Source organism: Manacus vitellinus, unplaced genomic scaffold (genome assembly GCF_001715985.3).
Source record: "Manacus vitellinus isolate BGI_N305 unplaced genomic scaffold, ASM171598v3 scaffold_9_pilon, whole genome shotgun sequence".
Taxonomy (NCBI): domain Eukaryota; kingdom Metazoa; phylum Chordata; class Aves; order Passeriformes; family Pipridae; genus Manacus; species Manacus vitellinus.
In genome coordinates this window covers 14,220,958-14,365,136 of record NW_021940917.1, presented here as the reverse complement: position 1 = coordinate 14,365,136, position 144,179 = coordinate 14,220,958, and the positions used below count along the sequence as shown (strand labels likewise).

Sequence of the window (144,179 nt, the reverse complement as noted above, 5' to 3'; positions counted from 1 at the left end):
AGTCATAGAACCATAGAATGGCATGGGTTGGAAGGGGCCTTAAAGATCATGGAGTTCCAGCCCCATCCATCAAGGGTAACAATGGCACCCACTAGACCAGGTTGCTCAGAGCCCCATTTAACCTGGCCTTGAATACTTCCAGGGATGGCTTGTACAACTTTTCTGGACAACCTGTGCCAGTACCACACTACCCTCTGAATAAAGAATTTCTTCCTGACATCTAATCTGTATCTCCCCCCCCCTTTTTTTTTTTAAGTTTAAAACCGTACCCCCTTGTCCTATCACTATCTACTGTCACACTATATAAATGTAAATTGTCATTAGAGGTGTGGCCTGACCACCACTGACCTTTCCTTTGGCCCTGTACAGAAGTCCATTGCAGCACTGTCTGTCATCATGGGATTGCAGATGAGGTTTTTTCCTCATAGACCATTTACCTTCTCTACCTTATATGATGGACCTGCTCGTGGTGTGAATAATAGTTTCCCCATCCCCCTGCCCTTTTTAAAAAAAAGCTTATGACAGCATGTTTATCACTTTTTATCACTGTTACGCTAAACCTCAGTTCTCTTGTTAAAAATATGAGCTACACAATGCAAACAATTTACATTTTCTAAATCAGCAGAGATACTTCTACAGTTTCAATGAACAGAGAATATCTTTGAGGCAAAGAAACAGTGACCTTCTTATGTAGCTGCTCAGCTGGCTCTGGAAACTGTGCAAAACATTCTACATTCCCTCTCCATCACCTACACGATCCTTACTAAGGATCAGTGCTGATTATATTGGTACAATTTCTCTTGGCACTAGGTATATCCCTTTCCCTGTTTCTTTCTGTTTCCAGCTTCTGATGTTTTTAAAATATCTGGTGGTGATTACAGAACAACATTGTGTGGGCCTCCCCTTCCTCTCAACATACAAAAAATCTCTTGTGTGTGCCTTTGGTGGATGGACTCCCTTACATGGGAGTCCAGAATTCAGTTAATTAAATGGTACTAAATGGGAGACTGAATCAGAAATATTATTGAGCATGAACACACCTATATATAGGAGTATGTAAAACCATTATATACTTTCCTACACCGTGGTCAGACTTTACCTAAACCCCTTAACCTTTTAGGGCTACATTTTCTTCATCAATAGAGTAGAAAAGCCTTAGACTGTGGATTGTTCCTTACAGGAGGCTTTTGAAGCCACACTGTTATTTCTCTGTGTGCTGTAGTAATAGAAATTAAGATACTCAGTGCGTGGCAGTTCACAACCCCTTGTGGTTTATGATAAATGTGACCAATCAGCAAATCAAAGGCTGGAATAAACCACAAACTTTTCTGCAAGCTGTGCTTGGTAAGCTGAATGTTTGCCTCAAGCAACAAACAGTTGTGAATTGCAGTGTCAGACAAGAGATCGGTTCACAGAAGATGTGTTGCCAAAACTGGTCTGTGTGTTGGGTGTAGTACCACAGAGTGCAACAGTAAGTGGCAAAGAGAGGAGAGGAGCCTACTGGTTGGAGCAGTATTTTACCTGAGCCTAACATTGACTACAAGATAGCTTCTTCACTTCATTAGTGGTTACATTTGTTCTTCTAACAGAATTCAGGAAGAAAAAGGGTTATTCGGCTCAGATTTTTAAAAAGTTTATTAATTTCAGTAGTATATTAAAGTACTTCACTGTCAATATCTTTATGGCAGTATATTCACAGAAATGTCTCAGCATAAGCAAACGGCTGAGGCACTTTTGTATATTGTTTGTATATTATTTGTGTATCATTTTGTATATATTTCTAATGCACAAATTAGACTGCAACAACAGTCTAGATCATTTAAAGTGCAGGTCCAGCACAGTGTGATTCTCTGCATTCTGAGATTCTTGATGCAAAAGAAATGAAAACCACTAGCAATTGATATGAACTAATTGCCATTGTTCTTGTATTCCCACTGCCATTACCCTGTTTGTAACACTAGATGTGCTCACAGCAGTCAGCCAGACATGGCTGAAGGTCTGGTCCCTATTTAAAATTGTAAAAATTCTACAGTATCCACGCTGACATTATGGACCTGGGTAAGCCATCTCCCAGCTGTACTAACTTGGAAATTAGCAGTTTTAACTCCCATGGCTGGTGTTTTCTTTGAGAGAATGATGGTTTGATGTCTTTTGCTACCAAATTAGGGGCTGAGCACTTCGATAGAGCACATTTCTGTCTTGCTGTACAGAAGAGGAGATGCAAAGCACCTTCTTCTGACAGCAATTGCTTGGGTCCCCATGAATGGGAGGCAATTAAGGCACGAAACCATGAGTTTAAAACCAGGCATATACCCAACTTGCATCACAAACACATCTGGGCAGACACAATGTCCCAGGCAGGACTGGTATCTGCTCACCACGCTGGAGAAGATGCTGTCACACACAGGGAGTGGAGACTTTGTGACTGCAAGAAATCTTGCAGATTGCCCTAGACACTGGATTGATAACTGCCTTTGCATGGTGCAGAGGTTTCCAGCTTCTGTATCAGTTCTTGGACCCCACGGGATCTGAATGTCCTGTTTCTCAAAGATGGAGAGGACCTGCTTTTTCTTCATCAGGCCCTGGAATTTCAGCACTTCATAGAATGCTTTGGGTGGGAAAGGACATTAAAGATTGCCTAGTTCCAAACCCTTGGCATGGACAGAGACATCTCCCACTAGACCAATTTGTTCAAAGCCCTGTCCAGCCTCACCTTGAACACTTCCAGGAATGAGCAACCTGTTCCAGTGCCTCACCATCCTCATGGTAAATAATTTCTTCCTAGTTTTCTGATTTAACCCTGCCTTCTGTCAGTTTAAGGCCATTCCCCCTTGTCCTGTCACTACATGCTCTTGTAAAAAGTTCCTCTCCAGATTTCTTACAGGCCTCTTATAGGTACTGGAAGGTTCTCCAGGGTCTTCCCAGAGACTCTTCTTCTCTAGGCCTAACAAACCCAACTCTCTCAGCCTGTCTTCACAGAGGAGATGTCCCAGCACTCTGGTCATTTTTGTGGCCTCCTCTGGACTTGTTCCAACAGGTCCAGTTCTTTCTTGTGTTGTGGGCCCCAGAGCTGGATGCAGTACTCCAGGTAGGATCTCACGAGAGCAGAGTAGAGGGGCAGAATCACCTCTCCCAACTTGCTGGCCACACTGCTTTTGATGCAGCTCAGGATACAATTGGCTTTCTGGGCTGCAAGTGCACATTGCCAGGTCATGTCCAGCCTCTCACCCACCAGCACCCCCCAGTCCCTCTCCTTAGAGCTGTGATCAATCTGTTCTCCTTCCAACTTGGTTTTTTTGCTTGGGATTGCCCCAACCCAGGTGCAGGACCTCGCACTTGGTCTTGTTGAACTTCGTGACGTTTGCACAGGCCCACCTCTTCAGCCTGTCAAGGTCCCTCTGGGTGGGTGGCATCCATTCCCTCCAGCACATCAACTGCACCACACAACTTGGTGTCGTCAGTGAACTTCCTGAGAGTGCCCTCAATCCCACTGTCCATGTCGCTGACAGAGGTGTTGAACAGCACTGGTCCCAACACTGACCCCTGAGGGACACCACTTGTCACTGGTCTCCACTTGGACATTGAGCCATTGACCACAACTCTGAGTATGATCATCCAGCCAGTTTCTTATCTGCCAAGTGGTCCACCCATCAAATGCGTGTCTCTCCAGTTTAGAGACAAGGATGTCATGTGGGACAGTGTCAAATGCTTTACACGAGTCTGGGTCCCATGAAGAGAATTTTGCCCCATGATGACAATTTTGATATCTGTAATCAGCAGTGCTTTCCCTAAGACCTTGCAGAAATGGAGTCCTTTCCTGTACACCAACTACATTATGGGCTGGTGCAACACACAGTATGGGATCTTGATTAAGCCATTGCTTTCCTTAGAAAGCATTCATGTGCTGTGGTTGTTCCACAAAGAAAATTACCTCTCCTGGGTGTTCTGGCTCCAGCATAAGATAGAAAATGTCTGCCAATATTTTGCTTTACAGGCCACTTTACACTTCAAAGTGGAAATGCTCAGACCTGCACGATGTGGCCAGGATATGCCATCAGCTTTGTCCATGAACTCTCATATTGCTGTATTTTCCCTTGGCTATTAAACTTTACGAGGTTATGCACAGAAGCCAGCATGTGACTGAGGTGTCATATCTGTGAGCAGACACACCTGCACCTGCTGAGCTTGTTTTGCAGTGTTGAGGGGTTATCTGTTGATCACAGCAGTCAAGACTACTTCCATTAGTAATATCCATGTCTGTTGTTACTTGAAAAGTCTACACAAAGGACTCTCTGTGTTCAGACAGCACCTCTAGGACAGACCTACTCCTCTGAAGGGTTCCCTCTACGAGGTAAGATTGCTTTCTTCTTTGTGTCTGAGGTTTATCCTCCTGGGTTTGATACACAATTTGATAATTGCACATTTTGACTGTGCAGGCATTTTTGACAATAGTTCATTTTGCATAAAACTCATAAACTTCAAGTGGGCTCCTTACAACAGAAACATCCCTCAGGAAATCAAGCTGTGTTCTGCTGGCTCTTCTTTTTGTTCGGTGGGGTTGGGTTGTCCCTTGTAAGTTTTTCATTGCTGTTCCAAATGCTACTGCTGTTCCTGAGGGGCGTGTCAAGTTCAGCTTTACCACTGACGGTCTCCTGCTGTGACTGCAATTAATCCACTTTGGCCCACCACCTATACAGAACAGTCCTACAGGAGGAATAGCCTGTCGTGTACTATGCGTAAACTTTCATTGATGAAGAGGGGGGGTTCTTTATGGTGGGAAGGGAAAGAGAGTGGGTCGCTCAGTTAATCTGCAAGAAAACAGTGTTCAGTGTTGCTGGCTTTAGAAAGGCACTGGTGAAATGGGACACAGCCACTCTCAAAGACACCTAAAATGGAGATGGGGCAAAGGACATGGTTATATCCCAAAACCTCTTCTCTGTGACTTGGCCTTATTTTCCTCCTATCCACATGGCCCACGAACTTCAATAAAATAACCTCATGCAAGTACTTCACTAGAGGTCTGTGAACATGGCAAAGCTACTGCAGTATATCTAGAAATGTGACATAGCAATAATTCAGAAATTCAAGATGGTGCTTCCTACATACCTTTGGAAGGATACAGACCATCTGGACTCAAAACATGCTATAAGAAGAAACTAGAAGACCAACAGTTGTGAGCACACCAAATATTAAAATCTGGCATTGCAAAACTCCTTTGGACACATTTGTCATCAGAGAAAGATTTTCAAAATAACTTTTTTACTGAAAAATTAATAGAGAAGAGTCTAATGGTTGTCTGGAAGTTTGCTGCTAGCTAGACTGACCTATGTTCTTCTTCCCAATAGCTCAGAATCATGAATTTGAATCCACAGTCAGATTTTGCAAGAAGTCAGCTGGGAAACAGCTCTAGGGGATATCTTCCTGTCAAGGATTCATGATTCACTCCATCTTCTCTCTCCAGACCACATCACTGAGAGAGCTATTCTTTCAGCAAGAAAAGTTAAGGAGATCAGATATATTTTAGACTTTGGAAATAACAAGCCATTAGAGAACACACAGTTTCAGACCCAGGTTTACTTGTTAGGAAACTGAATTGTTTGCAAGTGTTTTCACCCATTAGTGATGTAAAACCTGAGCTTTCTAGTAGAGAAGAGACGCTACTCTGCAAGTAAAAGCTTGTCTTTCAGTGGAAGAAAATCTAAAAAAAAAAAAAAGAGATAATCTTGTTAGGACTGTAGTGCTGATTTAAACTTTTTCTTGTGCATTATTGTTTTTGGAATAGTATGGTTTAGATGTTCAAGAGATGGGACATGTTGGACTGAGTTTTAAGACAAATGGAGAATCTTAGAGGTTGGCATTCTTGTGGGGGCTTTTGGCGTGCAGGAGCAGGCTGTCTTCAGATGATCAAGAGTCATCTTGGTATTTGTTTTTTAATTTTGTCTTCCCTGGGTTATTGTACACCACTATCTGAATTTTTATCAACAAGATAGAGTCCTTTTTTATAGATGATTCAGGCTAGTGTCACTCGAGGATATGTCTTTTTAAAAGAAAATAAAAGGGAAATGGTATATACTAAATGGGAAATTAGAAAGACAGACAGAAAGCACTCACTACTGCAAAGGAATTCAGAGGTATTTGTAATCCAGTTCCAAACTATTAAAAATATGTGCTAATTTTTTGTTAATGACGTATCCATATGTAAACTAACTTGGCTTTTTTTTTTTTTTGTGCTAAGATATAGTGGGATGTTTTTTCTGTTGAAATGTTTCATAGGCTTTTAAAAACTGATAAAAACACTTTGAGAATTTTGATCATTTATTCTGGCTTCCTATACAGCCCAGGGCATGGGCAAAGGAACCTGTTCTGTCCTCCTGCTTAAGTGACATTCTTTAACTTCGTTACATGTGGTTGCATTGGTCCCCGTTCTACACAAGCGGTTTCTCACTAAAATCCTGCCAAAATTTCTGCTTTTCTGAATGTGAACTTACCAGACAGAGAGATGGTAAGATTGCTCACAGGAAAAAAGCCGTACATTTCATTTACCTGAGGCTTCATTCTGCCACTTCTCATAACAAACTGGATATAACTCTAGTGTCACTAGAACTATTTGAAGTTACTAATTGATAAGCTTATCCCAATAACCAAAGCCAACCACTCTTTAAAAAGTAGTCTATGTCTCTTTATTGCTATGAGGATCTACTACTTGATATTTCAAGGTGAAAATCTTGCATGAAACCTGTTATTCAGCAATGGATATATAGCATCAACTAGTCAGCTGCAGACTATTCATTGTTGCTCACTGTCACCCCAGTCAGAGATTTTGACAAGCTGACCTCTTTCTAGGTACTTAACTGCAAGAAGTTATGGATTAACTATATTAGCAGTTCAGCTTGCAGTCTAAATGGACAGCCAGCCCATACCTAAATGAAGTGGTTGAGTATGGATTGTCTCAACCTGGAAGGCTGTTGAGACAAAGAGAGGCAATAACTCTATAGATAGAATGGACATCTATAATTTTAGGCTGAGCTTTGTACTCCTCTGTATTGCTTGGAACTCTTTGCAGGGAGGGGTATGGGAAGCTCATGAGATTCAACCAAGCCAAATGCAAGGTCCTGCACCTGGGGTGGGGCAACTCATACAGGCTGGAGGATGCAAGGATTGAGAACAGCCCTGCTGAGAAGGACTTGGATGTGCTGATGAATAAAAAGCTGCACATAAGCCAGCAAGCCCCAAAAGCCAACCATATCCTGGGCTGCACAAAAAAAACATGGCTAGCAGGCTGGGAGAGGAGATTCTGTTCCTGTATTCCATGCTGGTGAGATACCACCTGGAATGCTGCATTCAGCTCTGGAATCTTCAGTACAAGAAACAGGTCCAGAGGAGAGCCACAGAAATGACCAGAGGGCTTGAGAACCAGAGGGCTTGAGCTCATGAAGACATGCTAAGAGTGTGGTAGTTGTTCAGACTGGAGAAGAGAAGGTTGATTGAAAAGAGACCTTATTGCAGTCTTTCAACTCTTTAAGTAGGGAGGCTTATAAGAAAGGAGGGGACAGACTTTTTGATTGAGTCTGTAGTGATAGGACAATGGGTAGTAGTTTTAAACTAAAAGAGGGTAAATTTAGACTAGATAAAAGGAAGAATTTTTTTGTGATGAGGGTGGTGAAACACTGGCACAGGTTGCCTAGAGATGTGGTCTATGCCCCACACCTGGAAACATTCAAGGCTGGGTTGGATGGGGCTCTGAACAACCTGATATAGTTGAAATGTCCTCAGTCCTGCAGGAAGTTGGACTAGATGACCTTTAAAGGTCTCTTCCAACACAAACCATTTTAGGTTTCTGTGATTCAGTGATGAAGTTCTATTATCCTTAGTTTTTCTTCCAGCATAACAGGAATGGATCAGTAACTTGCTGCCTGGACAATGCTTTTCAAATCACAACAGGCGATACCTTTTTTTCATCACTAAGTCTTGTTGAAAAAGTTGAGTTAAAACTGCATTTCAACTGGGGCATCATTTCAGTATGCCAACTAAAAAAACTGATGTAACATTTTCATCTTGTTGTGTCACTCTGTTTTCCTCTACAGACAGTTTTTACACCTGAGCTTTTTCTCCTTGAGTACAAGTCACACAGAGACCCTCCTGCCATACCGCAATAGAAGAAACTGGAATGTGTAGTGAAACATATAGTACAAATAAGAAGCTTTACCTTTTGAGGCTTCAAGAAGCTCATGTACTAGGTCTGTGATTCCAAGGAGCAACACAGAGATGTTGCCCAAAATTCAGACGTTGGCCAAAACAGCTCCTTCTGATTTTTGTATGAATTGACATGATTATCTAATTGCAGCAAAACACAGCACTGTTAGTTAACTTGCCTACATGGTGAGTTGGTGTGTTCCCTTGCTCTGAATAAATCTGATTGGTCTGCTCACCACTTGCAGAGGAAGTGGCTCTGTAGCCTGAGTGAGCACCATCAGTACCTTTGTCCAAAATACAAAAGGAGAAGAAGGTAACCCAGCAGTTATTCATGAATCTTGTTTTGTGAGTTACACTTGCAGGGAAATGAGTGTAGTATTACAGACTCTAAATTACAGGTAGCAAACTAGACTGAATAAGACTGATTAGAAACATCTGTTTGCATAGAGATACCACCTTCTGGCAATGAATGACAGAAGAAGTAAGAATTTGAGTGGGGTTTGGTAGCTGTTTGCCTGCTTGTGGTACTGGATCTCCTTTAGTGCTCAGATGGCTTGCGTGCCCACTTTGAATCAAAGTTTAGATTCTCTCTCTTGTTGTAAGAAGAAAAGCTGGATAGAAAATGGCACAATATCCATGATTTTTAATATTCATACTTAGGACAGACCTGCAAGCTGTACAATCGTTTACAGAAAACAGGAAATAGTATGAGTCAGTGAGGAATGAGAGATACACGTTGCTTAAACCACCCATACTCCAACACAAAACGTGCAGTGCTGTTCATATTTTAATGTGAATACCATTGAAAAGGATAAGACAAGTCAGTTTTGCAATATTGCTCTGTTTTGATACGACCGTGCAAAGTGTAAAACAACACTCTGGGTCACACAACTGTACTCCAGCTTTCCTCAAATGATTGTCACTTTAACACATCCCTTCTAGAAAAACAGAAGATTCTCTTAAGAGTATTAAGTCTTTGTTTCTCCTTCTAGAGCACTGACTATTAAAAGCTATGTACATTCCAGCTGATTTTTTTCCCCACTATCTTTAACAACAATATATTTTTTCTATTACTTTTACAAAAGCTTTTTGTCGCAGTCAACATGATCAGTCAAATACTGCTGCTGTAGACAACTTGAAGCAGTAAGAAGTCAGAACTTTTGTATTTCATCTTCTGAATGAAAATACCACTGCTTTTAGTATCAAAACCCTCACTCTCACACACAGACAGTCCTCAATAAGGTAATGTGCTGGTCTCAGATGATGCTATTGAGTGGTAGAAGCTTCCTATTTCAATTTTTTGCCTAGAAAATTAAAATTGGCACTTCAATTTATTAATTTTTTTAGTACAGTCGTTCTATCTTGAAATATTCAAACAGTACAGTCAATTCTACAATTGCAATTGGATATTTCTATGTGGAGTAAGAGTTCCTGTTCTTGTATGTGAAGAGTGGGATTGCTTATGCAACCTGATCTCTAGTCAGGAGGGTATTTACCAGTTAATGCCACGGGAGCCAGCATAGATCTGCAAGGACCACTTAAGGATTATGGCTGTTATTTGATTTTGAAAATGATTTAATTTTTTTTTTTTTTTAGTCATTCCATGTGGTGGGAGAAACTGTGACTCCTTAAGGGCTGCCCAAAAATTAAAGTGGAAAAAATGTGAGAGATTCTTCTGTGTCAGCCCTTGCTCTGCACATTCTAGTTGCATTACTCTTGCTTGGAGTGGAAGTGTCTGGTAATTGTCACTTTGATTTGTCAGACTGGAGATTTTGCTCCTAGGTGTGAGATTAATTTTGAACCTTCTTGAATAAAAATCTACCTTCATCTGCTCTGCTAGCCTGACTGCATGAAGTTCATGCAAACCCTTTCAGGAGCACGAGGAAGGAGATTTCCAGTGTGAGTTTCCTCAGCCAGTGAGTTTCTTATTATGCATTGCAGGTCTGTTAGGAAAAGCAAGTTAAGGAGAGTTGGCTTGTAAGTAGAAAATTAACATTTCCCCTTCTGTCTTTTGGGATCATGAGATAACTGATTACTCAGCCAGGGTTGGCAGAAAAAGCACAATTCCTGAGGAAGTGAAAGTGTTGAGGCCACAAGCAGTCAGACTGAGGGAAAGAAACTTCGGGCTTCTCCAAGCATTTGTAAACCACTGTTTCTCCAAGACCTTCAGCTAGTGTGGATGACACAGCCTGGGGACCCAGGATCTTGTGCCTCCCTGATGCTAAGCACAGTTCCTGGATGGGGCCATCTGCTACGGGTACTATAAGGACACTGTCTTCACTGTCTTCCTCTCAGACTCATATTGCCATCACATCCCTTCCTGCAGTCCTCAGGCATTACCTGTGAGAAAATGTTTTTAAAGGCAAAGATTCTGTGGAAAGCTCTCTTTCAGGGCATGATGAGAAACATGCACCACGAAAGGGAGCGTGGTACGAGCTACACCTTGTGGTGCTCACATTACTGCAGAGAAGAGAGGTAGACTTCTGCTACACACACATTGGCATCATTTGTTTTTTTAATACTGAGTCGTGCTGTACTCACCTGGCATAACAAACACTGCTCTATTCATAATGCTGAAGAAATATAGGTCTTTTAACCAAGGGGCTGATGTGGGAGCTACTTTAGCTACTCTGACCGAAGATTTGTGAAAGAACAGTGACGACACCAGGATAAGCATGTCTCTGTGATGGAAAATATATTCACTGCTTGACATCTAGTGATGTCAGCTCCCATCATTGCCTCACGGCTGATCACAGGCTCTGGGCAGTAAAAGAGGTCAGAGGTCTGCATTTCAGGCTGCTATCAATAATATGACCTAGGACAAACTGCGTGTGAAAATCTCTTCTATTTATCATTTCCAGTTAATAACTCATGGAAAATAAACATATCATTTCACGTGTTCAAATTATAACAAGTAAGTTGTGTTTCACCTCCACTGTGAGTAATGTATTCTGAATATAGGAGTTACTGTGTATTGGAGTGCCAAGCAAATGTTTTTGGGTCAAGAGATGCCTTTGCTGATAAACTTTGAGGTAAAGAATCCATACTGGCAGTGGTTCCTGGCTTAGGAGGCCTCATTCCTTCTGCTTCAGGCACCTCATCAAACAGCCCTCTGAAAAATTCAGCTATGCTTCTCTCTAAAGCCAGACTGGCAGCCTATGAAACCTGTAGGCGGGCACTGCTAGAACCTCCCTGCTCCAGTGGTTAGGAATCTTCCTTAATTTCTACCCTAAACTTACCGATACCCAGTCTGTACTCCTTTGTTCCTATGCCAACATTGTGTTTTAGCTCAAAGAGTTGCTCACCCAACACAGCACTTTGTAATCTGATGTTTTTACAGGAAGTAATTAAATGACTTCAAGCCTTCTCTTAACTGAGTGAAACAACCAGGCTCTTTTTGTCTTCTTTCAGAAGAACTGTGATTCTGTCCAGAACCCTGAGTGTAGCACTGGGTAATACAGGATGTATTAGGAATTGCCCAAGACCAGGTTTGTTTCAACCATGTGTGAGTTGAGATTTCTGACCCTCATGTTGTGTCTTTGAATATTCTAACTGCTTTTTTCCTTCACTGAGTTTTTCTGTCTAATTTCATATTTTAGCATCCATGAAACTCCGGGGGTCTATGAGTGGCATGAAGAAACAGCTAAGTCTCCATTTTGAATTTATAAATTGATTTCTTTGAGTGATGTCACCAGTTAGTGATTTAGGTCATTTAAAGAATCACATCAAAGATTTCAGCAAAAGCACATTCAACATAAATTTGTGAAAGCACAACTCAACAAAGTTTGGCAGCAAGGTTTTCTCTTACTACACAGATGAAGCATACACAGGGCAACTGTATTATGAAGCATACTTGGGACAATCAGATTAGAAGGAGGTTAGAATGATTTACACAGAGACCAAGGATGCAAAAAGGTAAGGATGCAAAATGGTAAGGGAGACCTTCATGTTGAGTCCAGACATTCAAGGAGGACCCTCTTGCTTTCTAAACTCCAGATGGAGCCTAGGTGAAGTTGAACACAATCTTAGTCCCAGACTGGCTCAGTGGTTTATGTCTAAAGGATTTGGTAGCACTTGATCATTGATGAATTTAGAAAGAGATGCAATTGGATTTACTACAATTACAACAGTAACTTAATAATAGATGGCAACATCCATACTACACTTGATGAAGGGTATTTGAATTAATTCACACACACACACATACAGAGACACAGAGATGTAAATATGCATATATATGTACAAAAGTACCTTTTAAAATTCACACCTAATGCCTTTGCATCTCTCAACAGGCAAAGGGTTGAGCCTCAAGGAGTGGGAGGTACTGAAGCCCAGGGGAGCTCAAGGGGCCTCACTTGGAACTTCTGTTCATAATTTATCCCTGTAGCACAAATTCCTTGGTATTACAGGTCTTCCATTCCTCACCCGTTGTGGAAAACAGTATCTTCTCTCTTACTTAATCAATTGCAATAAAAATGAAATCATAACCCACACATACACTGATATCCAGATTTTAAAAATCCTGGCTGTTACCATATCCCATTTTTTTCTCCTGAGAACTGGGGAGGAAGGAGCGGTCTCCATCATTTTAAGTAGGAGGTGCTAGGTTGGGAGTTAAACACTGCAGTTTGAGTTGAGTTCTGTAAAAACTGAGAACTCTCATTTGTTAGTGGGAATGCCCGGGACCTGATTTCCTGGCTCTGCAAATACACTCCCTGAATTGCCCCAAAGCTTTTGTGATCCATGAGAGTTTGTAGCGCATATTTCTGCTGGAAAGTTTGCTCTCTCGGTTGGTTACTCAGACTGCTATAACAAAGGGTTCAAGGGGCAACAAGAAAATTTCGCCACAGACAAGGTGTACCAGGCAGGAAAGCTGCTCCTTTGGTACCACCCTAGACTGGAGTTTCGCTTGTACTTTTCTGTAACACAGTTATTCCGACTGCCTCATCTGAAGTCAGATTCATGCCTGTGGTAAAGGCAGAGATCGATGGGCAGCACCACCACCTCTACAAGCAGTACCTCGAGCTGTCCAGTTGGCTCTCATGCTTCTCCATGGCACAAAGACAGTAAATGGCTCACACAACTGTTGACTGACTCAACTGTTTGTGTGAAGGTCGTGCCAGGTTTTTTGCTTTCCAAGGAAAGTTGGAGCATTAAATACCATGAAATGAATGGAAACTTGAGAATAGGAATGCAAGAGTTGAACTAAGAATTTTCACATGTTTTTGTTGCCAGGGAAACTCACTCTCTTTGAACTTGTTTCCTGGGTTTTTTTGTATTATTTCAGGAAGAACAACAGTTACTTGGGCTTTGTCAGATATTCACAAGGTTTTTTTGCTATACTAACTTTCACCTTCTATATTTTCTTGTTCCATAGATAGGTTTTCCACTATATTATTCAGTCCTATTATATTATATCAGTAAGGCAAGAATTATTTTTTTTTTACTTTGAGAAAGCACAACAACCTTCTGGAGTCTGACCAGGCATCCAAGAAACAAGTGATAACAGCAGGTAAAAATTTAGATTAAAAACTGAAGTGGTAAATGTCAAGGATCTCTAATTCATTATGTTCACATTCCTGATTCTGTTTTACAGTCCTGTTCTAGAGCTGTGTGTCTAGGTACATTCCAGGCATAATCAGGAATATGGAATGGACCACTGTAGTGACCCTCAGCAGAAGATTGTTGTTCAGAGCTAATGATCCACAAATGATCTACTCAGCTTTCCTGAGTAGATCTTGGACAGTGCTATGCTTCGCTACGCAGATTGTATGTCTTTGCCTTCAGTCCTGAAGCCATTTGACTTTTGCAGGTTGACTTTTTCTGCCCAGAACTCTTAATCTTCACTCATTATGGCAGACTGTAGCGAAGATACAGCCCAAGTCACAGAATTCTCATGCTAAGTTGGATAAAAAAATCATCCCCACCTGAACATTGCCATGTGTTTGTCACTGCAAACTGACTCTCCCCTTTGTCCTTTTCTTCCCCAGAATGATGAAAGACAGAGTTCATGGCCAGGTCTACAGTGCTAATGTCTGAGTGCTCAAGTGATTTTTGAAAAAACTTTTAGTTAGGAATGTGAGACATACGCTGAGGTCTATTGAAAGCATAATTCTAATCATAAGCAATAATTACTCTTAGAACATGGTTATGTGAGATGGTTAGTTAGTAGAAAATCCAGTTTTCACCACTTTTGCTTTTCCTCCTGAAGCTGTCCTGGTTCCATGCTGGCCATGACACTTCTTGGCTGGCTCAGAGTTTTGAACATAGAAGACAGTAAAGCTTCTTGTGTTCACAATGTTTAAATCGTCTTAAGTCAAGAAAAGGCCTGAAATAAAAAACATGTCATTTTTAAGTGGATGTGCAAAACAAGTTATACAAGTGGAAATTAACCTGAGAGCACAAATCCATCCCTGGGGATTCCAGCTGATAAAATATCCCTCACTGGGCTCTTGATGTCATTAATGTCTTTGTTCCAATTGAATATAAATTATTCTGATTTTCAAGTAACTTAGTAATTATCTCTTTCTATTGGTCGCATGACCTAGGAGATAACTTTCAGCTTAGTGACTGCATAGTAATTAACAATAAAATAATTTGCAAATTATTTGCTCTCAAGACCAAGTAGCCTCCAACATGCAGCATGCCCTGTAGCCATGGTCTGTTGCAGGCAATATCCCTTCTTGGTCTTTCAAGCAATTACAGGTTTTTCTTGCAAGGAGCAGCTCAAGTCAAAACAGTAACAAACTTAACTTGAAATCTTCCTTCTGCACCATTAAACACAGGAGATGCAATTGCTAGTACCAAATGGGGGGAGCTGACTGCACTGAGCTGGCTGAATTTATCCTGCAGCCAAGGGATCTCCGTAGGGATCCGTAGGGCCATGCACGTACGGGGTAACTGCACTGTGAATCACCAGCTCCTGGACGTGTGTGATGGTCTTCCCGTCGGGATCAATACATTCTGTTCCTCAAAAGGGCCACATCATTGGCTTTGGTGACAACTAGAGGGGAAACATCACTTAGAAAATTTGCTTGGGTTAACATTTAGCACAGCTGCCCAGTTTGGGTAATAGGAAGTTCTAAGCAACAGCCATTTAGGAGCTCCTTGGCTCAGGAGCTATGGAAAGGCTGTTGGAGTCAAGCAGTAGCCATACATTTTCTTTGATTTTTCTGTTGAGCAGTGAAGAGGAGATTTGGGTACTAATCCTACACACACTTTACTGCAAGGCAAAGGCCTTATTTTGCAGAAATAGGTTCTTTTCAGAGATCGTGGAGCAAACGTGCTGACTTTGTTATTTCGCCTGTGGGGCATGTTTCTCTGTCCTTGTTGGATTTAAAAAACCAAAACCAAACCAAACCAAACCAAAAAACAAAAACAAAACAAAAAACCAAAACCAAAACAAACAAACAAACGAAACAAAAACCAAAACAAAACAAAAAACCAAAAGAGCGACCAGATAAATATATGGTGCAAAATTTCTTTGAGAGTCACTAGTTACTTACATACAACTTCTGCTATTCAAAATCCCTGAACCGCTGGAAACTGGAAAGATGGAGCAAGATCGATACTGCTGCAGATCTCTTCCTACAGAAAACTCATTTTTCTGTTTGTTTCTGGACACTGTCAGCACCGTATTGGATGGACCTCGGTCTTAGCTAGGTCAGCATTTCTCTCCATCGTGTCTGAGGCTTTAATTGAGCAGGACTTTGAGCAATCAACTCTTAAAAAATACACAAAGTACTGTCATGCTTCCAGGGTTGCAGACACATATTCTTTTATTGGGAAGGGAGAAGAAAACAATCAAATACCTCCTTGATTTTTAGATGAGCTCCATAACAATTGAAATTCAGTTATTTCCAAACCTACAAATATTCTGGTTAATAGAATAGGTGTGATAAATTCTCCAGTCCTTATCTGTGAATGGGCACTGCATGCAGCTTCTCTGATTGCAACATGCAGTCGCTCAAAAAAGTTATCATAAATAAGTAATTATACAAAGGTTAAGAAGCCTGGAGATATTTGCAGCTAGGAAAAAAGCTTCTTGCGCTTGGATGAGAGTGAATGGATTTTTATTATCATGGAAAAAACATTATTTCTGATCTAATAAATCACATAATAGAGTAGATACATAACCTGTTTGTTTTGTTCATCAGGAAACGAAGTGGTTTGGGAATAAAAGTCTTCAGATTGCTAGAACAGTGTGTGTCCCTTTCTCTAGAGAGCAAGACAGCATGCTAGGAATTTATCTGCTACACAGGCTGAAAGGGACCTCATTTGACATTCAGAGTTCTCTGGACAATTTTGATTATTTGAAATATTATTGCATATTCTAGAGATAAATGATGTTAAACCAATAGTGACTGAATGGATGTTTTTATATGCATTTTTACAGATTACTAGTACTCCTTGTTATGTTCCTGGATTATTTGCTGGGGTTTTTTTCCCCAGATAATCTTATTTCCTGTTTTTTTTTTCCCTGAATATTTCCAAAAGTTAGAGTTTACACTGGATTTTTTTAATTAATTCCAGAGGCATGAATATGCCTATAATTCATCTAAGCCCACTTAGAATATTTCAGAATATTCCGAATGCTCTGTTTCATTTTGCCTTGTATCTCTGTTACAATCAAAGGAACTCGTGCTCTGAGTTCATTTTCTGCAAGCTTCTGGCTCTGTCTGTGTACAGTACATCCACTGATGGACCAATACCACGTCTGCAGCATGCACTTGAACTTCCTGTGATGAGATAATTTCAGTTAGCCAAGTGTAACATGTGTAAACCAGGTGTGGTGGTTTAACCCACCAACTTAGCTGCTCGCTCACACCCCTGCCCCTGGTGGGATGGGAAGAAGAATTGGAAGAAAAAGGTACAACCTGTGGATTGACACAAGAACAGTTTCATAATTGAAACAAAGTAACGTGTAACAGTACTAATACTAATGTAGTAATAACAATAATAACAACAACAACAATAACAACAGCAATGAAAAGGAGAGAGGAAAACAAATAAAACTGAAGTGATGCACAATACAATTGCTCACCATTTTTATCTGGGTAACAGGAAAATACAGCATGAGCAATTGTGTGGAATTTCTCAATGATTTTTCAAAAATAACACAAAAAAGAAGTCAGTCAAATAACTTACTCTTCTTCAGATCTCATCTTCATGTCTCATTCCAAAAAATGTATAATTATTGTTCAAATCCAACCCACACGCTAAGACTCAGATTTAATCTGTGTGAAAGCCACGCTGGGAAAAAAAAAGATCAAAAAGCTGTGCTGAAGCTGTTCTGAAGAGAAGCAGGTGCTGAGTCAGTGGTGGTGATTCTGTTTTCATTCTTTGTTCCTACCACTTCTTACTTTCCTAACCATGCTGCACGCGGTTCATAGCCTGTGAGGTTCAAAGGATATCTCTTTCTGAAAGCACTCTGTGACCAAGACATTCAGATGCTATTGCTAGAGGACATGTGAAAATGCTATTCGTGCAAATAATTAGCCTCGTGCTCCCTGAAGCCTTCTCTCATAGCCGACCTCTGGCAGAGCAGAGGGGTACGTAAATGAAATAGTTGGTGGAACTATTGAGTCAACTAAAATAACATGACTAATTTTACCTGGAAGGTAATTTCTTTCCCAGCTTTCATGCATTTCATAGAACACTACCTTTTGGCCTCCAATGGTTTTGGGAATATTTTATTCTCAATTACCCCATATTATTCTGAATCTCATCCAGAAGAAGAAATATCTTTTCTTTCCTTAGTAAAGACACAGAGACATGCATTTGCACCTATACTGCTTGTTTTACAGCCATTTAGACTGAATGCGTAATATGACATAGGAAAAATAATTAAGATGAGATAAACTAAATAAGATAACTTATGCTGCAATCCAGCATCAACATGGCTTACTTTTCATCAGACAGACATTGCAAACTAGTCTCAGCTATTGTCCAGAAATGAAGAAGTGCCTGTTAGCTTTCCCTGGCCTGTCTAAGGTGGTGTTGTACTGCATTTTACGTCACCGAAACAAAAACAATAATGCATGTCTCTCAGTCCCTTGTTAATGCAGGTTGAAATGACTGCTGTAGGCCTCATTCCCTGTTGTAAAACCATGGATGACTCACTGAAAAAATTTTCCAACAATAGCACTGAACTGGGAGAAAGAATGTGGTAAATTGCAGACCGGAGACTCTGGGTTATGGCTGAACACAATCATGGATGTAGCAAATACTTAGATCTGTTCACTATCATCCAGCCAGATAATTTTTTAAGTTTTCCCAAGGTGCTATATTTCTAATTGCAGGGTGTCTGAATGCTGTACAAGGGTAACCAATTTTATCATTCTTCGCAGCGCTCTAGGGGTAGCAATTTTTTATTACTTTTTAGAGTAGTTGCCTGAAGATTCATTGCTTCTGATGATACATCATTCCTCATTGTTTGCTCTTCCTGAGTTAAAAACACCAAAAAGACACAGATGTTTCCCTCTTTGTATTCATTAAAAGTTCCATGATCCTTTTTTGACCCACTCTTACTGAGAATGTGATCTCAGTGGAAATGTTGGTGAACCCAGACTGATGACTAATGAGCTGCTGCTGACCTCTGCACTTCATGGAGATGAATTTTATCTTGCATTTATTCAATTATGACCCAGATCCTTGGGGAAAAAAACCCAAACACCACCAGTATCTCTGGTACACAGATAAGTGAAGGCAATAAAACTTTTAAAACATATTTCAAAAGTCTTCAGATGGAGTTTTTATTTTATGCCCCTTGCAACTGGATTCTCATTGAAATCTGAAACTCAAGCAATAGAAATACAAGGTCAGTATTCCAATAATGAATAAAGGAGAAAATTTGTACGTGCAATTGAAGGAAAAGAATCTTGGATGGGTGAAGGTGATATCTGGCCTTATAACAGATCCAGTTGTCACTGCTTACCTAGACCTGCCAGTGTAATCTGAAACACACTTGTGAGATCATCAAATGATAGATTTATAGCTAATTGGGATTTGCTTAATCTGACTGAAGAAAACCAAGGTTTATGAGAACTTCTGTAGGGGATCTGGTTCCTACTGATATTAGTGTTGTGGTTTATGTGTGATCGAGGCAGCCCTAATCACACATCATACTGGTTAGGGAGCTGTCAACCGCCACCAGCCCCACCACCATATTCCCTGGGAAGCTTACATGGGTCATGCTGCTCTAGCTCAGTCCAGGAGATGGTATCTGTCCTGAACAGCTTCGACAAAAATCCACTTAGCAAAAATCGCTTAGCAAACAGGCAAGAAGCCCACATGGCAAGAACTTGGCATGGAAATACACCACCAGAAAGGCAGACACAGTACTGTGCTATGAGGAGAGATGCAGTTTACAAAGGCTGCCCTCTCTTGATGGCAGCATGAATGCATTTTCCTGTCAGCGGTGGGGTTTAATACAACATGATAAAAAATAGGAGTGGCGTTCCCTGCACTGCACTGAGAGTGTGATTCCCTTCTGGAAGGGATAATTATGTATGGGCTGTTTAATCCTGCCACTTGCAGAAAAGCCTAGATGAAGTGGATTTGCTCTGCCAAAGCAATGCACAGTAATTAGGCAGGCTCACATATCCCTTCTCCCTCTCAACAGGGCCTGAAAGGACTAAATGTCTTCTTCAGCTGATCTCTCTTCAGCTGCCTGTGCAGTTTTAGCGGTGCAATAGGGTTTGATGAAATTACACTGATGTAAATTTGACAAGGGGTTTCCATGTCAGTTGGGATGCAGATAATTTTATAAGTTTTCCAGACTGGCAAGGCGTTACACTGGGTGGGTATAGCTCCCAGGAGAGGGCATTTTTAGTTCAGCAGAATGATGCAATACCTCCACTTGTCTAATTTACACCACACTGAGGCTATCTGAACTGTCATGCTTTTTTCTTGCATTACTGTTAACTGCATGACAAATCACACTGCGTTTGTCCAAAGTATAGCAGCACATACACACCACCCTGGCATCCTTCTCTGGCTTATTATTTTACATCTGTTGGTTCTCATTCAAAGCTCTTTCACACTTAAAGGCATGTACTCACCAGGAGCTAGTCACCAAAAGTTGCCCCGAGTGCCATTCTAAAGATGGAAATGATTGGATGGGATACCCTTCCAAGCAGAGGAAGGCCACACTGCCACAAGGAAAATTTCACAAGAAAAAACTCTCCTTTGACTGTGCTCCATGACTTTCCCTTTAACATAATTTTTGAAGGTAATTTTCAAACTTTTTTGCACCTTTCCTGTAAGATCCCACCTTTGACATTTTCCTCCAAGCACTACATCCTTTGGAAGCTCTCACAACACCTGAACCTCTATCTTGCATCACTGCAGTACCCACTTTAAAGAAACTATTCTTAATTAAATTCTGCTTTTTCACATCTTTCATATTTACAACTTTAACTTGTAACAATCCTTCCTTAAGCCATTCCTCCTACTTAGCACTTTCAGATCTGTATTTTTTATTCAGACCACCTTCCCAATTATAAAAACTCACGATCAGAGTTTTTAATGACTGATTCATCTCTTTTGAGAGAAAATCTTAAGCTCAGCACTTTCCTATGAACTGCAAATAATATTTTCACTGATCTTTTCCCTATGATGATTAAAATACTTCAAACTCAAATAAATATGCTGGTTGAAAATGAACAGCAAGGAACAGATCTTTCATGAAAGAGAAAAGGATCTATTGCTTCATAGAAGTTTACTTTTGAAAACAGAACATAAAAATGAAGACATTTCATCGTCTGAGTTAAATCAGAGTCTTCAGTTTGGAATATATTCTTCATTCTATGTTTTTTAAATCAATTCAAAGCATCATAAAACTTCCCTAATGTCATGACATCTCCTCCAACATTTTCCTCAGTCAGATGACCAAATTCCATTTAAATTAATAGCAGCTCAAAGCCAATCAAATACAGGAGATCGCTCTCAGGAGATCTCTGACTGCAAGAAAATATAAAATTTTCAAAGAACTTTCCAACTTTAGGTACTGTTTGCACTTGAAACACCTGTTCTAAATATTTCTGCTATGCTTGATATTACTGAGAATGCTACTGTGGAGTCTTTAAAAGATTTTCAGTCTAAAATTGACTCATTTTATATAATAATAAAAATCTAATTGCAACCACAACACTGTGGCCTGTTCTAATTCTGCTGAAGATCCTTAAAAGGACCTGTCCCCATTGCATTTGGTAGCACCGGGGGACACGCACCACAGGGTGAGATGCCCAACACATTTCTCAGGACTGGGAAATGTTTCTTCCTAGGCAGGAAATGCTGTCACTGTTTCCTTCTCAACAGAATTGGAGCTGTGAGGTGGGAGGTGGAGTCAGCAGGAGTCAGCAGATTCCTGTTGGGATGCAAACCCAGGGTTGGATTCCATGTAAATCGCAGCTTTGGAAGGCCTGTAGTATCCCAAAGCACTTGGGCAGTGGCCCAGGTCAAGGAGGGCTGCCAGACCTGTTGGGCTGTCAGTGTGCTCCTATGGTAGTGCTGCCTTCACAGGCCTGGTGGCAAAGCCCTGGAAGGAGAATGGGGAGTGGAGACAGCGGCCTGTAGAGACAGGGCTTAGACCCCAGCTTCAGGGCATGGTCTGCCTGAGAGCCCTGACCTGTGCCCGAGCTTTCCTCAGAGGAAGCCGAAGGCTGCGGAGTTTTCTCTGGCAGCTGCAGATTGCCTGAGTGGAAACTTCTTCACTTCATCAAAGAAGAGATGCCAGGAGCTGACTCAGGCAGGTAATCCAGCCCATGGCAGGCTCACAAACAGCTGCTGGCTGTAACTCAGCAAAGGGCAACAGAGCCTGGGGAGAGAAAAGCTGCCACTCTCCTCTGTAACCTGGCAGCTGCTCCAAGGGACAGCTCTGCTGAAAGCCTGGCCAACTGTACACTGTGTTTCCTTGGAGCAGGAACAAGACCTGTTCAGGAATAGGAACAAGTAACACAGTTCTCACCTCTACAGTTGCTGGCAGCCATGAGGGAAATATCTGGGACTGACCTATTTCTGGACAGAGAGCCAGATCCTATCCCTCCTGCAGTCTCTGAGTCTTTCAAAAAATGGCCCAGGGTTAGAAGGTTCTGGGGCAAGCACACCCCTGATGAAAGCAACTCTAGACCTGATAGGAAGCAGAACAAATGTCACCTTTAGGGCTGTGACAGGCAGGTCCCAGTGAGTTGCTGCCCTGCATGGGCTTGGGGAGGAAAACACAGCGGAGAGTGCTTTGCCAATTGTTAGCTTCTGTGGGGCCAAGGAAGGAGGTTCCAACACCTCCCCTGCTTTGGCAAAAGGGAAAGGTTTGGGTGAGGGTCAGCCTGGAGTGGTAGAGGTCAGGGCTTTCCCGTAACACCGCAAGGGTAGGGAGGAGGGAGAAAGATTCTGACTGCAGCTGGGAGACACCGTACTCACAAACTAGCATGGTGAACTCTTTTGGGTCTGGACAGGGTGGAGTTAACTTTCCCCGTAGCACCCATGATAGAGCTGTGCTTTGTATTTGTAGCTAGAATGGTGTTGATAGCATACCAGTGTTTTGATTATTGCTGAACAGGCCTCACACAGCATCAAGGCTATTTATTCAAATTCAGTCCAAAGGCCAGTAGGCTGGAGATGGGCAAGAGTTTGGGAGGGAATATAGTCAGGGCAGCTGACCCAGACTAGCCAAAGGGGATATTCCATACCATATTGATGTTGTACTTAGCAATAAAATAAAAGTTAAGGATTGTGAGAGGGATTTGTTACCAAGGTGCTTGTCTTACAAAACAATCACTGTATGTAGTAAGGCCCAAATTCACAGGAAGTGGCTAGACACGACGTGATGATGAGAAAGAGAGAATAAATCTTTTTGCTTTGCTTCTATGCATGGCCTTTGGCTTTATTCATTGAGCTGCTTTTATCTTGACCTACAAACCATTTCATCTTATTTCCTCCACTGTGCTGTTGAGTGATAAAGCTGCTTGGTGGCCACCTGGCATCCAGTCAAGCTCAACCCACCACAGTCCTTTATGGCACCCAGCATGTGTATTGAGACAACATGAGTTTTGAATTGAGCACGCTATAGCTGTAGCAGTTATAAACTGGCAGGCTTCTCTGTCTTTGAAGTTGGCTTGCTGCACTGAATACCCCTTTGTGTTGTTGAACTTTGGAACATGTTAATACAAACATTAGCCATATCCTTGGCCCTGGCACTGATGCACTTAACTGTGCTGGGAAAGTTATCTTGTAGAGAGGATGAGAGAATATACCTCCCACTTCTCATCTGAGATTGATGTTGGTGGTTTCATTGCACAGACTCTCAAGGTTCTTGTTCACCCTTTGTGAGTGGTTACACCAGCAGCCATACTGCAGTAACAGATACTCTGGCTCTTGTCCATGAGCTGATTCACCCAGTGCAGAGCCGAAGAGTGGTGAGCATCTTTTAAATGTCCTCCTATACAGCCAGTGCCGAAGTCTGATGGAAGGTGAAAGTCAACAGGGACTATTGTACCCTGAATGAAGTCACTGCTGCTGAGTGCTGCTCTAGTTGATCTGCTAGAGCTCCTCTATCAACTGGAGTCAAGGACAGAGAAGTGGTATGCTACAACATATATTGCCAATGTCTTTTTCTCAATTCCTCTGGCAGCAGAGTGCAACAGTTTGCTTTCATGTGAAGGGATGTCAATACACCTGCAATCGACTGCCCCAAGGTGGGAACACAGTCCCCCCATCTGTCATGGGCTAATCTGAGCTGCACCGTAGCAGGGCAATCCCACTGGACATCTACCATACATGGACAACTTCATCATGTGGGGTAACAATGCAGTGCTAGGTGGGCAGCAGGGTTTATAGAGCTGGGAGTCTGCGATGTGATTTTTAAGAAGTTAAGTCTCTAGAGTCTGGTGAAGAAGCCAGGCCTGGATTGGGACTAACAATTAGAGCAGAGCAGGGCTAGTGAGCAGCAGGACATCTGGGCTTCCTGGAAAACCACAGGATCCAGTGCTTCTCTCCCCAGCCTCGCCTTTTACAAGATGGGCATCTTCTTCCAGTTGTACCTGTGCTGAGGGTTGAGGGTTATATCTGCTTCCTTGGTGTTGCAGATAGTTTTGCTCATTACTGAGCTGAACCTGGAGCCTCAAACGGCCCTGCTGAAGTCTGCCTCATGAGGGAGCTGTGTTCCCAGAAAAAAAGAGAGTGTGAGGTGATTCCCTCCCACTATATTAGCCCGAGACCTAGAATAGGGCTGGGGGAAAAGATCTCTCTTTCCTCTCCCTGCATGCCTTACCGAAGGGGTGCCTCTATACAGCCCCCAGTTATGCCCCATAGAGACACAGGGACAGGGAAGATGAGGATTTAGAGCTGTGGGGGACAGGTCAGGGGGACATCAGCCTAGGGAAAGAAGGATCATTGCCTGCCTGTGGGAGGGTCTCCACTTTTGGAGGAATTTCCTCATGCTCTGTCTCTATATCGAACAAGGCCCCACCTTTGGGCAAGCTGGGGGGCATTCAGTCCTCACAAGGCCGGGAAAGGCTGGGTTCTCTCCAGCCCCTTCCCCTGCAGCCCAACAATGTCCTGGCCCACAGAGGACCCAAGACAGCAGTTCTGGGCAGAGAGAGGACACAGCCATAGCTGCTTCAGCCCCTTCAGAATCCTGGGGACTGCACTGTCTGACTGCCTGCATCAGGACCACACATGCTGGGATTGGCCACAACAGCCAAACAATATTTTCATCTTGCATCAAAATATTATTATTTTTTTTTAATTTTCCAAAACGGAAACCAAAATATTTGACAGTTAGATTTCAGCTTTTCAAGTTGGTGGGTAAAAGGAAGAGGAATGGGAAATTAAGATGAAGGAAGAGGAATGGGTAATTAAGATGAAGGAAGGAAAGAAGAAATGCAGCTGGGGAAACAAATGTAAAAACTGAAATGAGCACAAACAGGCCAAACACATCTTCCATTTTTCTTTTTGCTGTTGTTGCAATAACCAAAGTGCTAGGATTCAGTAACAAGAAAATTCAATATGAAGAAAAATCACAATATGATGAACACTAAGTTAACATTTAGCTTAAATGAAACTAACCTAAAAAATTGCCATAACCCCCACTATTATTGCCTTGGGCTTGGTTAATGGGTCATATCTTTAAAAGCAGAAAAATTTTGTTTTGCACATGAATGAGCCTCCTTCTTCAGCCACGGGGTGGCTACAGCTGTAAATGGAAGACACAAAAACTGAAAGAATGCAGGTGTGTAAAAAACACAGCAGTTCAGCAGCTTTGGTGATCCCAGAATAACATCGTAAGGTGTGTTTTCAGGAAGGTTTTGGGTTTTGCAGAATGTTGAGAAAATGAAAGTAACTAGAACTGGGTCTAAGAACTCTATGAAGCAGTTTGCAGCACGTCTGATGCTGTGAGGAAAGGCTCTGTCCTGCAGCCAAGATTGTGATTGATGTTCATTGTTCTGTGTTCATTGTTCTGTGCTTTCCAGCTCTCTAATAACACCTTCAGTACTACATATTCTGGACACAACACCAATCAATCAATCGATCAAACAAACAAAAACAAACTCAGAAGAAACAAGGCAAAAAGCAGCTGTCCCTAATTTGCATTATTTCAGTTCAGTCTCACATTTTTAAAATAACCACAGGTATGATTCCACTTATTTGCACAGAGTTAAATCAGAAGAAATCGAAGCTGATGCAATGAAACGCAGAAAGACAATCACAATTCAACAGGAACTCAACAGACACAAAAGGAGCTAAAGTTTCAAGATGAATAATTTTGTGTTGAGCCTCCCATCTGCTGAATGCTGTCTTCTGCATTTGAAATTTGATCTGAAACAACCTCCACATACAGACAGACACTGATACAATATAGTTAGCCATTTGATATAGTTGCACAGGGAAGCTTTAAATAAACAAGCAAACTAAAAAAACCTAACCAACTAACCAAAATAACTTTCATCATTGTAATCCTTTGCTGCCTTTGCAGAAGATGAAGTGTGCCATTTCAGCCTATCCCGAGAACCACAGAAGGCAGGAGATAAAACAGCTGTGCTTATTGCCACCCAGAAAAAAAAAAAAGCTCAGCTGTTGCTGTTCAGGACAAAGTGTTTCCACCTGCCCTGAGAGTAGCCATACAGGTGGGTGTTTGGCTCTCAGTTTCAGACAAGTGAGAGTCCGTTTTTTGGTACTCAGACCTAAGGTTCTTCTGCCTCTAGAGCTGTAATTTCATTTATGGGAATGGGGCTGCTACCACCTGATGAGGCCTTTGGAAGAGGCCTTAGGATTCTGCTTGTCATAAGGTGTCTGACCTAAGATAGTTCTTACTCCTGAAAACTTCCAGACTGCCATAATCTGCAGCAGAAGGCAGTTATGGGGAATGCTGATAGAAGCTCTGTGGCAGTACAATGCACTGTCAATCTCAGGAAGAGAGGAGGAGTTCCATCAGTTCCACTTCAAGTGGCGGTTTGGCTCCCTACTATGTCCCCTTGGCTCATGGGGCTCTCTCACTGCTGATCTCTGGAGCTGCAGCTCTCTATTGTGGGAGCACAGTGTTCCCACCCAGACACCTCCTAAGCAGCTAGATCCCAATCACAAAGGCCAAGTTTCTGACTCTCCCTCTTTGGGGCTCACAGAACATTCCATCCATGCTTCACTAAGTCCTATGAGGATGCTAATGGCCTTTTGGAAAGAAGATACTTTGTTCTTTTTCAGAATTCACCACTGCAGTTCAAAAGATTTTTTTCTTTTCTTTTCCTTTTTTTATTTTTACAGTGAATTTTTTCCCAAAATACTCAGCTTTGCCTTTTCCAGCTATAAGGTAGTTTTTGTTTTCCTATCAAAAACACTGCTTGGTGGAAGAGTTTTGATGCCCTTTTGTCCTTCCTCATGTCCCCTTCTCATGCATCTCTGGAAAATTCCCATGTATTCAAACAGCAGTGTTGCTTCAGCAACCCCTGCTCTAGACTATTTATAACCTCTGTGCTCCAAGGGGATGGGCCCCAAAAAGGCTTTGTGTCCCACAATGGTCTCCTGGAGCTTAGCAAGGCAAAGACACAGCTCCATACTTCAACATTTCTCTTCCTTAAGAGCTGGCAAAATGCAAGTCTCTCACCTAGAGCATGGAGACAACACTGGCCTGAAAGATTGTTCCAGAGCTGTGAATTTATGCTTCCAGAAAGGTGTGTGCATGGATACACCCATCTCATAGGGTGTCACAGCTCAGTTTTTTACAGCTTTTCTTTCACTGCTATAGTTTGAGGTCTTTGAGCTCACACTCTTCCCACATAGGTGGTAGAAGGAGTGTCCAAGATGTGGAAATCTAATTATCTCTAGCAAAGAAGGCCCATGCAAATCAGGGAACCCCAGAACACAGGTAAAAATTATCCAAATCATCTGCCCTGCTCAGGCAGAACTAGAGCCTCTGCCTGGGACAGGAGATAAAAACCACTCAAATCCAGATGTTAGTGCTCTTCTTTCGCATTGTCACCTCTCTCCAGGAGAACAGGAGAGGCAGGCACTTTCAGCAGGCACTTCTTAGCTATGCAGCTCTTTCTGAGAATGCCTGAGCATCAGATCTCAAAGCCCTTTAATGCAGACAGCTGACAGTCTGCATTAGGACTGACAGAGTCTGCAAATGGGCTCTGCCTTTCTTCTGTGGAAGTGGTTCCCCTGTGCATGGGCACGTCACTCTTCCAGCAGGACGCAGAGCAGGACTAGTTCTGTCCACTGCTCCTTGATCTGGTGGAATCAAGAAGACAGCACTGCTGGGATGGGGCCTAGCTCTTGTTCTTATAATTTCCCTGTCTTGACTGTACCCAGAGGCAGCTGATAGTTCTTTACCTCATCCATGACTTCTCAGGGAATATTTTTTGTCTGCTCAAAATGTAGCATTGAGCACACTAGTGGGCAATAGCAACACGCTTTACAAGGCAGCCGTAAGTGAAGGTCACCATGCCCAGTCTGGTGAACATGCTCAGGGACACCCTTTATGTAACACATGGAAGATAACCAGAGTGGTGGTGAGCAGCAGCACCTGGGAAAAAGTAGCTCTGCTATTCTCTCCCAGGGCATGAGAATAACCAGTAAAACTTGGGTGTCTCCCAAGGAAGGACATCCTTGTTGTCAAGTTCCAACCCCATCATTTTCTCATGACCTCTACAGAAAGACAGCATATAGCTGAAACGGTATGCAGGGTAGAGGGTTTTTTTTGTTGTTTTGGTTTGGGGGTTTTTTTGTTTGTTTGGGTTTTTTTTGGTTGGTCAGTGGTGGGGGTTTTGTTTTTGTTTTGTTGGTTTTTTTGTTTTGTTTTGTTTGTTTGTTCTAGGCATTATTCTGAGTCAGCAAGTCACCCTCAGTCTTGTGGTAAAACAGCAGGTGCATAATGACATGACAGGCCTGAAGTTAAGCCTGGAAACCAAACCAACAGGCCAGGATTAGGGTCAGAATCAAGGAGGTACAGGGTAACGAGGTACACAGGTAGTGGCTACAAAGCTGTGATATGTAGCACAGGTAGAGGCCAGCAGTAAATTCTCAGCTTAAAAGCAGCTTTCCAAGTGGAAGAGGGACATGCTCTCATTTTCAGCTTTCTTCACCACAGCTCCTCTTAGTGACAGAGCAGACCCTGGACTCTGCAACTCAAACTCTTTAATTCAGCTTATACTCAGCACCATGACATCAGAATAATTCAGGCAGTCACACAGTGACAGCAGAAAAGACAAGTAAGGGAAGGGACGGCTCAATTTGTTTAACAGAGGTGAAGAACAGCCTTAATAACAGCAAAACTGGTGCAACTAATGGCTAGAGGATGGCTGGACCATAGTAATCATGAAATGACAGAGTTTTTGAGTCTCAGAGAAATAAGGATGTGGTTAGTAGAACCGCTACCTTGGACTTCTGAAGGGCAGATTTTGGCCTGGCTGACAGAGCCCCTGGGGAGGCACTTCAAGGAAAGACATTGAGGTACTGGAGCGAGTCCAGAGAAGGGCAATGCAGCTGGTGAAGGGCCTAAAAGGCAAGTTCTATTAGGAGCAGCTCAGGGAGCTGGGGTTGTTTAGCCTGGAGAGGAGAGTTGGGGTGACCTTACCTGAAAGGAGGTTGTAGGGAGCTGGGGGTCAGCCTCTGCCCAGGCAACCAGTGACAGGATGAGAGGAGATAGCCTCAAGCTGTAGTAGGGGAGATTTGGGTTGGACATCAGGAGGAATTTGTTCATGGAAAGGGTTGTTAAACATCTGAATGGACTGCCCAGGGAGGTGATGGAGTCACCGTCCCTAGAGGTGTTCAAGAAATGACTGACACAGCACTTAGTGTCATGGTCTAGCTGACAAGGTTGTGATCAGTCAAAGGTTGGACTCAGTGATCTCAGAGGTCTTTTCCAACCTAAATGATTTTGTGATTCTATGCTGTCTTAAAGGGCAAAGGAATCTAGGCAGGCTGGAGATCTTCCAACAACAAAATCTTAAAGGTGTGGGAGCACTGTCCCTGTGTGAGAAAAGAAAAGTTGCAGGGTAGGGGGAAGAAAACCAGTCTGAACAGAGAGTTTTGACTGTAACTCAGGAAAAAAAAAGTTTATGACCTTTGAAAGATGTGGCAGTCCACTCAGGAAGACTACAATGATGTCGTGAGTTTATATGGAGAGAAAATTAAAAGGGCCAAAGCCCAGTTAGAACTTAATTTGGCAACTGCAGTAAAAACCAAAATGTTTCTATAAATACATCTGTTGAGCTGGAAGACATAGATGGGGAAGAGAATGATGCCCTCATAATCCAACTGGAAAGAGTTAGAAACCTGCACGCCACTTAGACACACAAAAGTCTATGGGGTCAAATGGGATCCATTCAAGGATACTGAGGGAGGAGGTGGAAGGGCTCACTGAGGCATTTTCAGTCATTTACCATCAGCCCTGGCTACTCAGGGAAGTCCCACTTGACTAAAAGTTAGCTAATGTGATGCCCATCTACAAGGGCTGGAGGGGGCACTAAAGGCGTGTCTGCCTGGGAAGGTCATGGAGCAGATCAGCTTGAGTGATCTTTGTACACAGCATGTACAAAACAACCAGGGGATTAGGCTCAGCCAGCGTGGCTGGGTGCTACTTGACTAACCTGATCTGCTTCTGTGACAGGGTGACCTACTTAGTGAATAAGGATAAGGCTATGAATGTTGTCTGCCTTGACTTTAGTAAAGCCTTTGACACCTTTTCCCACAGCATTCTCCTGGAGAGACTGGCTGTTCATGGCTTGGATGGGTGCACTGTTTGCTGGGTAATAAACTGCCTGGATGGCTGGGCCTGGAGAGTGGTGGTGAATGGAGTTACATCCGGGTGGCAGTCGGCCGCAAGCGCTTTTCCCCAGGGCTCAGTTTTGGTGCCAGTTCTATTTCAACAGCCTAACTGATGATCTGGACGAGTGGATCAAGTTCACCTTCAGTCAGCTTGCAAACAACACCAAGTTTGGAGGGAGTGTCCATCAGCTGGAGGGCAGAAAGACTAGCCAAGGCCAGTGGTATGAGGTTCAACAAGGCCAAGTGCCAGATCTTGCACTTGGGTCACAACAACCCCATGCAGTGCCACAGGCTGGGGGCTGAGTGGCTGGAGAGCTCCCTGGCAGTAAAGCATGTGGGTGCTGATTTAACAGCCAGCTGAACATGAGCCAGCAGTGTGCCCACGTGCCCAAGAATGCCAGTGGCATCCTGGCCTGTATCAGCAATAGTCTGGCCAGCAGGACCAGGGCAGGGATTGCGCCTCTGTGCTCGGCACTAGTCGTGTCATACCTTGAGTTCTCTGTCCAGTTCTGGGCCCCTCATTACAAGAAAGACATTGAGGTGCTGGAGCAAGTCCAGAGAAGCACAACAAAGCCAGTGAAGAGTCTGGAGCACAAGTCTGATTAGGAGTGGCTGAGAGAGCTGAGGTTGTTTAGCCTGGAGACAAGGAGGGTCAGGGGCAAACTTTCCCTCTCTGCAACTACCTGAAAGGAGGTTGTAGTGAGGGGGATGTCAGCCTCTACTCCTAAGTAACAAATAAGAGTATGAGAGGAAACAAGCTCAAGTTGCACAAGGAGTGGTTTAGATTGTATATTAGGAAAAAATTCTTTACTGAAAGTGTTGTCAATTATAGACCAGGCTGTTCAGGGAAGTGATTCAGTCACTGTCAATGGAGATATTTAAAAGATGAGGCACTTAAGAACATGGTTTAACGGTGGATTTGACAGTGTTAGGTTAAATGGTTGGACTCAATGACCTTAAGGGTCATTTCCAACCTAAATGATTCTATGGTTATATGGAATTTAGAACATTCTCTAGGTATGAACATAACAGACAGATGACAAAATCTTACAGGCCAGCATCTCAATTAATGAAACTAATTAGTGGAGGTAATTAATAAGATGATGTCAGAGAAAATCTACCATGTTTGTGCAGAATGGAGGTTATGAACAACAAAAACCAAAGACATTTTTTATGTGGCCCTTACTTTCACAGAGCTGATAATACTCAGGTTGAAAACACAGTCCATCCTGGCCATATGAAGTTACTAACCAGAATCCTTTCATTCTGATTTAATACAATTATATCACATAACTTTGCATTTGAAAATAATTAATAAGGAACAGGGAGCGCAGGGCTGGTTTTTGCAGTTGAAGAGCAAATTGGAAGTGTAGAGTCTAAATGGAGTCAGATCCAAAACCACTCTACACGTGGATATGTGTGATGTCAACAACGAGTAACATGACCTTCCAGTTCCACAGGGCAGTCCAGGGGAGAAGTTGGTTTGGTCTGTGTAGTGGTGCCTGACATAACTTCCTTGTCCTGTGTGGGAGACCACATGATGGTCTGTGAGAGAAGTCAGGAGGGTCAGTGTAGCAGTTCCAGCCCTACTGTGTGTTGTCTGTAAGGATGCAGGGTTCCCCTCTGTTTCTCCCAAGGCACTCCTGTAACCTCTCTTTTTACTCTCCAGGGCTTTGCTTGAGGCCTCTTCTGAGTTTTTTGCATTCTCCTCAAGTTTCTCTGGTCTCTTCTCATAATCTCTTCCTCTAGGCTATCTCTTATAAGTCTCTTCTGTGTCTCTTGAGAGACCCTATGCAATATGAGTTAGAGACTGGTAGAGAATGCCTGATTCCTGATAGACTTATCCAAATTCTCATGGTGTCTCAGACTTGGGTCTTGCCTAACTGGCACTGACAGTCTGCCCCTTCTGAAAGTATCTCCAGATTTTCCCCATGACACTTTTGCAACTTTCATAGCAGTTAACAAGTCGTTTACTCTTAAATGGTTCCCTTATTCTTCTCTATTCTTTCATAGCCAAATTTCAGCAAGGCCCAGCCCGCCTGACATACAATCTAGCCCTTATTCTATAAACAATCCTGGAACTCTTCCTATAGACTAATTCCATGTACTTATCATGTTTCAGTCATCCCCATGACTTTTGCAACTGAGTAAGTTTCCAACCATCCTGTTGATATTTCTACCATGGCTAGAACCATTGCTTCTTGGAGGCAGACTTGGGGAGCAGGCTATTATGGTCAACTTGCCAACAAGCTTCCTCAGGCTTGTGTCTTGGAACTGTCAGCAGCAATAAATGCAATCCAGGGAGCCTGAAAACACAGGCACTGTTTGGACTAATCTTGTGACTGAACTAAATACAAGGTACAGAGCACTGAAGTCACCACAGCAACTCTGAATTGTACATACACAGTTCTCAATGTAAGGTCAAGCCCTGAGACAGGAAATCCATGCTGCAGAAAAAGGGATTTTGTATACGGTCATCCCTTGCAACATATGAACATCCTTTTACAGTAGGACTTCTATTTGCTTTATTTCAGATCAACACCTTTGTTCAGCTGCTGTGCACACCAGCAATAAGTAAGAGAAGGAAGCAATCTGCAGTGTTTTATGTGGGATCACTGCAGATCATTACGAAAGAAAGAATGTATGAAAAACAGTTGATCCCCAACGTTTAACTTCTTTCACCTCTTGCTCAGACCAGGCGTGCAGAGAGGTCTGTTTCATCTCTGTTTGGTTTTCTCTCCTCTGCAGGGAGATAGTGCAGCAGTGTGTTAGGTGAGGGTTTTTTGATTTATTTATTTAAACAAGTGTTAAGACCTCACTTGTTCTGCTCAGGCACTACTTTAAGTACAACCTGAGGACAGCATGAATAACTCAGAGCAGCAGAGGACTGAGTACACCAGAGTATAGCAGAGTCAAAATGGAATCAGAGCCTGGACAAAAGATGGTACCAGCAGACTCCACCAACAATCCCACACAGTGTTTGTGTTGCCACCTTGAGCCATGACACCACAATGAAGTGCAAAGCATGACCCTCTCTGGAATGCTGAGAAGCAGCACACAAGTGTTCATTCTTCAAGTTTTCCTCAGAACACAGGTTAAGGCCATGTTCTTTGAGAAGCTGAAAATGTGTGGTTTGTACCTTTGCACATAAGACAGCCCTGCACTTTGCATCCTGTCTCTAGAGACTTAATTTCAGAGTAAGAGAATAATATGTTATCAAATACAGAAACCATGGTGATGACTGTACTTCCACAAACCTGAATGGTTCTTCCAATTATGGAAGGACCTGTGAAATGTAATCTTGGCCACTAGAGCTCTCCTACCCGCCATACAGATGTTCACAGCTTTCATCAAGCTGTGAAATACTCATCAAAATAGAAGCCTAATTAACACCTCTGCAAAAAGTCTGCAAAAAGTGACTCACCAGTGTTATGCTGTGAGCAGCAATAAATGGATTCCTTGGACACCACCAGCAATGTCATTCACACATGCACCCGTGTCAGCCCTTGTAAAGGTGCACATTATCAAAAGAATTAGTCAGGGCAGAACTGAGACATATGATTTTCCAGACTCCAAAGCAGATTATAACCTAATGATTACTTTCACAACACAGTTAAGACACACAAACACAAGTTGTTCTGAAAGGCCGCTTCAGTTATTAGCTGTTCATGGCAATCTGAGTACACAATGACAATCAGAGGAAGAAAAGAGAGAGGTTTATATTTTTTTTTAAAATAAACTTTTAATGTGCTATATAGGCATCATTGCTACAAAATCTTCCACCTAAATGCAATACTACACACTGTTACCACACTGCATTTTCACTGTACATTAAAAAATCTGGGAAGAATATTCCTTCACTGGAAAAATATCATACAATCACTTAAATAAACAAAGACAACATTACAGTGCAAACAAAATCCTGGTTTTATTTATTCTGCAATTACTCAGTACTTTCTAGAAGTCTTTTAGAAAAATAATAAAAAACCTTCCCATGGACAACCAATACTTTTGAGATGATTTCTTCTTGCTGAACCAAGAACCTTGATCTGATCCTTGAAGCTGTAATAAGCTGTATACACAGTTGTATGAAGCAATGGATCCCAACCCAAAATTTGCAGACAGCAATAAAATGGCACCTGCTGGCTTCATTTGACATTTGATCAGACCCCTGACAAGACAGGTCTGATACAATAGTTATCCCCATGAATTAAAGACAAAGTGCTTAAGGAAGCCAGGCAAGGCCTTGGATAATGATGCTGTTGGTTTCTACTTGTAATTGCTGTTAGACAGAGTAGGGGCATACTCTTTTTCCTTTAAAGAAGAAGAAAAGCAGACCATGGAACAGAAACAATGTCAGATTCAACATGCAAAAGAAGAAAGATGACATATTTCTGTGCCAAAGGGCATGATAGTGTTGCTAGAGCCCACAAGGACTGAGAGCAGATGACAACTGATTCCTAATCTGTGTGAGCTCTGCCACCTTCATAAACTCCTACTCTGCTGAGAGAATATGCTAACTTAAAAGTGCCTGTACGCTCTTGTCAATTGGGTGATGTTAAGACAATAAAGAGTTCTGCAAAGACTTTAGGGAAATAAAAAATGCATGTAAGTGAGTACATGAAAAAGTTTCACTTGGAGAAGATTGTTGTCTCTTTGTTCTCCATTGGGTCACCCTTCTCTCAGAAAACCAGAGAACCTATTCCAATGCAGCTTCAGATTCTGGGTGAGGCAGGGACAGTCTGACCCACTACCGTTGCTGCACAGAATGACACTATTCACATATGTGTGATCCACTCCTGTTCAATCTGCATTGGATGTCACATAAAGAATAAGGCAGGCTTAAAAGGAAACAGAACATTTAGCACCGGTGATATTACATGGGTCATCCTTGAGATTCTTATCAGATTAGACAATACAATGAAGCACTACTTTTACAGGCAGTAAGTGGTTATTCCATTACAATTTTCAGATTTGCACTTCTTTCTAAGCATACATAAAAAATAGTAGTAGCTAAGAAAGCTGAATTAAATAGCACACAATTTCACAGTCCTATTGCAGTCTGTAAAATACATAACCTGCATATAACCAGTTTGCTACTATAACAGCTGATGGGTTAATGCATGACATTCTAGACATATGTGGGAGATGGTTCAACACGAGGACTATAAGGCTATTGATTCCCCAGTTCCAACTTGTGCACAACTATAATTTTTCACTTATCTCATTCAATGAGCACACAGAACATGTAGAAAATATGTCTCAAGTGGAAAGGCAATGAGCTGGCAGGACTAAGACACAGAGCAGCTTCTACAGTACTTCTGGCTCACAGTGACTGAAATACAGCAGGAGGCTTCTGCTCATGGTGAAAAAGAACACTGGCCAGAAGGTATGTGTCAAAGGGGCTGTGTTTTAAGAATGGCTTGGTAGACCAGAAAAACAAATTCTGCTCTGCTACATATCACAGTTCTCACAGCTGCAAAAGCCTTCTCGTGGAAAGGCAGTGTGACACACACATGTTAGTCTGCTGTATCAGTAGGACACCCGTTTGATCCAGACGAATGAGCAAGTGAAGATTTTGCCTACTAAAGTTTTATAAAAGCCTTTGGCCACCCTCATGCATAAATAGTAACCCACATATCAAATTGACTTATCCTAACTACTTAAAACATTATGGTGTAACTGCCCCAAATAGAATTAGCTGCCTGTACCTACGAATGAAACTTGCAAATGAAGACAGTAAACATTAAGAGATTATTGTACCAAAAAGGATAAAAATATATAACTACTGTTTAATTACATCCCCTATTCATAAGTAATTGACCATGATTCACTCTCACAAAATTACTTTAAGATTGTGTGTTGTATCAGGGATGGTGATACTTTTGGCCCAGCCACCTGTAAGAGTTTATATCTTCCCTGCCAAGTCCACTGATAAAACGGGAACTTCATCCTTGGAGAGAGAGCTTCTTGTATAAACTGTATTAACTGGTGTTCTGTGATTGGTTCATCGTCTGCCAAGGATATCTGAAGGAGAAACCGAAGAGGAGGGGATGAAGTAACGACTCCTGACTCAATTAGGAAAGACCCCCGAAAGCATAGTGTGCACATGGAAGGGAAATTCCAAAGTTTTCACTCATGTGCTGAAGTGATGCACATAACCAAGGGAGTGGGACTGAGAACCTCTGGCGGGGCAGTGCTAGCCACACCTGCCTAGGTAGATGTAATCAGTTGATTGTATAAAGCAGACAGCTTGTTTTTTGGGTGAGCTTGCTCCACACGAAGGACCAAGCTGTCTTTAGCAGGGACGCCTGCTACGTGTGAGCCTGCTAACCCTCTGAAAAACACAGCTGCTGCAGAGGATTATATGGTATTTGGAGTTGGTAAGATACCCCATGAATGATGCCTGAGTGAGTAGGGTGTCATATTTCCTCATTGGTTTCTCTTTCTCTCAGGTTCCCATTTACTTCGGCCAGTTCTTTGTAATAAATATCAGTTTTGTTGAGCTTTCAATGGTGTTATGGTTTCAGATTTCGGTATGCTCCGAACCCTTTCCTAATATATGTGTCTAATAGAAGTTCAACATTTGACTACCCCAAGAAACTGCACTAAAAAATCCCAAATCCATCAATCTAAGTGACCAGAGCCAGAGACTTGTCTGCTAAGCAGCTCCAGTCCATCAAGAACACAAGGATCCCTCAGAGTACTTTACTCTTTCTCATGGAAAAGTTTCTCAGGGTAGCAAGAGAATAGAAGCTGTTGGTTTTTTACTGCTGAGAAGAACTTGTTGGTTCTTCTCAAAACATGAAGGAGCAACTTTTGTTGGGAAGCACTTTCATTCACAAAGAAGGTCTGGGAAGGTTATCTACTCTCCTTGCACTAAAATAAGTTTTCTTTCTCTTACGTAGCAACACAGTTCTAGAGGCATGCTTCAGCACAAGAGTATCATACACACGGTCCCATATGCAACTCTGCAGAGAGCCCACATTCACAAGACTAAACGCTGCCACTCTCCATCATAGACTCAAACTCTGAATTCTGGCAATGAATTCAGTGCAACCCATCTTACCTCTCACCTCCCATCCACAGGAAGGGGTGAGACTAGGTTATCAGAGTGTCCGCACAGCCACAGGGTAGAGCAGGGACAAGTGTTCTGCTCCTTTGATAGGCAGCTTTTTTGTGGTGTAGTAGTGGATGACTTCAGGAACACTGTCAAAGGGAGGGCTGTTCTGGCCCAGGATGTATTTCTCTTTGGTTTTCATCAATTTCATATGCATAAAACCTTGACTGCTCCTGCAAGAAAAGCAAAGTGTTAGTTTGCTGCAGTTTACAGCTCTTTAAATACAGCTCTTTAGGCATACATATATTACACAGATAGGTCAACTCAAATACACAAACCATAATTCTTACAGCTGATAGGTGGACTTTCTTAGTTCTACTTTCTCACAACATCTCTGCACATCTGTTCTTGTTTTCCTTTAATGTTTATATTTTTCTCAGCCACTCTGTTCAAAATAAGTCCTTGTTCTCATGGGACAGCTTTCTCCTGATGTTTTTCTCTTCTTCTCAGAGTGCATCAACACGTTGTCAGGACCAAGGCCTCCATTCTCAGTCAGCTTTTCGTTCTATATCAGGGGTTTCGGTCCAGCTGAGATTCCTCACAGTAGTTCATGCTTGTGCATAAGGAAGCTGCACCATGACAGGCTCTCCTCATGATGTAGGAGAACAAAGTGCAAGTAGTTGCTGGCTCACAGGCCAAGACAGTGGCCAGACTGACAGAGTGACTGCTAGCTGCAAATCCCCACGGACAGTCCAACACAAAGGCAGGCTAAGGCAGTATTTTGTTCTCAGAGCCTATGCTGCCTGGATCCAAGTGCAAGGCTGTGTCACCCTGGAATTGATCCAGACGTGTGCCAGAAGACAATCCCTTTCCTCACTCATGCCCCACCCCCCTCCCAGCCCCATCAATGTTTTCCTGTGAACTATTTTCACTATAGCTAATCATTACTTTAGGACCCAAACATATCACTGGTGTTGGCCTGTCAGAGGCCTGAGGGTCCCTTCGTAGACACAAGCTGGCCACGAGCCCTGTTCATCTTAGGCAAGACCTGTCCCATTCTATCCTATAGAGGCCTCAGGACAGACCTTACCCATCCCACCCTGGCAGTAAGTGCCCAGAACATGTCTCTGTGCATAATCTGGTGGCTTCAGCTGGGAAAACTTCCCCAGATAAGCATAATGCTGCACTGTTCTGAGCACAGGCTGCTATCCTGCAGTCTTTCTGCAGGCAGAGACCATGGTGCGACTTCCACAGCAGAAGCAATAAATTCCTGGATAACCAGCCTGGCTGCACAGTGCACTGTCATGCTGAGGGAAGGCTCATGATTACACAGGTAAGAGAAGAGAGGCATGGCAACTGCCCTGCCTGCTCCTGCCAAAGCAACCCATCCAACACAACGCCACTCTGACGGGCAGAACCCACCCTGCTGTACAGTATAGTAGGTGGTAAAGCTGACCTAACTCTTCCCAGAAGTGACCCTTCAGTGTCTGCTGTCTTCAGCACGACATATAGGCTATTTTTAGAGTTCAGAGTTTAGCCCCAACAACACAAGAGCAAGGAGCAGCTCCTACACTGCAAGATGTTAGCTGAGGCCTAGAGGGTTTTTACAGCTTGCTTAATGTCCCCCAATCCCTAACTTTCTCACTCCAAGCCATTATCTCTTCCAAGTGTGTCCAGGGGCAAAGGCAATAGTGTTAAAACTGGAGTTGGTCTATGTCAGCAAAACCCCCACAAATTAAGATGACACAGAAAGCCACAGTTGGAAAACAAATCATGCCGTGTTAAAAACAGCTTATCTAAAATATGCCATTTTCTAGTTAGCAGGTGCAGCACTCCCTCTGGAAATACCTGTAGCATAACCAAGCTCGTATCTTTCAGATGTACTCAACAATTCTCTGATGAAGTGAACCTTCCTAGGGGGCAGAAAACACTGCAGGAAATGTAATTATAGCTCTACATGTTTAAAATCTTGCTTTAAATATCAATTTCTTAGTGGAAAAATATATCCCTCAAGTCATAATTGCTCTCCAAATTATTCCCCTTAAATAAGAGTGACATCCTTAAACACTTACTATGAGGACAAAGGTATTGTTTTCTTTCTCCAGTTCCCTATGCATCTGCTTTCTACAGCATGCCTTAAAAGTGTGTAGATAAACTATGGAATTGCAGGTGCATGCTAAGTTTAGAAGTATAGCAAGGATTAGAGAACAGAAGTGCACTTTAGCAACACTTCAGTGCAAAGACACCTTCTGGCCTTTTTAAAAATGGAAGACAACACATCTAATGTAAACAAACTGCTACAAGCCATATATTCATGACAGACATTTATTGCTTCTCTAAGAGTATCCCACAGTCAATGAGCTTACAGTATATGATGTCTGTGACTGCCAAAATTATACAAATGAAAAAAAAAAAAACATCTCTGCTGTATCATGACAGGTCAGCCTTTTGAAAGACCACACTGACTGTGAAGATGAGTAAAAGATAATGTGACATTTGGCTCATTTAGCCATCGAAAACTGACTGCCTAAGACCAACAAAGCTCAAGATTTTATTTGCACACAGCTTTTCCGTTAAAACCAACTGCTAACCAGGATCTCTGTGGAATATCCCAGATGATTCAACTGCCAACTGGTCATGTGCAGATGAAAAACTGTGAGGTTGTCTTCATCCAGTTATTCAGTCATCTTCATTCTCATCTCCTCTGATTATTCAGTGACATCTCTAACAGCTCTCAGTCAAGCACTAGTTCCCATTTTCTTTTCAAGACAGTCTGTTGGTAAACTGTGAGGACATGGACGGCCACCTAACCTAAGATTTTGATTGTTGAAAAGCAGTTATTTCCCACCTGCATACTGTCTCATTTCCTACCCCCTTTGTATCTTCTCCACTTCAGCAAATGTGGTGTTTCATCAGCATTCACAGTTAGAGCAGATTAAAATCTAGTTTCCCTTTTGTAGGTCTTCATAGTATTTTGTGTAAAATATTTTCCTCCTTCACTCCCTTTCTTCCTTCTCTTAGTTTCCAAAAACTACATTGTGAATCTGCTATGTGCCTTCCTTGTTCCAAGTGAACTGATCTGTCTTTAGCTGCAAGTAGAAATATCAAACCAGACAATTCTTGTCTTCTAGAATGAAGAACAAATTAAGTTGGAAGAAAGTCAGCTTAGCACCTTGAAACCATGCCCTTGAATTAAACACTTCCAACTGCATAAGATTTGAAACTGTTCACATCTACAGTAAGGATTCTTCTGTGCTGTTTCTCTTTCTCTATTTGCCCTTGAAGTTTGTCCTTCTGTCACAGACTCCCCTCTTCTAGTATGCCTGGACTCAGAGAATCAGTGCCTTTAGTAACTGGTAAGGGCAGAAAGCACCTACCCTTGATTAACAGTACTACTGCTGCTAGATCAGTGACCAGGATTAAAGGGACACTGTTAGAAAGGAACCTGGAAGTCATACTCCTCCCTCTTCCTGTCCTCCAAATTCTTTTGATTTAAACTCTGATTTTAGTACGCAAAGACATTACTGAAATTTCAGGTAGCAACAGGGAAAAAGCTTCATGGCTGAACTGGTTGTAAATCAGTTTTCTGCTTAGGTCTTGAAGCACTGTTGGAGTCTACCCGAACAAGTGCCTGACAGTGAGAAGACCTGGTTTTGGAATGCTGATTTCTCAGTTCTTTCAACAGCAATACCTATTAGAACCTGCCAGGCCCAAGGTTTTCAAAGAAGAGAACCTAAATGACAATTCCAAATTCACATATGTGAACACTGATGACAGCCAGTATAGTGAAGAGATGAGACATACATGTTTTGCAAGAGAAGATGCTGGAACCTGACCTAAGATGTGATACTGCTACTTTATGAATTCTGAACGTCACTGCAGTTTCTCAAATGTTGCAACTTTTAGTTCAATTGAGGGAAACCACTGACAAAACATTGCTACTGCTCTTCCCTTCTATTTTATTCTCTCCTTTTCCTTTTTGCAACCATTCCCATGAGTTTCAAATACAGAAGGAGAGAATTGCTAGTTGCTAATCCCTGCACCAAATTGCTTTGGAACTCTCAAGCACAGATGTTTACATAGACACAGTACTTGATATATGACTAATAGTCACACCTTGTTTAAAATGTTTGGCAACAGAACCATAAAACCAAGTGACTTTGAATTACAACTTTCCCACACGTTTTCCTTCAGTTTTCAAAATCCATTGAGGATGGGAAAGGAATTGTGCAGACAGCTAAACAGACTTTGGGTTTTTTTGATCTTATGCCTGAAGTGTGATAAAAGAACATTAAATAAATATTAATTAGGTATTAAACCTAGTATTTTTTTTCCAGAAAATGCTAATGGCTTTGAAACATCATTTATGCTCACAATCAAAAAGTTTGGCCAAGCCTTCTGAAAACTGTTTTTGCTGAAGAAAGCGCTGTTTTGTCAGAACAGATTTTCTGCATTAATTTTGACAAAATGTCACTTGAACGAGGAAAAAGAAGCAACAGCTTTGCAGTAACATCACAAAAAAAAAATTCTAGCAATGTAGAAAACACATATTGTGTTGTTTTTCCATTCTGAAATGCTTTTCCAATTCATGATTTTAATTTATGTTACATGCTGTCACTTTGAACAAAACCTATAATGTTTCATGTCAATCTACAGCAACAAAGAAATAAATTAAAACCTCCTCTGAAAAATAAAAACTCACTTTTTTTCCCCCAGATGAAAAAAACTTCCAAAAATCCTTTACTGGAGGCATTCAGAGGATGGCCTGTCTACTGCTTTTTCTGTTTCAGCTCTGCTTTTTCAAGCACAGAATACACAGTGCCATCATTCTACATCTAGCAGACATTGCCTCCATGGTAAAGTAAACAATGTCTCTTCCCCTACAAGCAAGAGCTAGTAGTGTTCATTTGCACCCAAGATGTGAAGATCACCTTATTGAGCCCAGGCTCCATTCTCTATAACCAGCTGCTATCTACTGCTTTGAAGGTAGTGAGGATGTTTAGCTTGTTGGCACTCTGTAGAAGTGACAGAATCCTTGCTGTCTACCTACAGCCTCCTGGCTATTACCTGTCAGTACTACTTAGGCTGACAGCAGACTAGTAATACACTTTTAAATATTTTCATTGAATCGCTGATTTAGAGAGCCATCAAAAAAATCCCACTACCTCTTTACAAATTATATTGACAGGAAGAAACTTGTAGTTTTTACAATATCACAGGAGTTACTTACAAGAACATATTGTATGTTTTAAATCAACTCAAAGGTGCAAGTCTAGCATTCAACCAAAATCCAGAACTACCCAAAGTCTATGTACCCAGCTTTGGAAAACAGGACCGTTTCCTGTAGTAGTTTGGACTTTGTTTTTCCCCAGAGGCTAAGAAAAGTGGTAGACCCCAAGGGGTGGAAACCCCTGGAAGTTTTGAAGTTCTGCCCAATGGGCGCTCCTGCAAAAATGTCAACATCCCACAAGCTCACTGGAAGAGATGAGTTGTAGTTTGTGTTGTTGAGGAGAGGTGGCCATGTTGTAGAGTCATGAGGAAGGGGCTCGGAGCCCCTCAGGGCCTCTGAGGGGGGGACTGCAAAGACTTGGAACAGTGTTAGACTGGGCTAAGTGTTTGTGGTTAAGCTGGGAGATGTTTCTCTCCACCCTGGGCAGCGGAGGCAGAGCAGAAAGCAGAGACGCAGCATCCAGAGACTGGCAGAGAGCCAGGAGAGATAAGACCTGAACCGGAGGAGCAGCAGAAACAACATGCAGCACACAGAGAGAACTCCTGGAAGGAGACAGAGAGCCAAAAGAGAGCCAGCAGCTGAGAGACAGAGTTTGGGGTAAGAACTTATACCAGACTCCCCCAAAAACTCCTTTGAGACCTCCGAGAAAGGAGGAGTAGAGGGACACTTACTTGAAAGAGCTTTGGAGTACAGCAGCACCAGAGAGAGAGAGAGGAGCTGAGAAGCTCAGTCGTTCTGAGAGCTGAGCCAGGACGGTGTGGGAGGTTGACCTTGGAGCCCTCCCTTGCTGCAAGCTAGAAAGAAGCTCGCAGCCTGAGACAGCAGGGCACAGAGGCCCTGCAAGCTCGAATCTCCTGGAGATACCAGACCGTCACGAAGACCCCCTGCATCTTGTGATATGACCGTGGTGAAACGACCTTGTCTGGGGTTACAAAGCCCACAGAAGACCCCTTTGCCTGCATCAAGGGGGCCGAGGGAGCTTGGATACCTCCCTCGTGAGTGCTGGCAGAAATCCAGCTATCAGCTGCTGCATGTGGAGAGGACAGACAGATCGCTGCCTTAGAAGATGCTGCTGCTTAAGGACTGGAAGGGATCTGTCCTTCTTTCCCTCCTGGACTTTCATTTGGAGGGGAGAAGAGATCTGGTCCATTGTAAATACTATATGTCATGGTAGAGATAGTTGTGATTGTGTGTATAATGTGTTGTAGTATTTATTTGTACAGTCATTGTAATATAATCCCTTTCCCCCACTTTGAGTCTGGCGTGTTTTGTCTGGAAAAACCCATCCCACATTAGGTTGAGATGGGGTAGGGGGCTAGGACTAGGGAATTAGGATTTTTGGGGCTATCTCAAACCGTGACACTTCCACAGATCATGTTGACAAAAAAAACTTTGCTTGCTGATCCCTTTACTATTCAGGGAAACCACATGCGTGCTTATGAGTCCACAGGATCGCGATGCCACTGACACCATCCTCTCTGAATTCAGCTCTGTAATTCCAGTGGCTATGATTGTGCAGAAACTATGTGACAGAGCAGAAAGTAATGCCCACTGCTATTTTTACTCACAGTTTGCACTGGTGAGATAATCCTAACCTAAAATTCATGGCTAGGCTTCGCGAACGAAGGGCTCAACCCACATTTGCTACAGGCACACTGGTGGCTAAAGAGGCGAGATAGACAAGATCAGTTGTAAAGGCACAGCAGAAAGACTGTTTCAGTTTAAGAAAATAAACAGTAATGTAGGCATTCTAATAGGTCAATGTCTACTACAACACCTAGTTTTGAAAACTGAAGCCAGCTTGTAAGGTGGAGGCTAAATTTAAAATTTCAACAAAACATTTTAATCTCTTTAGTTACTGACATTGTTCATTACCAAGTAATCTTAGATGAGGTCTGATACACTACTTACTATGTGACTGTTTTAATGTTGATTTGCATTAGTCTCTAGTCGGCCCCGGGCTGTGTGTGCTCGGCTCGGCCCCGGGTGTGGAAAGGAGCGAGAGAGGGGGAGCTTTGCTGGTGCGGACAGTGCCATCGTGGGAGACAAGAGGGGGAGCCCAGAACACACAAAAGAGAAGGACAACTCCAAACCCAGGCAGATGGAGCTCGTTCAGCCCTGTAAGGCCATCCATCTAAGAGAAGGTCACTCTAATCAAACCTACGTCCTGAGGACCTCACTGTCACTGTCCAAGCTCTCTCGGCCCCGGCAGATGAACCTTAGGATTAAAGGGTGGGCTCAGTTCAGCACACACTGTGTCTCACCTAAAAAATCCATTGTGCAGGCTCGAAGGCCTTACCTACATTTGCAAAGCCCTGTATCAACATCTACAAATGCAGTCACACAAAGATCAAAAGACAAAGGCATATACACCTGCCTCCAAAGGTGCAGCCAAATTAACTCTAGCATGTTGGAACATCAGAACCGTGCTCAATTCTGCAGATAGTGGACGTCCTGAGCGCCAGTCTGCCCTGACTGCCCATGAACTGTCACGTCTCAACATCGACATTGCTGCTCTCAGCGAAGTTTGCCTTCACAAACAAGGCAGCCTCAGAGAACATGGTGCCGGTTACACAAAGTTCTCTATCAACCAGCACCTCAGGAAGTCCCCCATCATCCCCATATCATCATTGGCCAATCAGAACTCAAATCAGTCCAGCAGTTTAATTACCTAGGCAGCCTCATCTCCTCGGATGGTAAGATTGACGGGGAGATAGACAACAGGTTAGCAAAGGCATATAGTGCCTTCAGAAAGCTTCATAAAAGAGTTTGGCGAAATAAACACTTGAAGAAAAGTACAAAGATCAGTGTTTACAGAGCCATAGTGCTGTCTACTCTCTTATACAGTTCTGAATCATGGGGCATCTACCGCCACCACCTGCGACTCCTAGAACACTTCCATCAACTCCGTACAATCCTAAACATCCACAGGTCAGATTATGTCACTAATACATCTGTTCTAGAACAAGCAGCAGTCACAAGCATTGAGGTCATGTTGCTGAGAACACAGTTGCACTGGGCAGGGTACGTCTCAAGGATGAAGGACCAACCACTGCCTCCCTAAGATCCTGTTCTATGGATGAACCTCTCCGCATGAGAGGAGCCCCAAAGAGGAGATACAAGGACTCCCTGAAACAACATCTCAGCCTTGGCCATATTGATCAGCATAACTGGTCTACTCTGGCCTCCAACCAGGAGGTCTGGAGACACACCATCTATAACGCTGCTGATGCCTTTGAGAACGCAGCAGGATCACCCTTGGGGAGAAAAGACAAGGCAGAAAGAATTGTGCCTTGCAGAATATACCACCTAAGGAGTCTTTCTGCTGTGCCTTTTGCAGTTGGACGTGTCTATCTCATATTGGCCTTTTTAGCCACCAACGTGCTTGTAACAAATGTGGGTAGAGCCCTTCCCAAATCTTCGTTTGCGAAGCCTAGCCATGATTACGCTGTAAACTATGTAGTCTGTTCTTGAAAGTGAAGTGTCAAAGCAGAACACTGATATTTTCCACACTCATCACACACGACGTTTCCGCATTTCAGCATGCTCCGAGGGACAGCCCTCTCTGCCAATAGCGCCGCCTCAGAGGCACGGGCTGAGCGTTCCCTCCCAGGCAGCTCCGTTTTCCTTCCCATCCTCCGCCCCCGTCCCAGGGCAAGGAGGTTGTGGAGCAAGCGCTGGGCTTGTGCCAGGGCCTGTGCTCGGGCCTCTGCCCGGCAGACACAGCATCGAAAAGACAACGCAGAAAGAATCGTATCCTGCCGATACCATTCAAGGAGCATCACGCTGAAAAAGAGTGTGAATAGGGTTGGTGTGAGAACACAGCCTTGTTTCACACCATTAGTTATTAGAAAAGGCTCAGAAAGTGCGTCACCATATCTGAGTTGGCCACGCTGACCATCATGGAGTGAGATGATCATTTTAAGGAACCTGGGGGGACAACCTAAATGCTCCAAAATCTGCCACAGACCTGGTATTTGTTCTCAGACAACTGCAAGAGAAGTGCAGGGAACAGAACAAAGGTCTCTACGTAACCTTTGTTGATCTTACAAAGGCTTCTGATACTGAAAAGGTCTGTGGCCTTGCAAAGGGGAAATTGTGACTTGAAAGGATTACCTAGTAGAGCCCAGTCAGTGGTTGATCTTCAATGAGCCAGACAAACATAGTAACCCTGTCCTGAGGTCCTGTTCTATTGTTACATTAGATAGGCACCTCTGAGAGCTTGATGTGCAGTGAAGTAATAGCTTAACACCTAAAACACTTAAGAAATAGTTCTCTCTCTTCCCTTTGCACATCTAATTCCAGCTTGATAGTAAAGAACAGGTCTAAGACAAGAAAATCACAACTAGGCGTTTCAGTGGCAGCCAGAAAGCAGGATTCCTGGTCACAACAGAGTTACCAGGAGTAAAGTTCTCCAGTTTTTACCAAGCCTTGTGCAACTAGAACTAGGTGTAATAAAAGAGTGGGTGGGTGTGAATGAGTCAAACATCTACAACCCTGAAGAAATACAGAGAAGAGGAAACACAGGGAACAATGCAGCAATGCAGGGCTGACAGAGGAGGTACAAGAGAATGTACAGCTGCCCCTTGGGCCTTTGGGATCATATTGTTCTGGGAAGGTAGATCATATTCTTTCCCTCTTCTGCTATGGAGAATTTAAACAATACTGACAAGGGGGCTCAGCTCTCTCACAATCCATAGAAGGATGCTTTTAGCTTCAAACACTTGCCATCAACAATAATTATTCCGTGTTTCTGACATGAGCAACGCATGAATGTGTACATCAAAAATACCTTCTCTGATGCCTGCAGAGATAGCCAATCCACGTGCAATTAAATGTCCCTGGGTAAACTACAGTATCTCAAAATGACAGACACTGGCATGAGCAACTTAAACTACCTCAGTGGTTGCTTTATGTACAGATGCATTTTAACTTGGTAATGAAGCTGTTTTGATGTTTCATTATATTTGGAATGACAACTTCTGGAATTTGAATCAGACAAATATCTCACACAAATTCCCCATGCAAGTTAAGCCTGTCTGGCCCTCTCCAAGTCCACAGAACACAGAAAGGTTTCCTGCTATAGGAAAAGAAAGTCTACAGAGATGACTCCATTGAGCAACACTCAGTTCTATTAAAAGAAAATGAGCATGTGCTACCATCTTTTAACTTTTCAAATACAGATAATATTTGGGTAGATTCTCATTGCTGTGTTTTGGGAAACATAACCTTTTGCTACTAGAGAAACGAAACCCCAAAAACTAGAGTAAAGTGGTTTGAGTGGCTCTTTAGGTTTTTGTGTGTGTTGGACTTCATTTGTATATTGTTTTTGTTTGTTGTTTTGGTGGGGTTTTGGTGTTTGTTTTTTTTTTTTTTTTAGAAAAAGCTTGCCACATGAAGCTGCAGTACAGACTTTAAATCACTGTTACTTAATCTCAATACAAAATCAGGGTGTCACTCTTCCTTTTCCCCTGAAGCAGATATGTATGATATTTAACTGAAAAAAATGCTGATTCACACATGCTGGTGAAGGTCCCCAAGAAGCACAAACTAAGAGGGAATATTGTAGTCCTGTGCAAAGGGACTACAAAAGGATACTAAGAGCCTGAACCCAGTTGTTCAAAATAGCAAAATATAAATTTAACTGTCACCTTTTCCTCTGGAAGTTGTGCTTCGGTTGAGTAACAAAAATTACTGGGCTGATGCAAGAATTAAGTGAAATACTTTTAAAAAAGTCTATTCCAAGACTTCCATGAATTTAAGGGAAAATTTAAGCCCTACACCCAAAGCACATGCCATTAATGCTTCAATGTTGGAAAATATCTAGAGACCAACTGTGTCAGAGAATAAGCAGATCAAATGATAAAAGAGACAACACGAGCTGAACCGCACTTCTAAAGCAAGTGTATTCCAGTTCAAGGCAAATCTCTGCATTACAGAGAAATCCCAAAAATAACAGCAAAGGAATAACGATTTAGAAAACAGTCCTACAAAATATTTTTTTATTTAAGTCTTAGAAAAGAATCTTAAAACTAGTTTAAAAGATGCACTTCCTCTCAACCCAAAGTGGGGATATAATACCAATTTGAAATGTACTGTTTAGACAATCAGACCAAACCAGGTTAGAGTAGATGTGGGCCTCTGTTTCTAATGAACCTATGAATGTAAAAAAGGATCAGCTTTCGTGCTACTCATAAAACTTTTCTTGCTACCGTCAATATCACCATCATCCCAGCCATAAATTTGTGTCTTCAGGCACATGAAGAAACAGTGTAAAAGGCAAACTGGCAGAAGTAATGCTAGTTAAAAAGGTAAGTAGGCCTGTGTCTCAGACCTACTTGAAAGGGTAGGTTCCATATCAGACCCTATCCTATAAGACAGAAAGAAAGGAAGCAGTTCCCTTTAACCTGTACAGTTTATACAAAGGTCAAGGGGCTTCTTTTTCTTCTGCACAGAAAACCTTGAAAATCTTCCTCAGCTAGAAACTGAAGTGAGTTTAAGACCCTGCCCAGGCCCAAAGAGTTGAACTAAATGGTCTTTGAACATGCCTTCCAACCCAAAGTACATTCTATGACACGTTGAACACAACATCTGTAATGCACCCTGCTCAGCCTAAGGTAGGTGAGGCAAATTCAAAGCACTGCTAAAACTGGAACAATGCTCATTTCCTAATTCTGTAGATCTTTCATCCTTGATCCTGGGCTTTTTACTTTCAATAACTGTAGCAATGCTGTATGTCTCTACTCCAGTAAAGCACAAAAACCCAAAAGGAATAAAATTCCCGAATAATACAGTTCCTTATTCAGCCTAAAGCATAAGCAGCAAGAGTATCTCAAATCAGAGCCAGAAAAAAACTAATCCAAGTTTATTTAGTTAAGTGGGCACCAAACGAAGACCAACATCCCCAGACTGGAAGGTACTAATTCAAGGACTGTGACTGTACATAATGCAGGCTGACAGTCCCAAATTCTGTCCTTTGGAGCTGAACCGGTACAGCAACAAACTGGATAATCTTCTCTTCTTGCACCAGAGAAGTTATGGCTCATAAATTACATTTATTATGTTTTACTAACAAGTACTTACTTCAGTGAAAGAGAATAGTCATGCTTGCTTGTTTGACTGTTTCTTACAAGGTAGCTACACTCTTTACATAAACGTAACAGGTTTTCTGCATCTGTCCGACTGATTGCTCCATGATACCATCTAGAAAAAAGCAAAGATATTAATAACACACACAAACATTCCCACTCACAATGCTTTCAACTACCTAATTTCTTTAGGTATGAATAGTCATTAATATCACATGGATATCTTCATGATCTAACAAATTACGGATAAAGATCATTATCTGAAAGTTAACATTACAACTTGTGGAGGCCTGTAGTTCCTGTCAGCTGAAAGAAAAAAGATCAGGATGCAGCATGCATCAAGACTGGTGTACAGTTTTATGTAAGAGATTCCCATTTAGAGTAACACATTACATAATCTGTCTTGTAAACAGCAGATCCATGATACAAACATGTGCTCTATTTCATCCCAGTGGCAGATCAGTTTTTAAACTAGTATACCAGATAAAAAAAAAGAAAACAAAAGCAAACAAACAGAAAATCACACGTGGAGAATACAAACAGTTAACAGTCGAAAAGATTTTCTAAAATAAATCTTTAAGGAAGGAGAAAACCGATAAAGTGTGAAGATCTATAGCAATGACATGTTCTAAACAGAGCTGTGGCAGCTCAGAGTGCTTTATGCAAATCCCCCGTGGATCTGTGCAGCCAGTACAACCAATTCAGGGAAAAAAGGGAAATCGGCAGAGGAGATGTGTGTCCTTCATTAAACTGACCACTGCAAACAAAGAACCTCCTCAGCACATGCTGCTCTATATCAGCTTTTAAAATGTCACACTCCCCAAGAAATGCTTCAACCCTTCCCTTAAGTTTCCCAAGCAACGTTATGTGTCTGGCTCTGTACTGGGTCAACCGCACCTCTGAGGAAGATCTTTCCCTTCCTGCAATTGCCAGACACACTTTGAAACACGGTGTGACACTACCATGTCTCTCAAGGTATACATCAGAAGTGCTTTCTGTCTGTTCTTACCAGGAACTGTTGCTGGTTTTGTGTAAAAAAATGTCTTCCATTTGTTCTGCTGAATTAACTCTAAGGCAGATGCTCCAGCTACAAGGTAAGTGAATAAAGACCCTTTGACAGAAGTCATGCTCTTAACTACCTTGTGCTGGTGTCAGCTTCATTGTCAAAGCTGATGAATGAGTTAAAAAAAGAGTTTGGGCTCAAATTAAAAATTCATTGTATGCTTGGTTACAACCAAAGTCTGCACCAGAGAGAACTAAAAGGAGGTTATACTATTGTATATTCACAACAAACTATTAAGGGAGGCCCTGAGCGCTTCACCACTTCATAAAAATAGAGACACAGATAGAAATGTTTTCAGGTAATGTTCTCCTTATTTCCCTTCAGATATTTACCGCTGAAAGGTATTTGTCAACAAGCACTTTAAAGACTAGATTGTCTTCTGAGTGCGAGGGAATAATATTAACACAAGTGTGATTCAGAAAGTGGATTTGGGAATATTTAAAAGCTATTCCTATTAGCTAGAAATATATTAGGGCCAAACAGAAATATTTTTTATATTTTTATATTTATATCCCCCTTGCCAAAATCAGGGAGATATCCCAGACTCTGATATTCAGAGGGAAGTATTTCTTATATTCTTCAGATCTGGTGTTCCCCAGCTGTCAGAGAGGTTCATGGAAGAAAAATACAAGGTTGGTTTGAGAAAGAAAAACCTTCTTTTAAGATCTGGAAGTAAAAGAGCAAAAAATGAAGACAACTGTTGATGAGAGAACATTTGACTCATATCTGTTCAGATGGGATGCATGGAAGCTGTTTTGGCTACAGTGAGAGTAAACAGCAGTATCCAGTAATTGCTTGTGAGTCATATACCCATGTAAATGGGACACTCAGATTGCTCCTGTTCCTGCTAGCTAGTGAGATAAGCATAGTGCTGTACTCAGCTTTAAATTCCTGAGTAATTTGCTGTTTCAGTTGTATTGGGTCTGTTTGCCCTGGGTGTGCTTTTTTTTGAATGTCAACATGTAGGTATTTGTGCAGAAAAGGTCTGCATCAAAGGTCAGTGATGTGATCTTAAAAAAGTGAAATGACAGCTTGTGAGAGACATCAATGCAAACACACAGGACAACCTGCATGTCTCCTAAGATAGCCTGAAAAACATAGGCACACAATGCAAATTAAAGCAGAATTCAAAAATAATCACACACTTTGACATTTATTCAAGACCTCCTCCCAAGACTGTAAGTACCCTGATTATGGTTTACATAACATTCTTCCTGATGTCCCTTACTTTGTCAATGATCAAATTTCAGCCACCTAGGGGCCACAGTTCCACTGAAGACAGGACAGTAGCATCAATTAATACAAGTAAGTATAATCAGTTATTACAGTTCATATAATGTACAACGCTACTCTGCTTCTGAGTTGGTCAGAACAAAACAGGAAACCACCAGATCTTGATTATAAGGCTGGGAGGGATTCACTTTCAATAAGACAATGGAAACAGCAGAACACACTTTCTTCTTTGTACTGTTATTGAGGAAATAGAACAAATTAATTTGATTCCCCTGGGTCCATGAACTATGAACTAAGTTCATAGTTTCCAATTCCTTAATCACAAGTAACTAAAAATATTTTCTTGATATCCTAACACACCTTGGTATTTCTGCCTGTTTGGGGAATTTCCTAACCTAGCTATCCATTTACTAACTTTTGTGCTTCCTTTCCTCTAGATTGTGTACTCCTTTCTACAGAAACAAACCCCGTTTTTGTAGAGAAAGATGGAAGGGTTTGGCAAGTGCTGTGGAGATGTCTCACAGCACTAAAACTTGAGCAACTTGAATTATTATGAATAATCTATGGTACAATAAATCTAAATTCTTCCACTTTCTGACACATTATAGTTAACTGTGCATTCATTTCAGGTTTGATCCTGCATTCTGAGGAATCAAAAATAACCTCATGTCACTGACATTTGAATAATTAAAGGAAGAAAAACTAGCTCTGCAGTTTTTCAGTGGTTAATATCAATTGCAGTTACATGTAGCTGCAACTATACTGAAAAAGAAAACTACACAACAATGTATTTATGAGTCAAAAATTAGTTAACAGATACTCAACCTCCTGCAGTATTATAAATGTATTTGGGGGGCGAGTATGGTGAGCTGGAACTACCAGTCAAATTTATAGCCTTTTAATCATTTATTTATCTAACAGTATTTTGCAATAACGGTTGCTACTTCCTCTGTTGGAGATAAGCACACAACCTGTCAATGAGCAGATGGTTCAAAGGCTGAGGTTGATTAGATGGAACATGACACCAGGCAGATGATATTACTCTCTGTTTCAAGCTTAAGCTTCCAAATACTGCCTGTAAAAATAGAATGTCAAAGGAAAAGGAATTCTGGAACTACCTGCTCTCAGACACAATGAGAGGATTCTCTCCTACTGAGGATTTGAAGTGCAAAAGGATCGTTAAACCTCTTAATACCACCAGCATTCAGGAACAAAGTATTCTCACAAAGCACACATTCACATACATGCAAAATTCTGCCCTCCCTCCCCTGTACAGTTAAATTCTGCATCTAAAATAGAATGATAGTTTCTGGAGTGGGCCTGCCTTCAGGGATTCAAGACACAGCTTCCTTCTTTACTTCATGAATCCGCTGGTTTTTTAGTGCCCACAAGTATCAGTCTAACCTGTGTAAATTGCCCCACATGAAGATTTTTCTTTGTGTAACAGGATTTCTGGCCCCTTCTAAGAGGCAGCACCTTTGGTATGACAGAGGATGGGGGATCATTCCATCACACAAGCCACTCTGTCCAAATCATTCAAGGAAGGGTAACAATGAGGCAGCACGAGGGCCACTTTTGTGGATACAGACATTCACTCCACAGAATTCTCTGAGAACCTGATTCTGGAGCTGATAAAACTGCCTCTGAACACTGCTCTCAAGTTTGACACCACCAAAGCAGAAATAAGTCTTTTTTCCAAAAGCTTTTTAAGTGGTCTTATCATTCTCTCCCTGAAAAGAGTATCACAGCCAGATGCAAGGCATGTCTGATACATTAGAAACATGTTACGAAGCCACAAAAATATGAAATTAAGGCAGTTTTAAGGCAGGCTTTGTACTAGGTGATATACAATTTTTTTTCACAAATGCAATATAACCAACATGGTTGAAAGTGAAATACCTGCATATACTTGATAGATAAAATTCACTGTTCCCAACAGGAGTTTCCCATTTAAGATTATTCTGCCCCCCACAAAAGTTACTTACACTCGGCAGGATTAATAAAGAGTAGTTTTTTTGTAAGCACAAGGGATACTGAGGAGGGCAGCTGGACAGCAGCATCTGGGCACTTTCTGCTCCTGTAAGTGGGGAGGCAAAGAGCTAGAGAGCAATTACTGTGCTTACTTACATCTGCTTTTCCAGTTGAATAGCTGGATCTATTCTCTCTCCCAGGATCCCACAAAATTCTGGACTGCCATGTTTGATGGGTTTAAAGCCTCCTCCAGGTGCTCTTAATTGCCTGTGCTGGTCATTTGAGGGAGAAGGAGATGCTTGCCGTTTCCCACTTCCATTAAACTGGGCTGCAAGATACACAATAGTTACCTCTCCAGGTAAGGTTAAGAAGGACCAAAAGAGTTGTAGCACTTAGAGAGGTTTCACACCCCACGGAGAACAAACATACACCCACTAGCATTATGATGTTTTGCTTTATCTACAGAGTTATATGTATCGTGTAAAGGTGTTTCTTACTATGCAAAGTAGTCCTAAAACTCTCTTTCTTTTCCAGTAACAAAAGCCACACTCTTCTAAACCTTGTTATAATAACTAGTACTTATCTTAACATTTGTTACTTTCATCCCCCAGAGATGATGCTCTTAAATAATTAACAGTAACAAGCTTTTAGTCACGTACAAGTGAGAACATCAAGAAATCCTCAGTTTAATGTGGTATCATCCTAACAGTGATCTGGGTGCAAATCCAGGCAGCTAACACCCATCACAAATACTGTCAAGCAGCAAAGAATTAACAGTGGCACTTATACAACACTGGCACAGAGCTTTTGTCTTTAAATACTAGGAAACAAAGAGGTGAAAACAGAAAACAGCATTTGCTAGTTTCTCTCACTAACTATAGTATTTCAAGAAAACCAATGACTTACTTTGCAAAGCTATAATTTATTAGAGCACTGCACCATCCCTAGCAAAGCACATAATGATGTCAGCGTCCTCATTCTACACTTACAGATTGCACGTATCTGTAATTTAAAAATAATTAAAGAAGAGAATGTTGACAGAAAGAGCGAAAGAAGCTACCCACACCATATTCCTGACTCTCACTGCCTTCTGTGGTTTGCTGCTTCATCAAAAATTAACATTCCCACCCTGCAGATGACTTTATTTCAAGGTCATCTACTGGGCACCAGGCAGAAAAGGTTTCACTGTATCAGGAAGTCAACATCACAATGTGCACCAGCACAAACAGCTCAAGCAGCTCCTCTGTGAACTTCAACAGCAGCATGAGAAAAAATGTTGCAAGGTAAACTGAAGGGGCCCCCTACGAAGTTATAGGTATTATGCCTTTAGAACTAAACTTACTATAACACACAGCCAATTAGGCATGTGGCTGGTAGTACTTAGTGTTTTAAAGCAATCTAAACAGCAGGAAGACAGCTATAATGTTAAAGTTCAAAAAAGATAATGCGTAGAGACATGATGGACATGGAAAATGTTTTGGAGCTTTTTCATAATATATATATATATGCTATCTTCATGGGACTTGTGACAATTCCAAATTTCTCCTCTATTCAGACAAAGCAGGCACAAATTTTTGCCAAAACTGGGCAAATGTATTCAATCTCATTCTTAAGTATGCATGGCAGTAATATGCTGGTTCTTTCTTAAAATATAAACTCAGATTTAACCTCATTATTGGGTAATGAAAGCTAATTAGCATAAGAAGAACAAACATTGCATGTGCATACTTGCCCATAACATGTATGAACAGTACCATTATTTCAACTGTAAGAAAAACAGTGTAATCAGGAGATTCTCTGAAAACCAGTGAACTTAATGTCAGCTTCTGACCAAGGAGCATCTTTCAGACACTAAAAAATTCAGTTCACAAAACAAACATGAAACCCAGCTCTGATTGTAAACAGCAATATCTTTACATCACAGAATCATAGAACGGCTTGGACTGGATATGACATCAAAGATTATCTAGTTCCAATCCCAGAATGGAAGGAGGGTGTCACCACAGGCAGTGATTCCACCCACTAGACCGGGTTGCTCAGAACCCCATCCAACCTGGCCTTGAACACTTCTGGGGATGAGGCATCCACAACTTCTCTGGGCAATCTGTTCCAGTGCCTCACCATCCACCTCAGTAAAGAATTTCTTCCTAGCATCTAACCTAAATCTCTCCTCTTCTAGTTTGAAACCATTCCCCCTTGTTCTATATTTATCTGCCTGTCACTAAAAAGTCACTAATATGATGGTTTAAAGGTAGGATCTATTCTCCAAAACCAGCAAAAAGTTAAATTTCAGATGTTTTTTAATATTTTGGAGGTTTTTTTCTGCCTGAAAAGCTCAGACATGTCTCTGGACTCCTGCCTTTTTTTTTTCCTTTTTGGTGTTTTTTTTTTTGTGTTTTTGTTTTTGGGGTTTTTTTGTGTGGTTGTTGTTGTTGTTGTTTGGGGGGTTTTTTTTGGTTGGTTAGTTTGGGTTTTTTTGGGGGGTTTGCTTTTTTGTTTGTTTGTTTTGTTGTTGTGAATTAATTTGTCAGGAAGAAGCAGCCTTGAAGGGATAACCAAGCAGATTAAACCAACAAGTGAGATACAATCTTGTTATCAGGTCTGAGTTTTGGCTGCTATAAATCCCCTCTTAAAACCTACTGTATACACAATGAAGGTTCAGAAGCCTAATTCCATAGAACTGGCAGTGTAGTTCTTTATTGCTACAGTAATTCTGTTTATCACAGCCATTTCAGTTACAGAATACCTGCACACCTGACACTTCCCCATTCTCTGTGTGGCCTCTCTTCCACTGCCCTGTATCTGGTGCCATACCCCAGGGGTGGTGGCATGCCAGAACTCCCCCGTGCTTTAGTAGCCAGCAGAGGAGACCCAAGTCTGGCATCTACAGATTCCCCTTCAAGAAGCAGTCCATGATCAGTGCTGGAAACTACTACCAAATGGCCCTCTTCATAGCATAGGCCCATATATTTTTTAAGGCAGACGGGCTTTACAGACTTCACATGCATTTTGTTTATCCAGAGGTTTGCTATTCCCCTCCCGGCAGTCCAAGAAGTCAGGTTTCTCATAAACTCAAATGGAAGCCAGTGTCAGCCTGATATGCCTGAATGGGCTCTTCAGTGCCCATGTTATCTTCCATCTAGCCATCGGGGTCTCCCTGGTGTTAGTCATCCCCTTTTCTAGCCAGACTTGTGTACCTGAAAGCTACTTTATTCCTGTTACTTTGCCAACCTCAACTCTTCTGGGCAAACCAGTCTGCCCAGCTCAGCAGGAGTTCTATCAAGACCTGCCCTCTTCCCAGAAGAGCCAAACACACATCTAGCTTCAGCTGTACAGCTTCCAGTAAAACAAAATTAAATTTGTTTTTGAAGGAACTCAAGCTGCAGACAGTCAAAATGCCACATTCCAGCTCTGCTACACAGAGATGCATCTTTCAGCACTTCAGAAGTCCCTGGGCTACACATAGCTTGCTTCATCTACAGTGTCAGCATGACATCAGCTCCATGCTTAGGAGTCAGATATACTCTCCTCAAGCTGAGCATATTTCATAGCCTGTGCACACTTACATTCTACTTTTTCAACTACAGGTTGGAGATAAATAGGTTTTAGCTGTACTTCAGCAATAAATCCTGAAATCACGGCAGAGGAACAAATGTTTTCCTTAAAAGACTTGCATGAGTAATTAACTTCATGATAAGTCCAGTGTTGCTTGCCACTTTGGTTTGTTTCTGAGATCACCTAACAAATCAAAAACATGTGCTGCACAAATCTGTCTGCACTTCACATCACAAATATCTGTTGTTCCCTTCAGATGAACTTCTCAAAATAGAAAATTTTTAGCAGAGGGTACCTTCAGGACCTCCACAACTCCAAGTAGTCAGGGGATGGTAGTTGTGAGCCTGTAAAGTGGGACTTGCCCACTATCAGAATTTATAAAACCACTTAGACCAACATTGTGCTTTTCAGAGAAATCCACCTCAGCTAAGAACTAAAAAGAACCCCACCTGGTCTAGGTACATCAGGTAGCTACATTATAGAACCACAGAATAAATCAGAAGAGTACTTCATATATCTCAGCAGTGGGTCAATACTTCTCCATTGCAAACTTTCCACTGTTTCAAGTTGGACCTCCTCTTTCCTTATTTTAGACATCTATAACTCCTAGGACTTAAACGTAGAGACACCAGATGAAACAGCAGCTTGAAACTATGGTTGCAGTCAATCCCTACACACTCCTTTGTAACAAATAACCAGGTACCTAAGATAAACTACGTTATAATGAATGGCAGATGCAATCAAAGAAATCTATTTAATCTCAAAAGTTGTTTACTCTTCTTATTTTAAATAAAAATGCTACATGCTGAACCAATAAGGAATCCAACCATATTTTAGTCTATTACTTTTAGTCTATTACTTTTGTAAAGCAGTGTTTTGTTCTATGTGCTCTCATAAGAGTTAACTACATAATGCTTAGAAGAATATTTACACATAGACTGGTCATAAAATCTCATATTGGACTGACCTTGTTAATTTACAGTTACATGTACACAAACTAAAAAGCAAATATCAAGAAAAGAATTCACAAAATTAAGATTCTTTTTTTCAAAACAACTAAAAAAACCCCTATTTAAGAATTTACCTGTTAAAGACCAAAAAAGTGGGCATGAAGGGGAGTACAGAGCTTAAGTTCTGAATGAACTAAAAATTATCCATTTCATATAATATGAACAACACATGAAAAATAACGTCTAAGATTTACATACACACACAGAAGACTCTTTAAGACAATAATTTTTAAAACTAATAATCCCATTTCTGTGTCTGCTGTATTACTAATTGAAAAATCTGTGAAGCGTGATCTTACTGGAGACAGACATGTACTGGTCCCACAGTTTGTATCTCAGTGTTTTTAAGGTATGAAGTTGCTGGTTTTTGAAAGGAAAATTACTTCTAGGTAGCACACAATCACTGTTCTTGTGTGGGAAGCTCAGAGCCACTCGCTCACCTGTCAGGATACGAGGCTGCATATATGCTCTAGGCAAAGACAGTACTGCTGTCACCACAGGGACACACAAAAAGGCACAGAAATGTCTACTGAATGCCATAGTATGAACCCAAAGCACAGGGCTTCACACACACGACAGACATCTGCAAGACAGCCATTATGGCACTGGAAACCTAGTGATACCCATCTCTGTTGATTAGCCTATCTTGATATACACCAGATATCCCAAATTACAGCCAGGATCTCACAGCCAGGAAGTCTCCCAGCACAAGCCTTGCAAGCGTTTTAATCGGTCCAGCAAATGGGATGAGTCAGCTCAGACAAGCCTAAACCAAAGCCTGTTTCCACCAGCCAGACCTCAGGAGCAGAACTGCAAGCCACATGAGCAGGTTAGACTATTGTGTTGGAGTTCATGCTCTTTAGAGAAAGAGACTTCTTTACCTGTAAAGCATCCAGCAAAATTGGATGCTGCTTTAGATCCAGGTTCAAAAGATCTATTAGCATATGCTTAATGAGAAAGTCACTGAGCCTGTAGCTCCACAAGATTATTATCAGCTCACATGCCAGAGCAGACCATGTTGCTAGGAAGCACAAATCAGTTTTCTTTGACCTCTTCTGTTCCATAGGAGCCCAACAAGAGGAAAGGGGATGTTAAGCAAGAGGTTTCTTTTTAAGTATTTTGTTCAGGTTCATCTGTGTGTCTCTTGTTCCCATGCACATTTCACAGGATGGATAATGCAGACATCAGTTGGCTTGGAAACAAACACAAATCAACCACAATCTAAAAATGTAAGAAGAAATGAGGAAGAGAGGTAGAATCACTCTCACAACAACAGGCCATTGCTCTACCCTGTTGTGTTAGAAGAGAAACATATTTCTGCCAACCATATCCACCTACCTATTAGGGAATCAGGTCAGAAACCTGATAGTACCAAGAAGGGTACTATCACAACAGGCTCTGCTTACAGAACACTAGCCCTGTACAGCTATGAAGGGAAGTCACTTCCCATTTCTGTAACACAGCAACATCTTGACACATAGAATTGCAAAATCACAGATAATTCAGGTGGTAGAGTCTGCTGTGCGATCGGATCAGGTTGTTTATCCAATCACTGTTTCACACAGTACGAAAACATCTGAAGATGGAGATTGCAAGAGCTCCTTGGACAACTGGTTCCAATGCTTAACTGTTCTTGAAGAGAAAATTATTTCCTGTATTGAGTCAGAACCCCTCCTGATTCATCCTATGTCTCATCTTCCCATCACACACCTGTGAAGAAACTGGTTCCATCTTCTTGAGGATCTCCTCCTATGTACTGGAAAGTTCCCATTATGTCTCATCCAAAGTCTTCTCTTCTTCAGGCCAAACAGGCCCAGTTCTCTCAGCATCTCCTCACACATGTTGTCACGTGCTGCAGTTTCCTGTCATTTTGGTTGCTCTCTGCTGACAACATTTATAACATCCTTCTAGTATCAGAATACTGGACACACCATTACACAATGTCCAGGAAGTGTGAATTAAAGAGGAACAGTCACTTTGCTTGATAGACTGGCTTGCTCCTGTTCACACAAGCCAGGATGCTCCCAGCCTTCACCACCAGGTGAAGAGCACTGCTAGCCGTATTTAGCCCACTTTCCCTCAGGACTTCTTAAGCACCTTGTAGCAAAGTTGTATTCCAGCAAATCAGCCAGTTCTAGGTCCTTGTCACTGCAAGGGGTTAGTCTGTTCCAGATGCAAGTCTTTTGGTTTGTTCTGGTTGGAATTTTGTAAGCTTGTTGCCAGCCTATTTCTGCAGCCTGTTCACATCCCTCTGGCAGCTTTGCACACTCACGCCCTCCCCCTCCCTTGGTTACTATCCCAAAGTTCATAAGGGGCATTTCTTCTTTCTGCTCTGGGTTACTGATAAGTGTGCTGAACAGGAAGGGTTCCAGAACATATCCTCTGAGGAATCACACTCGTAACAAGACTCCAGGAAGAGTATGAATCACCAAGCACTACCCTTTGAGGTCAATGACTCTAATCAGTTTTCACAAATCTACTAGTCCTCCCATATAGGCTATAATATTCCAAACACAGTTGATGCCACAGCACACCATGCTGAAAGCTGAAGTCAACCTAGATGACACCTACTGCTCCTTTCCATTAACAGATCTAGTAGTTTTAATACTGAAAGCAAACAGGTTTGTCAAGCAGGATTTACCCAGGGTAAATACACACTGACTACTTAGTAATCATTGCTCTCAGGCTTCTTCCATGCTCCCTCACAGAGCCTGATCTCTTTTCTTCCCTCTTCATCCCCAACACTATCATCACACTGTCCCTTTAAGAATTGCTCCACAATTTCAGGACCTGGTAAGGTAATGTCCTTGTCATAGAGTCAAAAATGGGGGTAGAGACAAGGAGTGAGAGAATCAAAAGTTTTTGTAACATGAACCAAGTGTTAAAGATGATTGAAAACAGGTCAGCTGAAGCACCAAACAAAGTGCAGTGTTCCATACTTCTGCAGCAGGTAAAGATTTGAGACTGCCCACACCTGCTTTTCAGACATTTCTACAGACACACACATGCCAAAAAGAGCTTGCAAAAAGTACTTGATTTCTCCCAAAGGCAAGTGTATATGCTATAAGTGTGAGAGAATTTTGTGGTTGGGATCTAGGAAATCCTACCTGCCAAAGCTGGGATGGTGACTTTGTTCCACTCCCACGGCTGATCATACTCATCTGCAGGCCTGTCGTCATCCTGTGGCAATTTGCTTTCTCGTAAACGGTGACTCACCACACTTTCAGAATCAGATTCCACACCACTGCCTTCTGGTTCATAGGGTGTGTCATAGAGCTGCATGTTTTTCTGATGGGACTTCATGCCTTCCTGCTGTTGAAACTCTGTTGGCAAGAAGGAAAATTGCATCAGAATCACTACTAACCATGTCTTATCATTATAGTCTATAATTTTAGAGCATTCAACTTCCACCCATTTCTTAACAGCCACATAATTATAGAGATGACAAGCTTGTACAAGACTTCTAAATTCTACCTCTACATTGGTAGCTGGCTGGAAGCAAAAGTTTGCTCCAGCTAACAACCACAGCACAGTCTCATGCCTCCAACAACATTTCCCAGCTTGTCCAGAGCTAGACTGCAGGAAGCACACAAACCCTGTTGGCCTGTATAAAGCACACTTGGAAGCAACTGTACGTAAGTCCCCAAGAACACTGAAATTTTTGTAAAGAGATTGTTCTGAAGTACAATTTGAAGCTAAAAAGATCATAAAAAAATAAATCTCACAGTATAATTATACATGCTGATAAAAAAAAAATAATTGCATTTATGCCTACAGAGTATCAGCAAAAAATTAACTAGGACTAGAGTAAGGACACTAAGCAAAAGCATTGGTAACTACTGCTTAGCTCACATTAAGGGGATTTAACAGCAGCTCTCAGTTGCCCGAAAAGCAGTCAGAATCAAACCCTTCTAGGGCAGAGTCAGTAGATACAACAAGGAGAAACAGATATAAAATGTAGCTCAAGAGTTCCAAGCGGTATGTTGCAGGAACCTTCCTCCCCTGGTGTGTAGTGCAGCCCTGGAACAGGTCACCAGGTGGGTCTCGGGAGGGGTCTCCTTTCTTTGGAGTTTGCAGAGCCTGGGCTAGGGAAAGGCAGCCACAGTCACCACATCCCCGATACAAAACTGGGTGGAGTGGGTGATAGGCCAGATGGCTGTGCTACCATTTCAGAGGGACCTGGAAACTCTGGAAAACTGCGGGCTAACAGGCTGGAAAGCCGCTCAGCAGAGAAGAGCACTGGGGTCCTGTATGACAGCAGGTTGAACATGAGCCAGCAACGCACCCTCATGGATAAAGAGGGACAATGCTAACCTGGAATTAGGAATTTTGAAAGCAGATCAAGGGATGTGATTCTTCCCCTCTACTCAGCATTGGTGGGGCCACAACTGGACTGCTGGGTCCGTTTCTCATGTCCCCAGCACAAGAAAGACATAGAAAGACTGCAGCAAATTTCAGCAAAAGGCCATGAAGCTTGATAATGGGACTGGAGCACTTTTCACACAAGGAGAGGATGAGAGACCTGAGACTGGTTAGCCAGCAGAAAATAACTCTTAGTGGGGACATTATCAATGCATATAAATACCTGATGGAAGAGAGGGGAGATAGAAACAGACTTTTACTGGCAGTGCCCAGTGACAGGACCAGATGCTGTAAGCACAAGTCAAAATACATGCAATTCCATCTGAACACAGGAAAACATTTTTTAACTGTAATAACAGTCAAACACTTCATGACATAGGTTGCCTAGAGAAGCTGTGAGATCTCTACTTGTGGAAATAATCAATATATGACTGGACACAGCTGTGGGCAACCTACTCGAGCTGACTCTGCTTGAACAGGGCTTTTTGTTAGATGATATTAAGAGGTCCCTTTCAACCTCAGATGTTCTGTGATTATATTTACCACTGCAAGGACAAAGTAGGAATGTCAATAATTGTAGAAAATTGCAAAGTTACAAAAAAAAAAAAAAGACTCAGTCTGAGAACTTTTTAACCCACAAATGAAGTAAAGATTTAGAGCAGTTCTCTCCGTTAGTGTAACAAAAGTCATTCATCAATTAATCTATCAGCAGAACATTATAACCAAGTCATTTCTCCAAACCACTTCAAAGTACTGTAAAAGTCTGCAAAATGACAGTGCAATTCCTTGGGAAAAAATATTTAGTTTATACATTACAAATACAGTAAATGAGAAGAGATATACACCAAAACTGATGATGCAAATACAAGCAAGATAGGTCCTGCTAATTCCTAGTTATGAACAGCCACATTACCCTCTTTCAATACAAGCAAAACCTACAAAATGCCATCTTTAAAGGGCAGCTTATTTGAAAAAAAGGCTTTAAAGCTTTTAAAAAACCACAGTCCTTGTATTTCAGCTCTTATTTGAAAAGAATTTTGCTCAAGAAAAAATGTTGCTCTGAGAAAAAACTGTATTAGAAAGAATTCACAGCTGATACTCTCTAGAATATTCCTGGACCAGAAAGATAAACATTTTATTTCTTCTAAAGTCAGGAATGTGGCATGTATCTGTTTGTCTTTCAGTACCATGAAGCCAAAAAGAAATGTGCATTTCTGTAGAACAGAAGCCATGATCCTACCAAATCAATTATAGGTGCCAAACACAAACCTGTGTGCCAAACACAATTAGGCTACTGGCTCCTTTTGTGTGAGTACATTTCAGTACAGGATTCCTTGATCAACATTTGTCTTTTACCCAGAGGATCAAAGCATCAGACTGCACAGAAAGTTTACTGGGAAACAGAAGGTGATTCATGTTCAGGGACCACAATTAGAAAAATTACAAATATTTGATCCTAAAGTAGAAATTTTTTTCTAGAAAAAACTAAAACCTACAGAGAGTGAAGTGGAAGAACAATATATACACGTATATACAAAACTATATGTGTTTACACACATACACTTATACACACGTTTATACAGCATCTCTTTTATAAAGCTTCCTATAAATATGTTTGAAAGTTCATCTTGAAGAGTATGTGTAAATAAAAGTAATTTTACTAAAAGTTAAATCAGAAAAAGTTCCTTTCCATAAGTCACAGCACAGCTGAATCTGTACCAGAAGCAGTTTTAGAATTATACACACTGATATGTCAGTGTACACTTGATATTTAAGAATCAGATAGTGGAAGACAACAGAACATTTGTGATGAAGCATTTCTCATGGTTTTCAAACAGTCTGTAATAATGACAGCTCTAAGGGCTACAACAGTCACTGGAATGACTAAAAATCCAAAACTCTGTTAATTTAATTTTTAAAAATATTTTTCACTTTTATCAATTGTATAATTTGAATTCTTACTACTGGTGAAGTATATTTTTATAGAATTATGCGCATTAAGTTCATAGCCATTAGAAGGAGAAACAACCGAAGTTTTGAAAGCACTAATTTTGCTAGCAGGCTGGAAGACTCCCACAAAAAATTCTTATTCTCACAGATTAGAAGTTATGACAGAATTAGGCTCCAGAAGTTTGGGCTCCTGTGTAAAATCAAAAACCTGACCAGTAAGGTACAGGAACTGAGAGAAGATTATGAGATACAAGACTCAACTTGACATTTCTCTTCCCATTCAGTGAACAATTCTGACACTCACATATAGAACAGAGCTCCAATGGATAAGCAAGTAACCTCATGGTAACCTTTCCAGCAGCCACACTAAATGCCTTAATAGCCCTAAATAATATAAGAGCATTAGTCATAGGTGCACCGTATTCCTGATGGGAGTGTGGAGAGAATGAGGGGATCATCAAGAAAATAGAACAACTAGGAAGACAACAAAAGGAAACATTGAACACATTACTACTTGCTTACAAAATCCATTAGGTGAGCTTCTACAGCTTGCTTTCCAAAAGGATTTGACAGACAACAAAACAACCAGATTATTCTGTAATGATACCAATAGATATTTCCTCCATTCATACATGCAGTAACAAGAGGTCAGTGTAGCTGCACTCTTAAAAGGAAGTTCTGATAACATAAAATCCCATTTTCCCAAATCAAGTACATCTGTGTCACCAGGCAGTAGTAAACTCACTGCCATTTTACATCCCCTTTGCAACATTTCTTTTGATGAAACACAAGACAAGCAAAATGCAGGAATCCTCCTGCCACAGTTGTGTAAGGAAATGTCAGACACAGAAAGATTCCCTGAAGTTAAGCACTTGCAAGAGTTTTTGTTTTCCTATCTGGTGAAAAACAATGAGCTAGATTCTGTTGGGTAGGTTGGGAATCAAAGCCAGGTTCCTGCACCACACAGTAGGGGCACACTGTGCTTGCCTACATCCAGTATGCAGAAAGAGTCTTAATCTGCAGGAGACAAAAGCACTAAGCTGTATTAATTCCCTGGGTTTTTTTCAACCTACTCTACTATTCTGTTGGGAAACATAGAATAACTTTTTTCTTTTAAACATTTTGTTTAAAATTTCTTTTAAATATTTTACATGCAACAAATCACAGCATCGGTGGTAACACAGACATAGGTGCTTCTTTATCACTCTGAAAGCAAACAGTACTTTATGGATGCCCCACTGGAAAAAAAGAGAGATCTACAACGTAATTGGGTACAGTCACATTAACTTATAGATTAATCAAGAGCAGCACGATAAAGCTGTTATGACTCACCATTATGTCAGATTTCAAAGTGTACTGACCCACACGTGTCCAGTGAAAATGAGATAAGCCAAACCCATCTCCATCTCAGCTACAGCTTTCAAGACTGGTCCAGGATTTAATATTACAGTCCTACCACCTCCTCAGGTGCTTTATCTTAGCTAACAGCCCTATCCTAGTAAGACAAATCTGATTGTGAAGGTAACATGCTGGAAACAGTACTGTGAACTTTCAGAAATCTAGCACTGAAATTGTGTTCTAAGCAAAGTACAAGGGCTATCCACACCCTCTGTACCTGATAAGTCTAAGAACAGCACTCAGGACAGATAACAGAATCCTACTGATGGGATTTTACAAAGCACACTTAGTTGCACCCATTTCCATTCAATTACACCACCCACTACAGAGTTTAAACTGGCCATAATGCTGAATAAAGCTTCACTCGATTTCCTAAAGCATTGGACAAAATACTCGAAAACATTACTAACCTCAACAAGCGGCTGTTGATAGAAACCCTTTAATGTAAATATAATGATTTTTAAAGGCCACTTTTGCGTGCACTTAAGGTTTTTCAGATATACAGCTATTTGAAGGAAGCCCAGCAGATTTTTCATTCATTCATTTAACACCCATTAGCATGTAAACACTATGCTGGAGTAAGACTGTACAGCGCACAGCTGTCAAGCTGTCAGCTTTAAGAATTTCTGTCCTCCTATCTCTGCATTCAGACCACAGGTCTCCTCCAGATGGTTGCTTCTCTTCTGCTCTCTTCCCCGAAGTCAGCATTTTAAACAGCTTCAATCCTAGTGATCTGGATTTAGTTTCCCACTAACCAAATAAAAAGCACAACCTGCTGTTAACTACACACAAAACTATAACCAACCTACAGCGAATACCACTGTGATACTATTCTCATTGAGTACATTTGCATCACTCAAATCTACCAGGTAATTCCAGTGGCAAGGGTCTTAGCAGTGAAGCAACTTTATCTGGAACTCACACAAGTTTTCAAGGCACACAGACCTAACACATCATCAGAAAGATATGGATATTTAATTAAAGCAAGCAAGCAAACACCAATATCCTGCAAGAGTCCACGTCTTGCATCTTGTTCTCCTGTGTAGACAAAATGCCCCACAGGGAGAGGGAGCCCTTCAGCAGTGAGAGAACAGGCTAACCTATCTTCAACTAGAATAGTCAGAGCAGAACTTTTGGAATGTGGGTTCAAACATTTTATATTCAAAAGCCCCAGAAGGGCAGTCTGCAAAGCGTTTGGAGGACCTGCTATAAGCACACCAGCTTTCTATGGATAAGTCTGGGAAAACAAGAACACCATATTCAAAAGTACCTGAAAACATAACTCAAGAACAAAGCCTGTTCTTGACAACAGCAACTTGTGTTCCTTGTATTCTGATCTGCCATTGAAAACAAGAAATTATAAGTGGTAGCAGAAAGAAACTTGAAAATTATCAGGTTCACACTGAGAGGTACTGATGAATATCTGATGTATCCTTCTCCAACATTATCCTGACAGCCTGGCAATCTCTAGCAGGTGAATGTCACATCTGATCACAGAAAACCAAGTCACATCTGCACGAGTTCTTCCTTTTAAGGAACAGGCTTTTCTGTAGTGGCCCAAGCCTCTACTTTCCATGTGTTCTGCTCTTGAGATTTCCAGTGGAAAACCACTGAACTGGCAAGTAATCACATTAAATGGCAGTGAGTTGTTTGCTCCAGGTGCATGGGTAAGCAGCACATCAACCAATAATTTGCCAGTTTTCCAGAAGCGTAAGACAGATACTAATGCGAATATTACCCTGACACAAGAACATTTGCTTCCATTGAATCCATTTCCACATAAACAGGTCAAAATAATTAGCCAACTGCTTACTTAATCCAAGCCTCACCATTAATGTTTCTTTTCACATCCACTCTGGAAAGATAATCTGGAAATATTTTAGGACTCATTGTATGGAATTCTCACTGTATTACTGCAAAGTCTATTCATAAGAGAAGCTAAGTTTTACCTCTGCTCAAATTTCACCTCAGGCCCCCAGAAATCAAATTGCTTTCTACTCTGCTTCCAGAGCCAGCTGGATGCCTCCAACTGCTGGGACACAAGGGAACACCAATAATGTTGCAATGGCAGGGAGGGCTGTTCTGCTTTGAGACTGCAGCAACTGCTGCCGAACGGTGACGATTCCAGATTTTGCTGCAGGAAAAGCTGGATATGAGAAGACCTTCCCTCATCTTTTCTTCTGAACAGAAGCCAAGTGACTCAGAAGTGAGCCACTTTCCAGGAACAAACAGCTGATATTTGCTCCCCTGCCTCGATGTGAAGGCTTGGCATAACCCCTTGATGTGAAAAGCAATGTCTTCAAATGGCCTGAATCATGCTGGAAGTACTACTGAAGTCCAAGTATGACTCATTACCCCAGGAAGAAGCATTCAAAGCAACTTTACATTCCAACAGCCCTGATAAAGAAAAGTTATTAGGCCAGTCAGAGCAGGGGTAGGCTTATTTGTGATAAGTATCAATAAACCAGAAATAAAAACCATTAATATTTTCCACAGAAGGTACATACTGAATTAAAACAAACAAGCAACCGTACCCTGCCCAAGAAGACAGGAAGCACACATTTGTCTTTATGGGAGGGGAGGGGAAAAGGAGGGGTGGGAGTTGGTGGAGTTGAAGGAGGTTGATTAAGAAAACAAAGCACATGGAAAAAAACCCTAAATCCTGGTGGCCTGGAAGAACAGCAGTACAGCTTCTAAAGGATGTCAAACTTGTCCTTGGAGACATATTTGTCTTATGGCACAGCAAAGAAATAAAAAAAAAAATGTCTTTTCTCTTCTGAAGGTATTCTAAAGTCTTCCCCCTCAACACCTAATTGTCTGTTAAATAAGCAGTGATTAAACACTCTAACTGCCATCTTAAAATTCTAAATTTTTGCAGACTTCGCCTTTTGGAAGTGCTTTGAGGCTGCTTACCTACTTACTCCATACACATTTCTCAGTAAGGCACAAAAGAGAATTAGGGATGCCCTTTTTATTTAAGGCAAGGGGAAAGAGAATTCAAGTAATCTTCACCAGACTGTACATTTATTGCTGCCTGGCCAAGAGCCAACTCCAGATGCTGCTACCAGCCACCTGCATCATAGTGCTGTTGCCAGATCCATGGTTAGCTCACAGGTTTTTCTTGATCTTTCTGATCAGGATCACTGACCTTTGGGGTTCACGGATCATTATTCCATAGGCTAAATGGAGCAATTCAAGTGGCAACAACTCAAAACAGAGACCTTAGCTCAACCAAAATTTGAGATCCTCATTCCACAATATGAAGCTTCTGAGCTGTGTAAAAGAGCTTGTGATAAGAGGGGATGGAAGCCCTCTGGGAAACAGAGGGCAGTGCTGGTATTTTCATGTACACCAGTTAGTACAATGGTTCTCATCAGCCTGTGACACAAACTACAGTGCCCCAAAAGGCTTAAGATTAGCACGAACAGAATCAATTCTCCTTGAAAGTGACTGTAACACCAAAGTCATGCCTATTTTAAAGATGTTAAAACTCTCCAGAGAAGCTTGTAGCAAATATGACTATTTCCTGAAGTTAGATCAGTCTTGTGACTCATGACTGCTACTGATGCTCCCAATGGCCTTGTTAGCTCTCTTCAGGAACACAGTATCTCACCTTCACAGGAATCACCTAGAGAGGGGAAAGGAGTGCAAGAAGAACCCATTCATAGTGTAAATGCCATTCAACACTTACACAGAAGGAAGATATCTTCTTGAATCATGTCTGCCTGTGAAAGTCTCTGCTTGCTGAAAGCTAACTGAAAAGAATCAAATGAGATAAGCACTGATCAAAATGATTCTTTAGTGAGTATAAATATTTATACACATTTACATATTCAGGACAATATTGCAAGGAATAACTAGATGTGAGTAAAAGTGAGTTTACAGGACCAAGACAAAGCATGCAATTATTTCCCAACAGCTGGAGGCTTAAATTCAATGAGAATTATGCAGAGGGGAGTTATCTTTTCTGCATGTAACTAACTTTGAACATGGCATTACTAAGGATGGGGAGAGGGCAGAGAAGAAAGGTAAGTGGATAGAGGCCTCTCTCCAGACTTTCTCCCCACTATGCCCTATGATACATATAGTGGGGAAGAAGTTGCCTACAGGTACAACTTGTATGACAGAGTGAGGCAGCAGACTCATGTAGCCAGAAGAAATGCCATAACTGATTTAACAAAGACAGATTGGATGTGTTCAGCCATATGAGATATGTTCTTATCTTCTTTTAGGCACCTGCATTCCCCACAGAGAGTACAAGGCAGAGAGAAGAACTGCTGCTTAAAAACTCCTGTAGTAGATTTATTCCATAGACATGGTGGCTATATGGTTAAAAGGAACACAGAAATGTAAACTGTATATTGTTTTTAATGAAACATCCAGCCTCTGAATTATTGTGTCACTATGATTTAAAAAACCAAAACCAACCAGCCAATAAAAAACAAACCCAAAAAACCCCCAACTGCCAGCTCTAAACAGCCTGAAATTTCCCTAATTACTAATGCCCATTATTTAATCTTTGTTAGTAATTTTTTTTTTTAAGAAAAATGCTAAGAAAACAAAGAGAAGTCAAACCTTTGGAAGTGGTATCTGATGAATTTACAAGAGATCTTTCCCTGACCAGGATTCCAGAAAGAGCAGGCACTATCAGCACTGTTTGCTCCTTTGGTGGGACTTAAAAGCCACACAGCATGTGGTTTTTTTACTGTTCTTTACAAGGAACAGCCACAGTGATTATTTGCCACAGCGATCATTTGCAATTTTGCCTACTTTTACATGCTTTCCCTGAGGGAAGTGTTGTCCTAGTTGCAATCTTTCTGTTCTGTCACTCAAGATGAGTTACCTGCACCATCTAGGAACTCTGATCGGCATCTAAATACCTAATGAAGACTAATCACCACCTCTTGGATGTAAAAGCTTTCAGATATAACTCCAAATACTAAACTCCAATGTAAACTCTAAGTCCAGCACAGTCCTGCACATGCATACAGCGAGGATCATGAATGTAGGGCACAAAAGATGATCTACAACCTTCACATGATTAGACCAATATAGCTGCTCAGTTGTCATTACACACAGCCATAGATTTTACTCATCACATTACAAGGCTTTGCATGCAGTAAAAGACAGCTGACAGCACAGAAAAAGTGACAGGGATATAAACATTGAAATTATTGGGAAAATATTTCAACTTATCCCCTTTGGCCTATGATCTCTTTACTCATTGAGTCAGCTAGGTCAGCAAGAGATTGATGGGAGGAGAAGCTTGTGTATAGAATTTTTAGGATTTCAAATACTACACGCTGAGCTGTGCGGCTGCTAATAATCAGTACCTTGCATCTGTTTGCAGCTTTGTCTGTAGTTATTATACTGCTCAGACAAACCCTGAATAGATGCCAACTCTTAGCTGAAAGCCCACTTGCAGAGTAGTAAGTTAGTTACACGGTGTTGGTTTTTCCCCTCGGACACATCATCACTCAAGAGCATTTGTACTTTAACAGATACGTAACAACAGCAAATAAATCTGGTTAGCATTCAGCACAGGATCATTAAAAACCGACCCTTTAAGACAGCAAATGACAGTCATGCAGAAACACCATAAATCAGTACTTTTTCACTTCTTGCAAAAGAAGTATCACTAATTCTGGAGAGTAATATTTGACATTTTCCACTTGGATCAAGTCAGAAAATGTCATGCTATAAAAATCCATTACAGACATGATCCTGATGCATATAACTGAGTCAATACTTTCTGGTAATTTTTCCAGTTACACTCTCATTTCCAATATGCATCTCTAAACCACTAAGCAGTGGGCATACAAATATTTTCAATGTGCAAAACCACACCCAAGGAGACAACTGTGGAAAGCTGTGTTTTTTGCTGGGTATTTTATTTGCTTTTAAAGAAGGATAAAAAAAGAGCCTCTAAAATATGGTTAAGAGAGACTTTGTTGACATGCTACCATGATCCCAAGTTTTCTCAGTGGCAGCAGAACTCACAGCCAAAGTCAAGGGCAATAGTAAGTGCTTTATGTACAAAATCAAGGGTATATCTGAAAGACATCACCTTTTTTTAAAACTGTCTCCCTCTTCCCTTTCTATTTTATTTGAGGCAGCAGCACAGACAGCTTCTAGACAATTTCAAGCTGCATTACTTGCTTAGGAAAAGCTCACAAGGGCTCAAGCTGTGTCATCACATTTTTCTGCCTTGCAGCCCATCCCAGGCAAGCAGGACTGTTTGACAGACCATACAAGAGACATGAGCTAGAACCACACAAGAGCCACAAAATCCACTGCGTCATCATGCAGATTTTCAAATTACCCACTCCACAGAAAATGAATTCAAAACTGAGAGCATGCCCAGAGTTCCTTCAGGCAAGCCTCATTTCCCTAGGTTTACCTGGGTTGTTCTTAATTGCTAGTCTGACCTGCAACAGGATCAGTTTTGCATGCCTTCATCCTGCTTCATAAAACCAAAATATACGTGAACTCTCCCACTCCAAGCCATCAACATATGGAACTGAACAAGGCAGAACCAGGAACAAACTCCGATGAAGGCTGAATATTTCCATCTCCTTTCTGCACATGTTGTTATTATTCAAGGAATTCGGTCACAGTAGCACAGTACAGTCCACCAGAAAGCAGAAACACAATGCAGGCTTCCTAGGTCTTTACTTGAGTAGGAATAACAGAAATAAATGCACATATCAGCACACCAACACACGCCAAAACCAGACAAGGCTTACCTGATCCCAGCCAGAAAGAGCAGGCTGCTCCCACAGACAATAGCCTCTAACAATTTTAGCAGCTGGAATGGTAATCAACAGCTGAGTTTGCACAGATGTTTGAGCTCCTCCAAAAGAGCACTGTCAAGCAGAGTTCTTCATAGCCAGAAACCAGAGAAGGAGAGAAGCTGTATGTTGTTGCCAGCCTACATAAAATGCACAGAGCACAAAAGTTGTGTTTCTCACCACTTCCCACCGAAGTTTAAAGTTCATTTTATGACACTGCTGTGAAGCCAGTGTTGTAATGTTGGTAAACTGATGTGGCGAGATGTTCAGTCTCCGTGGCAAAAGCAGACACAGAACTAGCTGAATCTTCAACTCTCATTTACTTTTAGGGACAAGCAAACACCTGGTTTGGATTACAAAACTGAAAAAGGCACAGGAGAAGTTTTAGCTACTACATTACAGCTGATATCAGAAACAGACTCTGTTTACTGAAGTTTTCACTCATATTTTGCCACCAGGGACTTCTGGAGTTTGGATGCAAAACCAGGAGGCAAAAATTTTATTCATTTACCAGCAAGTTAAGCACAAAAAAGATGACGAAACAGCACAGCTGAAGGGGTACCTTGTTCACTCCAAGAACTACTCTGTTTACTTTACCACATGCTTAACTAACACTTCCTGTACCAGCTTGTTTGAGCTTACTTAACTCTTCTCTACAGTGCAGATAAAAAATCAAAAGTGATTGGAGTAAAAGAGAATATAATATGAAAGAATGATTGAGAAAGTACTTCTGAGAAAAAAATCCTCACCAGTTTAGGGGGAAAAAAAGGAGCCTTGCAGGACCTTTGACAAACACAGATAATTGGGGAAAGGGTAGAAATTCCTTCTAACTTCACAGCACATGTCATGTCCACTAGCTGTCTTAAAAAAAAATAAATCCAGGTTTGGGTAGAAATATCTATTCCCAGCATTGTAATTCTGGCACTGACTTGCATATTAAAATGCTACTCTTAAGCATTTTCACATTTTCTTTGGCCGAGTACCTCTTCGCGAAAAATAAGAGGAAAGAGAAGAGGAAAACAAAGCATAATTTTGAAGATGCATGCAAGTGCAACGAGGGAATTTTATCTCAATTTTTTGTCCCAAGTGCCAGTCTCAATTTTTTCATTTAGTATCACTTTTCCAGCTCCATTTAACAAATCTCTGTAATGCTCATCAGCAACAGTCCACACCTCTCACACTGCTGACTCTTCATGTAACAAATTCTTTCCATTCTCCTCTTGAGCTATGTTGCAGAAGACAATAGAATTGGGACCAGTTTGAGAAGATGGAGGGTTGAACTGACAAGCTGGCAAGATGTACCTCTGATATCTCCCTGCCTAATAAAATGACACTCCTCCCAGTCAGACCGAAAAGTGAGTTTAGAGTGCTTCCTTCCTTTGCCATGGCAGACACAGCGGTATCAGTCATCTACACTTCCATCACACTTCCAGCTGGAAAGCACCCAGAATTCCTGCCAACAGAGTCCAGAAGTGCATATACAGGCCCAGTCTAGTCTACAAGCCCATCTGTTCAGCCTTTGCTCCTTCCTCCCAAGAAGTGATAGTGAGCAGCTGTCAGGAACTGTACTCTCTGTTGCATGCTGCAACAGCATGCTTTCAGCATGCATACTGCCCATCTAGCGTTACCTCCAGAAAACTGGGATATTTATGGATGAGCCCCTGTTCAGATACATTTCAGCAGGCTGTCTCCTTATGCCTCACAGTCACCTGTCTGGTCTTTCTAGTGATAAAGTTTAAAAAGATCAGTACTGGGAGCATACTGTCATGGTGTCAAAGCTGGAAATGGACTGAGACTAAAAAAACATGAATTCCAGCAAGCTAGTCTGGGATATCTGGATTCTCACAGCCATTTCTCACTTTCACAGATTAGCTGTAGGATCATAGGATAAGCCAGGTTAAACAAGATCTCAGGAAGTCATCTTGTTCAAAGCAGGGTTTAGCTATGAGGTCAGACGAGATTACTTAGGTTCTGGTTCCTCAGTCCAGTCTTGAAAGATTCCGAAGATGGAGACTACATAATCTCAGAAGGCAATCTTCTCCACAATTTGACTGTCCTCAGTTATTTTTTTCATTGTATTCAATGAACCTCTTATTTCTGTTTATGTAACCCTTTCCAAGCATGGAAAGACAGATGGAACACTGACCAAATCAGAAGGAATTGCAGTCTGCAGATTTTCAAGGGAAAATGCAAAACAGTTTCATTTTTAATTTACTTCGCCCAGTTAAAGGGTTTGCAAAACTCACACAAATCTTTACAGAACAGGGAGAGGATCCCTTAGCTGCCACATGCCTTCATGCATAGGCATATTCTACCTAAGGGAATCGTTTGCAGTAAAGGAAATTCATCTCTTCTATCCCAGATGACTAGAGCAGTGAGACATCTTCAAATTCAACACACCTGGTACTAGGGGGTAGGGATGGGGAGAAGAGAGCAGAAATGAAATGGGAGAGAGATTAAAAGGACCCTGAACAGAGCAGCAGCAAGTTGCTTAATCCAGCAAGACACGGAATGAGAAAAAAAGGACCTCTTTCACCTCTGTAGCCAAAAGAATACCAACCTTCCACTGAATTCAGACTACTGAATTCTTCTCACTCAAGGGTCACAGTTTTCTTTTTTGTATTTCTCAAGAGACAGCTGCTGGAGTTCTAAAATCACAGATCCTCTTAGACCACATAGACCTCAGTGCTTCTCAAACTGCTGCCAGAAGCACTGCTGTCTTGAAGTGACAGGCAATTCCTGTCCAATATTAAATGGACTACTGGTCTTAAGTAGCCTAAAAACTTGAAACTTATCTGAGGTGGTAGAGGGAAGACCTGTGGTAACTGGCAGGTGAAAACAGACACAGACTCAAAGCAGTATACTAAGAAACTGAAATACAACCCCCTATGGCAAAGGCAATGCTGCATTCAAACGACATGTAGGCACCAAGGAATAAGCACTTTCATACGTTGCAGATGTTGCTCGTACTAGGAAAGCAGATAGGCTTTGTCAAAATAATGCTCTTGATCAAAGTGGCTTGAAACTCCTGCTTCTTTATCAACATGAGTCTTCCAGAATGCAGACAAGGGATTAACAGCATTTTAAGCTCACTGGTTTCTCTTTCCCAACCACCAAAGCATCCATTCCTTCATTTTGCTTTCCGTGGAAGAACATAGGCCAGACTCAGATAGAGAGCAAGTAAATTGCATGAATGAAGTTATATTGCTTCTACATGTACCCTCAGCTAGTCTACTAGGATGCTGACCTGTCTTCTTAAAGTTCTGGACATCTTGTTTCCTTTATTTTGGGCATAAGCTTTGTCTTAGTGAGAAGAAGCAGAAAGAAACAGGGAAGAACTCAATTTATATTCAGGCCTGTGATTCAAGTTTCACATTTAGTCCATTTCCAGACTACATCAAATCATAAAAGCAAGACGAGGGTGCTGACACAGGGGGGGGAAAAAACAACAAACAAAACCAGTATTAAATTAAACATATAATATTAAACATTAGAGAGAATGCCTTAAATCTTTCTAAGAGAGGAGACATATTTAAAGAGAGAAATGCTATTAATTTTACACACTACTGGTTTCCAGCCCAGTTATGCATCTAGTTACAGCAACCACAGCACAGTTTCTCCCAACACAAGAAACCAGGCTCTATACATTCTGGCCTTATCTTCTTGTAACCACTGATGGGATATGAAGTGCTCTATGAAGACAGGAAGAGAAGTACTGATCATCATGGCAACTAGACATGCTTCTAAACTGATCTGGTTTCACAGCACACGTGGGATCTACTGCTTTGCTTACAGAGAAGGTAAGGAAGCAGATCCAGCACTATTTAAAACATGTCTCAGTTCAGGCACATCAGACTTAATGCTAAGGAAGAAGTTCTCTTCTGTAATTTTTCCTAGATGATTTATTTCCTTCAAATCATTGCTGAATGAAATCTCTTGTCCAAATCTCTAATTAAGTAAGAAACAACTTGAAATAGATGCTGAAGCCCAGGAGGTTTCTAACTAACATTACATCTAGCATACTTTAAAGAAGGAGCACAGCTGTTCAGAGCACATGTCCTCATTTCTAATGGGCTGTAGGGAATTCTGCACTACAGGACAGTAGCAGGTGACAGTAACACTAGCACTGTGTTCCAAATGATGGGTATGCTCAGAACACTTCAGACATCCCCATCTTTGTCAGTTCTAGGAAGAGCTCCCCAAGATTTCCAGTGCATCCCTATAGGAAATTCCCAACATATAAATAAAGACATCTTGTTGCTAGTCACAAGCTTACTTCTGTGTGCTATTGAACTTCTTCAGATCTTACCCAGTGGTTCTCCACATTGCAAATGCTGATTTGAGAACACATACACATCAAATTTCAAGAGTGAAGAGTCACCTTGAACTTTCCCTGACTTTTTAAAGGAAAAAATTATCCCCAAACTTGTTCTTCTAAAATGGCCAGCGTGTAGTCATATCCACACCATCTGGCAACAAGACAATAAATGTAATGCTAGTGAGGAGTCCAGAATACCACATGAGGTGGACTGACAGTGGGTCAATTCTCATTTTGGGCTGATTTCTAGTCATGGCTAGCCTAGAGTTAGAGCCTTGAAGAGAATTAGAATTGGAACACACAAATGTAGGAACAAGAAAAGGGGCTTGAAGTTTTTTGAAAATTATGCCAGCTGTTGAGCTTAGTGGTCAAATATACTGCCTTTTCTGTGTTGGCTACATTCAGCTGTTTGCCATGTTCAAATACTAGCGGAGAGCAAATCTTAAGCAGAGCCATCACAGTGCTTAAAGGTTGGCTTGCTAGGCTTAGTGTCTTTCAGCAGGCCAGAAACATTCTTTCTACACTTCCCATGCTGTACGTTGCTAATCAAGGCAACCGAATCAAAGCCTTTATCAAAGTAGTTATCATTGCTCTTTCTATATTATTTGCAGTCGTAAACTCAGTGCCAACAAGCAACATGCCAGAGGCCACCTGGTAAAGAATTTTACAGTATCTGACTCACCACTGATGTGCTGTAGTGACTATTCAGATGAAGTTACAGGTCTGAACAAAAAACCAGCCTTTCTAGTTACAAGGGAAACTGACACCCAAGAGCTTTTGAAGTAGGTGCAGGTTCATGGGAATGCTGTTTTCTCCATACTCCCAGCATTTCTGTGATAGCTTGCATGAAGACTGAGCTACTTCTCCCAGCATGTCCATGGCTCGCTCCCAGTTAAGGCAGGTGCACGGCTTTTTTTAGGCTGCCTGTCATGCACTGGAGATTCCATTGTGATGCAGCCACAGACTCTTTCTTACGTCAGTCCCTAGAAAGAACCAGTGAGTGCAGGAAGGCATTTACTCTTCCAGCACTGTCTGCAAGTAGAGAGGAGTCTCAGCTTTCTGCACCCACAGGGAGGGAGGCAAAGCACAAAATCTCTAAGTGTGATCTATTTAGACTTGCTCACTGCTGTTCTACTGCACAGCCAGCATGATACATACAGAGACAGGATGATAAATACATAGAAAAAGAAAAAAGGAAGAGGATGCTAACGTTGTAAGCCTGTGAAAAAAGCTGTGTTTTTTCTTTTGGAATTTTCTCTAATATCCCCTCGTTTCATTTTAAAAAAGCTCCTTTTGGCAGAATGTTCATATTTATTAAGGTCTCTCCAGATGAAAACTCTGCCCTTTACTCTAAGGCCTCTCCAGATGAAAACTCTGCCCTTTACTCATCAAGCACTTCCCTTACTTTATGCTCACTTTTGCTGATGGGGCAGATGTGTCATCACCTAGGTTGATGAATACACTGAATAACATAGGCAAGACAACAGGTATCTCTGTACCATGATCCAAATGCTCTAGAGCACCCCTAGAAATAATTTCCAGCTCTTCAGGTCCAGTACACAGGTCCTTCACACACACCAGTCGCTCAGCCCTGGAGCATGTATACAAGCTCATCTACTCAGTCTGTGAAACTTGAATTCAGCTATTATGTCCAGAAGCCCTTTTGTGACTTACTGGGATTTTCCAGTCTTCAACAGGTACTGGCAGCAGGCTTCTGAGCTGATTTGGGACTTACCCGAGGCACATTGAGCTTTCCCTGATCTCATGTGTTAGCACAACCCACCTACAAAATCTAACACGTCCAGTTCCCAGGACAACTGTGTGACCAGCCTCCTGTGAGAAATGCATCAATAACAAAACTGATTTCCTTCTTCCTCAAATACCTGCTCTGGCTGCACAAAAGGAGATTTTTTTTTTTAATGTCCTGAGTAGCTTCTAAATTTATCCTGATCAGAAGAGAACCACAATGTATATTTTATTAATAGTGTTGTGACAGCCTTCTGAAGTCTGCTTACAACAGAGCATTTCCTTCATGAGGAATACCACATGGTATGTTACATCTCAGGGAAAGTACCTGTTTTCAGAAGTGCTACCCATTTAGGTCTGCAGAATTCTGAAACACAAGAAGAAGGTTTTCTCCCTGTCTACCATATCTTTGAGGCAGATGCATGATCTAGAAGATGCCAGAACCCCATGAAGGGGATCCCTGGCACAGTCCTAAGTCATACCTACAAAAGCAAAGGAAAAACATGGTGTACATTAGAACTTCCAGAGCACATACCTGAGGCATTTGTAGACCTCTAAGAAATCAAGGCACTGATGTACCACAGGCTTAACTCAAATTCCAAACTGTTGTATTAACCCAAGGGTTTAGCTTGCCCTAACTCCCCATTCATAACCATTCTAGACAACAGAAAACACAGCTCCTGATCTGGAAAAAAACAGAAGTGATTTTGCTAAGAAACATTTCTCAAGGTAGGCATGCCCCTCAGATAATGCTTTTTATTTCTCACCAAACAGCACCTCCCCTCACCCAGCCATTTTTGATAATGTGCTTCCAAATTATTTTGAGACTTGAAGTGACCTATGACCTTAATTTTACTGTTTTTCAGTTAATTTTATTTAATAGCACGTATCATGCTAGGCACCTTGCACACAAGACATTGTGAGTTAGAAGCAAGGGGCTCTCTTCAAATCCAAGCAGCAAGAAGGATAGCAGACAGTTCTTCATGCAACAACTTGGCTGACAGCATATCTCCGTCTGAGTGATGATCCAAAACTGGATCCTCCTCCAAAGGTGAGTTCTTTCATACAGCACATATAAGGCTGTGGTATAGACAGCCTTGACATGGCATTTGATTGCAAATGTCTCATGCAGTCCTCATGCAGAGGACTTCTCTTAATTCCTTCTGCAAGGCAGAGATGCCTGAAAAAGCTGTGTCAACATGTGCAGCTGTCAGGGGAACGTGGAAAGGCATACTCATAAGAGTATGGCTAGAATAGGACCTTATGACTTATAGGGGATTTTACAGGGAAACAAATGCACATTTTCCCCAAGTATAGCCATAGTAACATCCATGAATTAAGTGCACCTTTTCTCCTCTCAGGTTAGGGATTATCACAGAAAACAGACCCCTCTCCGTGATTTGACATCTAGTGCAGACCGATGGAAGTAAATACTCAGGTGGAACTCAATTTCTCTTCCCCCATCCCTGCAAAGAATGGATGACAGAGCAGCACTGCCACTCTGACCTGACAGTATCTCAACCATTCACTTCTGGAATGTTCAAATGCAGCATCTCCAGCCACAGCTTCTCTGGAGAACTCTTTCTCAAGCACGAACTAGCTTCTACACCTGATCGAAGCAATGATGCTTGGTTACAGGCTAGGTAAGGTAGCACAGGCTTGTTTCTGTGGCAGGACACACATCATTGCAGCAGCTACAGACTGATACATACTATGGGGAAAGTAAGGTCCATCTAATTCTCGGGATCCATAGAAATCATCATCTTAGCTACGTCTGTTGCTCTCATGCATGCACGAATCTCACTCCACGTGTAGTCCATGACACAGTTTGTCAGATATTAACATCACAGAGAACTTCCTTCATACATATGTAGTTACACTGAGACATCGAATCTCCAAACAGGTTCTGGATAAGGCAAAGATACAACGCTGTTCCCATGGCTTTAGGTGCACACACAGCCAACCAGAGACTCACACCACACAGCACATCAGGAACTGGATTCCCAGGGGTTTTCTCTGAACCTCTGGCACAGACTTCCTGAAGATAGGACACTTATGAATATCACTACTAGCCAGCAGATGTGCTTGGCTGACAGGAGATGACAGCTTCTTATAAACATGCATTCGTTATCAGCACACTTTTCCTTAGCCTCAGGTCAAGCCTTCCTTCAAAAAGTCTTTCCAAAACTTGGCATAAAGGTTGCTTTCTTTCAGTCCTCACAACCACAAATCTGGCAAGACAGTGTCTTTGGAGGACACTATCAGCAGAAGAAACTTCAAGCCTGATTGAACCCAATTCTAACCACAGACAGCATAGAAACAGATAGACCATTAAATAATTAATTGAAATAATTAACTTTAAGGATTGCATTTTTTTTTTCAAATTAAATATCAGCTCAGAACAAATTACATGACACCTGTGAGCCCACAGAGCTCTCAGGGAGAAAGGAGAAGTACTGAATGAAAATACTAGTTATTTCAGACATCATACATTTCTATTCAGGTGAAGTTTACTTTCTCATATTGAAATCATAGGGTCTTATTTCATATGGACACCTGCTTTTGCCTAATCCTCTCCTAACTCAAGGAGCAGGTAACATGCACAAAAATTTTAGGCTCATGTTTCAACTAGCCTTACACCTGTTTTCCAGAATGCAAAAGTTTGGGTACACCAGTAACATGTTTTTTGTCTCTCCTACATTTCCTGCGTTCTGCTGGGGTATGCAAATTACTTCTCTCTGGGATTAACCCATTTTAAATACAGTCCGAAGGATTTAATCAGATTAGTCAAGCTACACAGATAGCCATCTCATGTTCTTCTATTCATCAGACAACAAAACCAACAAATAAACATAACAAACAAAGCAGTAAAGATTTTGAGGCCAATCAAACTGCAGTCAAAAGGTCTTCTTTAGAAGGTGCATATACATAATAGAACTCACCTGGTAAATAAAACCTGAACCTTTAAAAACTCTCCAACAGGATGCCTTTGGATTTTCATTTGTCAAGTAAAGGGCAAAGGCAATACCTGAGCAATAAAAAACCCCAAACACAAAACCACATGCTTGAATATAGCCAACACAACCTGACCTCATGGAGGTTTGCAGGAAGACCTTCTCTATTTCTATCTGCATTAGGACAAGACAGCCGGATCTCAAAACACTAAACATCATCATGGGTATATCAATCATCTTCTGCTGGCTCAATCAAACACATTTTCAGAACACTTGCTCTATCATTATAATCAATTAAACCTCGTTTTCAAAAGGGCATCTTTGAGAGCTCCTCAGGTTTCCTTTATAATAACATACGGAGCAGATATAACAGCTTATCAGTTGCGCCAAATACGAATTTGGCAAAAGGGTGTCTTGTAAGTGCAAGGGTTCGCAAACCCACTGTTCCTTACTTTAGGTGAGTCATCCAGTATTGTCCACTAAATCATCTCATTCGTTATGGCTAATCTGGAAAAGGAGACAGAATAAACTCCTGTCCTGAACACAGGGAGAAAACAGTCAACGCACTGTAAACTTCATAGTTAAAATCACAAATGCTCATCACAAAACACCTGTGCATTTTGCTCAACACAGAGCAAGAAATTATTTGGACTAATTTGTTTTTCTGAAAAATTACTCAACTTAGAATGGATTCACACTAATGAGAAATAAAAGCTCCCAGCCCCTCTATAAGATACCGAGAACTTCCAAACAATAGTTTCCATGTCATTTCCTGTCTCTCTTCAGAAATGCTATTTAAGAAAAGAAAAATAGGAACACTTGCATGAAAAAAGGATCTTTGCATCCAACAGCCTCATCTTCCCCCACTGATTAATCTTTCCTGAGGGCCCAAAACAGGAGCTGCCAATAGAAAAGGAAAGCATACAATCAACTTAACTGGGCACAAGAATGACTTTTACTCCATAACGAGAAAAAGAGGACCTGCTCCACAAATCCAAGAAATGCACAATTGATCTGCACAGAGATGTGTGTTGATTGAGTCAAATCATCATAAATTAAGAACACGTGGTCCCATACCTTGGAGCATTTTACAGAATGCATAGCCAATAAGTAGGAAATTGATGCAGATAAGGAGAATATACGGAAAATACAGTTGCATAACACTAGGACAAGGGGTTCAAACAGTCCAAACTCCTACAACAACACTACCATTAACCACCTCCCTACATGACAAAAAAGGAAAAAACCTATCAAGAATAGCAGTTAAAGGCTTACAGGCATCCTGTAATGTCTCATTCTGACCACTGGTAAAAAACAATCAGAGCAGCAAGGAAGGAAAGATGGAAGTTACATGAAGACGTAGCTTTACAGTCATCCTCCAAGAGAAGGAAGACCAAGAAGTCTGAATCTGACTGAGGAAAAAAGTCCATAAGCAAACTGATCAACTGTTTTTAACTGAAATAACACAATGCCATGCTTTGGCCATCCCTACTACATACACGAATTACAGCCTTGACATTGCCAAGCTGAGCAATACACACTCCAACTCCCACTGCTCATATTTTTTTAATCTTCTCACATGACAGCACAAAACACCTATATTTTAAAGTGAGGTCCAGAGCAGTATTTTTAGATATCAAGGCACATGCAGGCAAATTAAAAGCTTTCATGGCATTTACTGGTGCTTACCTAAGTATCTTCAGAAACATGGGTTTCCATGCCAAAGTTTTCCAAACAATGACGTTTCTGTTTCACAGCAGCTATAATATACATGGAAACTGCCATACAACTGGAGTTCACATGTGCAATTGTCTTTTCTTACCAGCCATTATTCTCTGGGCTTCATATGGTTCCATGTAGCCAGTGTTCTCCCCTTTTCCCATTCTGTTCAACTCACTTTTGGCATCAAACGGATCTGAGTAGTCATCAGCTATCAGTACCTGAAAGACAGGAAAGTGACTGTTACTGAATTCTCCAGTCAGATGTGCAAATCAGAAGGCAGTAACATCCTATCAGCAAAAAAAAAACAACACCCCAGTTCCACAGAGCTGTATCCTATTCCATCTTCAAAGTACAGACTGAGTTCAGAGGAGAAACACACAATTGCCACAGATCAGTTACTAAACGGTAAACTAAACAGAAGTGTGCTCCTGCTCACACCAGAAACCTAACAAAGGCAGACTCCGTGTTGAAAAGATTTCTGACAAGCACAAGCTATAGAATAATTGCAATGGACAAATTAGAATTGTCCACTGAGCCAATCAGTCAGCAAACTCAACCCAGTGCAACTCCTATCAGAGAAGTTTGCTAATATTCAGAAAAAAAAAAAAAAAATCACATTTTCTCTTGCACATACTTCATACCCTCTGCTTTTCAGGTTTATCAGCTACAACTGAAAATATTGCTAGAAATTTTTCAAATAAATAGGCTACTATTTATCATTCAAATAAATAAGGCTACTATTTTCACCGCATTAATAAGAACCTTTGTAATTTTAGTTCTCAGCTGAAAAGAAACAAGACACAAAACAAGCTTCTTGGTTAAATTTAAATCCTTGAACCCATTTGTGTCATTCTTTCTCTCAGAAAAACATTATATTTACTTATATTTTGTGAACTGAGACAAAAGGCAGCAAAAAGAAATTCTATCAGAATACGTTTTCCTCCTCTACTAGAAGACTAAAAAAATCTGAAGGTTTAAAAATCTCACACCTTACATTACTATGCTTTCTGAGCTCTGTAAAAATCACTGAACGTGTAAGTCCCATATATAGTTTTTTTTAATCAGTCAGTTGAAGTCACAGGAACTATTCCTCTCTATAATTGAAGGGGCAGAGCTAATCTTCATTTCTGGAAGGTGACAAGGGGATCAGGGCAAGGGCAAAAATCCTCACATGAGAATTATTGCAGAGCACAGAAATGCAATGTACCACAGACAAGATAATCTCAAGCTAAGCAGAGGCAGATCTCAGCACCAGAATCCCCACAGAATCATAAAATAATTCATGTAGAAAAGAACCCCAGGAGACCACCCTGTCCAACCCATCACTCACAGCAGGGCAAGCCTAAATGGTTTACTCTATTAAAGAGGAATTTTTCAACCCACCAGTTACTTTGCATCTTTAAGACCAGCACCAGTACGACTTAGAACAAACTGCTATTCCAACAGCTTCAATCTTTTCAACAAAGAACCAGAAGTACACTGCTAGCTAAGAGACCAAAGCTGCATCCACTTCGGTCTCCTGCTGCCAACATACCCCACCAGACAGAGAAGAAAAACAGGACACACGAGTATTTACAGATCAAACACCTGCACAAATTCTATGGAGTAAATGAGCACTGCGTAACTCCTTTAAAATTATGGAACAAAACATCTAACGCACTTCAGTGTCATTACTCAGGCCCTGCAACACTGCCATTTTATACTACTTATTTGCTTATTTCACTACTAGGACTGATGTTTTACCTATATTTTTTGTGTGTTTTCCTCCAGTCAGAGTCTAAAGTGACCAGAAGTTTCTTTTTGACCAGAAATCCCCAGACTGGCATGGATCATAGAGGGAGGAAAACATAATCCTTTTTCTCACTTGGTGTCCAAAATTACTCCCTCATTACTGCAAAAAGCACTTAACACAAAGGGGGAAAGTCCCCTCCCCCCTGTCTAGCAACATATGCCCAAGCAGCAAATCAAGTGACAGCAGCTGCACACACTTGAGACAAAGACAACAACGTGTATCACGCAGCAGTAATTTCTCCTAGTCACAAGGACAAGTTTATCTCCAAGTGATGCAGCTGAAATGCCATCCATGTAGCCTTCTGATCAGATCCTGTCAAGAGCTGCTAGATGGTAGCATGGGCTCTGTACTGCTCTCCTATTGCAAACACTGACATGTAGTACTCACCAATCCTTAGCATAACTGTACTGAAATATGAAACAAAGCAGTCTTAACACAGCTATTTTTGCCAAAAATTTACTAGGACGAAAATTATACATAAAAAATGCTGTCCAACAAGACCACCCCCTCAAAAAGCAAAAAGACCCCCACTCAAACAACCCTCTCCCACAACAAACTCCAAATCCATTTTTCAGCACTCAGTCAGGCGGAAAGAGCAGCCTGTTTCACCTTTCCTGGAACTTTGTATCTCCTTAAAGGTGGATTTACAACTCTGAGCTGTCAGAGGGCTTCCCAGCTGACTGTTACTGTTTCCATATATATTAAAATCTAGTAATTCTCAGCCTGGATATAGCAGCTGGCCAGTGTCAGAATTTGATTTCTTCTACACTTGCAAACAGCTATAGATTCTCTACTTCTATAAAGTCTCAAGTTTTTCTACTTCTTTCAAAGGGAAGCCAAAGCCTGAAAACCTCAAATGACTATGCTTGTTGGTTCTATTATAACATACCTACTTTAAATGTCTGAACTCCTTCTCACGATCCCATTTCAGAAGACTGTTTCTCCTATTTTCAGAGATCTCAGCCAGAAAAAGGATTCCTAATCTGCAAGTCCTTGTGCCACCTCCACATAAATTACTTTTACCCAATGAGCTCATTTCCCAAGCCTATATGCAGCAGGACAAAGTACAGACAAAGACTTTTGATGAAATACAAGGTTCTGAGTACATGAATTTCCTAGCTATGGTACACATAATAATCAAAACATTTGCTTCATGATAGGCAATATTAATACACTGTCCTCATACTCCTTAGTGCCATCCTCACAAAGCACATGGTTGCCACTGCTACACACAAGTTCTGTTCACAAAGTATCGCAGGTACATGCCTTGATTCTGCAGACCATCTTTATCACCTGAATGCCATGTAGGGAAGATCCAATGTGAGAACATTACACTGGCACCTCTCCCCCATGGCCACGTGGGAGCAGGTCTTTCTGTGTGTTCATTGAAGTGCCTCCATGTTCACTAGGGCTCATCCATTTTCCAGAAAGGGTTATTTGTTGCGTGTTTTGTTTATTTTTCTCCCAACAACCTTTCAGCCACTGCCCAGCAAACAGGTCTCAGTCAGCCATTTGTTTTCTACAGTTGAGAGGCCAAGGCCAGTACAGATCATCCCAGGTTATGGCCTGTATGTAGTGCCCCTTCCACATCTTTGATTAGGCGCACTTTCAAGGCAAATGACTAAACTTGTTCAGTTGGCCTCCAAGTTGATGTTTGATGTTAGTGACAAACAGTGGACAGGAAAGAGAACGGAACAGATGCCATCCATCATCTACCAATGCATCCCTCCCAAAGGTCTTGAACACTCAGACTATCCAGGATCTAATGCTGTACTTCACACATCTACCCTGGACACAATCAGAGGAATGGCAAAGTGTTGAGGTTTTGTAACTGTGGCTAGAAAGAACATTCATATACAAGTTCTGACCCTTGGAGCAGGACACATTTAATTTGCCTCCCTCTTCTGCTAAATCCAGCCACCTTCCTTAGGGGTCTTATTTATCAAAATGAAAAACAGCTAACAGGAAACCCTAGAAGGACTCAGGTAGTCATTCAGATTCCAAATTAATGTTTAAACTGGCTGCATTTGTCAAGGCTATTTTCAAAGACCTGTGGCTTACCTCTTAACAGAATGCAAGATCACCAGAGTGGACTGTGAGCTCCTACAGCTATTCCTGCTCTATACAAGCCCATTCTATGGCACCCCATGCACATATGATACTATTTTCTATCAGGCACATTTAGTAATAGTAGCTTGAGGCATCAGTACCATCAAGCAAAGAAAATTCCAACCCATCAATAGAAGTGCACTGATCAAAAGAGGTCAACAAAGATTAAGGGAACCCTCACAGGAGTATGTCCCAGTAGGTTGTCTTTAAAACTCTGAAGACAAAGAGTACAGCTCAGTTACCAGACCAAGTTGACAAATTCAAAACCATAGCTCTAGCTAAAAAGTTAGCCAGCAGATACAAGACCAAAAAAACAACCAACCCCCAGAAAATAAAATAGAAGCTGGTTGGTTTATCCCTCTATTATATATTAACTTAGTTGCAACCTTCACTGTTGATGCATAGTCTTTGTTCTTCCACAGTCTTAAAAAAAAAAAAAAAAGTCTGACAAATATTATCATATTAAATACAAGTTTAAGTGGATGTTTGCATATACAAAAGAATGATTTGCATATACTGTCACAGGAAGAAACCAAGGAACACACCTATATGCTTAATTTCACAGGTATCTCTATCTGACTAAAAAACACATTTTAAAGGGAACAAACAAGAAAGAAACAAATGAGAACTTACCACAGTGAAATAATCGGGGTAAACCCTTTTTGAACTGAAACACAGAAGATCTAACTACCTTTAAAACAGCAACTTCAGCACAGAACTGTTTGCTATTTCACTGATTTAGTGACTATGATGATGAAGGACACACTGTTCCAGAAGAATCCAAGAGGAATTACAACATGTAGCAAATAAACCTAAAAGATCTCTCCTGCCCACCAGTCCTTTGGGAGATTTATTATGGGAGATCCAGTTGTGGTGGGGTGGGGGGCTTTGTCTTTTTTGGGGGGAAAGATCTGTTATTAATAAATATTATTATTTTATCAATATATAGAATCATAGAATGGTTTGGGTTGGAAGGGTCCTTAAAGACCATCTAGTTTCAACCCTCCTGCCACAGGCAGGTATACAGTTAAATAAATATATAAAGGCAGATCATATATTGGCCTTTTTGACCTTTGTGATCAACAGTTAAGTCCAGCAGTACCACAGACAAGAATATGGCACTGTCAGCAGAGATACAGAAGACAACGGTACTTAGAAACTGTGAATATGTCTACACCATAGTTAACTGACACAATTTAACACAATGTAATGAAAATTCCTCGTCCTCTTTGAGAATTCTTACTCAGAAAAGTCACTAGCTACAGTACAAGTCACTCTGTACTATCACAGAAACATAGAATGGCCTGGGTTGGAAGGGACCTCAACAATCATCTAGTTCCAACCCCCCTGCCATAAGTAGTGACTCTTTCCACTAGACCAGGTTGTTCAGAGTCCCATCCAACCTTGCCTTGAACACTCTCAGGGATGGGTCAGCCACAGACTTTCTGGGCAATCTGTTCCAGTACTTCACCACTCTCACAGTAACATCTAATATCCCAGAATCTAATCTAAACCTACCTTCTTTCAGTTTGAAGCCATTCCCTCTTGTCCTGTCACTACATGACCTCGTAAAAAAGTCTCTTGTAGGATCCTTTCAGGTACTGGAAGGCTGCAATTAGGTCACCTGGGAACATTCTCTTCTCCAGGCTCAACAAACCCAATTCTCTCAGCCCTTCCTCACAGGAGAGATGCTCCATCCCTCTAATCAACTTGGTGGCCAATACCAACTAACAACATTAGATGTTTTGTTGCTGTTGTTGTTATATTTGATTGTAGTTATGAAATTAAATCTTTGAGAAATACCAAATTTCTTTCCTTGTCCCCAAGCAACCTCCAGGTCTCACATCCCAGACAGGCCCTGGGCAGATGTTTCTTTAAAAATTACACTTTCATTTAATGTTCAGGTAACTACACATCAGAAATACCTCTGATGTTGAAGCCTGGACAAAGCTCAGCCTGCATACAGCAGTACTGTGAAGTTTTGTCTTGATTTGTTTTGCAAATAAATAAAGACTTGCACTTACGTTTTCCTCCATGAAGCACTGAATTCCAGAACCTGTTGGGTTCTCCCTGTAGCCTAAGCACAACCTTTTTTTTCAAAATTAAGTTCACAGCCTTGGAAAACCTGCTGATACAGTGATCTGTACATAGTTGGATTCCCAAAAGTATCAGGAAAAATAAATCAAGGATTTTTAATATCTTGCTAACAAGTTAGAAATTTAGGACACAATTCTGGAGGACTACTCAACAGATAAAATGTGTATAGAGCCTTTCCTTCTACTCCTAAATTTGAGTATTGGAAAGGGCTGCATCAGCTCTGGCCCTGTAAGAAAACACAGGCCTCATTCATAGCAATGATTTCCAGAGTATGATACATTTCTTGTCCAAAAGGTAACTGAAACACAAATGGGGAAATGTCTAACTTTCTGAGACAGTTGTGAACTGGTAGTGAGGTGCTGGGGAAAGCAAAAAATACCTAATTCAGATTTACACACTGATCTTTAAAACTAGATTTGGAACATTTGTGACTTTTCTTGAATTTTTAAAACCATCTCTTGTTCCTTTGGGTTTTCTGTTCTTGTTTTGTTTTAAACCCAGCAAGATTAAAATAGATCTTTAAATATCTCAGAAGAACAGAGATCTGAAATCCAGGAAGGCAGTCTGCTCACAGACAGTCCTCCTGTAGTTCCCTTCAGCAGCCTTTAGTCCACAATCATAAATAAATATATATCATGTTGTAAATTTCAAGTAGCTGAAGTCTCCCCATGGTCACTACTGCTCACACATAAAGCCTGTAAAATGCTTTTAAATCCTCTGGGAATACAGCTACTGATAATCCAATATCTAGTATTTTTGCAAAGACACATGGAGAGAACACAAGAATTCATGCATTACTGTTTAACACTAGTGTATGGAATTTGGGTACAGAAACAAAAGAGATCTGCAGGTTTCTTTTCATCTGGACCAAACAGACTGTAGCTATTTTTTAGAGTCAAATATTAACAATAAATTAACTTAAAAATGGCATTTCATCCCTCCAATGGAAAACATCCCAAGTACTTGCAGCTGTGAATGGTTTTGTTAGTTTTTCAGCTAGAACTGAAAACTGTAGCAAGGAAATCTGACTGACTGCCCCGGTAGATGAGGGGGAAGCAGTGGCTCTTGTCTATCTGGACTTCAGTAAAGGCCTTTGACATTTGTCTCTCATAAAATCCTCATGCACAAGGTGTGGATGTAAAGGCTGGCTGAGCAGTGAGGTGGATTGAATTCTGGCTCAACGATGAGGTACAGAGGGTAGTGACCCATAGCACAAAGTCTAGTGCTATGGGTGCACCAGTGAAGGGGTGTACTCCATGGGTCAATATCGGGTTTAGTCCTGTTTAACATCTTCATTAGTGACACGGGTGATGAAGGAAGAGTGCACCTTCAGCCAGGTTGCAAAGGACACCACACTGCAAGGAATGGCTGAGATACGAGTGACCAGAGGGGCCTCTGCAGCCTGGAGAAACAGACCAACATGAACCTCATGAAGTTCATCAAGAAATGCAGTCATGCACCTGAGGATGAGCAGCCTCATGCAACGGCGCATGCTGAGGGACATCCAGCTGCAAGGCAGCTTGGTGGAAAAGGAAGTTGAACATAAGTCAGCAATGTGCCCTTATTGCACAGAAGGTGAATGGCACCTGGGCTGCATTAGGCAAAGCATTGCCAGCAGGTCAAGGGATAGGATCCCTCTCCTCAGCACTGGTAACGCCACACCTGAAGCGTTGGGTCCAGCTGTGGGATCATCAGTATAAAAGAGACATGGACACACAAAGCCCAGCAAAGGGCCACAGAGATGAAGGGAATGGAGCACCCTGTGTACAAGTAAAGGGTGAGTGAGAGGGGACTGTTCAATCTATACAAGCTCAGGGGGAATCTTATCAATGTGTATAAATATCTGAAGGGAGGGTACAAAGCCAGGCTCTTTTCAGTGGCACACAGTGACATGAAAAGAAGCAATGGGTACAGACTGAAACACAAGAGCTTTCAACTGAACATCAGGAACATCAACTGAACAACTTTTTCCAATGTGAAGGTGACCAAGCACTGGCACAGGAGGCCCAGAAAGGTTGTGGAGTCTCCACCCTCGCAGATATTCAAAAGCTGTCAGGACATGGCCCTCAGCAACTGGATCTATGTGGCCCTGCTTGAGCACAGGACTCTAGACAAGCTAATCTCCAGAGATCTCTTCCACCCTCAACCATTCTGCAGTTCTGTGATTCTGTCCTTGCAGTAAAGGCCCCCATGCCATTTTTAGTCATCACCAAATGTCTTTTGGTAACCATTTCAAAATGTGACTTGGAGTATGTATGGGGAGACAACAGTTAAAGCACAAAGCTCAGACTAACTGCCCTAAAACATATACCAGCCACCTCTCACACCACAGGATGCTTAGAACACAGGTTGAAGAGACAGAAAAACACACATGCTTATTCTTGTTGCCCAGCAATAGGATAGGGTCACAAGATAAGAGACTGAAGTGTCTATAATTACAGATGCAATCAAACAGACTACAGTTGGACAATGTGAAGAAAGACAAACACAGGTACTTTTAACAAGAAAAATTTATCCCGTCTGAGTTTTCTCTAAAACTTTTAAACTCATACCTTGTATCCTTCACCCTTTCAGTCCTAAAGGAATGAGTACTTTGTAACATGCAATGAGCCCAAAAACTTAGCACATGACAGCCCAGATCTGCTGTTTCTAACAGCAATGGGGATCCCTTCAGTTTGGGAAGACAGCCCAGCGCAGAAACATGTTTGTCTTGCATGCTCTCCTGTGAAACAAGTGCGGGAACAGATAAAAGAGTGATGCAGAGATGTTCTTGCTCACTGGGGGCCAAGTGGTCAAAATTCATAGAGATTAGATACACAGGCTGCTTGGAAAGAGGTGGAAACAAGACAAAGGTCCACCACGTTGCCCAGTTCCCTTACAGTCATTTGTACTGCAATATTGGCCTTTTTTAAGAATAAGGCCACATGGAATGTGTTCAGTTACTGTCCCAGTAAACAGTTCAACAAGCACATTTCAGTTCAGAACAGGCAAGTCAGTCTCCTTGTTTGAATCCAGTAGCTAAGGTATGTTTTTTCAATGGGATTGATATGCATACTGCAAAGGTATACACTCTTCCAGAAGGCTACCACTCCCTCCTTAAATCTCCACGTGTCTTCCAACTGCTTCATACTCCTTCCTAGTAGTGTTTCTCTGCTTGGATCTCTGTGTCCAGAAGTCTGATAATATGGATGGCTTCCAAAGCTGAGTGTTCCAAGCTGTGCATACACTGCAGATGCCAGGCATACTTGTAACTGAACAGCCTAACACATCATTTCAAAAAGCCCTAAAGTTCCTGAGCCTGTGGACATTCAGCGAACATATGAATATCTTCCTTTTCAGAAGACTGTAATAGTCCATTAATCATGAGACTGACATGTGAAAAAACGCGTTTCTAGCTGCATTATGACATCATGAGATACATGAAAAAAATAGTTTGTTGCCTTTGTGCATAGCCTTGCTCAAGCTTTCCATGCAACCAGATATCATATGGGCATCTGTGCCCATAACCCTATCTAATGGAGATGAAAGCTTAGAGTAAAAAATTTCTTTAACACCTGTGGAAATGGATCTTGCAACTTGCAGTGTCTTCTGCATTCAATATGCGGAACTGTTGCAAAGTTTGCCTCTACTGTACAGAGAGAGGGCAAAATAATGTTCATTATGAAATAGTTATCCTTTAAAGAACAAGAATACTACAGTCCCATCTTTTAAATCTTAAGAACTTCCTGCAATGAAGTATGGTACAGCTTGTCTTTGAATAGTGTCCCAGGTTCTTCAGCTGCAAAATCAGGCAGAGAACATTTCGGTTCAAATAAGTAACAGGTGAGAACATAAATGAAGTATCCTTTTACACAGGCACTGTCTCCTCAATTATTGCTGCTTTCATGGATCTACACACTCCACCATGCCAGACAGAGGACAGTCACTCAGGAAGATTTCAGCTCATTGTTTTCAATCTCCAGTTCATTAAGTGGTTTGCCTATTGAGCTGATCTTAAACCGAGTCTCTCATTTATTCTTGCACAAATACCGTAGCTCCTAGGTTGCTGCAGAATACAGCCACATATTGTTTCAACTTGCCTACACTCATTTGCTTGCAACAGAGGAATTAAGAAGTTAACATCTCCCAAGCCAGCACTAAAGACGGAAGCCAGTAATTTCTTATCTGCTACACTGGAGGAACCGAGCTGCTTCAGCCATGAATTCTAACACAGCCTGCTCCCCCTTGTCTGAAGGTAAGCATCACCGTTAAAGCCCCTGAACTCAACTGATTGTATTACCTTAATAAAAAAAAAAAAAATCTACCCAACAATTTGGATTCAGAAACATCTGGAAATGACGACTCTCCTCTGGGCATCTGCTGTAGAGGTTAGTCACTTCACTGTTAAAAAGTGCATGGCAATTTGGGTTTGTCTGTTTCAACTTGAGTTTGTATTACTACCTCTACACATCAAAACTTCTTGAACACCAGATAAATTACATCTGTGCCATTACTTTTACAGCCTATGTTGGGAGTCTTGCAGAGTACAATCATGTCTGCCACTGCTTTAAATCTCCTTTATTCCTTGAATCAGCTAGACTATAATTTTTTTTCCCCTGGGAATTTCAACTAACTAAATTGTCACTATTCATACTCTGCCATTTGCCCTTTATAAGTAAACACACCAAACAAGGACCTTCCTGAATCTCCTTCACATTCCAGTAAGTCTTTCAAGACACACAACTCAGTTCTTCAGCCAACTCTTTACTGATGAAATAACAGAAATTATAAAATTGCTTACTGAATTTGTTGAAAACAATACTTCTCACTTCTCCATTAACACATAAAGGAAAACAGCACCCTATCCTTGTAAATGAAAACAGGAAAAAAAACACCCAACAGATGCTGGAATGGAACTCAAGCAGACAGTATTGGATCATTAAACACTAACATACTTCCACAAAGTCAGACCTATATGGCATCTAGATCATTTTTTTCATTCCCAAGTTGTTTAGTCATTTATGCTACAGATTTTTTTTTCCCTTAAATGTTTTTATCATTTCTATGAATTCTTCTGAATATCAGACCTCAATAAACCCCTAGTCTTGGGGGGGTTTATTGCTTCTTTATTGTCCCCTGTACTATATCGTTCTTACACAAGTTTATTTTCACTTGCTTTATTTGCTACCAAACTACAGACACTCCATTAACTAAATTCCTCATATCTCTTCCTCAGTGAATCACAGGTGTAGAAGACAAGCAGTTCTCTGCCTGTCTGCTATGACCCTTGCTTACCAAGTTCACCTGTCAGACTTTACACTTCAGGGCTGTGAAATAATAGAGATTTCACATCCACTGCTGGGAGGAAATAATACAATTAAACAAAAGCATGTGTTGCTTTTCACATCCAAATTCTGTTGTGGGCAGGCACACCTAACTTTTTGAGGCACAAGGACTATTTTATTTCTCAGACATGATAATAATTCTTACTTGTCACATATAGTTCTCTGCCTCAAAAAGAGAAAAAAAAATGTGACTGTGACTGAAGCTTTTTGCGGGCAAACTTTAAAACCTACAAGGGCTTGGGAGCAGCACACAGATTTATGACCACACGAGGTAGCAGGTTACCTAGCAACAAATATATAGTTTCTGCTTTGAAATTTGCTTCAGTAGGTTCTAAAACTGAAAGACGATTAAAAAAAAAAAAACTGAAGTAAAAGGAAGAAATAAACATTTTGCCCCAAGCAGTTGTTTTCGCTGAAAGTGTTTCCCTAAGAGCAGATACCTGGTATCAACCCAGGAAATTTAAAGAAGACTGAATATCATAACATATCATGTAACACAGTGATACGCTAACTTTTAATCAATCATTTCCACAAAAGAAGTTGTTTCCGGTCTGGAACTACACCTAAAAAACACAGTGTAATAAATTCTAGACTTTTAATCTTGTATCATCACTGTCACAAGCTGATTTCTTTGGAATGCCACCTGGACAGATACAAAGTTTATCAAGTTGTCACGAAAGTGTGGCAATGCAATCATGTTACATATTTAAACATGTACACACAGATCAGTCAGACTGATAGCATTCAGCACATACTTGCAATTCTTGTGATGTGACTATTATACTGAAGCTGAAAATGCCAATTAACAAAATTGAGAAATATTTATTTCCCATATAGAAGAAAAACTAAACTATACTCACAACACCAACAGAGGTGGGGGGGATGTGCTGTGCTTACAAAATATTTGATGCTACTTCCCTCTGTAACCTGAGTTCCTGAGTCCAGCACTTTACAATGCTGTGTCTAGAGAATTCGTTAAAATTCGTAGAGAGTGACCACTGAAAAACAAGACATTTGCATCTCAGTAAGTAGCTACAGAGTTTGCTTCAGCTACCTGCCAGTTGGAAAGACAGTTAAGGAAGTTGTGATGCTCTTGTGACACAGGACTTTGAACTGCCTCACCTTTGGTACTGAACTAGGAGGCAAGAAAGTTATTACTAAACAAATTACAAACTGGCTCCTTAAAAACAGACAGCATGACTTGGGATGGCATCAATTACCTTTTTTTTTTTTAATGTATTTTTTATATATGACTGTTCCATATCACAAGCAATGGGCCTGAGGCCACAACTTTGGATCACAAGCACGAGGCTTTTCAAGGGACTCTAGCGCTCCCAAAGCACCTCCCTAAAGATTCACATCCTATTCTGCAGGAGCATACCAACCCAAGAGCCTCGAGGTTGGCAGTGCATTGCGCCGCAGAGCAGGACTAGGCACACCTGTGAACCTGCCCCATAGAAGGGAGGTGAGTTTGAAAGCCAGGAGGACAGGGCACCATCACTTCACGTGCCAGTCTGGCACATGCCCTGCCTGCCCTGAGATACTAAAAAGTGCCAGGCCACCCGGTGAAGGATGATTGAGAACAGCGGCGGCTCCAGATGCAAACAGGAGCTAGTCCCCTCGCCAAAAGTCCTTCCAGGGGCTTACGTAGCCCCAGCCCTACTCCCTAGTCTACAGGGGCGGGAACGGGAGCTCAACACTTACCTTATCTTTCACGGCAGAGGGAGCAGCAGTCGCCGGCTGCTTGGAGCCCTTGTGAAGCTTCTTGCCCGCGCGGTCGCCGCCGCTCTCCACCTTGATGAGCCGGTGCTTGGGGGAGATGTACTTCACGTCGGGCGGTGTCGCCGGGCGGCGCTCGCTGTGGCTGCGGAAGAGATGCGGGGAGCCGGTGATAGGAGGCGTGGCGCAGCACGACGAGGAGGAGGAGGAGGAGGAAGCCTTGAGGGCCGCCTCGCCCAGGTCCTCGGGCGCCGAGTAGTCCGGACGGCACATGGCGCGCAGCTTGCGCAGGGACGAGCCGGGCCCGCTGTAGGGGTCCTCGAAGTCGCGGTCCTTCTGGGCGTGGTAGGCGCGGAGCAGGTCGCTGGTGTCGTCGCGCAGGCGGCGGCGCGAAAAGCCAGGCGAGGTGTGGTGGTGGAGGTGGAGGTGCGGCGGCCCCTCGGGGCGGGGCGCGCCGCCGGCACCGTTGCGCTTCTCCCGGTAGTCGGGCGGAGGGCTTCTTGGTCTTGCTATTGCCCAGGCTGAAGTACTTGTCAGCCATTTGGCCATCGTCCCCCCCGCCGGCGGCCCTCAGCGCCGCTTGCGCGCTGCCCCGGCGCCCCGGCCCCAGCGCGCTGGCCCGCCCGCATGGTAGGAGCGGCGGGGCGGCGGGCGGGCCGGGCGCCCCGCTCCGCGCACGCGGCGCTGCCCGCGCCCGCGACCCGGTTCGAGTGCCCCCGATTCCCGCGACGGGAGGGAGCTCCCCCCCTGACCAGGCGCCGCCGTAGCCCGCGCCCGCGCCCCTGCGGCCTCCGGGTCCGCCGCGACCTCAGCCCCGCTGCCGCGCTGCATCGCAAGCCCAGCCTGCACTCCACCGCACGCGGGGCGATCTGCCAGGACGGGCCCGCACGAGAGCGCCAGGCGGGCCGGGGCGGGCGGCGGCCGGGCCCGGCGGCCGGGCCGGGCAGGGTGTCCGCGGTCCTCGGTGCGCGCTCCCGCGGGTGGGACCCGCCGCGGCCTCCGCTCCGCGCCCGCCAACGCGCGGGGGAGAGGCGCTGCCACCGTGAGGAGGCGGGAGGTGCTGTTCCTTTCCTAGGAGCCTCCGTCCGTCCTCTAGACAATCGCCTGGAGGGGCCGGGATACCTGCACAGTCTGAGCTCTGGCTGCTCTACCACCGCTGCCTCTGTGCCCCACTTCCCCTCCGTGGGGGGTCCAGCTGGTTCCTAAAAGGCCACCGAGCCCTGTTGCTGGCTAGGGCTGATGCTAAGCAAACAGGATATTACATATTTTCTTGGTAGGTACCTTTCCCACGTGCGTTCCTAGGTAGGGCTGCAGTAAACCAAGTGCAGAGGTGATACGTAGGTGAATCATGCTGCTCAGCTTGTGCGTTGCCAGGAGGGTTTGTCATCTGGGCCACCACAGTTGCCACCAGTTAGTATCACACTTTTTTTCTTTCCCATCTGCCCAAAGGTAAACATGCACTATAACAGGTTTCCCCAGGTTCTCTCTGCCCAGCTGTGATAGCCTACCTGTATTTTTAGTTTTCCTCCCAATGCTGATTTGGTCTCTTCTTAGAGAAGGCTGGAGGCATTGCATGGATGTTCAGGTCGAGATAGGAATATCTGCAGACCGATGTCTCCAGACCCATCTATGGCCTCTGCCACAATAGAAAAAGTTAAGCAAACGAACTACTCAGGCGATAGCTTTAACCGTGGTGCTTCAATTGTGCATTCTGATCTGAGACAGAAGATTTTGTTGCGATTTTATTCTGTCCACACTGCACGGTGGAATTCTGCTTCACATAAAGAGTTGGAGAAGGCCCTCATAGTTGCATTTTTGGGAGACTTCCACCAATCATAATTCAGACCCATCAATACAAGCAATAAAGTTGGTTGTTCTTTTCCTTTTGAGATCATCTTTTTCATTCCTTCAATGCAAACCATTCCAACCTGTGGTAGTGTTTTCCAGATCTATACTTTCACACAAAACACCATTTCTCTGTTGCTTTATCAAGCCCATGAATGCAGAGACACGAGTGAGCAGGGGACCTCTTTTCATACAGGTCAAAAGTCTGCACAAGAATATCCCAGTTTCATTGGGAGCCATGGACATGTTTGTAACATGTTGTGCTGGTTTTGACTGGGGTACAGTTAATTTCTTCACAGTAGCTGTTATGGGGCTATGATTTGGATTTATGCTGGAAACAGCACTGTTAATACAGGGATGTTTTCTTTACTGCTGAGCAGTGCTTACACAGAGCCAAGGCCTCATCTTTCTCTCACAGCACCCCATCAGTGAGTAGACTGGGGGTGCACAAGAACTTGGAAAAGGACACGGCCAGGACAGCTGACCCCAACTCACCAAAGAGATGTCCCATACCATATGGTGTCATGCTCAGCACATAAAACCAGGGGAAGAAGAAGGAAGTGGGGCACATTTGGAGGGATGGCATTTGTCTTCTCGAGTCACCATTACTCACAATGGAGCCCTGCTTTCCGGGAGATGGCTGCACACCTGTCTGCCCACGTGAAGTGGTGAATAAATTTCTTGCTTTGCTTTGCCTTGTTTGTGTGCACATCTTTTGCTTTACACATTAACCTGTCTTTATCTCAAACCATGAGTTTTCTCACTTTTACCCTTGCAGTTCTCCCCTCCATATCACTAGGGAGGAGTGAGGAGTGGCTGCCTGGTGCTTAGTTGCCGGCTGGGGTTAAACCACAGTACATAAACAGCAAGAGGTCCTAATATGCTTTTTGCACCAAAGGGTGGCCTGGAACTAGAATTGAGATGTAACCCTTTTTTGAAGATGGGGAAAGCAATGTTATGCAGTGTTTGGAAAGTGGTGTGAAGATGTTGTGTTTTGCACTGTTGCTTTTAATAATCTCTTTTTATCTTTTTATATTCAGAGTAGTAAAGGGGAAAAGTAGAGGAGCCCTTTATCAGCTTATCATTGCAAGTCATCTGTGTGTTGCCTGCTGCATTTTGGCAAATGCCTATGTAGTTCGCTGTTGGCATTGTTGAAGCCCAGTGTGAGAGGCATACCTGTAGTGTATTTTACACACCCACCCCCAGTCATGAACTATGCGGGCAAAATGGAGTCAGTTATCTTCATGAAGTAATTATTTTTATGAAATATAGATTGGATTTTCACATAAAGTTTTTATCTGGTTTTATGGACCCTTTTAACCTTGCTCTTGGCTGCACATTCTCTATAAGAAGCCTCATTCTCTCTTTTGAGTGCAAAGGAATTCCTCGAGCTTGGTCGCCATCATACAGCTTGCTCTAGGTAAGTGTGTCTGTATATTTAAGTGTGTTCCTGAGAACAGACCTCCTCCACTATGAACACATGGTTCAATTGTAATTCCTTCCTGCAGCATTGTCATCAACCTGTGTGGAAAGGAAGATAGCATGCTCTCTTTACTGCCTTGAGCAAGTGGAAACATTTATTTTTTTACGTCCTTAGTGCTGTTCTCCCGTCTCTGCTCAGTATATTCATCCTGTCCAACTTTAGGGTTTATTCAGAGCAACTTCTCAGCCTGAGCCTGAAAAGGGTCCAGTTTCTTGACTGGCTAGTACCAGGGACTCTCAGGGGGCTGCAAGACTCCCAGCAGTTGCTGTTTCAGAAATGGCGTGTTAGAGGCCCTTTGTACAAGAGCGAGCTTTTGCCCTGAAGCAAGATGAATTTATTTAAAACTTGAAGGATCTCATTATCCAGAAGTCTAGCAGCTCCCTAATTCTTGTTCTGCCAGTCTTTCAACCAAGAATTTGACTCCAGCATGGGAGGGGCAGGAAGGTCCCAGAAGAACCCCAAACTCAGCCTAATTCTGTCCCTTGTAGCTTAGTGAAGAATCACGTTTTCTCTGCTGCATTGATAGGTAGTATGGGGTGACAGGTGAGAAAAAGGATGCCAATGCGGGGCAGCTTCTCTAGTATTTCAGAATTTCTCTTAATATACCTACCATCAAATCTCAGCAGTATGGGAGGATAGCAATTATGGGCAAACCTGGGTAATACCTATGAATGAAAACAGAATAATCTGCAAGACAGGCATGGCAGAGAAATAAAATTAATAATTCTATTGTCTGTCTAATCTCAGAGGTTTTTCCAGTCTAAGTGTGCAAGGACCACAACACTTCTGAATGTGCATAGGCTGCTTTCCAACCGCAGTCAGCTCATGCAGGGTGCATCTGCACCTGCAGCACTCCAGAGTGAAAACTCTGAGGCATTTCCACATGGGTTTTTGGAGGAAACAGGCTTCATCTTTTCAGAGCGTTGACTGCATTTATGAGTTCTGGTTGGTTGTTTGGTTTCTGGCATATTTTTTTACTAAACATAAAGATGGAGGGGCAATAGTGAAAGTGAACTTTTTCTGTGAAATAAAAAATCCTAAAATTTTATGATCTGAATAGAATACCTGATTCTGCTTGGCTCTGCCTCTATCAAAGTAGAAATAATTTACAATTTGTTCCAGCATAGGAAATGAGTAATAAAGATACTCTTATCATGCATATTATACATGCATATTATTGCACACAAGTAATTCATTTGTGCTAAGTAAGCACACTCCTAATCATATTAATTTAATTAAGTAATGAAGTTAAGTAGCATCTACTCTGGAATTTATAAGACATTTGTTTCCTCTTATGCTTCTAGTTTCCATGTGTAATAAGTGTTGCAGTACATGCAGTGCATTTCAAATTAAGATAAAGAAGAATAAGTAGCAAGTGACATAGAAAGCAAAGAACCTTCTGCATTAATAAACACTGAAGCAGTGCTGCCATATCTAACTTTACAGTTGTCCTACATGAAAACAAGTCCAAAATTTGGAAAATCACAAACAGCTCCCAGCTTTACTGAAAAGATTGAAAAAAAATTCTCCACTCCTTTTAACCCTTGCTCACATCAGGCTTAGAATACCTAATTACTTTTTCAATTTGGTAATGAAGAAGAAATAGTACTTTACAGGAGTTAACTTGTGCACTCCTCAAGGAAAATACTATCAGAATAATTCATCTTCATAATTTATTAATGATCAATTTTCACTGGTCAGAGATTAGAAATGAGGATTTTTTCAAAATGAGCTTCTTGGCAGAGAATAAGAACAGAAACATAGAATGTTTCGCATGTTAAGAAACAATTAACCTGCCTCGATATATTGCAGGGAATTGAGGAGTAGCTCAAATACAGAGACTCCAGGAAATTAACACATCAACCCATAAGCATTCTTCTGAAAAGCTGAAGCAGACACTGCAGCACAGTGAGTTCAGCCTCAGCAATTGGGCAAGTGATCATATATAAGTACTGTTTAAATACACTAGTAGCAACTACTGAGACATGAGATGTGAGAAATTTCATAATCTTTTCAAATTGGTCTGTAGAGGATGAGGCCTTGCTCCATGCATGAATCCATCCAGCAACCCATCCATCTGGTGCAGTAATTGAACCTGGATTGTATGGAAACATGAAGCCTAATTCTGTAATTAAAAACTGAATTATAAAAACTACAAGTAACCTGTTGAATTAAGTTTCTACATGCAACCTTGACTCTAGCATTTCCAAATCTACATTGCAAACACAGTACTCTATTATGTTGTTGGTTATGTTTTAACATTTCCCTCCTTCGAGTAGAAGAATAAATCAATGACTTTCAGAAGTCATGTTATACCTCATTTTCCTGAGGTTTCAGTTACCACAGAAAGAGGAACGGTTCTCCAGTCTGATTTTTTAGATTGGCCATATGTTTACACTATGGGCCTGTAGATTTTCCTTTTGGTTTCCTGCTCGTTGTGGATCTAAGGAAGAAGAATGTTGTTTCAGATAATCCAGATCAAGTATTGTTTCATGCCTCTAAGAGCCAGCAGCAGTCATTTACAATGTGTTTCTGTCCTAGTGCATTTCTGTGAAGTAAACAGCTCCTACAACCCCTCTCTGTTCACAGGTTCCTTGATTCACAGCTTTCCTGTCACATTCTGAATATGCAGCAGGAACATAAGCCATGTCTGCACCTCCTGATCACATGGTGTTGACAAAAAGAACCTTGCCTCTCAACACCTGCAGTCAAATTTTGTCTGTCATTTTTCTGCTTTAGCTTGTGCAGAAGACGAGAATGGTCAGTAACCAAACAGTACTAAGGTGTTTCACAATAACCAAGTTCCGACAAGAAAAACATACACACAGTTGTTGCTGAGGCCTGAAATTCTGCAGGGCAACCAAGGCAGCTCTGATTCTTTAATAAATTACTCCTATGCCTTGAGTCAGTGTTCTCCTCTCAGGCCTCTCACTCTACTGGACTCAATACTAGGTTAATTGCTCCCATTTATCTGGTGTCTGCTGGTTTATGGGTGTCCAAACGTGGCTATGTTACATAATGAGAGATTTTGCAATTGCCTTGCTGGTAATACCGATGCATTTTAACATACTTGGAAACAATAAAAGGAGCTTTAAACAAAATCAGGTTGTTCAAATGCAGTCAAATGGCAGACTTGTCAGTTAAGATAATGTAACTCACCCAAATAATATATCTCACCCAAACGCCAGGGGTCCTTTCTGCACACAGCTACTATAGCCTTTGCACTTGTATTGGGGTCTGGCTGAGATGGAGTCTATTTTCCCCACAGCAGGCCTCACAGAGCCATGCTCTGCATTCGTAGCTTAAAAGGTGTTGACAACACACCAGTGTTATCAAGTGATAGCAGCTGAACAGCACCAGTGCTATCTCTACAACATTCCACCCGCAAAGGCCAGCAGGCTGGGGGTGGGCAAAATCTTGGGAGGAGACGTGGCTGGGACAGCTGACCCAAACTCAGCAAAGGGTCAGACATTCCATACTATGTGATATCTGTCCAGATACAAAAGCTAAGGGAAAGGAGGAGGAAGGGGAGGCGTTAATTATTTATGGTGTTTGCCTTTTGGAGCATCTGCTGCGTCTACTGAAGCCCAGCTTCCCAGGAAGTGGCTGGGCATCACTTGCTGATGGGAAATAGAGAACAAAACCTTTTGGGTCTTTTCCCCCTTTGTTTGCACGCATGGAACATTCTCTTTTGCTTCATTAAACTGCCTTTATCTCAACCTGTGAGGGTGTGTTTCCCATCTTATTTTCTGCCCCATCCTGATGAGGAGGACAGGGGCACAGAGGCTTGGGGGGCACCTGGCGTCCAAAAAAGATCAGCCCACCATATCACTGTCCCCTTGAAGCTCTCAGAATTCACCAGGTTTTTAAAGAATATTCACAGATTGAGCCCTGAAGAGACTAGTGGCTGCTGATTATCCACTGATGACTTCATAACAGTCTATAGTGTTTACTGCACATGCATCCATCTTTGGCAAAGAAAACCTCTTTTGTTTTGTTTTGGGGGTTTTTTTGGATGGTTGGTTGGTTGGGATGGTTTCTTTTGTTTTTGGAGAAAAAAGTTGGTGATCCCCAGTGTTTCCCTGTAAACTATTCACGGCAAATTCAAATGGAGGATGTCTAGGTGTGTCAGCTGGTGTCTGTGATCACTTTTAATAAGGAATGGTGAAAGGTAGGGACTGTTTGAGGATGCTGTATACTTTTTTCTCTGAATAAATATAAATGATACTTTGAAGGAATTCAGATCAGACTTTCTTCAGAAGAACAACATGAAAGACTGAGTCATTTGAATAGTTTAGGTTGGAAGGGATCTTTAAAGGCCATCTAGTCCAACTCACACCTGCAATGAGCAGGGACATCTTCAACTAGCTCAAATTTCTCAGAGCTCCATCCAACCTGATCACTTCTGAAATGGACCAAAACAAAAAAACAGTATTTGCAAAAATTTTCCTGAGAATTGTGTTTCTTTAAATATCCCGATCCCTTATAAAATATTATGTAGTGAAAAAGCAAGCAATGTGCACATGTCAGCAAACCTGCTCCAGCATGGGTTCCTCTCTCCACAGGTTCACAGAACCTGCCTGGAGCCAGCTTCACTGCAGACTTCCCATGGGGTCACAGCCTCCTTCAGAAATATCCATCTGCTCTGGTGTGGGGTCCTCCACGGGCTGCAGGTAGGGATATCTGCTCCGCCATGGACCTCCACGGGCTGCAGGAGAACAGCCTGTCTCACCGTGGTCTTCACTACAGGCTGCAGGGGAATCTGTGCTCTGCCACCTAGTCCACAAAGGAAGTGAAAGATTTCTTAATCAGTGAAGAAAAGCCTCATCTGAGGCAGGCACCAGGAAGGGAGGATATTTCTTAATTCTTGTCTATTCTAATCTCATCGAGGAGTCAAATGCTGCAGAAATCTCAGAATGCAAGTTGTCTTGGCTGTCATTTTTCATTGCTGGTTGGCAGGATTTGCATTCATGTTAAGCAAGCAAAGTCTCTTCCTTTTCTCTCAGTAACAGATAGTTCCTGAGAAAAGCCTGTGATTCAGGTTTGCTGTTGTGAAGTAGGTAAAGATGTAATGTGAATAGGAACAGAGGATTGTGGTAATTCATGTTATCTGACAGCCTGGCTCTAACTTACACTTTGTCTACCTGGGAAGATCCAATTTCAGGTAGTTTCTAGGCTGATCTTTTGCAGAATACACCTTTACAGAGCCCATCCTACTCGACCAGCAGACTTCAAGAACAGGTATTCAAGTGCACATATTGAAGTGCTTAGTCCAGGGTTTGCCACTTGATACTGTCTCTAAAGAAAACTATAAATATATCCGTAAAGTATCATTCCAAACCCATCAATGAAGCTCAGGTTCCTCCTTTTGCCCTAACCAAAAAGAATGTTCTTGGTTGCGTACCATTCACCCACTCAAACTGGAGCTGATCATTAATCAGAGAAACTGCAGCAGGCCAAGATGTAGCAAGTGAGGGGAAAAAAGAACAAGTGAACAGAGTGGTAGATCTGCTGTACTCTAACACCAGTGTGAAACAGCATGGTTAAAGGGAAGGCATGGTCTGCATTCACACTGCAACTTTCTCCTGGTCAATGGCACTTCTACTCACAGGCCACTGGAAAGCTGAGTGGCTGGGTTTGTGAAGCTGCTTGGTGTCTGCCACAAAGGAGACTTTGAGAGGATTTTAGATAGGGGCTGAATTCTGGAGCAGTGCAGAGGTTCCTGGAATAGACCTCCCTACTGCTGGAAAAAACATCATATGTGTGAGTCTCCAGTGAGTGAATCCAGCTTTGTGGAATAGCTCTTGCCACTAAAATGAACAGGAAAGAATAGATAATTTATCTTTCAAGACTGCAACTTGCAAAACCCTTTAACATATTAACCCATTTGTTTATTACTCCTTCACTGATGAAATTACATTCCCTTATGAACTGACACTTTGTCTTTTACACTGACACAATAAAACATGATTTTTTGGGATACCAGAACTTAACATCCTTTGAGTTCCCGGCCCTGAGTCCAGATGGTTATTATCCAGAAGTTACTCGGGTCTGACCATGAACTTGCTTGACTCAAAGCATGGAATAGCAATTATGTCTTTAATTGACATTCATTTTCCAGTAATTATAATGGAGCCTGAATATTTGTTTCAATTGAATAAAAAACGCAAAGAAAATCCTGTCTCATTGTCATCTGATATATTCATCTGCTGCTTTCCCAAATTGGTATGTGGTGTCATGAAGGGAGGAATGATCCTTACATAGTTACAAAACTGACACAGCATACGTGCTGCTGCAATCAAAATACTCTAACTGCTGCCATTCTAAAAATAGAAGAATGGTGCGGGAAAGAGAATTTTTTTTTTAATAGGAAGCATGAAATGTCCTTCTTGTATTATTGTGAATCATAGTGAAAAGCCAAAACATTCCTTAAATATCAGAGGTAAAAGGTAGATTACTTATTTTGCAGTATAAGGTCCTACACCTGGGTCCCAGCAATCCCAGGCACACCTACAGGGTGGGTGGAGAAGTGACTGAGAGCAGCCCTGTGAGAAGGACTTGGGGGGTGATGGCTGATGAAAAACTCAACACGACCCAGAGATGTGCACTGGCAGCCCAGAAAGTCAGTGGAATCCTGGGCTGCACCAAAAGGAGCGTGGCCAGCAGGTCGAGGGAGAGGATTCTACCCCTCTACTCAGCTCTTGTGAGACTCCACCTGCAGTACTGCAAACAGTTCTGGTGTCTCCAACATAAGCAGGACATAGAATTGTTGGAAGAAGGCAAGAGGAGGGCCACAAAGTTGATATGAGGACTGGAGCACCTCCTCTACAAAGACAGGCTGAGAAAATTGGGGTTGTTCAGCATGGAAAAGAGAAGGCTGCATGGAGACCTCACAGCAACCTTCCAGTATCTGAAGGGGCCTACAGGGAAGCCAGAGAGGGACCCTTTGTCAGGAACTGTAGTGGCAGAACAAGGAGTAATGGGTACAAATTGAAAGAGGGGAAATTTAGGTTACATACTGAGGAAAAATTCTGTGCTGTGAGGGTGGTGAGACACTGGAACAGGTTGCCCAGGGAGGTTGTGGATGCCCCAACCCTGGCAGTGTTCAAGGCCAGGTTGGATAAGGCCTTGAGGAACCTGGTCTAGTGGGAGGTGTCCCTGCCCATAGCTGAGGGATGTTGAGACTAGAGGATCTTTAAGGTCCCTTCCAATACTTAACATTTTATAAATAGTAAATTAAGTAAGTAAATATATTCAATATAAAATTGTTAGTATAAAAAGTATTATTTTCAAAGGGTAATAATATTTATTAATTGAAATAAAAATATAGAGAAAAGAAATAGACTTAACCCATACTTCCCTGCAGAAAATTTTTCTTCATAGAACTGGAAGTGATTGAGTAACATGCTTGCCTTTTTTAGCTGAGAACTTGAGTTTAGAATGAAACATCAGATATTATTATCAAATGCTTTTTAGCACTTAGCCTCTTTCCATTCACAAGGTTTTCCTCTTCTTCTTTTTGGTGAGCTGGAAAAATTTTCCACATTGTTTGGAGTACTTTACTGGAAAGAGACTGTATATACAGACATCTCACATGGCTCTCCAGGGCTGAACTGTGACCTGCTACCTCAGCCCTTGTACCTGTAAACTGCAGCTGCATCTCAGAATTTGTTCTACGGCTTGTGGATTTTTCCTTCAAGGTAAAGTACACAGATTTAAATAATATTATTACTCTGCTGATTAAGACATTATGAATTATGTAATGAATGCCTGTCAAAGCGATCACAAAAGGCAAAACAGCTAGAAAATTATTTTCTTCTTCTCTCTCATATGTTAGTAAGAAATTAAAAAGAGAACAATTAATATCTTCTGCTCAGCTAGGCAAGGAAATGGCTGGCCTTCTGTTAGAAGGTAAACAGAACTTTGGCAGAGTGGTTACAGCATGTAGAACTGACATTTTGGTAATTATTTAATAACAGCACGTCCTTAGGGTTTGTCTTATTTTGTCCCATCTGCTGTTTGTCAGCTGTAATGTCAAACAAAGCCAATTCGAATGTAACATGTCTCTCTGATCTACAGTTCTCGTGCTTGCCGTGTAATATAGGAATGCAAATGCCTTCACTGACCTTCCTTATTCCCTGATTCTGCCGCCTGGTACATTTAAATAGTGCAGTATAGCAGTTCTGCTCCTTGGTGAGTGACGAAAACTCCTCAGGTGTTTTCCTCTGTTCACCACTCTGTTTACAGACCAAAATACTGTTCCTTGCCTCTGGGATCTAATGTACCAAGAAGCTTTAGCTTGTGTATAAATATGAGCTACCCCAGCTCAGCAGTGCACACCACAGTTGGCTAACAATTAGCTTGCTCAGGAAGGACAGATTGTCAAAAAGGCAGACTGATAAATAGCCAATGAAATCATCTCTGTCTTGTATATTGGGCAGGTTTCCAGCTGCTTGGAAAAATGCAGTATGCATGTGGATTTGGCTGATAACTTGAACTGATATAATTAGCTTCTAAAATGAAAACCACGCTGTCGTTTGTATTATTTGAGTGTAAATTCATAGAGGAATTAAAATTGAGTGAAAACATGATCTTGCTATATATATATGTGATATATTTACATTGCAGATTTAAAATTCTGAATATTTTCTTAAGTTTTTATAAAACCCATATTATTTTCATGGAAAAATTCCCCAAAATCATAGAAAGTCATCTTATTCCAAGCCATATTCTGAATGCAAACATGAACTTCTATAATACTTTATCTCTAAGTCAATATGAGAGAAAAATATCAAGTATGTTAAAGTGCATTAAACAAAATCAAACAGTAAATATTATGTAAGACAAGGACTGATCTTGTGATTGCGACAGACATGTTTGACCCCTAACCATACCTTTTTTTAGACTGACTAAGGAGCAACAGGCCTCATGCCTGTGATGAATCTGCATGCTGTTAAGCTCCTGGCTCACATACAAAGGAGTGGGAAGTGCTTCAGAAATATATGTCCAGAAGTGGTCTCAAAACCCAAAAATGCAAGATAATTGAAGTACAGGATAAGGTAGTACAGCTAAAATGAAGACATCTATTTTGTCTACACTACTGAGTAGCAGCCAACTACTTCACTCTATAAATATGACCACCAGGATGGGCTGAATTTGAGCTCTCCCTGGACTGTAGCTGGGCTGCACGCCAGGTGCCTCTCCCCTTCAGCAGGGATGCCTCAAGAGGTTTGAAATTCCCTACCTGAGACTAGAAGATCCTTCCTTACCTAAGGTGGAGAGATCCCTACTTGCGACAGATCCTTGGTAAGTGATTGAAATGGTGCTGATAATGTGTTAATGTTATTATTATAAGAATTTGAAATAATGCTAATAGTAATTAAATATTACTAATCCACAAAACTATTCAATATTATTATAAACATTGTATAGATAATTCCACTGGGCATAAATGACCGGCCAAGTCTAGCATTATGATTGGACCCAGCCATCCCTAGAATCCATAAGGCATTTAGAAAGTAAGGTGGCCCCACTCTGAACCTCGTCACTTACTGAGAGTGTTTCCCTTACTCTCTGGTCTCCATGTGAATCATTCTAACTCAATTTGCTTGTATTTTACTAAAACCTTTTTTTTTTTTTGCTTCCTGATAGATGTTCCACTGTGGTACTGTATGCTTCCTGTTCCTTCAGCTCAACAGAGATAAAAATGCTGGAGGTGACCAGCACCAACAAGCAGCCTGTGCCTTGAACTGCTCAGTAAATAGTGGTATGTGTTCTCACCTCATTTAGGCAATGTGCAGCTCTTACAGTATGCCATGAACCTTCAAAGGAAAAATATTAACACTTGCAAATATAGGTTTTTAAAATTATGTCAAATCTCTAAAATCCTGTCAACATAATAATGACCTGGTTATCACAGATGTTATTCATCTCTCCCACTAAACTCTGAGGAAGCTGTGGGTGCTTCTCCTCAGAAGACCTCTGACAAGCAACTTAGTGTTATCCAAGGTACATCAGCCTTCTAAGATAGCCAGATATCTGCTGAGGTAGCTAATAATAAGATTTGCTACTGAGAAGTGCTTCTCAGTGTGATTCTAGCCTTTCTTGTTTTGTCCTAAATCAGGTTTCAATAAATAATATTTTTTTCTTTTGGACTTATTTTAATATCAGTTATTCATAATGTAGGTAGCTGTCAGAAGGGAAGAACTACAGAGGCAGGGAGAAATACAATAGAAAATATGAGTGAATATTTGCTGCAACTACAGAAGAAACTTAAGTATTCAGTCCATACATCCTCACAGGAAGTAAACTATGAACTAGATAAAAGGCAACTTATTTTACATAGTGTCATGAGATTAAAAGAACATAGAGTGATTCTTCTAATAGTAAGAAATAAATTAGATTTACAAAAATTTTGCGTAACAAGTCACTCAGTGGCTCTCTGGGTAAAGACGTGCTTTTAATTGGAATGATGTTGTGAAGGAAATTAAGAACAAATTCAATTTTGAGGAACACTGTGAGGATACAGTGCAGTATTCTAATTATTGCTGAAAAGTGTTCATCTTCACAGATTTGACTTAGCTTTTTTCTCCATTAGAACTAATTTTTCTGGGAATACATTTTACTTTTTCTGGGGTGAGAAGATGTTTAGACAAACCAACAAGCAAACTAAAAGCACAGAATACTGCAATTATTAATTGCATTATAAATCATTAAACTTTTGTCTTTTGGTATTGGGCTGTGACTGGATGATTAAGGGAAAGAAGATGACGTAAGGTTTGGATATTTATCTAATAAATCCTAACAGTTTAGCCCAATGTCTGTGTTAGTTTGGTCTTTACCTATATAGTATGATATAAGCTGGTGTCCTCCAAATGTGTTGCTATAGGCAATACCATAGTATGTGCAGCCCTCCTTAATTGATACAGAAGGAGATTTAATCTTCTGATAATTGTGTTTGTGTTCTGGCTTTACTTTGGAAAACATATGTAGTTCACAAAACAGCATGTTATCAATAATCACTGTCTCATGCAAGCTTTTTGGTAGCTGAAAAGGTGTATTTCTATTTGTTCCTTTGTTTCTTATATTTATTAAGCAATAGCAATTTAGAGACCACATACTGGGCCAAAGGATTTAATACCAAATGTAGTTCTTACACTACTTAATTCTTATTAATATCAAAGGGAATTTCTTATTGAGAAAACTGTCCTGAAAAGAGTTATTTTTACAAATATTAAAAAGTTCTACAAAATTCAGTGGGTGCTTTATTCTATTATAGGATAACTTCCTCTGTTCCTTGATACAAAATCATCTCAAGAAAAATGCAGCCAAACAACATAAGCAGAACTTATCATCAAATAGAGCCATAATAGGCTGGAGCACTGATTTACAGAAAAACAAACTCACTTTACTCCTGTGACCTTATGAATTTTCACAAGTCACTGGTTAGGAAGATGCAAGCCTCTCCTCATGCATAGCCTTAGAGGTCAGGATAAGGAAAGCTCAAAACTCACAAGTATGGTTACATATTTTTAACTCATTGTTTACCTTGCATACTGTATTTGACGGAAACTGTTCTTCTGGCAGAGGTGCTTGACTAAAGCTGACTCAGATCAGGTACTGATTGACATTTGGTTTTTCTAGACAAAGGTTACCTGTAACCCTCTGGAGAACCACGGATTGTGGCTGCAAACCAATGGGATTGTGTCGAATACTGTCACCAGGAGCCTCAGACAGCTGGAGAAGAATCTCAACAGCCTCAGACTGGCTGCTGAATCAAAGGTGAAAAGAGATTGTATGATGTCTGATCTATATGATCTAAATCACAGACTCACAGAATATGCTGAGCTGGAAGGCACCCACAAGGATAATCAAGTCCAACTCTTCACCCTGCACAGGACCATCCCCAAGAGTCACACCAGGTGCCTGAGAGCATTGTCCAAATGCTTCTTGAACTCTGTCATGTTTGGTGCTGTGACCACTGCCCAGGAGAGCCTGTTTCAGTGCCCAGCCACCATCTGGATGAAGAACCTTTTTCTAACATCCAACCTAAACCTCCCCTGACACAACTTCAGGACATTCCCTCAGGTCCTCTCAATGAGAAAGGATGTAATTAAGTGTTTCTGTTCTCTGCTGGTGGTCATTATTTGGGTATGGTGTTCATTCAGAAAGAAAATCTCAGGGCAAATAGTCAAACCTGGTGCAGCTGGCAAGAGCAAATGTACACATGCAAACTGGAAAGAAACTTGAGAGGTAGTCCCTGGTTCAACACTGGCAAGTATGTTTGGAAAGAGTGCCTGTCACAAAAAAAACCCCAAAGGGCTGTGAACATGTGAAGGTCTTGTCATGATACAAGGCTGTAAATATCGGTCTGGAGATATACTCTGTTTACAGCTTAACAGGAGAAAACTTAGCAGATATTTTTTCCTATTTCCTTCTATTCCACTGTTCGAATTATTTTTGTCTTTTATAGTTTTGGTAACAGAAAAAAAGGAATGTGATATTGCTAGAAGTTTTTGGGTGAAGGCTGAATTGACTCAGAAGGATAAAGGACACAGAAAACAGATTTATAACAGGTGCTTCCATAGAGAAGTTACTTACTACAGAGAAATAGTCCAGTAGAAAACACATGATTATGGGTCAGAGGTTCTTAATTATACTTCTGGCTCTGTCAATTACCTGCTATATGACTTTGAGTTAAATGATTTCTTCATTTTTCTCTATCTAAACACTCCACCTCCTTCTGTTGAGATTTTACACCCAATATTTAAGCTTTCTCTTGAAAGCCTTCTTTGCAATGGTGATCTAAAGTGGACTCTCCTCTCAGTACTAGTCCAAAAAATTCTCTAGAATTAAAAATGTCTGAAACATAGGAGAGGATTGTACTGGTTTTAAGTCTTTTTCCTACATGGCAGATTCTTAATTGATTTTCTCCCCTAGCTGAAAGTACAGTGTGTTTCTTCACCTTGTGACTTTAGAATTTTCAAAACAGTTAAGTTCACTAAATGATGAAGTAAATTCTGTACAATATCACACCCTGTTTTCCCCCACTCCCATGTCCCCCAGATCAGTGAGCAATATGTAAAAGCACAAAAAGACAACAGGCTCATATAAGAATCCATAGCATAGCATTCTAGAGGGCTTTTATTGGTATGTCGCCTTAAAGGCATTTAGCCAACAAAATACCCTATACAAACCATTCAAGTAATTCAGCAGTTACAATGCTTTGACTCCTACTTCTAAGATTGCTAGAAATTAATAAATTGAGTCTTTTGACAGAAAGAAACTAATTTGTTCCTGTGAAAGCACACTCTTATGAAGTATCCAACTGTCTCATACAAGGGAAGGCTAAAACTGTGCAGCTAAGTTTGCAAAGTGTCTAAGGATTTTACAAGGCCTGGATGACCAACTTGAAGCATCCTTTTGCCCAAGTCCTGAACACTACAACCCACTCTAGGGCTTTTGGGAGCTTAGACATGCTGTATCTGATCACACTTTAGCTGGTTTTTACATCATGGTCCATCTTCCATATACATTTTGGCTAAATGCATTACTTCTCTAAGGTCTTGTTTTAGCCACATCCAACACAGAAATAGTGTTCTTCAGATGTCTTGCACGTTCATCTGCTTTTAGCTTACCTATAATTTCCAGCATTGTGTGGAGAGAAGTGAGAATCAGCTACCATTCAGAGGCTGCCTGTGATCACAATCACTCTTCTCCGTTGAAGTGCTCTGCCACCAGAAAGTAAAAGTAGGTAGTTAGAGTAGAAGCTTACAGTTAGTTAGTATAGCCAGTACTCATTTGTATGCCCTGGAGAAAGCAAACTGATAACAAAGTGAGGAGCTGCTCCCTGGCAATACCTGACATCTTGTACTTCCTATAAGGTTCAGGGTCCCCAGAAAGAGAAACACTACTGTATACTACAATATTTTCCTTTATGTTTCATAAGATGAAAATTTTACAACGAATCAAACCTCTTAATAGCCCTAATAGTCCTCTGTGAAAAGACTAGAAAATATATTACTCACTGCCTGTACAATTTGGCCTGTTGGGAGCTGCTCTTTTTGCTTGGCCATTGCTAATTTGGTCTGCCAATTCTGAACAAATACCATTGCCAAATGGTATTCATTCAGCATCATACAGCTTGCTACTGGCAATGGCCAGTCACTGCTGCTAGGTAATATTCATCCATTTTCTGTACTTGCTTTGTTCCAACATTCCACGTTTTCCTCATGTTATGTAATTTTGCAGGAAATAGCTGTAAAGTGATATATTTGAAGATGATGAACTCAGTTTTTAAAAGAAAATACTTTCACAGACAATAGTACACCTGGCTACTCTGAAGTCTTAGAGAGAAGAGATCAAGTCAGAGATTAAATTACAATGATGTAATGAGCTACTGCTCATTATCCAAATAATTGGATTCATGATAAATGATTGCGTGCAGACATATAGTCTGACGAATAAAATTTATTACATGAATCTACTTTGAAGGTACGTTGTTACACTACAGTAACACTTCTGATTGAATTGCTTTGCTACTGGTGTCATTTTCCCATCCACCAGTAAACTAATCAGGAATTTTTACTAAATGTGTAATGGCAGCACTGAAAGTAGAGAACTTGGAATGACAGCTTACCTGAGAACAATATTGGGGTTTATGTAAGGATGAATTTAGGAATTTACAAGCTACTTTCCCTCTGCTGGGAAAAAAACAAACAACAGAAAAACCCAAACCAAAACCAACCAAACAAGACCCCAAACAAAAAACCAACCAAACAAAATCCCCAAACAAACAAAAAACACACACAAAAATCCCAAAAAACAAACAAACAGAAAACCCACCAACAAGACAAAGTTTTATATTGTTCAGTTGCTAGCAGTCAGGACACTTACCTAGGGCTTGGTTACTCAGATTACAGTTCTAACTTTACCTGACCTAGAGGTGACAAATGCTCAGGCCAGCAGAATCACACCATCTGTCTCTCTAGTGACCTTAGCAACTCATCTGTTAGGGGAGAGATTTTGACCTTAAAACCGTATTAGCCATAACATGTACTGTGTATAACACTGTGAGATTAATAACTAGGACACAAAGACCTAAAATCAAGTCTTTGCTATCTTCAAGTTCACACAAACATTTCAGGACTTATAACTGACCTTTACTATATCTCAGTAACATCCTGGCAGGTCAGACGATTGTTTAGATCTAGGATGACCTGCCTTTTCTGTGTATTTTACAGGCACGTGCTAAGCCAGAGAACATGGCTGATGCAAGCTCTAAAATTCTCTGTCTCCAGCCATCCTGCTCTCCAGTTTCTGTCCATAGTGATTGGACAGAAAGAAGAACAGAATAGGCAGCCTAATGTGGACACCACAAGCAATCAGTACTTCTTACTCAGCACAGGCAAGGATTGTCTTCTTCAGGCTGAGTCAAACATCAAATGCATTTTAGATGACTATTATAACTGCCAAGTAATTAATTGGGTCGATCTCCCTCTAAATTCAACTAAGAATTCCATATCTGATGTGAAAAATCTTTGCCAACTAATATTTTATTGGCAACAACATATTTCTGGGGGAAAAATGCAGTTTGGTGAGTAATATTTTTCTGAAACTATATACTTTACTCTAAGAACTCTCAACTGGTTCTAGCAAGTGCCTGAGTTTTCCTCTAAGTTTTTGTTATTTATCACTCTCAGTATTTTCAAACATAAATGTACAAGACATATGTCAGTGCACCTCCAATTTTCTGATAGCTGAAGCCTATACTTGTTCTGTAGCTTAAATACATTATTCATAAGACAAAATATACCAAATAACTGGATCTCAAAAGTAGTTAGGCAAGTAAGAATATTTCAATATTATTAGGCACATAACAGGTTAAGTTTGTTCTGAGAATACTCTATTTCTGGCCTGTGATTCATCAGTTGGCATTTGAAGGGGGGATTTAAAAAAAACCTGAGGTGACATCATCTCATCTTCCTCCTGTAACCACGTGTTTGTTTTTTTTTTAATTTAATTTTTTAATCCAACTTTTTGCTAGTATCTTACCACAAGTAAACGAATAGAAAAGCTCTTTTCCTTAGCTTGGCAACTGTTTTTCCGTAAGATGGTGTTTTCTGGTGCTTGTAGGAACAGCAACTGAAGGAAAATTAAATAAAACGAGGTATATTCAAATCTCAAACAAATACACATTTTTAAAATACATATTAAAACCAACAGACGTTACACATGAAGAGTGTGTATGTAAAACCATCTCATCATGCATAGGGAGTTTAGTCCTTCCTTCTTTCATCTTTCTACTTGATTTCTTTTTCGCTTGGATTTGTAAGAAGAGTTTGTAAGCCTCTTTCAAAGGAGAATCTGGATGTAAGAAAGCTCCTTTGCAGAAGACTGCAACGCCTCCTGAGGAATTTAGCTCCAGGTTTAGGGCAGCTCAGGTGCCACATCAGTGCCATAGAGCTGACTGTCTTGGGGAGGCAGTATGCTCCCGCTGCTTCCCATCCCCAGCCTCGCTTGTTTATGAACAGGTCAGATTTCTCTGCCTGTGGGTGTGTCCAGAAGCCTTGGCCAGAGAAAGAGCCTGCGTGAGGCAGTGCTATTATTGGATACCAGCATCCTTGAGGTACACACACACACACAGAGTTTTAATAAATATGGAAGCAACACCTTGTCTGCTGCCTGTAGAGATGTTTCTTCTTATAGTAGCCTTCTCATATTATGGTGATTGGTTTTGTTTGTTGTTTGTCTTCTCATTTGGCAGTGGTAAAGCATTGTCTGTGCTTGAAACACTGATGTGTATCAGTACTAAGCGATCCGAGGCAGTTGTTGAATGTGCAGTTGACTACCCCTGACATTGTTACGTGGTGATTATATTGCATATTCCTAGTATTACATCCCCTCACAGCACACTGATGTTTTGAAGTGCATGCTCTGCATTCCAGCCAGACGTCTTATCAAGCACCATTCTGTTCCAACACTGTGTGCATCTCATGGTATTCATTAAAGGTTTTGTAAGATTCCCTCCAGACGTGAATAGTACTTTGAAAGTTTCGTTTACAGCATAGTCTTATAAGGCTTTTTATAGCTCTGCACAGTTCTTTTCCTCCAGGACAGTGATGTTTGTCAATGCTCAACCAAGGAAGCATTACTGCTAAAGTTCTCAGAACAGTGAGCACGAACAGGCTGCACACACAACCGAAATCGTGAATTTCTCAGAAACAGGACTGCAAGACTGAAATGTTATTCACAATCATCTACTTTATTTTCAATAGATATGCACTTCCTAAGACTGTTGAAGTAATTATAACATTCCTTGCATCATGCTATCTGGTCAGTATTGTTGCTGATGCGGGGCTGAAGATGACTTGGGGTTAGTGTGAAAAGTTCAAAGTTGTATGCTTCAGGTAAGCTGTTTTTCATATCGCATTCCATGTCCCATTCTTAGGAGTTTGGTCCAAGGTTTCTGAACAATCATTTAAGTTTTCTGCCTAGGTTTTCTGCACTAATGAGGTTAATGAGGTGGGTGGAGAGAGTAGGATAGAAAGAATGGCATTTTGATAGGGACTGATAAGCGCAGACATGCTGAGGGTATTTTGGGAAGCAAGTTAGGATGTTGCAAAAACAGGCGATTGCGTAAGCACACTTGCAGTTAGTTGTTCTGGAGAATTCTTTCTTTCCTTCTTTCTTTCTTTCTTTCTTTCTATCTTTCTTTCTATCTTTCTTTCTTTCTTTCTTTCTTTCTTTCTTTCTTTCTTTCTTTCTTTCTTTTCTTTCTTTCTCTCTTCCTTTCTTCCTTTCTTTTTCTCTTTCTCTCTTTTTTTCTTTCCCTCTTTCCTTCTGTCTTCTCATTCTCTCTTCCTTTCTTTCTTTCTCAAAACTGAATTGCAAATGTACTCTTGCAATGGAGTATCCTAGCTAACCAAATCATGACATTAAAACTACTGTGAAATTCAGAGCTTTGTTTCTCCTCTATATAACTGGCAACTGTCATAGGTGCTGGAGAGAATTTATTGCTCTGTAATTGTAATGATTCTACACTTGGATAAAAATCACCAGTGTGAGAACTGAACTTATTCTAGTGGGCAGGTATTGTGCATCTTTTCTGTGGTTTCTTTTCCAGGGAAGACAGCAATTTTTCATTTTCCCATCCCAGCCTATGGGGAAACTGGTCTTCAGTCTAGAAACTACGGAGTTAAATTCTTAGCTTATAATTCATTGTAAAACTACTGAAGTCCAATAAAGCTATGTCAGTCTGCCTATTCCTGTCAGCAGTGGGGCCCATTAACACTATAGTGTATACAGAGTCTTGGGAATTGGGGACTACTTAAAAAGTTTCAAAAATTGATGTTTTTAAAATATTGCTTAAAGGAATAAAAATACACAGGACTGGTTAACTCTGAGCCCTATGTTATTTGATTCTTATATAAGTTATGCTCTATTTCTTTCTCTTTGAGTCCTGTGACTTTCTTGTTTTCACTCTATGACTCAGTCTTGAAGGAACTACTACAGTGAAAGGTGCCAAGACAATAAAGGGAGCACAAGCCATTTCATAGGAGCATAAGATCTTCATATAAATCCCCTCAGGAAAGCTGAACTACAAAATGACTTGTTTTCTAGTTTAAGGGCTTGTCAATACTTGAAAGCTATTCCAGACAAAATGTCATTATTCAGTACTATGTCTTATGTCCACAAACATTTTTTGTGCATTATTGGTGCTTTAATAGTTGGTAATTATCCCCTGCTGCCTTTGGAGCCAGAGGTGTGTGAATGATGAATTTCTAACCCATACCACATTTTGCTATCTGACAGTGGTACCTGCCTGGTAAACGATGTTGCATTTTAGCTATTTGGATTATCTGTCATTGCACATCTGTATCACCTACTGGTTCAAAGTTAGCCTGACCAAGTGGCAACTCAATTTTAAACCAACGTTTTTGTAAGCCATCTAGAATTACCCTTCCCAACTGCCATCAGCTGCAAAGTTCACATAGATGTGCATGCGATCATGTATCTTAACTATGAATATTCACTGCACTATTTTGTGACTCAGACTGCACTGACTTTCTCAAGAGAAACCTTGTAAATATACTGCTATTCTAACAACAAGGATCACATGAAATCAGTGTTTTTTAATGTGGTTGTGGAACAAATGTATGAACAAAGACATTTCAAAGGACAGTATGCAGACTATAAATTTAATACCAGCAACAATTCTATAACTAGTTTCTCACAGTAGCGCATAACTAGCACCAAGCAGCAGCACACAAGCCTCATTAAGTCCAATCTACTGCTTAGAATGGATAACAGGAATAAAAAGGGGCTAAAAGCATTGAGATTTAAGCATTAGCATTAGTGTTTGTATTTAGCATTAAAGTATTAACATTTAAGCATTATTCCTTAGAACAGTGAATATCAGGAGGATTATATTAATCTCTGAAATTCTTTTCACTTGTTATTTAAAAATACAGTAATTATAGTGTTTGATTAGAAACAATGATACGTCTCTTCAACACAGTGTTATCAGGTTATTTGTCACCTGACTTTCTCAAAGATTTGTTTTCAAAGAAACACTGCCAACACGTGGATAGACTTGCAGTGAAATAAATACACCACCACAAAATTCACCATGGGCAAGTGGAAAGAACTCCAGTTTCTGCATATATATTTAAATTAGAGCTCAAAAACACTGGCAAGACTTCATGCTTTCTTGTTGCCTTGAGATGCAAGTTAGATTGTCGTGGTTTTAAATATATCACTGATACGCACACCTTGTTTAGCTCATGGCATGTTCTCTATCCTGTTACTCATGTTATCTGACTGAAGGCTACATTTTCATAACAAGTAAAAGCTCTACAGCCTTCTAAATTTAAGATTATGAAAGAGTGTCACTAAGGAACACTATTTTGCAACAGAAGCATTATTCACACTGTTTTCTCACAATTTTCATCTATAATCCTTTTTAGATGGATGCAAAGGGTTTTGTTCCCATGAAAGCCTTGTGCAACTAGAATCAAATTAGGGATGTCAACACTGAACACTTCTGAGAAGTATATGTAATAATATGGATGTGTTCTGTATCAGCACCTTGACCATTCCACCATGCCTTTATGGAAGGCCAAGAACACATCAACCAACTCAGTACCCCTATGGCAGGCATGTGCACAGAACACAGCATATCAGCATCAAAGTTTCTTTGGATGATTCACCAGTCTCATGTTTCTCATATTCGATACTTCCATGATTCACGTCTCTTAACTTTGTAATACTAGCACAGAAATTATTAAATACGTCAATAAAAATACATTGAATAAACAGTGCTGGTTTTTCACTATGTCTGATGAGTGGCTGATAATTTCAGTTCATAATTCTTTAGCAGTTTTCCAGTTTGCAGAAGCAGAAAATAATACTATTCAGTTGCCTAATTGGGTACTTTAGAGGTGAGCTGCGAGCGTGGATGACTTCTTAAATTCCACAGTGTTATTATGACTATAAAAAAAGGGCTACTTATGCATCATTTTTATAACTTATTTATTAAACGCAGTAATTGAAGTTCTTGAAATCCACGATAGTTGCTGTTGCTTTACTGCTGTTGATGTCATTTAGAGTTGACTTCTGTGCTGATTTTGACTGGAGTAGAGTTAACTTTCTTCACAGTGTCTAGTATGGGGCTGTGTTTTGGATTTGTGCTGAGCACAAGGTTGAAAATACAGAGATGTTTTTGTTACCGCTGAGCAGGGCTTACACAGCATCAGGGCCTTTTCTGCTTTCATACTGCCACACTGGTGAGGAAGCTGGGGGTGCCTGGGAGATTCAGAGGAGCCACAGCTGGGACAGGTGACCCCAACTGACCAAAGGGATATTCCAGACCATATGACATCATGCTCAGTATATAAAGTGGGGGGAAGAAGGAGGAAAGTGGGAGGGGAAGTTTGGAGTGATGGTGTTTGTCTTCCCAAGTAACTGTTACACGTGATGGGGCCCTGCTCTCCTGGAGATGGCTGAACACCTGCCTGCCCATGGGAGCAGTGAATTAATTCCTTGTTTTGCTTTGCATATGTGTGTGTGGCTTTTGCTTTCCCTATTAAACTGTCTTTATCTCAACCCACAAGTTTTCTGGCTTTTGCCTTTCCAATTCTCTCCCCAGTCCTGCAGGTGGGGGAGTGAGTGAGGAGCCACGTGGGGCTTGGCTGCTGGCCGGGGTTAAACCATGGCACTTTAATAAGAAAAAGTCCTGTCGACAGTGAGTGCTTTTGAAATGCTCAGTGTGTATTTATTTTGATCAGATTTCCTACTTTATAAAACTTCTGCCTTAGAATCAATTTGCTGCCATTTTTTCACAATATTCAAGAATAATTATTTTCAATGCCATAAAGCTTCAATTAGTGGTGGATAAGAGGAAGCTGAGAATGGAATCACTGGAAAAAGAAAGACAAATCTAGAGCTGGGATACAAACATACTAGAAATACTCCAAGGGAAAGACAAAAATACACTGATTTAATTTTAGGACCTGAAAATTTTTACAGTAGCTTATTTATTTTTATGATTTAAACAAAATCATCAAAGCAAGAAAAGCATTTACGGGCAAAGTGACTATACTGTAATAAAATGTTCTAACCGTGGTATGACTCTTCCTTCTTAAAATAGCCTGGGTTTTTTTATCTGTAATGTAGCACGGTAATCCATCCAAAGGTTCATGTGCCACAGATGTTTATTTCTATATGACTACTGAGAATGGGACTGCAGTTGGCATCATGTCAAATCCTTGTTCTAGGCCACAAAGAATAAAAAGTTTTCAGGATTCTATGAAAACACACAGTGCTCTTGAGGTTCCTGAAAGAGACATGGAGAGAGGAAAGGAACAGTGTAAACTTAAATAAACTCTGTGAAAAATGGAAGGTAGATCTAGGAAGAATTGCAGAAAGGTATGTTGTAAGATAACATAAAGCACGAAGCAATGATGTTTCTGTGGAGCAGCTGCTTCTCCTACCAAGCATCTGCAAGGAGTTAAGATATGCAAAGACAACCATGTCTCATTTATCTTCATTGTTCACAAAATCATTTACTTTAATTGTTTAACTGGATACACCTGTAGAAATAGAAAGACACACAGTTAGATAAGGATATTTATTTTGTAAACACTGTGCTAAGGATAACACTCTGAACAGACAGTGGTTATCAACAGCTGTAGTTCCTGCTGGCAAGGGACGAGGGTGTCAGATTTATGCAGAGTAGTGTGCACAGCAATAAAACAATTTTGGCTTTAAATACAAAGCCCTAAATTAAGGAAGAAATTAACATGCTAGAATTAACCACTTGAGTCAATGAATAAAAAGAATTTCCCCCGTTCCTTATCTCTCTGCTCAAGCTTTAGGCACAAGCATTCGTTGGGACAATCTTTTCATCTTGGTTTAAGGTTGTCAGCCAAATGAGTCACCAGTCCCACACCTGATTCTGAGCTACTTCTAACATGTTCTAGCAAGACTGATGAAATAACTCCCTTGCCTTCAAATCCCTGGAGGCCCGGCGACTTCTCAGCTACAAAGCTCTACATCTTACTGTTTGTAGTTGCTTCTGGTGTGCAGATCAGGTTGAAAACAACTGACGACTTTTCCACTGCGTCAAAGGCACCCAAGGGTTACAGACATTTGTACTGTTCGTGAAATCTTTGTTCGTTTCACCAGAAAAATAAACCAGGACAAAGAAGGTCTGTGTCATGTTTCCGGCTGTTTAGAAGCTGAAATATCTAAAGCATTCTTAGGGATAGCATGTCTTCAAAGACGAGAGGGAGGTGGGTTTGCTAGCAAACATGTTTTACCCCATGGAAAAGACCCAATTAAGATATTGCTGAAGCTACCAAACTAAGTTGCGATATAGGTCATTACAGATGCTTTAGGGATATACTTAGGGTTTTGAGCAATCAAAGAAATGTTTTATTCTACGTCTCAAAAAAAAAAAAAAAAGACGTTGTAATAGTTGACTTAAAATTTGGACACAGGTACCAATTTAAAATTCTTCACTTTTATAAATCTCTCGTACTATAAAATATAACTAAAAACTATATTTTAGAGGAAAAGGATCTGTAACTTTTAGACACTATTTTAAAAATCATGTTGTAGAAATTCTAGGTTTTTTTCCCAACATGAGCAAAGATGAAGCTTCAGAGCCATTCAATTTTTTTTTCTAAATGATGTTATACAAAACTACAGTGAAACCCTTATTCTTCTGCTATTGCACAGATGAAAATAGGTGCTACTGTGAAATAAGCTCTTTATCTGTATGAATAATTCCCATTACATTACCTTAAAACCTGATGTTAATATGAATATTTGGATATGGAAATTGCTGCGCATGTAATGGAGCATGATCTTATTTTAGCTTTTCTGCTTCAGAGATGTATCATACTAATTAAGGACTTTCAATTAGCAAAATTGAAGAACGGTGAAAAGAAGTGATGAGGAGCTCAAAAACCACCATTCAGACTTCTCTTCAGCCTCTGCATAACACCGAGTAGGATCCCAGAACTGCAGAGTTAGCCAACTAGTTATTAATGCTTCTTTAATATATTTAAATACAGGCTAGACAGGGGCAGTGGTTAGAAAAAAAAGCTCTTGGAACATGTCATCCTATTAAAAGAAATGCTTTGCTAATTTAATAATTTAAGTTTTTCTTTTGCAGATGGGCTCTTGTGACATGTTAAGGGGTGTCTAAGAATACATAAACGGTTATTAAAACTCATATAGCTCTGTGCTCAGCATTAGGGCCAGTATTAAACTCCAAGGACTTAGTGTTAAAAACGACTTTGACTTAGTTTGTGCTACAGGTTTGTCTTTATAACCAAGTTTATGAAACGCACTCAGGTATGAAAAAGTGCACTTCTAGGTTTATGAAACAGTAAGAACAGGTACAGGGCTGCAATAGGGCCTGGGCTCTTGTGGACCTCTGGCCTTCGTCTCCTCTCTCACCCAAAGAACAATTAATCTTAAGATATTTATTGTTGTTTGAATAAATACAGGGCCATTAGATTTTATGTTCTTTGGGATTAATCAATTCCCATTTTCTCCTTTCCCAAAAATCAGCGGTTAAAAATCTCTCGTATTAAAGAAGAAAAAAAAAGCCATTCAGTACATCATGTGACAGCAGAAGCATAACGGTTGGGGAGGAGGTAAGTCAGTAATGAGGCTATTTATCAAACACATGTAATTTATATATGTTCCTTTTCCATGCTAAGTATAGGTGGCCTGCCCACCTTGGTCAAAATTGGTAGAACGTTGTTCCAAAGCAATGGTATGTGACACATCATGCCATGACTCCTTTGTCACCTCTCCTTACAATCATTTCTTGATGTCAACTGGATTGCAGTGGCTTCATGTTCACCGTGTTCGCTTTGATCTTACGGCTCTTTGTTGGTGTTTGCCCATATTCACAAGCTTTTGTCACTCCTCCTGACTCCTCTGGGAAGGTAGGGAGTGGCAGCAAGTGTTACTGTCACCTGTCAATACTTTATTATAGATATTAATACCCATTACAGTAAGTACAGTAGTACAAGGTGCTACATAGATTTAAGATGACACAATACAATGTGCTTTACAGCAAACATGTGCACAACGTCCACAGAAGTAAAAAGTGCCCTGGAAGCCAGGACATGGGCAGCTCTCTCTTGCCTCGAGCTGGAGAGATGCAGAGCCTTCAAAGGTTCGTAATTGCCATGACACCACTTCCCACGTGTGCCAAGGGGAAAACCCATAAACACAGTATTTACAGCATTTGTTAGTTCTTGAATGTGCTCTTGAAGATGTTTCTATTCCTCTACTTTTTCCACAGCAGCCTCTTCCGATGATGTTTCGGTACTTTCATTTCTCACAGTGACATGCACCACAGACGGTTTTCTTTCACAGAAAAACCAAGTCTGGTTTTGTATGTTTCGATCTCTTGCATTCGGTTCCTGGAAACACTCTATCCAGTCTTTCTCTTTAGCCTCGTTTGATAGTATTTCACACGGTTCGTTGTGCCTTTTGGCTCTTGCCTCTTGCACAGAAGAACAGCACCCAACAGTATGGGAATTTTATTATTATTATTATTATTTTATTTTTACAAAAACTAAATTGCGAGATGCAGGCAAAGCTCCACGGCCTGCGGGGCCCCTCCGCAGCCGGGTGCCGCAGGCCGGGTCACCCCGGCTCTGCCAGGCAGCCCCGGCCACCCGCGCTCGGCTCTCGCTCCCTCGCCGTCGCAGCGCCCGACACGGCACCGCCGGCCAGAAGCGAGCCCCTGCGAGGAGGAGGCGGCGCAGCGGGCCCAGCCAGGGGCGAGGAGGAAGCGAGCGCTGAGGCCCCGGCGGGAGATGGTCGGCAGGAGCTCCCTCTCCCGACAGAGCCGCCGAGCAGGGCGCGGGGTGCTGGCGGTGGGCAGGGACTGCCCCGCCCCGGGAGCATGCCGGCAGGAGGAGAGAGAGAGGAGGAGCAGAGGAGGAGAGAAAACAGCGTGCAGCTCTCCGACAGTGCCCCCTGCAGGGCGAGCGGGGGAGAAAGGCCTTCCCACGTGTACCCCGGCCGAGCCCCGAGCGGGCCTCCCGCTGGAGGCGTCGTCGGCGGGAGCCACTTGCCCGGGGAGACGGGAGAGGCTTCTTAGTCGTGCTGCCCTCACGGTCCGCGGCTTGAAAATTGCCTCAGGTCAGGTTTAGTTTTGGTTGATTAGGCATAGGTGCCTTTAGCGAGAGAGGTGAGAGGAGGCGCTCTCTCTTTCTCGGCGCTGTTGCGCTTCTCAGAGCCCGGCCGAGGTCTGACCGGCACCAAGGAGCCGGGGCGACTTGTACGCCAAGGTGTGCGCTCGCTGCGTGTTGCACCGGTGAAAGAGCCTTACGGGCGTCTGGAGTGCCAAAGCCGTCATGAGTGATGGGAAGGAGGAGCCAGGCTCGCTGTTCATGGCGTTTTCCTGATCGGGGCACTCTCGTCAGAGCGTTTCCTCCCACCGAGCGAAAGGAGAAATAGAATACAGAAGTGTCTGGGGTGTACGAAATAATGTTTGAGGGTGCTCATGAAAGCCAGAAGGCTTTCAGAACTGCCCGTGCACTGACAGAAGTGCTTGAAATACCGACGTGGTTGCATATGCTCCGAGGTGAGCATACGGGAGCGTTTGTTGACATCGTGATACAGCAGTGTGCGCGCATCCTGCTTGAGACTAAAGTGAAGCCATGTGAATTCCGTGTTGCTACTACCTCGTCTAACAGCAACTCATTCTACCCGTCCAGGACAGAGGAGGAAATGAAGCTCTCAGATCAAACTGAAACTAGAGTATGTTTGGTTAGATGCAAGACCGTGGCCAAATATGGAATTAGTGCTAGACACTGGGTAAAACAACAGCCTTCCTGTTGAAAACACAACACTTTTGTTACAGGTGGGATTTGGTCTGTTAAATAACTTGTGTATTGAATAATCATCGCTAAAACACCGGGTAGAGTTTGCTGCATTATATTTTAACCCCTCAGAGGCCTGACAAGTCAGAGTATAAAAACCCCCATGCAGTAAAAGGTAAATTTTCTGTGTCATGGCAGGTGAGTTGGAACTAGATGATCTCTAAGATCCCTTCCTATCCAAACCATTTTGTGATTTTATAAATTTATTATCACTGCCTTGTGTTTTCCTTTTCTCAAATACACTAAAAATTCTCTGTAATTTGATGTTGCTGTTAAAAATCTAAAGATTATGAGCTTTGGGCATATTTTGGTGGCTTAACTAGCAAGATAGACCTTTTCCCTCCTTCCCCCCCCCCTTATGTTAATATTACAGTTCGTAGAAGCAGTTGATGTTTTGGTTCTGTAGTTAATCCTGGCCTTAGTAAGAGATCTTTCAACTTCATCTTATTTCAGTCACAGGGTTGTTATCTGCATTCCTGTATGTGTGGTAAAAAGACCTTATATTTAATAGTAATGCACTTTGGGGAAGAATTTTTTTTCTAAGTCATCCTGCTAAGTATGTTCTCTTTAGAAGAGACAGCCATCATGTTGCTTTAGAAGTCTATTTGACATAATACTCTTACTGCATTGTGCAAGAAAACATTAAAAAAATTCAGCTCCATGTGACTGGAAGAAATGGCCTTGTGGGCATGAGCATGTAGCTTAAAGGTACTGAGAAGCAATGTTCATGGACAGAGCTTCTTAATTGTGTTCCCTAAAGTAAAAAGTGTGGAGGTGATGGTGAGACTGTTTGGAAGAAAATTTGGAGTTGAAGCTGGTCAATAAATTTCTTTGGAAAGCTGGCTCTGCTGGAATGGACACTACAGAGAATGGGAAAATATTAGAGCAGAGATGTTGTTCCTTATTTTTGATGACCTTGGGACATGTTTGGTGCTCAATAGCAGCTGCTAAAATCTGAAGTGAAGAGATGGCTTACATTGTTGGCTTTTTTAATTTTCATTTTCATGGCTGGTAATCTAGAAGCTCATGTGGACATCAAGTCTTCCAAATAAACTGAAAGGCTGTTTGTTTTGTCTTTCAAATAAACTGAAAGGCTGTTTGTTTTGTCTTATACAGTAGTAATGAGTTCTGTTTGTGAGTCTGTATGTTGATTTCTCGTGAAAAGTACCGTGTAAATTCAGAGGAAAAGATGTCTATCTTACAGTATCTTACAATGTTATGTCTGTAGGTCTCTGGCTTAGTTCTCTGGGGCTTTTGCTCTTGTAAAACAGAGGGAACAGACTGGGTCATAAGATTTTCCAGAAGTGTTTCAGTTCGATTCAGAACTATGATGCCCATTTGTAAAACTGGCAATAAGACAATTTCTTGTTTTACTTTATGGATGTTGAGCTGTATCAGAGTGGATATGTATTTTTAAGTAGTCTTTTTAAGGCAATAGATGCTCTAAAAGGGGTATGGAAGATCACTGGTTTTCTACTTCAGTATTTGGTGGTTTTTGTTTTTTTCTTTTCCTTAAATAAAAGAAAAACCACACCCATAATGCATTTTGAAAGTCAAAGAAACCCTTGTCCTTTCCTTGAAATGCTAGTGGGTGTGCTGAATCCTGTATTGTTTTAATACTTTTTGCAGTGGAAGGCTTCAGATAACCTAATTAAAAATACTGAAGGTTTCTTTTTTGATTTCACCCCCGTACTGGGATTTTGGTCCTCTTTGGAGAGATCTCTGCTATGCCTTCCCTACTGCCTTGGAATTTAGTTGAAGATAATATGTGAGGTCTGTAGCTCTGGAATAACAGTCAATTGAAGATTTATTTTTTCGGGCCTGGAATACCTGAGTTAATCATAGAATATCTTGAGTTGAAAGGGACCTTTAAAGACTGTAGAGTCCGACTCCCTACTCCTCACAGGACTACCTAAAACTAAACCATATGACTAAGAATGTCAGCTGGACTTCCTTTGATCTCTGGCTGCTTTGGTGCTGTAACCAATTCCCTGTTCTAGTGACCAACCACCCTCTCAATGAAGAACCCCCTCCTAATATCCAGTTTGAACTTCCCCTGAAATGTTATGAATGCTATAAATTAGTAAATGTTTTAGAAATGCAACTAGTAAGACTTTTTTTTTTTTTTGAGAGGAATTCCTCTGTTTTACATGACCATCCTTAATTTGAGATATTTTCCAAAAAATGAATAATCAAAGTTTAATTAGAAGTGCATGTAAGTCTTCCTTATTGTTGCACATTGTTTTTCTCCCTAAGTTGTATGATCTCAAATTCCTCTGAATTGGAAACTGCAAATTAATGACCAGTATTACTTTTGACTAGTCGTTTGTTACTTCAACAGTTTCACTATAATAAAAAGAAACAAGCAAAAAACCCAAAGCAAAGAGAAAAATGAAATAAAGGGAGCATGTCATGTCTTTTGGGATGTCTCTATTTTGGGCATTATTACAAATTATTTTGCAAGTCTTTTGCCTTTTTTTTAGGTTGCATGTGTTTCTGAAAGATCATTTCCTTTTTAATGCATTAAACATGGTACTTATCCATTTGAGATGAAAGTAAAAGGTAGAAGTGAGCTATTACATGTTTCTCACTTAAATAGGTGGTATGCACGAACATGCAACTGCAGAAGGGATAACTTGTGATGATTTGCTGAAATACAAATAACATTCACATTCGCTGACATCCCTGATTTATTTTTATCCTTTTTATACACAGCAAATGGAATCTTTGATATTAATTACATGACTAAACTGATGAACAAAATAAAAAAAAAAGTCTTTCCACGTGGAAAGAAGTAGGAGTTTTTGTTTGGTTGTTCTTTTTGTTTGGTTTTGGTTTTGTTTTGGTTTTTTTTTGAAAGTAGAAATAAATCAAGTTAGCCAGTTCCTGTCAATTCCAAAATGTTTTCTTTCTTTGTGTTAGTTTTGTTCAGTATGTGAATGTGTTGGAGAGTGCAGGAGCATGTTCTGTGTGCATAGACTAAGTCTGTTGGGTACAACAGGCAATACTGTATACTCTTGTGTCTTGGAGAAGAAGGATTGCTGATTTTTATTCAGTCCTAAGCAACAGATTGAGTAATCTTTTTTTCGTAAGATGGTAGATAAAAAAATCTAAGAGATCTGCTCTCAATGTCTTTTTCCATCACCCATATTTTGCATATCCCATGAAATATTACTGACAGAAAAAAATGCTGATTTCATCTGTTCCTAAATTTGAGTTTTATATTGTTCAAGTGCATGTTGCTGGATAGAATTTTCCACAAAGCCGTGTTATAGTATCTGCACTTGTGTTCCTGTGCCAGCTAAGCTAAACAGAAACCTGTTTTCTCAATGTGTTGGGTATGTATTTGCTTTTACTGCATTTCTGTGAATTCCCTGTCTAGCAATGGATGCTCAGAAAAGAATTCAGTAACTTAAAACTGTGTCTGAAGATCAGAGTATAGGTGTTCACCATGGATCGTTTGTTAGTATTTTTCTACTAAGGAATTAATATTCTACTTGCATATTTGATGGACATTGATATAGTAATTACATAAGAATAAGAAATTGAATTTACCTTTGTTAATGCATCCTCTGATTTCAGTAGTGATGAATTCAGAGAATACAAGTTTTTCTTTTCCTCCTTTATTCAGTGATTTGAGTGAAAACAATTCAGTGAATTTCCAGATCTGCAGAACAATATTTTTTTCATTAAATACAAAAGTAAAGATTGCGTAGAAGAGCAAAAACATTAAAATGTCTTTATGAGTGAAAGCAATATTATTCCTTTTTCTGTCCAACAATAACTTAAAATAACATCAAATTAACTTTTAAAATACGCCAGGATTTTGTGTGATCTGGGTTTTAGTTGCCTGTAAATGTTTTAAGGAGTACATACGGACCTTCTAATAGTTATGTTTTGACTATTCATGATACTGCTTTAAATAGTGGAAGTATATTAACCTAAAATTCTACTAATCCCAAAAAGATTGTGTGCCTTCTTGCCAGAAAGAAAGGAGGATGACAGATGGATACTCTTGAAGGAAATTTGGAGGAAGGAGGAGAGGGAACATCTGTGGAAATCTCATGCAGTTGATCAAAGAGACAGGAATTTCAGGGTAATACAGTGTTTTGGGTTCTGCCCAGTTTGCATCCCTAGGGCACAGCCGATGCTTTATTACATCACAAGTGTTGTCTTGCAATAGATATTCAGAGAAGACCTCAGAGGCCAGTTCTGATGGATTGTTCATGATGTGTAGTAGTTTACTGCACCAGTGGTCCTCTTTACTACATCTAGTGAAGAGTGAAAAAGTGGAATCCTGATTCTGCTGAAATATGTGACACTTTCGGTCATTTGTTTGTTCATGTGGAAATAAGGTGGATTTTCATTTGGGGATTATTTTTTTCCCCCCCCCTTCAGAGCTCCCACGGAGATGTTTGGAGTCGTCTGTTTCACTGCACTTTATTAAACATAGCTGAGTGCAGAGAACTTTTATTCAGTTGTAGACACTCTGATATTGAAGGAATAGATTCTGTAAACACTGGAGTTCACCTGTAACAATTCTTCCATCAGTGCTGTTGGCTTTTATGGATAACCACTTGCGTTCAAAACTAAGAATGTGCCTGATTCACCTACTGCTTTAGGGCCTAATACTGCTTTTTATTTAAGGCTTTCTTTTTGTATAAGAGCTGATAATTTTTTCTGCAGTAACGATGAATTGTTAACACCTCAATCAAACCACTTGTAACTCTGTTTCATGCATGAAAGCTAAGCTTCTGGAAACAGCAGATTGTATCAATGGGAGTCCAAAATCTTCTGTATACTTCTCCTTACTTCTGAGCTGTAAACCATTATAAGAGAACAACAAACAGTAGGTTTTTAGGAAATGAGGCTGTGAATACAGCATGTATAAGCTGTTAGTTTTGTTGTCAAAATTTGTGCCTTTTATCATTGATGGAGATATTAATGAGGCCTTACTATCTCTTTTGGCACAAGTGAATATTCATAAGCGTGAATCATAGAATGGTTTTTGTTGCAAGGGACCTTCTGAAAAGTGTCTGATATCTGAGCTGATCACTCCCCCATGTTGGTGGTTGTAATGAAGATAATTTCCAAGCTAATATATAATACCTGGTTAGGGCTTTGAAGTAATTTAGATCTCAGTATTTCTGGAGCTACCATGCAGACATGCTGCCACTTCTATTTCTATCAATATCCTTTGTCTCATTATATCGTGAGACTGACAAAAATTTAGGTAGATGTCTTGTTGCTCTCTTAAGAGGGTATAAAATTTACAGCGTTGCAAGTCACAGGCAATAACCTTTAGACATTGTTGCTTCTGTGAGATGAAACACCAGTTATGGAGCAGAGACTGTTTAGGACAAGAAGGTGTGATTCTATGAATTTATTGCTTAAAAAGAAAAAAAAAGACCAAGCAAGCATCAAGTTGTATGCAGTCTGTCAGGTTTCGTATCTGACGATCTGTTAGATGTTTCACAAAGCTGTCAAAAAATTTTTCATTAGAACGACTGACACCAGCAGAGAAATGTTTTGTATTTTCAGCTGTGATGAACCTGGTATTTATCAGCTATGAAACTGATGGACGGATGTTTTGAAGAGGATTGTCAGCAGTTCTGAATATGGGAATTGAGTAGTTCAAGAAATTCAAGAGACAACTTCCTGCGTGTCTCCCTGGCTCAAGGCCTTTTCATTAGACCCCTGTGGTTAAACATTTTATATGATTTTAATTGCAAAACATACCCTTGGTAAGATTGAAAACAGGAAACTAAAAACCCATGTTCTATAATTAAATGTCAAAGGCTTCTCTCCTAGCCTGTATTTTGTTCAGCCAGTGGCTGAGGATTGAACATTGGCTTCATGTTGTTGGGACTTGTGGAAGGTTTTCTCTCTCAGTAGTGCTGAAAGAGTAAAGTGTCATTTAAAACAACCTCCTCTTCCCATCCTTCCACTTCCTCTGCCTTTCCTCTTTGAAAATGTAACTGGCACAAGATTGAAATTTGGAAATATGTGGATGATAAGGTGTGAATGGACATGGTATATCTCTGTTGGATATGAAAACCCAGACTAAGCTTGAATTGGTTAGCCTTAAATTCTCCACTTATCTCCATTGACCTTCTTCAGCCTGAGATCCTGACAAAAATTGCAATTGGACTTCACTTAAAAATCAGGAAGAGACTTTCAGAAAACCTTTTAGAAGCACCCAAGACCAATAAACAATGACTTACTTGAGATTACACTCTTAGCTTATGTTTTTTGTGGCAGCTTCAGATAGAAGAGGGTCTTAAAATACATAATCACATATTGGTTTTATTTCCACGATACAGTTAATTGGCAGAATTTTGCTGCAATGTACATGCCGAAGCTTGTCTTGCAGTATTTGATCTGATATTCATTTAAAAAACCCACACAAACAAACAGCAACACTAGACTTCCCAGTATAGGTTGAAGGAGTGAGTGACCTTGTAAGGCTTGGGATGCAAATTCCCTTGCTTATTTTGGAGTGGAAAGGAACATTTATCCTCCTTTACAGTACAGCAAAACCTGTTAATTCTCAAGTTAGCTGTTTTGTGGAAAAGGGCTTTTTTTTTTCCAAACCAGCATCTATGTAGTATGTTTTTTTGTCCATACCATGTGACTTAATTGGGGAAACTGTGATATGTGCTTAACTATACAGATTCTTGTAAACTTCTACCAGTTAGATTACAATTTGTCTTAGCTTTATTTGTCTCTTGAAATCAAACCCTTACAAAATGGCATTTGTCACTAGGATGTACTTCTAGTCTGCAGCAGACTTCATGTACTGCTTGCCTTTTGAGAAGAGCTTGTAGTAAAATTGTACAGAGTCATCATATCTGTTTGCATGTAGATGTTGACTACAAGAAGCAACAAGACCCTATTTTGTTTTATTGGAGTCAATGTGTACCTTTTTTTTTTTTGGTACCTAAGTAATATTAGAAGGACTAGAAAATGTTGGGTTAGGCTCATTATCCACAGGAAGCATAAGTGGCTTTCATGTTTCTGTTTCTTTTTAAATGATTGCATTCAGTGCAGAAAAGTATATAAGCATATATGTCTGAGTTTCATCTATTAAAAATGTGCATATGTAATCTTGCAGCATCATGAGAATTAAGGACATGATGTTAGCCTGTCTATTGCTTCTGTTCTATCTCCAAAAAGCAGATAAGTCACATGGATGATTTAGATTTTAATAGCAATACTTCATATTACCTAATACTCCTTGGTTATTTTTTTCTATTTGATTATATCCTTTTTTCCTCTGAATTCAATAATTTTAGATAGAAAGTGGTGACATCTGTCTTCTTAGGTTTTTTTTAGAAATGTTTTTCTTCTGTGAAAGCTTTAGAAGTGAGATTTAACACGTTTAAAATAACTGCAAGCATGAAAGTTTTTATTTCTAAATTCAAATATTTGAGCCTTCCTGTAAGTGGCTATATATTGCCCTTATGCACTGACTATATAAGTAAGTAAAAATTCTGCTTAAACTTTCTTCTTGGGGGTAAAACCTGACAGGCAGCTAAGCTCCATGCAGCCACTTGCTTACCCTGACCCAGCAGAATGAGGGAGGGAATCAGAAAGATAAAAGCTGAAAAACTTGTGGGCTGAGATAAAGACAGTTTAATAAGGAAAGGAAAAGCTGCCTACACACAAACAAAGCAAAGCCCCAACTCAAGGTCATATGTGAAACCATGATGAAATGAGAGCAGAGTGGTTTCCAGTAGGACTTACTGATTTCCCTGAAATTCCACGGGCTAGTTGTGTCCTTGTTTGTTGTCGGAGTGGAGGTTATAATTGTATGTTTTCTTATTGTAGAGAGATACTGATTTGAAATTACATGAATGACACTGTGCACTCTTTCTGTTATAGTAATAGCAAATAATTTTTGTGTATAGAATTAGATTATTTTCCTGCTCTGAAGGAATTTAAAATGCATGGAACTGTTAGGGAGACACAGTAGAGAAGAAAACCTTTAGTCAGAATCTTAGCATAACTAATATGTTTGTAGATATAGGCTTTGTTTGCTGAACAAGCAAACAAAAAGACAAGATAAGCTTTCCTCCATTGCCTCCAGACACAAGAGTTTTTAATGAATGAGTTGGAGAAAGCCCAAAGTATAGCAGTGCAGGAAGTAATTCACATTATAGAAGGAAGAACTAAACTGATATGACAAGGAATAATCATCACAAACAAATAAGTACCTTTTTTTAGTGCACGCTGAAAAGAAACCAGGCTTGCCAGTGATGAGCGATGGGATGGTGTGCCAAAACTCGAAGAAAGGAGCACTAATGGGATCCCTCAATCTGGTTCATGAGGTGTTGGCTACAATGTACCACACCTGAAATGTTTCTACACCAATGTCCGCAGCATGAGGAACAAACAGGAGGAGCTCAAAGCTTCGGCCCAGTCCCAAAGCTTTGGCATCATTGAGATAAATGAAACCTGGTGGGATGAGTCTTCTCACTGGAGTACCCTGTTGGACGGTTTCAGGCTCTTCAGGAGGGACAGGCAGGGCAGAAGAGGCAGAAGGGTGGCACTGTGTGTAGTAGAAAGGTCAGGATGATGGAGCTCACAGTTGGCAGTGGCACAGTCAGGAGCCTCTGGGTAAGAATCAAGGGGCAAACAAATAATGCAAATGTCATTGTGGGAGTCTGCCACAGACCTCCCAGCCAGCATGATGATGTCCACGAATTCTTCTTTGAGGGACTAAGGGACACTTCCAAGTCAACTGCCCCTGTCCTTATGGGGGACTTCAGCTTACCAGAAATTAACTGGGAGCATCACACAGCTGGTACAGACTGGGCCAGAAGATTCCTATAACAAAGTGGGGAATGAGAGGCTGGAAAGCAATGCCATGGAAAGGGACCTGGGGGTCCTGGTCAATGGCAAGTTGAATGTGAGTCAGCAGTGCCCTGGCAGCCAGGAGGGCCAACCCTGTCCTGGGGCATCAGGCACAGCATCACCAGCCCAGTCGAGGGAGGGGATGTTCAGCTCCGCTCTGACCTGGGGCAGCCTCACCTTGAATACTCAGTACAGTTTTGGGCACTGCAATATAGAAAAGATATTAAGCTGTTAGAGAGTGTCGAAAACAGGGCAATGAAGATGGTGAAGGGCCTTGAGGGGAAGCCGTGTGAGGAGCGGCTGAGGGCACTTGGTGTGTTCAGCTGGAGAAGAGAAGACTGAGGGGAGAGTTCACTGCAGTTACAACTTCCTTGGGAGGGGAAGAGAGGGACTGACACTGATCTCTTCTCTGTGGTGACCAGTGACAGAACCCAAAGGGATGACATGAAGCTGAGTCAGGGGAGATTTAGATTGGATATTAAAAAAAGGTTCTTCCCCCGGAGGGTGGTTGGGCACTGAACAGGCTCCCCAGGGAAGTGGTCACAGCACCAAGCCTGACAGAGTTCAAGAAGTGTTTGGATAATGTTCTCAGGCACATGATGGGACTCTTGGGAATGGTCTTGTGCAGGGCTAAGAGTTGGACTTGATTCTCATGGGTCCCTCCCAACTCAGCATATTCTGTGATTTTAAAATTAAAAGTGAGCCTTTTAAAAAATTGCTGCTTTCTTGAATTGTGTAATTTTTAATGTATGATGTGCCTGTTGACACTTATCCACAGGAAGAAATAGTGTAATGCAATACTGAAGTGTTGATACAGTTACTGAAATTACATCTTCAACAACATGCAATTGTCCAGCAAGAGTTTTGAAAATATAAAGGTTTTTACCTGTTTTACTCTTTGCTTATGTTTTACTTACATACTGTTCTACTAGCGAAGTACAGTATCTTTCAAAAATTAGATTTCATAAGTAAATTTTCAGTTTCTTTTTTTTTCCCCAGAAATGTGTGCACTCAGAGATTTGAGTATGTCTTGAATTTAAGGAGTTATACTTGTCTTCTGTAGGATCCATGCAAGCAGCTTAACTGCATAGAGTTTTTCTTTAAGTGTCAGGGTCAGAAATCACTTCAGATGAGTAATTTGCTTTCATGCAGACTCTGAATAAATATAACTTCTTGCTTGAAGTTCACCCTTACACTTCCTTTCCTCTGGGGGAGGGAGGACAGAACCAAAAATATTACTGCTTGCCTGACCCATGAAAACATGAGGTTTTAGTTAGGATTTTGGATAGTTTTCCCAATATACTCTGGGGCTTTGCATGTTATCATCAAGAGCCTGTGCCAATACTCTTCTGTTCTTTCTGCAGGTGAATTTCTGTGTCCCAGAGAGCATGAAAACAGCCACAGGGAATGTTTACTGACTATGCTGTAAATCAGTTGTCTGTGGGCAAAATTTAAGAAAACTGATATAACTTCTGTTGAGTGGTATTTTAGAAGAACAGCAAAGCTATATTTTAAATCAATATTTGTTAGTGAAGTACTTTTTTCCACTTTAAATTTTTTTTTATCACTTCATCAAAAATTTCAAGGCATTTATTTTCAAGCTATGACAAGACTAGACATGCAGTGACAGGGAGGGGAGAGCTGGCAATTAGAGAGGGGAGGAAATAGAAGTGACTCCTATATTATGGCTTGGAAACCAAAGTAAGAAAAAATCTAGTTAAGAATCTGTGACCATTCCAGGCTCCAAAATAAGAAACTACATTAATTCCTGTGTTAACTGCTCTTGGAAATAGGAGTACAGTCCCACAGTGTATCGGTGGATATAGTGCTCAGAGGAGAAATAGGAAGAGCTTGCCTACATTTTTAATGATTTTATCTTCTGGGTAGCAGCAGCAGGATGTCCAAGAGTTGTATTCTGAAAGGAACAAAGAGGAGAATGGAAAACAAAGCAGTGACTGCATTATCTTGAACACAGGTGTCTGGAAAGGAATGGTGGGACGTGATGAGAGGATGATATATCTTTCCATTAGAAAAAGCAGTGAGTTAGGAGAGGGATTAGTCACAATGATGTTCACTGTGTGGTGCTCTACCAGTTTTAACAGCAGGGAATACAGTATGCCATGAGCAAATAAATTGAGAAAGTCTGCAAATTGAGCAATGTACTTGATTAGGTCAGAGTTATAAAATTTGTACCTGATGTTAAAAATCCCCACAGTAAGCAATTAATTTATGGAATGATTTAGGTTGGAAAAGACCCTTAAGATCATCAAGTCTAACCGTTAGCCCAACACGGCCAAATCCACCACTAAAACATGTCCCTAAGAGCCACATCCACATGTCCTTTAAATACCTGTAAGGATGATGATGACTCCACCACTTCCTGGGCAGCTGTTCCAATGCTTGATAACCCTTTTGGTGAAGAAATTTTTTCTAATATCCAACATAAATCACCCTTGATGCAACTTGAGACCGTTTCCTCTTATACTGTCACTTATTACTTGGGAGAAAAGACCAACCCCACCACAATACAACCTCCTTTCAGGTAGTTGTAGAGAAACAAAGTAAATTGGATAATTTCTTCCTTTCTTAGTTGGGGTTTGTGTTTTGATGTTGTTTTCTTTTTTTCCCCCTCCAGAATGTATAATTGAAATTTGATATAAAAATGGGAATTCTTTATCTTGTTTGTATGTGAACGGTCATACAATTAAATAACTCAGTATTTTGGCTCTAAGTTTGTTACTATTATTTCAACTCCCTTAAATTTAGACTAATTTACTGGTTGATAGAGCAGATGAAAAAGAAATATCCTTAAACAGATTTAACCAAGTAAGAATTTAATTTCTGGAAAGAAAACATTAAATCTATATACTGCTTTGAGTTCCTTCATCATGAACATACAGCAGTGGCTCTGTGAGTTGATGAGGTCATAATCTGAACAAAAGATACTCTTTGTTTTTATTCCTATTGAAAGGAATTGCTTACTGATTATCAATTTTTTTTCCAGAAAAATTTTCATGACCATAACTCAATATGTAAGTTACACTTGTTTAGATGTTTTGACCCTAAGCCTACACAGTAACTCAGACTCTCCAAGAGGTAGGTATGGGCATGCAGTGACAAAGTTGGCTGTCAAGCCTCTGAATTGTGGCTTTTGTTTTTCAGCAACAAACAAATTTCAGACTTCTGTTTGCTTGTTTCTTTTTTCTTTTAAATAACCCACTCTATACCCATACGTGATATATTTGAACTGATAAATACAGAAATCTTTATGAACAAGCCCTGGGTATTTTCATGCAAGTTTTAAATTGAGCAGCAACAAAAACTGAGAAATGGAAAAGTCAGTAACAAATAGTTTTCTGAGTATTTTTGGTGGTTTGCCTTAATTGGAATTCATATATCGTGAAGGTGAAAAATGGCTCTATGGGATGGGGAAGAAGGATCAACAAACAAAAGACAAAAAAATTACTGTTTTGGAAGAAATTTTGAGGGCAGTCAAAATATCTGCATAGAGGAATGTGCAAATGAGATGCTGTTTTCACTTGGGCTGCTGAGATTCAAAATAATTCATCTCAGAAGAGATCATTGCTGAACTATCAAGTAACACCCTTATCTCTTTTTTAAACCTCTGTTTTACAAAAGAGGAGGGAGGTCTTTAAGAGACCTGGTAACATAAACAAGCTGTTGTTAATCACAGCCTCTTTGTTTTATTTTTCTATTGTCTGCACCAGCAGTTTCAGAAATCAGACTGTGGACACGTCTCTAAAGATAAATTTGTAGTAACTTCATGGCCTGTTTAAGCCTTTTTTGTTCAGTTTGAGCCTTTTGCTCAAACCTTTAAGTGCTACTTCTGACTCAACAGCTGTCACTGAAGGGATCTACTCTCACTGCAGCCCAACCTACAGACCATATTAAACCTTTAGGCCTTGGAGTAATATGTATTTTTAAGTGCAGTTATAATAAGAGGAAAAGCATTTAGAGGAATGATCTCATTCCCAAATAGATCAGAGAGTTTTGTAAACCAGGTGAAATAACTTCTTTTAAATCTGTCAGAATTTTTTTCTGAAGTTTTATGCTCTTGGGCACAGATTTATGAATGCTGCTTGCTCGCCACTATCTTCTATCCAGGAGAACTTATTAGCAAGCAATGAATGAAGGTTATGTTCTCTCAAAAATAAATACCTCTCAAATGGACTCATCCATACAGCACTTTTCTTAACTGTTTATAAGCACAGGTCTGATTGACTGTTCTTAGTATCATTTTCTGCTGAATGTGTAAAATGTCTGCCTTTTTTCTTGGCCCAGTTTCTATCTTTTATTTATTTATTTATTTATTTATTTAACTAAAGCAATCTGCAGAACCATTATGTACTGATTTTGACCACCATAGTGTACATCCAGGAAAGTTAAGGCACTAGACCACAGCAGTCAACAGCTGATAAAAATGGCAGATCTAATCCTTAAAGAATGGTTGTTACGTAGAACCTGCAGTTCTGGGAATAATTACCTGCTGAGCATGGAATACTGCTAGCTAATAAACTACAGAAGAGTGTATTTTGCGTTACTGACATTATAGGATATTTAATTTCCACTGCACCTTTTTTTTTTGTTGGATGCTGAAGACTTTTTCCTTGAGGTAGTGAGTAATCAGTTAAATAAATAGAAGGTATTGCTAAGATAAGGTAAAGGGGTTGTGGGACTTGGTTTTGAATTCGTATAATTTCATTCTTTTGAGAATAGAATTGCATGTGAAATGTCTAGATCGGCCGTCAGTTCTTTTGGTTGTCTGTGACAGTAAGAACTGGACTGCACAGCTCCAGTCAGTACTGTATTTCTGGTGTTTAATTTCCTGATTCAGCAGAGTTGGAAAGGAATTCTGCTTCACAAGTAACTTTGGAGGTGGTCTCCTTTCAAGTGTGGGAAGGTAATGAAGCTTCTATGTACTCAGGTGAAGTTCAGGTGAATTGAGAGGCTCCATCCCATTCTTTTGGACTGGCCATAAACAGGCTATTAAGATGACAAGTACTTTTGCTTATGAGTAGGTCTGTTTACCTGTTTGCTCTAGCTAACTTGGAATGTAGACTTCATATTTATGTTCAGTGCTCAGAAAGCTTGGCTTTCCTTTCACAGCTGCTGATGCTGCATCGACAGGTAATTAAAATTTAAAGGTTAACTACTGGTATAGTTACTTTTAGCCAGTTGATTCAAATGTCTCTTGTATAATTTTGTTCAGATAATGAAGTGAAAATGATTTGCCTAAGCAAGCAATCTATCGTAAGCCTTATTACAGAACTGAGGTTATTTCTGATTTGATCAGCAGCTTTTGAAATTGCAGTAACACAGAAAGCAGCTCTGAACCTGCATCCAAACATTCATAAAGAGCTTAAAGAAGGCTTTTGATAGCAGGAGCTCTGTTACTCTTAGGCACTTGTAGACTGAGAAGTTACTGGCATATTCAGCCAGGGATCAGTCAGTGCCAATTATTTGTATTCTTCGAGAATTTTTGTGGGGGAAAAAGTCAGATGTCACCTAGTAGAGAGATAGTCATCTCTGTGTTCAAATCCTGTGCCAAAGATCTCATGATACAGCATATAAATAGAGCATAATAGATATGGATTTGAATTATGCCTAAATAAAAAGGGAAGTGAGACCATGAAAATCAAAAGAACACTCAGTATTCATATCTTTTGAGGATTTTATTCATAAAATACTTACTTATTTATCTTCCACTAAACTATTGATATAAAATAATGTAAAGTTTCTGAGTTGTCACTTCTGATTTTTTTATCTTTTTTTGTCTTATTTCACTTGCTGAAGTGGTTAAGTAGGGTGGGATGTAGTGGCAGTTGAGTTGCTTCCCTCTCTGCTGCATTTTTGAAACTCCCTTCTATCTTATGAGATTATGCAATTCATAAATGGCATCAACTAAACTTTGCAGCCTTATTTTATCTTTAGGTTTAGAAAAATATTAAGTTTATACATAAGAAAATGTTAACATTTAATGTTTTAGGTGTGCATTTTCAAAGGCTACCAGTTTAGATCTTTAGTTGTCAATTAAGCCTCTTCTTTGCAAGTCAAGGCTGTTTTGTTACTCATCTGTTGGGAAAAAATATTGCATAGCAAGTTGTACTTATCTATACTACTGGGCATTCTTATTTCCATTGACTTAAACTCTATTTTTTTATTTAAAAAATACTGATTTGCATTAATAAAAATTATAGCTGGTGTTGTTTGGAACTATGACTTTAATTGCAGCCTCTAGTGAGGAACCTTTTGGATTTCTAGTGCAGTATTTAGAATCAAAATTTTCTTCAAAATGCCTCTGTGTGCCAGTTTCAGCAGCTGTGACAATGAATCTGTGTTTTGGCACTCCCTTCTGGGCTGCCTGTCTCTCTTCTTTCCTCTCAGCCAAGGCAGAAACAATAACCATGACAATAGTTTTGGCTGAGAATAAGGTCAAGATTTGGAGCAGGTCTCAAGCAGTGAATCCAGCATGGGGTGCACAAATAAGAGTGAGTGTTCTCTTCTGTACTCTATAATAATGTTAATATTTGACAATTTGGAATTGTGGAGATGGATCTGTTTTGTGTTAAGCAGAACTGGTAAACTACCATTAGTAGAAGAAGCAGAGTATATCGTTCTAATTTTTACAATCTATTAAATTATATTTTTACTAAGTAACTCAGCATAAATGGATTTATTGCTTTGATTAATTAAATGTGGAATTTATACCAAATTGAAAAAAACCCCAAACTTAGAAAAAGGTGATAAAAACCCATATGTTATGTTTCTTTTCCATAGTAACACTTCTGCAATTTTAATCAGGACAGTTCAGAGAGATTTTGAGTATTAAACATTTCTCTCTCTTTACCTTCTTTTTATTTGAGGTTGAAGATACAGATTTTGGGACAGACAGTTCAGAAGAAAAATTTAACTCCTTAATAGTCTTTCCAAATCCTTAGTGCCTCAGATGTCCTTACACACATTTTAGATGACTCTTTAATGTGAAAAGTTACAGTTTTGTTTCTACAATCAGGTCAAGCTTTCCTCTCCTCCCTATAAGGGATATTTTTTTTCTAGTGATAACTTTAGTGGCTTGTACATTTAAAATGTTGACTTATTTTAAATTTATATAGAAACTAGTATTTGTTTATCTATTGATTTAATCTTAAAAAACCCATAACATTTCTGAAAACTTGCTTACACTGTTTTCCAGTGGCTTGTTTTCTTCCTTCTTTCATTCAAACTGTACAATGCAAGTACATCTGGTTTTAATTGGCTCTCATATTTCATCTCGTTCTGGTCACTAGCTTGGGAGGACTGATGACATGAGGTATGTGTGAGAAATTTCACTGGGTAAACCTAAGTAGCTGTATTTTTGGTTTCCTCTCATAAATGTAGATGAATAAGTGATCTGTTCATCTTTTCTCTAAAAGAAGAGATTCTGTAGAAGGTACACCTTCTGTAAAATTTCTGGTGGCATATCTGCATGTCAACTGCACAGATCCTCTTAAAGACAATGCAAGCACAGCAGAAAAATTTTATACCTTTGTCCTGGCTATAATAGGTTCTTTTTAATTTATGGAGTGCTTCCAATTTTTTTTTTTTTTCCAGATACAGTGAGAAACTTTTATTTCACTAAGCAAAATATAAATTTTAATGAAAGCATTCTTTTGATATTTAATTTTCAACCTTTGTTTTTTCTTCTTTTTTTTCTGGAAACATGGTTATACTGAATATAGTGCTTTTGATATGAGGCAGTGCAGCGACTTCACATGTGTCATTATTTCTCCAAAATTCCTTCACAGGCTTTTCCATGTGACATAATGTTAGTTGCTGACAAGGATTAAGTAACAAAGAACAGTAGCATTTGACAGTTTTGTATCCATGGCTATGTATCAGTGACCTGCTTTGGCCTTTACTGTCCCATTCCTTTCCTTTACTACTAGTCCCAAAGACCAATAAAACGGAGAAGATCAAGTTCCATGTACTCTAACCAGTCTTACTATGTTTATAGATGACACATACATAAAAGCATACAGCTCTCTGCTTGAATTGTGCTTATCTGCCATATACACAATGTATTTGCAAGTGCTTGTAAGTCCTTCAAATCATTCCCTGGAGTCTTGGAAACAAAGAGTTTTATGCTGATTGCTAAACCTTAAAAGTGTAAAAGTAATTTTCCAATTCTTAAGGAACGGTGGAGTCTTTGCTCTTTTGGCTTTAGACTGTGTGGCGCAGTATTTGTGACCGATGGCATTGTTTCCCCAAACTCACTCTACCATCCTGGAAGCAAGCTCATTTGTATATTAGGAATCACATATTCTGATCTTACTATCTGTGCCAAAATCTTGCAAGTGTTTCACGGCTACTTTTGTGTGAGGCAGCATTTAGACCAGTACACGCAAATAAAATGTATCTTTAAGGGGAAGAAATCCACCTCAAAGTTGCCTTTTGCCCTGTAGGATGGCCTCAGCAAAAGCAACTAGACTTTAACAGGAGCAAATCTGTAGAATTTGCTGTTTTGTCAGCAGCTGCTTCTGCTAAACTAAAAAGGCCAATGCTTTCAAATTTGGGCATAAAAATTAGGTATACAAAACAGTATTACGGCTCTTAATAGCTAATGGCATTGT

General features: G+C 40.9%; 1 protein-coding gene and 1 long non-coding RNA gene across 2 annotated transcripts; one reads left to right on the top strand and one right to left on the bottom strand.

Moving 5' to 3' along the window:
* Positions 1-34,178: 34,178 nt before the first annotated feature.
* Positions 34,179-97,497, bottom strand: LOC103757657 (SH2 domain-containing adapter protein B). Its single transcript, XM_018086080.2, is given in 9 exon segments — positions 34,179-36,483; positions 37,526-37,749; positions 49,830-49,949; positions 54,258-54,429; positions 61,774-61,989; positions 84,008-84,125; positions 96,934-97,446; positions 97,448-97,482; positions 97,485-97,497. Coding segments are annotated over 8 exon segments (1,371 nt in total). The 3' UTR covers positions 34,179-36,483; positions 37,526-37,565.
* A 12,054-nt stretch (positions 97,498-109,551) lies between these two features.
* Positions 109,552-112,152, top strand: LOC108641961. Its single transcript, XR_001922355.1, has 3 exons — positions 109,552-109,582; positions 109,928-110,042; positions 111,920-112,152. It is a non-coding gene; the product is annotated as an uncharacterized LOC108641961 (long non-coding RNA).
* The last annotated feature ends 32,027 nt before the right edge of the window (positions 112,153-144,179 follow it).